The sequence below is a fragment of the Xenopus laevis genome, chromosome 2L (genome assembly GCF_017654675.1).
Source record: "Xenopus laevis strain J_2021 chromosome 2L, Xenopus_laevis_v10.1, whole genome shotgun sequence".
Classification (NCBI taxonomy): Eukaryota; Metazoa; Chordata; class Amphibia; order Anura; family Pipidae; genus Xenopus; species Xenopus laevis.
Genome location: NC_054373.1, coordinates 19,860,444 through 19,995,964, shown reverse-complemented (window position 1 = coordinate 19,995,964; position 135,521 = coordinate 19,860,444). Strand labels below are relative to the sequence as shown.

The following is a 135,521-nucleotide window of genomic DNA, read 5'->3' as shown; positions in this document are numbered from 1 at the left end:
CATTTCTAGTCCCTGTACTAACGTGAGCAGACACTTCTGCTGTTGCACTTGTAAGGAGAATGTACTATCCTCAGCCCACATAAGCACATCAGTAGCACGATGGAAGCTATCCTGTCTGTATTTTACTGATTCAGCCTGTAAAACACCAGCTTTCAATGCCCCTTTTCTGTAAATTTTGCAGATCTAATTGCCATTCCCATCATTTCCACCTGATCTGCTCGGCCTCAACCGTTTAAATCGCCATCTTTCTAAAGGACTTTTTCTAAAGGTGAATAACTCCTTTAAAAGGTTGGTTTCACTTAAAATTTCAGATCAAAATATAGTTGTTAACACATGGAGTGAAACATGCAGAATCCACTGCCTCATCAATTTCAGCGGTAATCCCAAGTGTGCAAATATTTTTTAGCTGTAACTTTAACAATGGAAGTGTTAAACCATATGAACTTTTCCTTTTATTAATCAGGCTGAACATCTAGAGAAGTAAGTTCATACATGGCTCATCACTGACATAACAGGAATGGCTTGTTTTCAGGAATGTGTGTATCCCTGTTGTTTGCTCATGGTAGTAGCATGTACTATGGGGCCCAGCATTCCGTAATCACATGCCTCCAATTGGCTTCATATAGTTAGAGGGGTGTGAAGCGCTAATTGCATGCAACAGGACCCAGGGGCACTAGCAAGCTCAACTAAAGCTCAGCTAAATTCCTGGTTTTAATAACAGAAATATTTTGAGCAAAAGTCAAAAAGAATTCTGGGACCGGGCAAGAATTCAATATTTTGCCAACCATGGTTTATACTTGCCCAAACAAGAGGTATCAAAATGCCCTAAGTCAGCATCGTTTGCCCACAGTGAAAATCGCTTAGAAGCTCTTCTCCGGGTACCGACCTAAGAGCACACTATCCTGACTGGATCACAACTCTGCGGTTCTGAAGCAGAATGTTGGAAGATCAATATATACTAGCTTCAATGGTGTGGAATCACTCGGAAATCTTCATTTTTTAAAAAATTTTACTTTTATTCACCAAGCATTAAATTGGTCCAAAGTTATAGTCAATACATGGACAATGTCAAAGTGTTACTAAGGGCTCATTTATAAATGCAAGTGCACTGTGCAAAGTCCAGTTTTAGATGCAATTCACCACGTTTTGTTCCCAAATGCAGTGTTCCCCCCCCACACACACAATTTTAGCAAGATGGAGTTGCTTCTGAACAAATTGCATCCAATTTGCCAAAACATGCACAATTGCACTTGAGTCGAAATGGTGTTATTTCCGACAACTGCTATCAAAATGATGTCGCTTATAGGATATTTTTACTGACCTTACAGTGAAGCTCTTCAACCATAAGCTTAATAGGGTCAAGGTTTGATTATTAGGTGTTGGACCCTTAATATCAGAGGGGGATCAGTTGATTGATGAGAACAAAGAAAAAGCTGAGATTCTGAACTATTTTTTGTCTGTCTGCATAAATGAGGAACCAGCTCATGAAGGTTTCCTTCTTAATAGTCCCAATTCTAGTAATACAACTAATGATGCATGGTTCACACAAGAGGAAATTCAAAAGAGATAACAATGGTCCAGGACTGGATGGTATTCATCCCAGGGTACTAAACAAACTTAGCAAGCAAACATCTTTACTTAAGTTTTCAAGATTCATTGAAGTTTGGCTGGAGAGACTGACAAATTGCTAATGTGGTGCCACTATTCAAAAAGGGATCCCGTTCTCAGCCTCAAAACTATAGGCCGGTTAATCTGAAGTCGGTGGTAGGAAAGCTTTTCAAATGGATATTAAGGGATAATTGCAAAAAATAATAGTATGTGTTTGGCAAAAATAATATAAATGCAAGTTATACACCAAATAGCAGTGTGTTGGGGGTTTCCTTAAAGGGGTAGTTCACCTTTTACCTAACTGTTAGTATGATGTAGAGTGATATTCTGATAAAATTTGCAATTGGTTTTAATTTTTCATTATTTGTGGTTTTTGAGTTATTTAGCTTTTTATTCAGCACCTCTCCAGTTTGCAATTTTCTGCAACCTAGTTGCTAGGGTCTAAATTACTCTAACAACCATCCATTGATTCGAATAAGAGAATATGAATAGGAAAGGATGTGAACAGAAAGATGAGTATAAAAAGTAGCAATAACAGCAGATGTTTAGCTTTACAGAGCATTTCATTTTTTTAGATGGGGTCAGTGACCTCTATTTGAAAGCTGGAAAGAGTCAGAAAAAAGGCAAATCATTTAAAAAGCTATGCAAAATAAATAATGAAGACCAATTGAAAAGTTGCTCAGAAGTAGTCATTCTATAATAAACTAAACGTTAACTTAAAGGTGAACCACCCCTTTAATTGAGAATGATCTAGGGGTTTTTTTTGTAGATAACAAGTTGTCTAACTCCAGATAGTATCATTCCATGGCCAAAAAACTATACAGAGACAAAATTATGTTTTTTGTGTTTAAGACCCTGGTAAGGCCTCATCTAGAGTGTGCAGTGCAGTTTTGGACTTCAGTCCTTAAAGGGATACGGTCATGGGTTAGTGCAACTAACCAGTTTAGTTGCACTTAGTCTCTGCACTCTCTCCAGCTCATTTATATCCCTCTAAAGGGATACTGTCATGGGAAAAAAAATGTTTTCAAAACGCATCAGTTAATAGTGCTACTCCAGCAGAATTCTGCACTGAAATCCATTTCTCAAAAGAGCAAACAGATTTTTTTATATTCAATTTTGAAATATGACACGGGGCTAGACATTTTGTCAATTTCCCAGCTGCCCCTGGTCATGTGCAACTAAACTGGTTAGGGAGATGGAAGACTTAAATTATGAGGGGAGACTGTCAAGGTTGGGGTTGTTTTCTCTGGAAAAAAGGCGCTTGCGAGGGGACATGATTACACTTTACAAGTACATTAGAGGACATTATAGACAAATAGCAGGGGACCTTTTTACCCATAAAGTGAATCACCGTACCAGAGGCCACCCCTTTAGACTAGAAGAAAAGAACTTTCATTTGAAGCAACGTAGGGGGTTCTTCACAGTCAGGACAGTGAGGTTGTGGAATGCACTGCCGGGTGATGTTGTGATGCTGATTCAGTTAATGACTATAAGAATGGCTTGGATGATTTTTTGGACAGACATAATATCAAAGGCTATTGTGATACTAAACTCTACAATTAGTATAGATCTTGGTATATATATTTTCAGTGAGTGTATGGATGCACGCTGGGATTCATTTGGAGAGGTTTGAACATGATTGACTTAGGTCTATTTTTCAACACAATGTAACTTAACTATGTCCCAGTCTGTCCATCAAAGGCCAGCTCTCTGTTTCTTCCTCAAATAGGTTTTGCATAGCTTAGAAGTATGTTTGAGTCATTGTCCTGCTATATGATGCCATATGTACCAACTAAGAGCTCACCACAGGGGACGGCATGACTTAAACACATCCAACATGTTTAGCAACTGACTGTGCAAACTTTGTAGTTCATGCTGTGCCTGTTTATGACAAACCACCCACCATGGTCTATCATTTTGTTGGAAGAACTGGTGTCATAAATCAAACAAGTTTTTTCACATTATTTTATGAGTTGGAACCAAAATCAGGTTCAGCAAGATTGTCACTACAAACAATCAGCAGTCGTTCTTCTTGTTCCAAATGCACGGTTCACTTTTGTTTTTTTGTCTTCTACTAAAATAATATCTTTCATGGTGTACTCTACCTTTACATGCATGCCCTTAAATCTCAGTGCCATGCTGTTTTATCAGTGCTGCCACACAGAAGCCTAAAAGTAGACTAAAGCCAGATATGTCTCTATAGTGCTCTGCAATCAAAGTTATCCCCTTTTTCCTATAACCGTTGCAGTTTCTAGTCCTTGTTCATCTTGGCAGCCTCCAGCGAAGCAGGAAAGTGATTGGCAAAAAATGTATCAACCAAAAGATAAGACACTAGATATAAAGTATATAACTCACCCTGCATGTATATAAAGGGGAAAATACGTTTTTCCTAGCCCTGGAAACTTATCGAAGTTTTCTTATCTGTTAAAAAGGAGAAAAACTGGTTAATGAAAAAAAATACTTTATAAAAAAAAAACATGACAAATTATATTCTTCATTAAGGCCCAGGATTGGAGTAACCAAATCCAAATGCACACCCTCTGGAGTAATCGACGCTTTTGACCTTGTTTTATTGTCACTTTTTCCAAAATTTGCCAGTGTAGTTGTGCCACGCGATGCCCTTGTCAGTAGAAATGCCTCTCTAATAAAGTTTCTTTTTTTATTTTGTGGTTTCCTTTATTTTCTTTATTACCAGTAGGGTTCAATGGTGTAGGTGGTGGTTGATAGTTCCGTAGAGTGGATTTGTGTTCGTTCAGTCTAACTTTTATAGGTCTAGATGTTTGACCCACGTATGCCAACCCGCATGGGCATTTAATGCAGTAAACCACATCATTTGTATCACACGTAAAGAACCCTTTGATGGTGTGTTTGGAGCCATGTTGTGGGTGTGTAACCATATTGCCAGAAATTGTGCCATTACAGTGGCCACAGTTCCTACAAGGAAAAGTTCCATTAGAGTTACAACTAGTAGAGACATAGCATCTTTATAGATTTAGGGACCTAGGTTTAATGAGGTCACCTGTATTTCTACCCTGTCTGTATGAAAACATAGGAGGTGATTGGAACAAATGGCCATATTTGGGATCTTTCAATGGCCCAATGTTTCAATATGATTTTGCGAATAGCCTTGGAATTACTATCAAAAGTTGTAATGAAGGGAATCATTTTTAAAAAGTATCTCTTTCCTAGGGATAGCGCGTACACTCATTCTATTGGCCTCAAGGCTAGCTCTATCGTATCTTTTTTTCCGGAAACTTATTCACCATCTCAGTCGATTCTTTATCATATAGAGCATCAGTAGAGGTAATACGGCGCACCCTTAACATCTGTCTTTTTGGAAGACCTTTACACAACCCTGGAGGGTGATATAAAGTTGGTCTCAACAAATTGTTTCTGTCACGTTGATGTCAACTGAGGTAGTAAACGTTGTACCTGTATATACTATGTTAACGTCCAGAAAATGTATCTCAGTGTAACTGTTCTCTAGAGTAAATTTAATTGTAGAATATACCTGGTTCAAATATTTCAAGAACTGAATGAGCTCCTCTCGTGTGCCTGACCACAGAAAAAAATGTATCCTCAACATAGCGCATGTAGCCATGGATAAAACATGCAAAATGTTCATTTGTGAAAATAAAGGTATTTTCTAAATAGTCCATAAAAATATTGGCATAGGCTGGTGCCATGTTGGCACCCATGGCACAGCCTTTTAGCTGTAAGTAATACTCCTCTTTAAACTGAAAGTAATTTTTTAACAAAACATTTTCAAGCAAATTACAAATTAAATTAATCATATGATTGGGTAAACTCCCTTGAGACAAATACATGCGAATGCATTCGATCCCCTCGTCATGGGGAATTGAAGTGAAATGATCTTTAACGTCCAGGGAGCACAGTAGGAACTCACCCGGTGGCACGGTTATGTTTTGAAGTCTATTCAAGAATTCACAGTTTCAAACTGAGCAAAACATCCTGTAGATACATATCTATATTGCCAATGGTTGCCAAATACATCCCACATTAGAAACTATTGGTTGCCCTGGGGGGTTGATAAGCTGCTTGTGAATCTTAGGAAGAAAATAGACATGGGGAATTTTTGGATGTTCAGTGATCAATAGTTGGCCAGCCTCCTCTTTAATTAAACCCAACATGACTGCAGAAATGAGTAAAATATTAATTTAAATTTGCTAGTGGAACCCAATTTGTTCTTAAGTGCTGATATAAATGGATCCAGTTCCAACGACATACAGTATAGGAATGCCAGACATATCTACCATTGGCCACCACTATGCATTTACAGAGGGCTGCAGATATGGGGGGATGTAGTGGGACAGAAACTCCAGGGCTCTGTAACCAGGGACATTTATATTTTACAGATATCGTCGGGCAGAATTACATGTAACATTGGTTATAAACCTCCATGGACAAAGAGCCTTAGAGCCAGGAAGAGGAGTAGAGGAACACTGATATTTAATGAGGCCAAACGTTCTTGTTGCTTCAAAACATCAGGTTATTCCTCCAGATCATCTCTGGTTCCTGAGTAGCAGAGCCTTTTATTGCATAAGAATTAGCCTCTCACTCCATAAGGATTTTCTACATTTTTCTTGTCTGGAATGAACAGATTTTATTGGGATTTTTGGATGTGTATGACCTAAACAAAAAATCAGACATTGTGATAGGATCAGTACTTGGTAGACGTACCTTTCGCTGCAATTACAACAGCAGGTTCTTTGGGATAATTCTTTACACCTGAATCCACCAGTTTTTGCTCATTCTTTGCTCAAGATGTGTCAGATTGGATGGGAGCTGTAGGTCTGGATTGCGGTCTGGACTTTGGCTGGACAATCAGGTTCTTCAATATAAACCACTCCTGTGTGGCTTTAGCTGTGTGTTAAGAGTCACTGTCCCGCTGGCCCAACCTCAAGTGTCTTGTGAAAGGATGAAGAGCAATGAATAATGTATGCAAAGTTCTGCATTTGGAAGGGATTTGGCAAAAAGAGTATCTTGTCTAAATATTTCTCTGATTATCTTAAAAACACTGCTTTTTGTAGATTTAATTGGTTAAACTTTAACTCATCTCATTTGTCTTCCATATATATCTGATGCCCAGGGGCAGGAGGTGTTTGTTCATCACAGATAGGAATATACCAGTAGAACAGGGTCATCTTGTTTGACATCTCAATGGAAATATTTACAGTAAAATTTCCTAGAAGTCATCCATCAGATGAGAGTTGAGGGGTCATTTACAAACACAAGAGCAATTGAGTTTGTTGCATATAAAACTCAAATCATCAATGGTACTTGTGTCAAAATGCTTCTTATGTTTCCATAAAGTTGTGCTTGCAGACCTGCCCTTCTCCTGCCTCCTGTTCTGAATCAAGTCCTGCTGTGCCAACTGATGCAAGAGAACCCTGGAGATGCAGCACCACCAAACCAAGCAGCAGCTCCAGGGTTCCCTCAGCACCCTGCGTCAATAAGTGCAGCCCACTTGCATCTAAAGAATTGGGTGCACATCACTCTCATACCAAACACCAGAAATAACACCAACCAGATTTGGAAGATTTTCAGCAATTTAAATTGAATTGTGTTCATTTGGACACACCATCAGCAATTGTCTCCCCTATACCTGAAGATCAGGTCAGTCAGAATGAGAAACAAGGTCATCTCTGTAGAGGTTTCAAGGGTGTGACGGCAAGATATCAATGTTGCCCAGTCTGATGTCTTTCCCTAGCAACCACCAATAACAGTGGTTGTTCAACATCCAATAAAGAGCCACAGGTTAGAGAGTCTTATTTCATATAAATAACTGGGCCTCACAATTTCTAGGTAAAGCTCTCAAGTATTTCTTTTTGAAGAACAGGTAAAGTTGCTGTACCGTGTTAACCAGTAATCAGCTTGAAGAAGGAACTAAAATGTTCTGAAAGCTTCCTATGATTGTATTAGTATCACCTTTATACCTCTTTTGTTGTTTTTTGTTTCAAAAGGGTTTCCCCTATAACATTTTTGAAGAACACCATGGTCTTCTACACATTTCAGCCAAGTCAACTTCCATGGAAAATTTGCCTCACATATTTATAATTTAATTTTCCCTCCCCTTATGTTAAAAAGTCTTTGTTCCCGTTCATAGGAGTTTTCTGAAATTGAACTGAGGGAACAGCAATAAAGCCGAGCAACCAATATGGCCCCAACCACCACAAGAACCTGCCTTTCGGACATTTCCACAAAATGAATGATCTGACTGGACGTCTTTTGTCCTGGCCATTCTACACCTTTTAACCACTTGTTCTGATATCAGTTTACAACCCCATACTAACCATAGCAGTGTCGGACTGGCCCACAGGGATACCAGGAAAACTCCCGGTGGGCCCAGGTGTCAGTGGCCCCTCATACTGCTCAATGTTGGCCTATTTCATGGTCATTTCCTATTTCTATGAGAATAAGGAGGCCAAATAGATGGAATAATAGATTATAGTATATAAAGAAAAGAGACTAGGAGAACAGAGGTTGAGTGAGGAGAGGTAGAATAGTAGTACTGAGAGTGGGCCCCTAATCTAAGGCTTTTGGGTGGGCCCCTGGTGTCCCAGTCCGACACTGACCCATAGTGCAATATTTTATGACCTGAGTATAAGTATTAGTATATCACAATATAGTCTTCTAGACACTGCTTGTATCTGCACAAAGGAGGTACAGTAAGTAGGACCCCCCATCTCTTTTATCAGTTTTTATCCCTCATCTGTAGAGGTTAGACAGGCATTCCTGTTTCAATCAACAGTTCTATTAAAGCAAGCAACCCACGTATTATGTACTTGAAAAATCAGCTGTCATGTTCAGAAGCTAAAATGATACATCAAAGGCTTTTGTGGCAGCAGCAAATGACGTGTGGTCAGTGTCACAGAACCGCAGTCCATTTGTCACACAGCAAACGGGCTCAACAACTTGTGTTTGTGTTCATCCATATCTACCAGTTACCATTAATTCCATTCTTGCAAAGCTAATGATGTTTTATTCCAAATACATAACCGATTCTATAGTAGGGCTGGCATATAACTGCTGGTCAGAGTGTAACTAAACGTTACTCCCCCAAGCAAAGTATTTTAGGACCCTCAGACCCCAATACATATACTGAAGTTCAGGGCCACCATTAGAAATCACAGGGCCCAGTACAACAACATTTTTGCGGCCCCCTGGGCCCTGCCCACCCCATATCCCACCCATTCCACACCACAGTTAAAAGACCACACAGACTTCAGCACTAAAAACAGTAAACCCCCACACACGAGTTTAAAAAGCCAAAAACTGTGGCGCCAAAAAAAAATTGGCAGTCAAGGCCACCCTACAAGTTAAAAAAAATAATTGGTGACCAGGGCCTCCCTATAAAAGTTTTTAAAAACCATTGGTGGTCAGGGCCCCCTATACATAAAAAAAAAAAATAATGCCAAGGCACCCCCTTACAAATTAGAAAGAAATATTCGGCCCCAGATGATATTTTTTAAAAAAACATTGGTGGCAGGGGTTCTATAAATTATTAAAATAATACATTGGTGGCCATGGGTTTAATAAAATAAAAAAACACACATTGGTGTTCAGTAGAACTGAACTTGTGTCTTCATGACTTCAACTTCAGCTCCTTTAGTGGCTTTGGGTCTTTTCACAGCTTCAGGACTTCCAAGATCGGCTCCCTTCGTGACTTTTCAAGTTCGGCTATTCGGGACATTGGCTCTTCGGGGCTTCGGCTCTTCAGTGGATCAGGACTACAGAAGATGCGGCACGGCTTTGGTTCGGTCAAGGGGCCCCCCTTTAGGCCCAGGCCATGTACAGTAGTACCCCCTGTGCCCCCCTGATGGCGGCCCTGCTGAAGTTTTATCTTCGTTAACATCTCCACTATGAACTGTGAATTCTGGGTAGCAACAGAAACTCATGAATATCATTCTGTTTCTATTGTAGAGCTCCCTGTACCTGACCAGTAACCTATAGCAACCAATCAGTGATTAGCATTTTTTTTATTTAGTTGTCAGGTTGTTTGTCATATGTTGATAAATAAGTTTCAAATGACCAACCTTAGGCTGATAGAGTGTCTCAAACTCTCCCTCACCTTGTTCCATGTTGAAGTGATGACTGACTGTTGCACAAATTCTTTGGACATCAGAGGGGTTTCAAGTCTCACCTAAGTACGAAAATGGGCCCTATGAGTCAAAGGCAAAATATGCCCTATTAGACCATTTTCTAGCCTTAAAACTCATACAAACCCTCTTTCACCTTGTCCCATGTTGAAGCGGTGGATGGGTGGTGCTCAGATTATCTGGACATGAGTTATGTGCCAGCCCCACTATAGAATCAGTTGTGTATCTGGACATCAGGTTCTAGTCTAAGGGATTAGGAAATGGACCCTATGAATAAAATGCAGCATGGATCCTATGAAATCGTTTTACAACCCTTGTTAGTCTCACAGAGTCATTCAAACCCTTTCTCAACTTGTTCTAAGTTGAAATGACAGGTATGTGATACACAGGTTCTTGGGACATCAAGTCCCAGCCATTGGGAAATGGGCTCTTTGAGTCAAGGGCAGCATGGAGCCTTTGAGACTATTTCCAATCCTCCTTAGGCTCACAGAGTCACTCAAACCCTTCCTCGCCCTGTTCCATGTTGAAGTGATGGGTGGTTGGTGCACAGATTCTCTGGACATCAGAGAGGCCCTATAGGTAAAAGGCAGAATAGGCCCTATGAGACCATTTTACAGAATTGCTTAGGCTCACAAAGTCATTCAAGCCCTCCCTCACCTTGTTCCCTGTTGAAGTGGTGAATTGGCGATGCACAGATTCTTTGGACATCAAGTCCTAGCCTAAGGGGGTTGGGAAATGGGCCCTACAAGTCAAATGCAGCATGGACCCTATGAGACTATTTTCCAATTCTCCTTTGGCTCACTGAGTCATTCAAACCCTTTCACCTTCTTCCATGTTGAGATGTTGCGTAGGTGGTGCACAGGTTCTTTGGGCATCAAGTCCCAGCCTATGGGGTTTGGGAAATGGGTCCTATGAGTCAAAGGCAGCATGGACGCTTTGAGACCATTTTCCAATCCTCGTTAGGCTCAGAGTCATTCAAACCCTACCTCACCTTCTTCCATATTGAAATGATGCATAGGTGGAGCATGGGTTCTTTGGACATCAAGTCCCAGCGTAAAGGGTTGGGAAATGTGCCCTGTGAGTCAAAGGCAGCACTGACCCTTTGAGACCATTTTCCAATACTCCTTAGGCTCACAGAGTCATTCAAATCCTTCCTCACCTTGTTCCATGTTGAAATGATAGTTGGCTGGTGAACAGATTCTCTGGACATCGGAGGAAATTCAAGTGCCAGCCTAAAAGGAGTTGGGAAATGGACCCTATGAGCCTAAGGCAGAATGTCACATTTTTCTTTGAATCTCAGGAATCAGGTCTGTGTCTGTGATAAGCTCATGTAACAAAAGGAGGGTATTTTTTTCTCTTTAAAGCTGTTTTTGCTACAAAAGGAGGCAGTACGAAATATTACTGTATGGGGACTGGACACTTATGAAAACAGCACATTTCAACACTGAACACAACATCAGTGCAGGATATGTTATTCAGTATAACAGGGGTCTGGAGGCACCTTATGTTCCATTAATTGACAATTCCCAGATTCCCTTGGTTGGGGGAGACAGTATAAATCAGGGGAGATCTGGGGCAGAGAACAGTCACATTACGGTACATGGGGGGAAATGAATCATTCAGAAGCTCTTTGTGTGTGCATTAATAATGGATGAGGAGCAAGTTGATCGGGATGAATTACAGCACAAGTCAATATTTATTTAGAAATGCCTGCAGATTTCGTGCCTCTCTTTCTAACCCGGGAGGGTGAGTAGGCGAGTGCCCTTACTGGCCCACAGGAGACATTTACTGGCAACACGTTTTTTACTGGTCGCCCTGGCAGCATTAGGGAAATGTAAGGGGGGTATTTGATAAGATAAAATGAAATGCCATTGGCAGGACATGAAGTGCTGTGAAGAGCTGGTTATTTAATCACTCCTGCAATGAGTTTAACCCTGCCTTGGCCTTCGTTATCTGATTGCAAGCTCTTCCTGTAGGAAAGAAGATGTATTATTAGCCCATGCACGGAGTCACTGGCACACAGACTTACTGCTGGGTCAGTGCTCCCACATTTAGAGATTTCAGGTTGTAACCACAAAACAGGACTTGGGTATAATCCCTTTGTACTCAGGATTTCTGCCCTGAACACCATTTCCTGCATTTATTTGGTCTCTATGGTCTGTACTTGATACAAAGTGCCAGTGGAATGATATGTACAGGTATGGGACCTGTTATCCAGAATGCTCGGGACCTGCGATTTTCCAGATAATGGATCTTTCTGTAATTTGAATCTTCATACCTTAAGTCTACCTTAAATCATGTAAAACTTTAATACACCCTATAGGCTGGTTTTGCCTCCAATAAAGATTAATTATACCTTCGTTTGGATCAAGTACAAGGTACGGTTTTATTATTGAAGAGGAAATCGTTTTTAAAAATTTAAATAAAACGGAGTCTATGGGAGACAACCTTTCCGTAATTCGGAGCTTTCTGGATAATGGTTTTCCGGATAATGGGTCCCATGAATAGTGAACAGATTAATAAACTTCTTTCAGTTTAATAAACTTCAGTTCTTTGAAATCCATTATAGGAAGGCAAATAACTGCACCTTTGATTGCAACCCAAGAAGCACAGTGCAAAATATTACCCTTACCCCAACTTTGTAAATTACCCCAAATTATTATTTTCATTGTTGTCAGCATCCAATCAGGTTAAAGAAAAATATGTTGGTGAGATGTTACTGTAGATCAATTAGTAAAGCAGCAGTGTCAACATTTCAGGGTAAAGGTCTCAAGCTTTTGGTTGGACAGCCATCTATCCAATAGTTATACATATATCCTTTAGAGTGGAGTATATGGTGCTACTTTGGTAATTACAACAAGCAAGGTGGGCTTTGGTATGATGAGAGAGGTAGGATACAGGTAGCATGAGGCAGCTGCATCATCCCTGTAACCTAGACAACAAATAGTAGTCAGTCACCTACAGATCTAGCCCTGATTGGTCCAAGGTTACACCCTTCCATCTCCCTGCTTTACAATTCCTTGGGGGCTCCAGTCTCACAGTTTGGAGTCTATGTTACTGGAGTCAATAGGGTCAATGTTTCCCTACCAACCAGGCCTTTTGGGGCACTGTTCCATTCAGAGCAAGAATATAGAGATATATACGTATTTAATGACTACCAGCATGTGCGCAATCCTGTGACTTTTTACAGAATAAATAAATGATGATGATTTCATATGTCCCCATATAAATAATAGATACGCCTGGAGTGCTGTCTAAATGCAGCCTGTACCACCCACTGACAATATTACGTATGTATGGGAGAATGCCGGATACACATTATGTGAAGATAATGATGTACTGAATTATGCACAAGGATGGCCATACAGATTGGGGAACTCTACACAAAGACTGGAGCCCCCCAACTGAGCAGGGGGTGGGAGGTTAATTACATTAATCAAATCAGGGATGCCAATCTGCTGTAACTTTGGTTTGACTGCAATTCCCAGCATCCCCCATTCAAGCACAGCTTATAGATAGATAGATAGATAGATAGATAGATAGATAGATAGATAGATAGATAGATAGATAGATAGATAGATAGATAGATAGATAGATGGATGGATGGATGGATGGATGGATGGATGGATGGATGGATGGATGGATAGATATAGAGCAATATAGACAAATAGACGGATAGATAGATAGATAGATAGATAGATAGATAGATAGATAGATAGATAGATAGATAGATAGATAGATGGATGGATGGATGGATGGATGGATGGATAGATAGATATAGAGCAATATAGACAAATAGACGGATAGATAGATAGATAGATAGATAGATAGATAGATAGATAGATAGATAGATAGATAGATAGTTTGGGAGTTTTACTTTGAAAGCAGCTAGTAAGTTGCAGGTAAAACTTAGTCCCTTTGTAAAATGTATAATGAAGCAATAGAATTCTTAATGAATCAGATGAAAATTGAGCGTAGGACTGGCCAGATATGGGATGACTTTGACGTAGTTGGCCAGCTTAAATATATTGCAATATATGGACAAACAATCCCTGTTTTGTTTAAAGGGTAAGGCATTTTTCAGTAGCAGTATGCACAAAATGTCTCTGTCTTAAATATATTGATAATGGGTTGAGTGCAGAGGACTCTTGTATTTGTCTATATATATATTGTGAGTATATCTAACAACTGGGATGAGACATGTATTTTTCTACTTTTATCCATGGGTTTTCACAAAAGGGCTCCCTATAATGCTGGAGGCCCAAAGCATATACCCTTTCTGCCTTGTGTTAAAAGAAAATTGATGACTGATTAGAGGACGTTGAACCTTGGGAGGGGTGATCCTTATCCCTCTGCTGCCCCACCCCCAGCATCTGGGGCTGCTGCTTCAGGGGCCCACTCGCTCCCCCTGGGCCCCCCACACCCCCACTCCGCCACTGCCATGGGCCCTCTGCCCCCCGAAGTGAGCAGGTCAGGGAGCAGCTCAGCAGAACACAGGGTCCTGGCCGTGGGGAGCAGGTCTGTGTTTTTTCCCAGTGTACCACTGGCCCAGTCCGACCCTGACCCCCCTCTCTGTGTGCTCAGCTTTTCAGTGCTCGAGGGGGTCATGGGGTTGTCTTCTTCGGTGGTGCAGAATTTCCATTGTGAAAACCAGAAATTCAGCTCTTAACGTTACCAGGAGCTACTGTTTGACACCCCTGGTATCTTGTGGGGCGCTGACGTCTGAGACAAGTTCCTCTACTCACCTCATAAGCACAGCCCCCCCCTGCACCTTGGGAATCCATGGGGTCATTTACAACTTCAATGCAAAATGCAATTTTTGGATGTCCATCGGCACAAGTACCTTTAATGAATGGCATCAATAAGCGCAATATTTGTGCCTTTTTGTTTTTATTTTCTATTTATGACATGGTCATAACATTTGTCCTCGTTGTACAATTCCACTCATAGAATAGTGACTTGTAAAGATATGTCAACACAAAACAATAACATTTCTATCAGCTTCTTGCTGGATTGGTTGGTTACCAGACCCTATGAGGAGCTTTGTAAGTGGGAGGCTCCTGGGGGGGTGACTATTCTGCTCGTTCTTGGTTTTGCTGCACAGTTCTGAGATATTGGGATGACTCCATAAGAGGAGGTTCTTTCAAAATGTCTGTTTCATAGATTTGTGCCTATTTTAGCAATGACCACACTGGTGGCTGTTTTGATAAATGACCCTGTTATTCTGTGGTGCAAGAGGCAGTTATACTATACATGTATAATACACAAAAGCCAAGAGTATCTTGTAAATTATATCCTTAGAAATGGTGATGTACTGATGTCATCAGTTATAAACGGTGAGTAGTGATGTCATTTCTGTCACATAACTCACTGAAACTTGTGTAATATAATAAATAAAGAACTCCCTGTTGCAAAATAGGAGGATATTATAAGTTACCTCGGAGTTCCATGACCTGTATAAAAACACATTCGGCCTCGTGTTTTTATATGGTCATGAAACTCCTCAGTAACTATTAATATCCTTTTAATTTACAAAAGGGGGTACTTTATTCACTACATATATATCAGGTCTGGGCTGGAAGTCAAAATAGGCCCTGCCATTTCAGGTACACAGAGGCCCAATCAGCCCAGTAAATAGTTACTTTCTATGGCATCTTATTATCTTATTTTTATTTAAATAAAACAGCACGTGGTATCCCTTTAAGCACCGGATTATCCAGCTTGTATTACACACTGCTCAGTGCCACGTGGTACAGTAAATATCTATTCTGGTAAGTGAATACTAATACAGTGCTACACCCACATACACAGGAGAGGAAAGGAAGACTCTATACACAATCCCGGGAATGGAACTAGGATACATCAGCCTGTGGTTCCCCATTCATAGGCGGAAACATGGGTGTGACTACAGGCTGGGCCAGGTTATAGCCTAGAGCCACCTTTGGAGGCCTGGCTCCTCTCAGGCAGAAGAAAGAAGGTAGTAAAGGCGTGATGATTGATTGGCACTTGCTGGAGAAAGGACACCCGTGACCCTCTGTGACATCTGCATGTGGTTTGGGGCTCAGCACTTTCCTTTTATCATGACTCAGAATTATATATGTAACTGAAAGGCTTAGAAATGAAATTTGTATCCAGGGCTGGTTTGCTCTAGGCCCTCAGCATTCCAAGGGTCCCATGGGAGCGAAAAGATTGATCGAAGTGTGTAATAACTGGCAGGTATTTCTACCAATCAGGGACATCCAACCTGTGGCCCTCCTGTTCAACTGAATAACAGGCAGAGTCCAACAACACTCCTACAACCACAAGTTGGAAATCCCTGATCCCAATGCTGAGAAGGTTAATGCTATGGCTAATGTCAGCTGGTTTGCCTTTTTGGACCAAAGCAACTTGAACCTGTGGGGACAATAGTCCATACCCAGGGCTCCCATCACATCACATTGTCCCATGCTACTTTATTGGTCCTCTTGCGGGTTATGGGATGAAGTTAGCAGCACTTGGAGATTTCTGGAGCCATTTGGAGAACCAAGATCTGAGTTAAGAGGACATTCAGAGTTGGACAACAGTAGGATAGACGACCATATGGACAAAAAACTCCACTTTTTAATTTAAGATAAAAAGAACCTTAAACCTTAAAATATGTGGTGGTCTATGGCATAACGCACTTTACACTTACATGTGTGCAATGAAAAACGCATTGTTTAAACTACTTGTTCTCACTCAATGCCTGGAAAGAGGTATATGGAGATATATGTTCATACATGCTTAGGAATTGCATGTATTTGGAGCTTTTGACTGTACTAAATTATGTCTCCAAGAACAGGTTTAGGCCTCTTGCACGTCTGCAGTTTGGGAGCTCACTAGTGGGAAGGCCATACACCTGTCCTGAAATCATATTTGTATGGTGCCCCAACGCTGCAGCTCCCCAGGAACCATATGATTCATCTACTTGTGTCATGAGAAGTTGCAAAAAAATGTTTTCTGATCAAATTGAAGATTAAGGAGGCCGTACACAGGCATACCTGAGGGTTATCCAACTGAAGCTCGCAAGAATTGTATGTCAATGGCCTAAACACTAAAATGCACATGCATATAAGTCATAAATGCAATGTTTATACAAACGCATACCTAAACATTAGCTGAGTGAAGTAGAATACAATACAGTATACTTGCACACTCTAAGCCTATTTATTTGTATAGACTTCTTCCATATACGCTATGTGAAGCACATCAAGAATGCTCCAACGCCCATGTGAACATAGCCATGAGGTCTGCCCTTGGGCCATGGTCTCCACTCACCTGCTTGGGTCAAGAGGTGGATGAATGTTCCTACCATCAGATACTCATTTCGTACCACCCTCCAGTCATTTTACTTTTGGGGCTTCACCAAAGTGTTTGAGTTTTCTGCTGGTTACAGGTGTCCTCTGTAGGAGCTGACCACAATCATCATTAGGGATTTCCCCCTGTATGCCCCATACTTAGATAGGGAAAGATATCAGTGGCGGAACTACCCTGCCCTGGGCCCCCTGCAAATAATCTGCGGAGGGGCCTGGCAAGCACAGCAACCCCCCTGCCCAAACGTGTCCCTCATTCCCCACCAGCTCAAATTGCACGCAAGTTTTCTGGTAGTAGAGTGGCTGGGGAGGGGGTTTTTACAGCTATATATGTAGCAGGCCCTGTGGTCCTGTCCTGTCCAATCGCAATTGCGGGGTCTCCTTCCTCTGTATAGCTACTCCAGTAATATTAATGTTCATTCTAAGCTGTGCATTTATGCCTCTCCCTATAAACACACAGCTAATTGGGGAGCACAATTTGCATGAGTGTGCATAATGATGTGCTTGCTGGACTTCTGCACACTATTGATGGGCAAATTTGTCCCTTTTTGCTGAAAAATCTGCGAATTTCCTGCAAAGTTCGAGAAATTGTGACGTGACACCGGCATTAAAGTCAATGGGCGTCCATATAATGTTGACGTGCGTGTGAGACTTTTCCGATGCGTGTCCAAAAATTTTATGACGCCGAAATTTGCCACGAATTCGCGCCTGCCAAATTTATTGCCCATTACTAGTGCACACCCAGTTTCACACCTACCAATGTTCCTGATGTGATGGTCTTTATGAGAAAAAGTTTGGGCTTTCTCTGGAATGGGTTATATCTGGGCTCTGTGGCCTAATTTGCCCTGACTTTTAATATTCAGTTGAGCAGAAATGATCATTTTTCCTTAAATAGCCTACAAGAAATTACACATTTAATCATTCAATGCTGTCCTTCTACAATTAACTTTCAGGCAGACGTATTCTACCAGATATTTCCATTTCTTAAATTAATCATTCTGTTTCTTATTTCATTTTATTTCATAGGAATCAGTAGATGCTGCTTGTACCTGGCTAGTATAGATAGCAGTTGATAAGCAACAAGTGGCCACTATAGGAGTAGTGGGAGATGATGTGCTAAAGAAATGATCCCCAGCCAGTGGCTCGTGAGCAATATGTTAGTCACAAACCCTTGAATTTATATATAGTGAATAAAGTACCCCCTATTGTAAAATATAAGGATATTATACTGTAAGTTACCGAGGAGTTTCATGACCATATAAAAACATGAGGCTGAAGGCCGAGTGTTTTTATACAGGTCATGGAACTCCAAGGTAACTTCTAATATCCTTATATTTTGCAACTGGGGGTACTTTATTTATTATAATACACAAATTTCAGTGAGTCATGTGGCAGAAATGACATCAGAACTCACCGTTTATAAGGATATAATTTACAAGTTATTCATAGCTTTTGTGTATTATATATATATATATTTAAAGGCAACTGGTTGCCAATTTAAGTTTCCACAGCAGCAGTTGTTCTCAAAGCATAAGATTTGGAGTTCTTCAGGAAATCGAACAGAATTTGGTAAAACCTTTGCAAGTGACTGAGCGGAATGTTGCCTGCAGTCAGTTATCATAAGGGAAATAAGTGTATAATATACCAAAGGAATCCACAGTTGTCAGTACCGCCGCCGGCACGTCTTCTTCTGGCTGCACAGGATCCAATATGGTGGCGCCCATGCGGTCCACGTGGGTTTGAATAAAAGGGCACCTCGGACGCTGTAACCCTGCCCAATTATAGGTAACATTTGCTGTGAGTACCTGGGTGTTACAGTATATATTTCCTGATTCCTTGAACTTGACCTTGCCTGAACTTTGACCCTGTTTTGTATGCTGCCTGCCTTTTGATATCTTCTGGACTTTGGATTACGCTTTATTCTTTGACCTTGCCTGTACTGTGAATTTGGACATTGACCCCAAAAGCTTCCTCCTTGGTCCGGACTCCTCCCGCTGGGAGCCGCTAGGCCCCCTGACAACAGTACACAGTCATTATGAAAAGACTTATGTATAAACACAAACAAAGTCATTATAATAAAAGCTTGTAGGTTTCATGAATTGAATATCCTTCCTTAGGACCTGAGCCTGTAACTGCACTGCAAACATTCTGTATGGTGAGGCTTTACTATGGGATCTATAAAGAGGTGAATTGTTCATCCCTTGAACCTATGAGCTTCAGGCAGTGATACTACACTAATGACCCTACACTAATGACAGGCCTCAGGCTAATGTCACACTAAATTGCCTTCGGTTAAGCTCATAGTCTCTACAAACACTTAAGGTGGTCATAGATGCACCGATAATTTTGTATGAAACAAATTTTCGTACGATATTCGGTGCGTGTATGTTGGGAGACAAGCCGACCGATATCCGCAGAAGACTTATATAAAGGGCCGGATTTCGACTGTGGAGTGCCCCTAGGCGGTGCAATCCTAGCCGCCTGAAAAACCATTAGCAAGCAGTGGCAGAATTACTGGGGGGAGCAGGGGGTGTGAGCGGACCAGGGGGTGTATCGCATGTATCGCTGCCGGAGTCAGTGGTGTGTGAGCTGCCGGGGGGCCCTGAGGGGGTGCGGGCCCTGGCCCAATCGCACCCCCTGCTCCCCCGGTAGTTACGCCACTGAGCTACAGGTCCCCAGTGCTTTAAGCGATTGGCTGAGTGGCATGCTGCCCCTAATAGTTTGCCGCCCTAGGCCGAGCCTTTGTGACCTCACCACGTGGCCTACTTGGATATCGATTGGCTTGTTCATTGGGCTGGCTGGAAAATTTTGATAAGGCCCCAGAACATAGGAAGCTACTCTCCCTGCCCGTGTGTATACAGTACATGGTTTTATTTGGAACAATAAAGATGAATTTTTATCCTACATTTGGTTCCGCTCTGGATGAATTGTTTCCCAGTTGCTGCCCGTTTGCCTGTATCATATGAGACGTGTTTTTTACCGGAACATAGGCCACTGTCAGTGCTGAATTGTCAGGTAGAATTCTATTGTGTCTACCTGTATATCTGACGATTTAGCTCTACATGTGTGTATTGAAAACGAACGATCTTTCCTGTGACTAATGTTCGCAGGAAAGATTGTAATTGTGTCTTTGACCACCTTTAGGCCGGGCTGGATATTCAAGGCAGAAAACAGGTGTAGCCAAGGTCTGTCTCCTTAAGGTTCACTTTCAGGTTCCCAACCCCAAGCCAATTGTGCAATACACCAAAAAATTAAAAAGGGGTGCAATGTCAGATTGTGAGCATCCTTCTTTAGAATTTAATCGTTTTCTAATCATTTATCACCACTAGCTGAGAAATCACTCATTGTAATACTAATGTTAGTGCTGGGATTTAAGTGTTTTTTTCCCAGCTTTTTTTCTCTTAAGGCTGGTGGCAAATGCGAAGATTAGGGGGAGATTGGTTGTCAATCTTCTCTTCTTCGGACGACTAATCTCCCCAAATGCCTTCCCACAGGCAAGAATACGAATCGCCAGCGGGATGGCTTACGTAGCACTTTATTTTCTGAAGTCGCTCGAAGTTGCCTCAAGAGGAAACTTTGGCAGACTTTGGAAATATGAAGCCATTCGTATACCATCCCGCCGGCGGGAAGGCTTGTCGATGAGATTAGTCGCCCGAAGAAGAGACTATTTGTCTTCTCTTATTTGTTTTCTAATATTAGTTGTTTGCTGACAAATCTCCTCTTCTTCAGGGCGACTAATCTCCGCAAACTGCCTCCCCTGCCTTCCTGCCGGTGTTTCGTTTTCAGAAGTCGCCTGAAGTTTCCTTGTGAGGCAACTTTGGGGTGATTTTCATTTTAGCCGGCAGGAAGGCAGGGGAAGCAATTTGGGGATATTAGTCGCCCCGAAGTCGCCAGGCAACTAATCTCACCGAATCTGCCTGTGTGCCCTGACCCTTAGGCTAAGTGCTTTCTTAAATAAAGCAGACTATTGTATGTAAATCAGTGAATACATAGGGCTTTGTCTAATTAGGAACTGGCTTCAGGAATAAAGGCAGCCATACACGGGCAATAAAAGCTGACAATTTGGTCTCTATGGAGCAAGTCGGTGCAGCGTTGGACTGGGGGTCCGGGGCCCACCCACAGGGGTCTGCACATCAGGGGTAGAAGAGAAGTTTTAGCACAACAGAACAGAATGTGAGTCTGGTGTTGAATAGAGGGGTCCTGAACAAAGCAGGGGGGGATAACAGGGATGGAATTAACAAGGATCCAGTCAATACAAGAAGCCTAAGACCCAGGGGTGTAACTACAGAGGAAGCAAACCCTGCGGCTGCAGGGGGGCCCAGGAGGTATATCGGCCCATGAGGCTCTCATTAATAAGCAATATCAATTTATATTGGTAAAACAGAAAACCTCTGGATATTTAGGGGGGCCCTAAAATTAATTTTGCTGCAGGGCCCAGTAACATCTAGTTTTGCCACTTGCTTCTTCCCCCAACAGGCTTCAGCTGGGAGCTGAAAATCAACAAAAGCTGGAGGGCTGCAGGTTGGACATACCCCAAGAGGCCTCTCTAATTTGAGGAGCCCAGAGCAAATGTAATTTATTCTACCCCATAAAACTCCATCCCCAGGAATGACCAGCCTGTTACAACTCATATGTTGAACTCTAATGACTGGGGGGGATGTAGTGCAACTACACTTGCAGGGCCATGGGATAAGAAGTTTAAATTATTAGCAATTGCTTTTGGAATTGAGAAGAAGGCCACTGACTGAAAGGGCAGAAATCTCTTTTTGTTTTGTTCTTTAAAGGGGTTTGTTCCCCTTTAAATAAACTTTTAGCATGGTGTGAACAGTGATGTTCTGAGACAATTTGCAATTGGTTTTCATATATTTTATTCATTGTGGTTTTTGAGTTATTAAGCTTTTTATTCAGCCGCTCTCCAGTTTAAAATGTCAGCAATCTGGTTGCTAGGGTCCAAATTACCCTAGCAACCACACACTGATTTGAATACAAAACTGGAACATGAATAGGAGAGGGACTGAATAGAAAGATCAGTAATAAAAAATAAATTTTTTGATTTTAGATGGGGTCAGTGACCCCCATTTGAAAGCTGGAAAGAGAAGAAGGCAAATAATTTAAAAAACAATAAAAAAGAAACAATGAAGGCCAATTAAAAAGTTGCTTTGAATTAGCCATTTTATAACTTACTAAACGTTAACTCAAAGGTGAACCAAAGCTTTAAATCCCTTTTAGTGCCAGCACGTGCGAGTCTGACAGTTTGGGAGCGATATTGTAGCAGCGACAGAAGCGCCCAGCCGCAGGCGCAATTCCTCCTTCCCCTCCTCCTCCTCCCTGTGTGTAGGGGCCGGGCCAAGAAGCAGCAGCAGCAGAGGGAGAAGCAGCACAGCGAGCAGAGCCAGTGTGAGTGCGACTGTTTCCTCTGCTCCTTCACTTGTTCCGCTCCCGCAACTTATAGACATGGGGCAGCGGCCAGGGCACGACTTGTTCATGGGGACGGCGGGGCTTTAAAGACAAGTTTGTTGGCGGCAGTCGCAGATGAGCAGAGTTGTAGCGAGTTTGTCACACACTTGTCCTTTGGTCCCACTAGCGAGGAAAGCGATTCTGTCGGCAGGTCCCGACTAAGCGGCAGCGTCATGCCCATCGGCAAGAAACCCACCTCCTGGCAGGAGGAAGTAGTCAGGGGCTTCTCCAGGTTCTTCTCCAGGTCTTCATCCCAGGAAAGAAACGAAGAGCCTGAGAAAACCTCTGGGAATGAGCAGGAGCAGGCAGATTCCTCCTTATCCAGTGCATCACCTCAAGACAAGGACAAGAAGTTGCCCAGTGAGAAGTCATCACTAGAGGAAAGTGCTGAAGCTGACCAGAGCCCATCCAGGTTCTTTTCCACAGCACCAGCTCAAGACAAGGACAAGAAGTTGCCCAGTGAGAAGTCATCACTAGAGGAAAGTGCTGAAGCCCACCAGAGCCCATCCAGGTTCTTCTCAAGAGCATCAACTCAAGACAAGGACAAGAAGTTGCCCAGTGAGAAGTCATCATTAGAGGAAAGTGCTGAACCCCACCAGAGCCCATCCAGGTTCTTCTCCAGAGCATCAACTCAAGACAAGGACAAGAAGTTGCCCAGTGAGAAGTCATCATTAGAGGAAAGTGCAGGGGTCCACCAGAGCCCATCCAGGTTCTTCTCCAGAGCATCAACTCAAGACAAGGACAAGAAGTTGCCCAGTGAGAAGTCATCATTAGAAGAAAGTACAGAAGCCCACCAGAGCCCATCCAGGTTCTTCTCCAGAGCACCACCCCAAGACAAGGACAAAAAGTTGCCCAGTGAGACATCACTAGAGGAAAGTGCTGAAACCCACCAGAGCCCATCCAGGTTCTTCTCCAGAGCATCAACTCAAGACAAGGACAAGAAGTTGCCCAGTGAGAAGTCATCATTAGAGGAAAGTGCAGAAGTCCGCCAGAGCCCATCTAGATTCTTCTTCAGAGGCACAACCCCTGACAAGGAGGCCAAGGACAAATCATTTACCCCAGGGGAGCAGGAGAAAGGTCTGAACTTGTCTAAACTGTTCAACAGAGGAACATCCCAGGAGAACAACAATGTATCCAGTGCTGAGGAACAAGACACCTTCAGCTCTATCACAAGGCAACTCTCTGTGACATTCTCTCAGGAAGATGAAAGTGACATAGTCAGGAGCAAAGCCACCAAAGTCAGCGATATCAGGTAATTCTTCATTTTTAGAATGGATAAGGTGCCCTGGCATTGGGACACCTGGGCAAACAAATGCATTTGCTTTGAATAGTGGCACAAAGTATCAGGAGTGGGAAGTCAGAAGTTGCAATATAATGTTTGCTCTGCATGTTACATTTTGTGGTGTCCAGGGGACTGTCAGTGAATGTGCAAGTACCTGTCACATGCTCAGCTGTCACTTCTGTCCCCTGTCTGTCAGTTTATGTGAGTTTACATCAGATCCCAGGAAGACTAGGAATTAAGCCGTGGGCTGGACTTATAGAACATTATGGTATTTTACATTGAGAAGCTGCAGAACTTTGCATTGTTTCTATTAATTCTATAAAACATGTTCCATAAGAAAAAGTTGCTACAACAAATATTATTCTGCACTAAATGTAAAATGTACATTTCATGGGTTATTTGCCCTTTAAAAGGACGTTTCACCTGTTAGTATTTTCTAGAATGCGTTCAAATTTTCAATTTGTCTATTTATATTTATATTTTATAATTTTATTATGTTATTTGCCTTGCTCTTTTGCCTCTTAACAGCTTTCAAATGGGGGTCACCGACCCCAACTACAAAAAGAAAATCTCTTTAAGGCTAAAAATGTATTGTTATTGCTACTTTTCTTACTGATCTTTGTATTAAGGTCACTCCTGTTCATATTCCAGCCTCTTATTCATATCAAATATGCGGTTGCTAGGGTAATTTGGACCCTAGCAACTAAAATGCTGAAACTGGAGAGCTACTGAATAAAAAAGCTAAATAACTCAAAAACCACAAATAATTATGAAAACCAGTTGTAAATTGTCTCAGAATACCACTCTCTACATCCTACTAAAAATTAATTTAAAGGGGAACAATCCCTTTAACACAAGTCCATAAGGGATGGGAGGAAATCAAGTTTTTTTTAATTGATCTAGATGCTTGTGTGGGTATACAGATAAGCTGTCAGGGCATGATGGGAATTGTAGTTCTTCTACTGGAAAATAACAGGAATTCCTAAAAGTATTTATCCCCCCCCTTCCAGTCTGTCTTTTGGCAGGTACACGGAGCAAAGCTTAAGCAATTATAGTAGGGAAACTCTGCTGGATTTGTTAATGGTCTAAACATTCCATGTGTGCTTTTGATGAACTAAATCTCCCAGCATGCCCTTGCCAGCTGAAGTAGTGTCTGTGCTCAGAGGAGTAGCTGTGCAGCAGCTGTAGCTCTGACTGTTTCCCCATGTGACGTCACAATGGGCATGATACAAGCGCAGGGAGAGTTATTCCACATGGGGGATTCCATTTAAACTCCTTCCCATTGCCGTATGCTTGAAATGTTTCTGTCTGGTCGATTCAGGCAGCTGTTATTTCAACATGCAGCTCTCGCTGAGACTTCTCCCAGGGGCAAGTTCACACTAGCAACTTGCTTGTATTGGTCGTTGCATTTAAACGGGTATTCGCCTCCTGAAATTTCCCTGTTTCTCATTAATTCTGTTTTATTTTTCTCTGCACTTTCTAATGAGTTCTAACTTAACGTTTTCTGCTGCTAAATAAATCCAGTTTTTATCCAATTACATATTATCGGACACTGTGGTGTTGTTTCCTTTGCCATGCTAAGCTTTCTTGTCTCATCTTCATCTATTAAATAGTGATGGGTAAATTTGCGCCGTTTCACTTCGCCAAAGAATTCTCAAATTTCGCGAGAAATTTGCGAAACGGCAAAAAAATTTCGAAACGGCGCCGGCGTCTCGTTTTTGACACCGGCACCCGTTTTATCTTGACGCCGGCACCCGTTTTTGACGCCGGCATCCGTTTTTTCCGACGCCAGGCGAAAATATTTTTTTGATGGCGGTGAATTTTTGCGGGCGAATTGTCGCGGGCGTTTTGCGCATTTAATCGCTGGCGGTGAATCGCACAAATTCGCCGCAACTTCACGCCTGGCGAATAAATTTGCCCATCACTACTATTAAATTGATAGGCACATTCCAGTGATCAAACACACTAGCCTTCTGGATGTGGCTATTCCTGGCAAGTACCACAGCAACCAATCAGTGATTAGCTTTATAAAGTCAGCTGCAAGAACAACAATGAATGCAGCAATCTGAGTTGTTGCTATAGGTAACAGCCCATGGGCTAATTTGCCCAGTGTTGATAAATGAGCCCCAGTGGGTCATGGGTATAATGTGTAAGTGAATTTTACTCTTTTAAAGGGGTTGGTCACCTTTGAATTAACTTTTAGTATGACATAGAGAGTGATATTCTGAGACACTTTGTAATTGGTTTTCTTTTTTATTATTTGTTTTTTTTATTTGTTTAGCTTTTTATTCAGCAGCTCTCCAGTTTGCAATTTCAGCCATCTGGTTGCTAAGGTATAAATTACCTGAGCAACCATGCATTGATTTGAACGAGAGACTGGAATATGAATAGGAGACGACCTGAATAGAAAGATCAGTAATAAAAAGTAGCAATAACAATACATTTGTAGCCTTACACAGCGTTTGTTTTTTTTTTTAAATAGGGTCAGTGACCCCCCATTTGAAAGCTGGAAAGAATCAGAAAAACAAGAAAAAGGCAAATAATTCAAAACCTTTAAAAAATAAATAATGAAGACCAATTGAAAAGTTGCTTAGCATTGGGTATTCTTCAATCTACTAAAAGTTAACGTTAATATTTTTTGGTCCCACCCCTGGTTTCTGATGATGTCACTTCCAGTTTGTAGCAACATCACTTCCAGGTTTCATGGCAGCCAACGGGTAGCGGGTCAGGTTTCGGATAAGGCAGTTGCTGGTCGGTTAACAGGTTAAAATGTGGGTTGCAGGTCTGGGTCAGGTGTAGGATTAAAAAATTGGATCAGCAGAGGACTCCATGCTCACACTAGTACCTTTCATCCTCTGTACGGGCCCCATTGTGGCTGCACCCAGTTATAGTTGTACCCCCTGCCTACATTGTAGTTACCCAACCGGACATGCAGTGTCGGACTGGCCCATAGGGATACCAGGCAAATTCCCGGTGGGCCCAGTTGTTAGTGGCCCTCATGCTGCTAAACTTTTGTCTTATTTCATAGCCATTCTTTATTTCTATGAGAACAAAAAGGCTAAATAATTGGAATAATAGATTATAGTATGTAAAGAATAGAGACTAGGAGAATAGAGGTTGAGTGAGAAGAATAATAATACAGAGAGTGGGCCCCTGGTCTAAGGTTTTTGGGTGGGCCCCTGGTGTCCCAGTCCGACACTGGACACATGTTCCATATACTGGGACTGACTCATACCCACCAAGGAATATTTAAGAAATGAGGAAAGATGGAAGCATGGTGCTCACCAGCAGGGCCGGAACTTGGGGTTACTCACCAACCCTTTGGCTGTTACTCTCAGTGTCCCAAAGCAGGTGCTTATTTTTGAATTCCAGGTTTGGAGGCAAGTTTTGTTGCATAAAAACCAGTTGTACTGCCAAACAGAGCCTCTTGTAGGCTGCCAGTCCACATAGGGGCTACCAAATAGCCAATCACAGCCCATAAGTAGCACCCCGAGAACTTTTTGCATGCCTGTGTTGCTCTCCAACTTTTTTGTACATTTGAATGTAGCTCAAGGGTAAAAAAAAGGTTGGGGTCCCCTGTTTCAGTATTTTCCCGGTTATTTAAGAACAGTTTAAAAATGTACAGTAAAAGTATTATTGGCGCCCAATGCATACTTACTCCTAACCAGCATTGCATCCCCAGCACAACTCCTCCTTAGCTCAAGATACAATTATAGATCAGCGCCACAGGCTATGAAAAAAAAAACAAATAACAGAACCTAGTGCAATATAGTTAATATTCAACGTAGTCACCAAAGTGTTACAACACTAATCTGTGTGTGTCTTGAACCATAGAAAGTCTATGCACAGATTTTTCGTGTGTGTTCTAAAGTGCTATAGTGTTTTCTACAAGATGCTATCTCCAAAATAAAATTATAACCAAGTCAAACAAGGTGCTTGCAGTGCTTGCTTCAAAAGGTAAAATGATTTAAAATAAGGTGCAATGGTGTTTTCTTCAATCAGTAAAACTCAGCATGTGGCTTCTCCTCTCTCTGGTGGGATTGGCAACTTACAAAATTCCTGATTTCAAAACAGCATATTTTTTATAAGTCACACTTCTGAGCGCATATCATACAATCCAGTCTTAGTGCAGATCATGGAGGTGAACCATTGCAATACAAAGAGCTGGGTTCTGCCGGCGTCTCCCTCTCCCGTGTGATCCACCTGTACATCCATTCACTGCTAAAGCTGGAAGCGAATTCACACCTGGCGCTGAGGTCAGCTTCCTCAGGGGCCTCACAAAAAACTAAAAATCTGTGCATAGTCTTTCTATGGTTCAAGACACACACAGATTAGTGTTGTAACACTTTGGTGACTGCACTGAATATTAACAATATTGCACTAGGTTCTGGGTTTTTTTTCATAGCGCTGATCTATAATTGTATCTAATTGATCCAGTGGAGGAACTGTGAAAAAGATTGACAAAGGAAAAAATTCTGAGGGTTTACTTTTCCTTTAAATCTTGAAATTTTTGTTTGTTTTTGCAATTTTAACTCTCTTATAATTCGCATAGTTGCCACTTTCTTCTGCCTTGTGCCCCCCAGTTGAGCCAGAGTCACATACCTCTTTTACTTACCCTTGTTTCAGCCCTGGAGCTGGGGCACTTAGGGAAATTGGGGGCACACTATTTCTCGACCCTAACCCGCCCGTTCCCTACCCGCACCCAACCCAGGCCCGCTGCTCCCCTTTATTTATAGACCCACACCGCCCCGCAGTGACATCACAAAAGGGGCGGGGCAGGGCAGGCCGATGTCTATAAATTCCGGCTCCGGAAGCCGGCAGTACTAGGTGACGGGCGGGGAGAGCAGGAGAAGAGCTCGACCCGCACCCGCGGCCTGCACATCACTAGGGCACACTATGTTGCTTCCAAAACACAGTCTTTTTTACATACATATAGCCAGCCAGATCTAATGTAATTAACACATATCAGCTATAATACAATATGTCCTATATCTGTAGGTACCTGCTATGCATTATGGGTTGTAAGAGAGAATTCTGCTAGTGGGAGTACTTTGTATTATTGCTACTGAATGTTAGGCCCATGGAATGTTAAAGATGTTGGCCTGTCTAGGGCTGAAATTAGTTACATTTTTTAATCCTACTGGGGCTGTACTTATTCCCAGCTGTTCTCCCCAATGAATAAATTCAATGGCAGTCAGATGTTTTGGGCTTTGTACACTAATATATTCCACAAATCCCTGCTCATGTGCAACAGACGCCCAAACTGTGTTCCACTGAAGATTGGAAAAATACACAGAGCTGGGCTTGTTCAATACATCTCCGAGATCAGCCTGTAACATGAGCTTTTAATTGTCTCTGAGTGATCCTGTAGCTCCAGCGTCTGAAAAAGTGACAATTTGTGGTCAGTGTGTAGAGCCATGCAACAGGGGTTAGAGGACAGCAAGAAATCTCTGTGACTATACCAGGAAGACAGTGGAGCTGGTGTCTGGTTATATGATAGGAACTGCTTCTTGTTTGTTAGCAAATAGTTGGTATACTGGTCAGAACATGGCACTCATTTATGTTCTGTACTTTTGGTGGCCCTAAGTCTTTCTAAACCTTTTGTTTTTTCGTGTTAGAGCCTTGGGTATACTTGAGTATGTAGTGTAAGGTAGTATCATTGTAGTTAGTATAAGGGCTTAGTGAGACTTGCCTAGCTTATGGTTAGTGCCTGGCACCCATCATTTCCATAATAATTTATAGAATAGTGGGGAGCTCTAACATCTAACCTTGGACAGCTGGCAGCAAGAGGTCATTCTTGGTGTTCCTTTACTCCACTAATGTCACTGGACGTAGGTTGGGTTTATTTCTATGTCAGGCTCCTCTTTTCCTCTGTGTAATCCTGTAGCTCCAGCATCTGAAAAATAGACTGTGGTCAATGTAAAAAGCCATGCAACATGGGTTAGAAGGAAGAGGACAGCAAGACATCTCTGTGACTATACCAGAAAGAAAGGGGAACTGGTCTGTGGTTATATGACAGGAACTGCGTCTTCTTTGTTAGCAAATAGTGGGTATACTGATTAGAACAGGGCAGCTATTTGAGTTCTGTTCTTCTCAGTATGTAGATGGTGGCCCTCAATCTTTCTAAACTTTTTGTTTTTGTGTTAGTGCCTTGGGTACATTTGAGTACCCTGAATACTCCAAGGTATTTATTGTAAGGTGGTATCATTGTAGTATAAGGACTCTGTGAGACTTGCCTAGCTCATGGTTAGTGCCTGGCACCCTGGCATCATGTCCATAGTAATTTATAGAATAGTGGGGAGCTCTAACATCTTATCTTGGACAGCTGGCAGTAAGAGGTCATTCCTGGTGTTTCTTTATTCTACTAAAGTAACTGGAAGTAGGTTGGGTTTATTCCTATACCAGGACCCTATTGCGTAATCCTGTAGCTTCAGCATCTGAAAAAGAGACTATTTGTGGTCAATGTGAAGAGCCATGCAACATGGGTAAGAAGGAAGAGGACAGCAAGAAATGCCTGTGACTATACCAGAAAGAAAGGGGAGCTGGTCTGTGGTTATATGAAAGGAACTACTTCTTCTTTGTTAGCAAATAGTGGATATATTGGTCAGTACCAGTCAACCATTTGTGTTCTGGACTTCTCAGTATTTAGATGGTGGACCTCAGTCTTTCTAAACCTTTTGTTTTTGTGTTAATGCCTTGGGTACACCTGAACACCTTGGGTACCTTGAGTACTCCAATGTATGAAGTGTAGGGTAGTTTTGTTGTAGTAGAATGGCTTATCTAGCTAATGGTAGAACCAGCAGCGTAAGCTCCACAGAGGAGTCATACCTTGTACTAGCAATCCATCTTGTTACTGCCCTGGGACCATAAAAGTGAGCCAGGAACAGTCCATTAACACCATCGGTTAGTGAAGGCTCCTTTACCTGATCATTATCATTTCCATAGTAATTAATGGAATAGTGGGGAGCTCTAACATCTAACCCAGGACAGCTGGCAGCAGCAAGTGCTTCTTGGTGTTCCTTTACTTTATTAAAGTCACTGTGCTTGGGTTTATTTATATGTCTGGACCCTCTGTTTTTCCAGAAGTTTTTTCTCTGAGTTGTTGGTGCTTGCACTCTTCTTTCCAGGGTTTGGTTTCCTAAAGGGTGGGGACAGATTGTATCATTTTGTCATAGATACTGTAGTGCAGTAGCATTGCTTATTCCTTGAAGACACATATCATTTCCCCTTAGCTCTCAATTATCAGCAACAGATTTAGCCTTACTAATGCAGAGAAGCTCTTTGACACAAGATTTTAACTGGAGGGCACACATGGTGCAAGGGAAGATAAACTAGGGTATCAAGTCACATCACATCTACGTGGGTGGAACAACCTGCTCTGAAACCATTTTTTCTACATCGACACTTTATAAATATGTCCCTCTATGCTTCTATTTAACAAAATATTGCCATATAGAGGCAAGGGACATATAAACCGCAAAACCTCTTATTCATTGTGCTCTGGAAACCAGGAATGTAATACCCCACAATGTGTTAATAAACATTTCATTTTCCCTGCTGTTCCTCTAAGAGGTCTGTACATGGATTAACCCAATATATAGCCATACTAATGGTAAAATAATTACATAGGCATTTTTGTAATGGTTCAATGTGCAATTATGCAATTATGTGGCTTATGCAACCCATCACAACCAATCAGCGAATACCATTTACTGGTCCTTTTTTTACAAAGCAAATATCTAAAGCAAAACAAGACCAGGCACAAATATTACATTACCCCCATTACGTCTGCCATGGCCTTACAGAAGAGGTGCCTAAAGGTTAGCAGTGTCGGTTTCACTCTACGTGCCATGGAAAATGTGACTTCATGTGTTACTGGGAAAGAAAAACAGGCACTGTCCAAATAATGGGAAGTATCCAAAAGAACGATGTAATGTTAGTGTACTGCTGTCATTTACTGGTCATCAGCTCAATGTCTACCGGCAGGTCCTGAACTACCTTAAGGTCTCCCATGCCTTACAGCTGGTATGCCCAATCTGTATCACCTGTGAGTAGAGTTGCCACCTTTTCAGGAAAAAAATACCGGCCTTCCTATATATTTATCTTTTTTCCCTATTAATAACACTGGGATCAACCATAATTTTTACCGGCCAGGTGGCAACCCTACCTGTGAGCAACATTCAGATATAAAAAAAGTTTGGAAAGCAATATAAGTATGCATACAGTTCCTCTGGGTACCAAATAAGGGCTGTGGTTGGATATTGATGGCCCTTATGTGATCTGGCAGCTTACTGGAGGCTCTGTTTGGCAGCATGGTTTTTATGCAACTAAACTTACCTCCAAGCCAGGAATTCAAAAGTAAGCACCTGCTTTGAGGCCTCTAGGAGCAACATCCAAGGAGTTTATGAGGACCACTGCCTTAAAGTATCTGATCTAGCTGCTGTGATGAGGCGCAAGCTGCCATATTTAGAAGAAGGATAGTGTTCACCATTGGGAGGACCCATATTCCCTCTAAGGTGCGCGATTCAACGTGCGCATAAAAATTGTGGTCCACACAATTGTGTGAAAACAAAAATGTTGTATTAATTCTGACCTGAGCACACAGTTATTAAACACTGCGCATACAAGTTTATAAATAATTTATTTGCCCGCATAGCTGAGAAGCTACAAGAGGAAGCATTGCCCATAGGTACTGTTTACCCATAACATTATGGTGCTCAGTTCCACCAAGTATTACTGGAGGGGCATCACAGACTGTAGGGTTCAAATCCTGCCTAGCAACAGACATTTCCATAAACAGTTGTCCATGTCAAGATGTGTCACGAACAGAAGTGGTGGGAACCTGATCCAGTCCCATGTTGCTGTGTATTTATCAGGTTTCTACTGCACACAATCATATTCTGATCTGGAATCCATCTCATCGCTTGAAAATGAAATCATCTTCTGAACATCTGGGGCCCTGAAGCTTAAATACTTGTTAGGGTTATTATTGTCGGGTTATAGGGTCTACATATTATCCCCGAAAATGTTATTGTGAGGCAATAGGAATGATATTAGGACATTAGCGCATGAAATTCTCCGGCACAGAGCTGTTGCACCTGCCTGCTGGGATCCGGTTGATAAAATGTATAATTTCATTCCCTGTTGAGTTTATGATTATAAATGATTGGGGGTTAAACGGGAAGTTAATTTTGCCATTAACTTGAAGTCTGGGACATACATTGGACCAATAAGATGCTGATTGAGACTGGAGGTGCCATACCAGCTTAAGGCACTAAAGGGGTGGTTCACCTTTACGTTAACTTTTAGTATGTTATAGAATGACTAATTCTCCATAAATTTTCAATTGGTCTTCATTGTTTATTTTTTTTATAGTTTTAGTATAGTATTCTTCTAACTCTTTCCGGCTTTCAAATGTGGGTCACTGACCCCATCTAAAAAACAAATGTTCTGTAAGGCTACAAATGTATTGTTATTACTACTTTTTATTATTCATTTTTCAAACCAGGCCTCTCCAATTCATGTCCCAGCCTCTTATTCAAAATAATTCATGGGTCATTTGGACCCTAGCAACCAGATTGCTGAAAATGCAGCCTGGAGAGCTGCTGAATAAAAAGCTAAATAACTCAAAAACCACAAGTAATAAAAATGAAAAACAATTGCAGAATATCTTAATCTCTACATCATACTAAAAGTTAACTCAAAAGCGAACAACTCCTTTAAATACAGGGCCCAGAACATTACATTAGCCTCACTGAACTTTAAAATTATACAGAAATCATTTGTGCAGCACAAAATCACTGGGGATGTTACCATTTGGAAAGGGTACATTCAGTTGCTCGCAGTGTAGACTAACTTATATTATTACATAAACAAAATACTTTGGTTTTATGTTCCTGGATCTGTTCCCTTTTTATGGTCTGGAATGTGTAAATCCTTTCTTTGTGTCAGTCAACATTATATTCCAGGCACTTCAGCCTTGTGTACAAAAAATGATTAAAACTGTAGCAGACATTGCTTGTTCCTACCCCTGCCCCGGGCATCACTCACACTAAAGTTTCATTCCCTCATTTGTAAGTTACAAGTTGTAACCTCAGGATTATATTATTCCATTGACATAGCAAGTTGGACGTAAGTTGCTGCAGCTCGTTTGCTAAGGAGGTGATTATTTTGCAGTCTTTGGAGGGGGTTTGTTGAGTTTAAGATCCACCATCATCTCTGCAGCTTTGCGAATTGCTTGTAAACTAAAAGCTGGTTGGCATCACTGGTGTGTTTGTGTAGGGATTCAGCCAAAGCTGGCAGTAAGTATATGTCTCCTCACATAACTTCCCTTTTGTGTTCAGCAAAGTCTAGTATAAACCCAGCAGGTGCCCAATGGTGCCACTTGCACTTAGGGGCAAAGTGTGTATAAGCCAGTGCTTAATAACAGACACAAAGTGAAAACACTTCCTAAAGAATATCAGTGTGGGACAGTGAGAGGGATAAAGCACCCATACCTTCACCCAGTTCTTCCTTTAGAATATAATTGGGACAGTGAGAGAGATAAAGCACCCATACCTTCACCCAGTTCTTCCTTATGAATATCAGTGTGGGACAGTGAGAGGGATAAAGCACCCATACCTTCACCCAGTTCTTCCTTATGAATATCAGTGTGGGACAGTGAGAGGGATAAAGCACCCATACCTTCACCCAGTTCTTCCTTATGAATATCAGTGTGGGACAGTGAGAGGGATAAAGCACCCATACCTTCACCCAGTTCTTCCTTTAGAATATCATTGGGATAGTGAGAGAGATAAAGCACCCATACCTTCACCCAGTTCTTCCTTATGAATATCAGTGTGGGACAGGGAGAGGGATAAAGCACCCATACCTCCACCCAGTTCTTCCTTTAGAATATCATTGGGATAGTGAGAGAGATAAAGCACCCATACCTTCACCCAGTTCTTCCTTATGAATATCAGTGTGGGACAGTGAGAGGGATAAAGCACCCATACCTTCACCCAATTCTTCCTTAACAATATCAGTGTGGGACAGTGAGAGGGATAAAGGACCCATACCTTCACCCAGTTCTTACTTTAGAATATCAGTGTGGGACAGTGAGAGGGATAAAGCACCCATATATATAAATAATTTGTATAGTGCTTCAAGCTCCAAATTGTAAATTTTTTAAATTTTTTGAGGGTTTTACTTACCCAATGCATTGGGGGATCCAGGTGCTCACACCTTAAGCCTTCAGCTCAGGAAGGCACTGTGACAGAATATCAAATGAAAAAGGTTGGCACAAACTGGATCACTCTCCACGATGTAGTTAACAAATGTATTTATTTAGAACAACAACATCCCAAATGCCTTACGCGTTTCGTGCGTTTTGGGCACTTAATCATAGGCTACAGTAGCCTATGATTAAGTGCCCAAAAGGCACGAAACGCATAAGGCATTTGGGATGTTGTTGTTCTAAATAAATAGATTTTTTAACTACATCGTGGAGAGTGATCCAGTTTGTGCCAACCTTTTTCATATATTATTCTATAAAGCACCCATACCTTCACCCAGTTCTTCCTTAAGAATATCATTGGGACAGTGAGAGGGATAAAGCACCCATACCTTCACCCAGTTCTTCCTTATGAATATCAGTGTGGGTCAGTGAGAGAGATAAAGCACCCATACCTTCACCCAGTTCTTCCTTATGAATATCAGTGTGGGTCAGTGAGAGAGATAAAGCACCCATACCTTCACCCAGTTCTTCCTTATGAATATCAGTGTGGGTCAGTGAGAGAGATAAAGCACCCATACCTTCACCCAGTTCTTCCTTAAGAATATCATTGGGACAGTGAGAGGTATAAAGCACCCATACCTTCACCCAGTTCTTCCTTAAGGATATCAGTGTGGGACAGTGAAAGGGATAAAGCACCCATACCTTCACCCGGTCCTCTCCTTTCCCGATTTCATAAATTCTTAAATATAAAAACATATAAAAAACATCTTTGATACATTCACTTAGTAACTAAATCACAGCTTGTTTGAGAGCAGAATATTTTCACCAGGGGAGAAGTCAGGAGCTGAAGAACAACGTGGGTGTATTGTTGTGGACACTGGAAACTTGAAGAGAAATACATTGTTTCTTTCTTTCTTGTTTACCAAATCTTTTGGCCCAAGAAAGATCATTTTACTGCGGATTGTGCTTCTCAGAGGGAAGAAATACAGGGTTCCATACAGTTTTACATTAGATCATTTTGCTTGTTACTTTACATAAAGATGCAATTGCTGCGAGTGGGGAAATTAAAGTGCCCAATGTGTTACCCAATGATGGGTTCCATTATAATGGTCATTATTATAAAGCTGGACATGGAGAGATCTGCTGGTTAGATGAGGTCACCAAAGAGCTTCAACTAATTTTACCACCAAGACATGTACTGTAGTATGGCAAGTTCCGTTAATCCAAACATTTTGCCCTTGACAGACCTTTTTCAGGGCCGATGGGAGTGCAGTGCATCAACAGTCCAATAGGGTCCTTGCTCGTTGAAATTTCAAATCTGCCCAATAGATATCTGGTGATACCAAACATAATATTGGAGGGGCAGCCCATCATTTTGGCCCCACACATCGACCAATAAGCTTCAGACTCAGGGGCAGTGTGAATTTTTTCTTCATCTAACATCACCAAAGTTCACAATTTCTCATTTTACCAGGTGTATTTTCACAACATATTTCATGTTTACTATAAATTGTAAGGAGACTTTTTCAATTGAAATGTGGTGAATTTTCTCCTTGCGTAAATTCTCTGTACAGTATAATTTCCCCATACAACTGTAGTGAGGGAAACACGACTGCTCTATCTTTATAATTGTTGTTCACCAGCTTGAACCTGGAGAAATTTCTCTTGCCAAATTTTATACTTGTGCTCTTCTTAAATTGGAGAATATTCACTGGAGAAATTTCACCTGGAGATGCAGCGATGCAAAGAGAATTTTCCAAAACTTGGTGTATTCTCCTTTTATTAAACTGGCGATGTTGAGGGCAATTTTCACTTTAAGTTTAAACACACAACATTTTCATTTCACCCTTTAGTAAATATGTCCCTATGTATGATGCATTTGAATCATTAGCCAATGGCAGCCCACGTATAACTAGCTTAACCCAGCAGTTGTTTTACATGCATAACCTATCTCAGTGGGTCCAAATGTAGTCCATGAATCTGCTTATTCTAATTACTTGTTTCTCATGTAAGAAGATGATCCACATTATGAAAAATAATTATTGGGTCTTAATCTAAGCAGCATGTGAGTCCATTTTTGTCACTAAAAACTGAGTTCTGTAAATGAGAACAGATCCACCATTAGAAATCACAGGGCCCCGTGCAGCAAAATTTTCTGGTCCCCACCCACTCCAGCCCAGCCCCCAAGCCCCACCCCCCGCCCACACCACAGTAAAAAGGCCATATATGCATCAGCAGTGGTCAGGGCCCCCCTATAAGTAAAAAAAAGAACCAGGGCCCCCTCAAACGTTTTTAAAAAAACATTGGCAGCCAGGGTCCCCCATAAAAGTTTAAAAAAAAAAACATTGGTGGTTAGGGCCCCATAGAAAACTAAAAAAAAAAACATTGGTGGTCAGGGGCCCCCATAGAAAATAAAAGAAAACATTGTTTGGCAGGGACCCTTACAAGTAAAAAAAATAAAATCATGGATGTGAGTGATGAAAAAACCCCCCCAAAAAAACCCATTGGGGTTCAGTGGAGCTTAACTTAGGTTCTTCTTCCTTGTCCTCGGGTGATGGCAGACTCCTCTGCTTTGTTCTACAGCATTTCGGCTCCTTTAGGATTCGGGTCTTTCCGCCACTTCTTTCCACCGATTTGGGTCTTTCTGCCGCTTCGGGTCTTGCAGCTGCTTAGGGTCTTTCCGCCGTATCTTCCTTCGTCGCTTCGGATCTTAAGGGGGGGCCAGGCCATGCTGCACTCTCCCAAAAGCCGCCCCCCTTTAGGATCTGAAGTGGCAAAGGAAGATACGGTGGAAAGACCGGAAGCGACGGTGGGGCTGGACAACTGTTCCTGCTGTGCCCCCATGATCGCGGCCCTGCCTGAGAATATTCCCATACGTCAGTGCAGTTAGTCCGTTTTAAAATCTAAAGACATAGTCATAACCAAGACCTTTTTCTAGAATTAGGGATAATTGATGACTATTCAGCCCTATTGCTCAGAAGGTGACACAAGCCAGGGCATTAGGTATCAGAATTCTTTCATTTTACTACTCACTTTATGTTACCCCTGCTGTGGATGATGGAATGAACTTCTTCCCCACAGTTTGAGGGTTGCTATTTTTATATTGACCCCACTGAACCATTTGTACTTCACCTTGTAGGAAAGAACAGCAGTCAGTGATGCACGGCTGGTTCCTTGGCTGTTCCATGGATGGTGCTGATATTACCTTGTTCCTGGCCGGCTATGAGTTGTTATGATACTCTGTTGTTTGAGATATACAGAGCTCTATTTATGTAATGTTTTCTGGATTAATGATAGTGCTATACAACGTGCCAAGCCTATGCTGGGTGTCGGAATGATAACCAGCAACAATAAAGTTTAGGAGAGTTGCCCACTTAGTGATACATGATGTGATCGCTATGATGGGAAGCCGCGTGTATATATGAAACACTTCCGTCTGCCGTGATAAAGGCTGCTTGTATAGTTTTATGAGAGGTGAAAGAGTTTCTTTTGATAAGAAAACCTGGATCGCAAATACAGAAGAGATGCACATTGGAAAGTTAGTACAGGTATGGGACCTGTTATCCAGAATGCTCAGGGGTTTCCTGGATAACTGATCTTTCTACATTACAATGTGGATCTTCCTAATTGAATGTAAACATTAAATAAACCCAATAGGCCGGTTTTTACTTCCAATAAGGATTAATTATATATTAGTTGGGATCAAGTACAAGCCACTGTTTTATTATTACAGAGAAAAAGGAAATCATTTTTAAAAATTTGGATTGTTTGGTTAAAATGGAGTCTGTGGGAGAGAGGGTAAATTCGGAGATTTCTGGATAACTAGTTTCTGAATAGCGGATCCCATACATTTAGTAGACTCCACTTAAATATCTTTGAGGTGTCTCCATGGCTTTATAAATATGACTATTTACACCCTGGACTTGCAGGATAGTCTGGGTCTAAAGGACCATTTACACTAGTGGGATCCCATGGAATCATAAGTATATATATATATATATATATATATATATATATATATATATATATATATATATATATATATATATATATATATATATATATATATATATATATATATATATATATATATATAGAATGCTGATGCACACCAGGATTTTTCTTTAAAATTTGCTTACTTTATTTGATCAACGTTTCGTTCCACGTCTGGGACCTATATATATTTATTACATTTGCCATATGGTCCCATGTCTGGGTTTTTATGATGACTAGTAGTGATGGGTGAATAAATCCGCCTGGCGCAAATTTTCTGGCGAATTTCCGCATTTCACACCGGAGAATACATTTGCGAAACCGTGGTGAAAAATTTGCCAGCGAATTGGACACGGATCAGAAAAGTCGCTTGCGTCAAAACCGTTGCGCGTCCACATTATTCGGACGCCCACTGAGGGTGTCAAAATTGATGTGAGAGTCAAAATTCACGTTTTGCAAATTTCGCGGGAAATTCACTAATTTTTTGGCATATCGAAACCGATTAAATTCGCCCATCACTAATGACTAGATAAAAAAAAAACGTTCAGTCCGGGCACCCTCTGTGGCCCTCTATGATATAGTTTCCTTCAGAGAGGAACATAAGATGGGTCAGTAATGTTTTACAGGCTGAATTTATATATGGCAAGGTCTCCTAGCAAAGAACGCCCTGCCATATTGATTCCAGAGTTTCGGGGTTGGCAGAGCTCTTACTTTAGAGAAGGAGAAATCGCCCTGTTGGCGTATAAATGTAAATGTGCCAGAAGCCTATGAACTGCCAAGCAAGAACACATTGTAACTCAGCCTTTGTTTCTTTCTGGGCTGCAAAATTGGCTGTTGGATATGTACAAAAATGTCTGAAAGAAAAAGGATAACCCATTGTTCTCTGGGAGAAGAACTAAGAAGGAGATATCAATGCACAGAATAAAGGGCACAAGGAGGAAAAATACTAAAGGAGCAATAACAATATAGTGGCCCTTAAAGGGGTTGTGTGCCTTTAAATATTTAGCATGTTATGGAATGGCCAGTTCTAAGCAGCTTTTCAAGTGGCCTTTGTTTTTTCAATAGTTTTTGAGTTATTTCCCTTCTTCTTCTGACTCTTTCCAACTTCCAAATGGGGGGAGGGGGTCACTGACCCCATCTAAAAAACAAATGCTCTGTAAGGCTACAAATTTATAGTTATTGCTACTTTTTATTGCTCATCTTTCTATTCTAGTTATATTAGAGTGCGTGGTTGCTAGGGGAATTTGCACCCTAGCAACCAGATTGCTGAAATGACAAACTGGAGAGCAGCTGACTAAAAAGTGAAATAACTCGAAAATCAGAAATAATAAAACATGAAAGGCAATTGCAAATTATCTCAGAATATCACTCTCTACATTATACTAAAAGCGAATTAAAAGGTGAACAATCAACAAATTGGCAAGCCTGCACAAACGGGAGAAATGGACACGGCTTTATTTGGCTGCCTAGTCACGGGTGACCTTTGTACACTGTATATGGGCTGAGTTTTGCCTGAGATATCGCAAGGGTTGAAAAGAATGTATTTGCTAATATGAATAAATATGGGTGGGGAGGGTTGCAAATGGAAATAATGGTTTGCAAACAAATTCTTCTAACAGAACCCTCGCTATTCACTGAACAGTCCCAATAATAATAGGAGGAGTATTCTCAAAATGTGCAGTTATATTGCTCTAGGGTAGTGTTTGTTGTGGGCATACCTTCCAAATGTCCTGTTTTTCGTGGGACAGTCCCGATTTTAACAGCTCAGTCCCGGATTGTTACTGGAATGTCCCCGATTTTCTCTTTGCTCTCCTGCACTGAACAGCCAGAAAAAGATATACAGTTTCTGAAACTTAATTGGCTTTTGGTAGAAAGCCCAGAATACGTGGCAGGTATACTTAGATACTTTTGTAGCAATTAAGATAAGCAAAGAAACAATTGTAACAATTTAAATTGGGGAAACTTTGACTTGCAGCTTAAAGGGCAATTCACCTTTATTAGCAAAACTGTAATAACATAAAAACCATAGAAATATGTTCAAACTTTCATAACCTGCCACATTTTGTAAAATGAACATGGTAATTAGGGGGTGTGGCCACAAAATGGGCGTGGTCATTTTTTTATCCCTCTTTCTATTTCCAAAATGTTGGGAGGTATGTACAGTGGATTAAGGGTGAGTAACAAAATGTGTATCAGGTGTGCAGAATATAGCTAGAGTCCATCTATAATGGTATTAGCACCTTTTTTACACATCCCAACTGTTGCATATAAAATGGGGGGAAAACTTTTCTTTATTGGAAACCTGTACTTAGTAAAGGGGAAGTAGTTATTTTCTACAGCCCTGTCTGTCCTATTGCCTCCCCCGCCCCCTTTAGTAGGTGTCTTGAATTAATGTTGGCCTCCCTGGAATTCATTTTACTAACCACTGCCATAAAAACATAGTTTTAGGCGATTTGGAAACAGGTTGAAACCATTATAGTGTGTTACTTACTTCTTATTAACCTTTAGGGTTTCTATGAGTTAACTGCTGCTTTCCCTAGAAATATTCCCCCCTCGTTCTGCTGCATTTATAATATTCTTTTGTTAATTGCTAATTCTTCCTTTGAGATTGTATATATATATATATATATATTCACCTAGGGAACTAGCCACTTGGTAATAATATGCCAAACGAGCAGATCTCTCCCCGTTAGGCCCACATTTAAGTGGGCGATATCGGGCTGATCCGATCATGGGCCCTAGCACCCAACGATCGGATCATAATGCATCTGATACAGGCGGTTGGATCGCGGGACCGCATAAACGCACTAGGGATGCACCGAATCCAGGATTCGGTATTCGGCCAGGATTCAGCCATTTTCAGCAGGATTCAGATTCTGCCAAATCCTTGTGCCTGACCGAATCCGAATCCTTAAAATCATGTGACTTTTCGTCACAAAACATGGAAGTAAAAATTTTTATTTTTCCCTCGCTAATTTGTATATGCAAATTAGGGTTTGGTATTCGGACGAATCTTTCACAAAGGATTCGGAGGTTTGCCCAAATCCAAAAAAGTGGATTCGGTGCATCCTTAAAATGCACAGATGTGGCAGCAATCCGACTGGATTTTTTCACCTGCCCGATCGGCATCTGCCTGACTTTCTGGCAGATATCAATTGGGGAAGCCCGTAGCCAATAAGCTGCCGACTTGGTCTGTCGGCAGCTTTTATCGGCCGTGTATGGGGGCCTCAAGTCATTGGCGGATATGTAAAGTGCCGTATGTTATTTTTGTGCCGTACCAATGTTATATTATCCCATTTTTGGGTTACCTTACCTTTAAACTTAAAAAATTTTGACCAAGCCCATTTTGCGGTCAAACCCCATAATTACCATGTCCATTTTTACAAAATATCCCAGGTTATGAAAGTTTGAACACATTTCCTGTGGTTTTTATGTTTTTTTACAGTTTTACTAATAAAGGTAAATTGCCCTTTAAGCTGTGAGTCTAACTTCAACCAAGGGACAAAATGATTACAAGTGTATCTTAAGTATCTATTCTTGGCTCTCTGCCAAGAGCCAATTAAGTTAGAAACATTGTATCTTTTTTGGCTGTTCAGTGCAGAGAAATCGGGACTTTCCAGCACAAAAGCAGGACTGCGGGTTCAGCTGTCAAAATTTATTCGCCAGCGGTGAAAGATCGCCGCATATTCTCTCCTGCCGAATTTATTGGCCCATCACTACTTAGGAGTTGTTCAGCTTTAAATTAACTTTTAGTATGATGTAGAGAGTGATATTCTGAGACAATTTTGCAGTTGGTTTTCATGTTTTATTATGCAAGTACGGGATCCTTATCCAGAAACCTGTTTTCCAGAAATCTCCGAATTACAGGAAGGCCGTCTCCTATAGACTCCCAGTCCCCAGCATTCTGGATAATAGGTCACATACCTGTATGTGGTTTTTGAGTTATTGAGATTTTTTTCAGCAGCTCTCCAGTTTGCAATCTGGTTGCTAGAGTCCAAATTACCCTAGCAACCATGAATTTGAATAAGAGACTGGGATATGAATAGGAGAGGGCCTGAATAGAAAGATGAAAAATAAAAAGTAGCAATAACAATACATTTGTAGCCTTACGGAGCATTTATTTTTTAGATGGGGTCAGTGACCCCCATTTGAAATCTGGAGAGAATAAGAAGAAGAAAGCAACATGCTTAAAGTTAAGCAAAAGGTGAACTACACCTTTAATACGCTTTAGCTGAGAAATTGCTTGGATATATTTTGTGAAAACTTTGTATGTTAAGTGAGTAGTATGTTTGCCAGCTCTTGCTTGGGAATGCTTCTATTGCTGTCTGTAACTAGCAGGAAATAATATACATGTCTGAAGGTTGCCATAAAGCCTGCAGGGGGGGGGGGAATATATAATCCGTAGCAGGTGGGTTTCACTTACAGAAGTTTTCTCTGGAATTTTGTTACGTGACTTTCCCTTGTGCTGTTGTCTGCAAACCCTTCCTTGTCTTTTAAGAACAGATGACAATGTTTATTTCAGGGGAGAAGCCCCCAGGAAATAGCCTGATGCTGATTGGCTGGAGTAATATTAGGGTAAGGCCACACTTTTAATCCTCAATCGCTGGCGAAACTTTGGCGCTGGCGTCTATGGGGAATCGCTGCGTAAAAACACACGCGGCGATCTTTTTTCTATCGTCGCTCGAAATCGCCTCGCTAGGCGATTTCGAGCGACAATAGAAAAAAGATCGCCGCGTGTGTTTTTACGCTGGCGATTTTGCGCGATTTCCCATAGACGCCAGCGCCAAAGTTTCGCCAGCGATTGAGGATTAAAAGTCGCGGCGAATAGTCGCGGCGAGTCAAATCGCCGCGCTATCGCTTAGTGTGGCCTTACCCTAACCATTAACCAACCAATTATTTGTAAGCCAGACCTAATTTGGCTCCAATAGGCTGCTACCTATAAGTAGTTGGTTTCCCAGGGTAAATTCAGGGGAAAGCTATATACACACAGCAACCAATCAGCAGGAAGCTTCTAAAGGGGAGGTTCACCATTAAGTTAACGTTTAGTATGTTATAGAATGGTTGATTCTAAGAAACTTTTCAATTATTTATTCTCTATAGTTTTTTAATTGTTTGCCTTCTTCTTCTGCGTCTTTCCAGCTTTCAAATGGGGGTCACTGACCCCATCTAAAAGCAAATACTCCTCAAGGCTACTTGTTACTACTTTTTATTACTCATCTTTCTGTTCAGGCCTCTCCTATTCATATTCCAGTCTCTTCTTCAAATCAGTGCATGGTTGCTAGGTAATTTGGATCCCAGCAACTATACTGCTGACATTGCAAACGGTGGAGCTGCTGAATAAAAAGCTCAATAACTCAAATAATAAAAAAAGAAAAAACAATTGCTTTTTGTCTCCGAATATCACTCTCTACATCGTAGTAACTGTTAACTCAAAGGTGAACAAACCCTTTAAAGCAGAACAATTCTTAAAAGAAGAATTTGGAAGGGTTGAATATAAAATGATGGTTTTATGCCAGTTTCCCTTTATGATATATTAAATTATGCGTTTTCAGCAGGTTCCACTGGAATATGAGTTCCTGCTCAGGAAGATGCTGGACATAGCAATAAAACGATATTCTTGCAGTGCTTTTAGTCCCCTATGCAGAGGGATTGAGTATCCATCCCATAGAGGTTCCACTGAGCTTCAGAATAAATAGATCAGAACAAGGTTACAGGGGGCACAAAGCTGGAAATGATCCGCACAACAAGCAGATGTAATGGTTGCAGTCATATTAAATGAAATCCAAATGCTGCTGCGAAGGCCATGCCTTAAAGCCAATATTGTTTTGTACAGTTACAGTTCTCTATTGCTTTACACCTATACAGTATATTGTTTCCCCAGTGGGTCGGGATTAGAGCTTTATTTATTAAATAGCATTGTTAATTTGGTTTTATATATATATATATATATATATATATATATATATATATATATATATATATATATATATATATATAGGGCTGTGGCACACACTTACTGGAGCAAGGACCCAGGTGCTATTCAGAAAAAAATGTATATCCATATAGAAAGCTGAAGCACACTGGGATTTATTAAAATAAACTTTTTTTTATTGGATTGATAAATCCCAGCGTGCTTCAGCTTTCTATATGGCTATATATATATTTTCGAAAATTCGACTGCGAATAATCTGCCGCCACAGAAAAAAAAAATTGTTGCTCGTCAAAATTATTCGGACGCCCCTTGACTTTAATGCATTCGGACAAAATAGTCGCGCGTATAAAAACTGACCATTGCGTCAAAAATGGCTGCACGTCAAAATAACTTTGACGCCCATTGACTTCAATGAGATTGGCCCATCACTAATAATGAGTTACCCCAGCTTATTGGTAAATCATTTTATGGCACCAAAAATTCGGACTTTGTTTTGAGAACCCAGTCAGGGAGTAACAGGGCCCCACACACTCCCGGGCCCCACCAGCAGTCTCAGTGCCTGTCCCAGCATTTAGTACTCCTATAATACAGCAGGGAACAAAGAGAATATTTGGCTGCACACTTGAAATTTGAGTCTGTGCCAGTTTCTAATTCGTTTACTTTACTTAATTGTGTTGGCTGTGCAGATGAGCAGGATGCTGGGTGCAAGGCCAGACTGGAAGATAAATAGGAAGGTACCTAAATAGAATAATAAAGCGCTATGCCGTTGGGATGTACTCAAGTATTCCCTGCAGACTGGTATCTGAAGAAGACATCGCTGGTTCTCCATGATGAAACTAAATTGAATAATGAATAAAATACAATTGTGTCTTATAGAAAAAGGGATGTAACCTTCACAAACATGTTTGCGTGGATAAAATTTGAAGTGTTAAGGTGGCCATAGACTCACCGATAATATCGTACGAAACTAACGTGTATGTCGGGAGACGAGCGATATCGGCAGAAGACTTGGATACCGGTCAGCTCGTCAATCGGGCTTGCCGAAAAATTTGAATCGTTTGAAGGCACATCGGACATTGTTAGTGCTGAATCGTCACATACAGGTAGAATTCTATTGTTTCTATCAGTTTATCTGATGATTCCGCTCTAACATGTCTGTATTGAAAACAAACATCTTTCCTGAGACCAATGGTCGCAGGAAAGTTTGTAATTGTTACAACTATGGCCACCTTTCCATAAGAGATGGCAAAATGATAAATATATTGGGCAGATGTTTTTGTTGATATTAAAGGTGGCCATTAGGGTTGCTACCTTCTGGCGTCTGGACAGGGACCAGGGCCTATGATTTAGGGATTTAGTGGATGACATCAGGGGTTACGACATGCCGATCAGATTGTCTAATCGCCATGCCATTCATTTTAAAGCCCTTCTAGATTTCCTAGTTTTTCCGTAAAAAAACATACAGGTGGCAACACAGGTTGACAAAAGGTACTGACCTAGTTGGCAGCTTATTGGCCCATGTATGGGGCCCTCCGATGGGTTTCCCTGAATGATATCTACTCAAAAATGGGACAGATATCGATCAGATATGTGCTCAAAATTGTACTTTGCTCACTACACCTCAGGTATTAATGATCCATTATGGATTCAACCCATTCTCACTAAATACATTTTGCTTCTGCGCTTTTAGTCCAGCATTTTTATGGTTATGGCGGGGGTTGTGGGTGAAACAGACATTTATATTTTCTTAAAAGGAGAACTAAACCATAAATATGAATATGGCTTAAAATGCCATATTTTATATACTGAATTTATTGCACCAGCCTAAAGTTTCAGCTTGTCAATAGCAGCAATGATCCAGGACTTTAAACTTGTCACAGGGGGTCACCATCTTGGAAAGTGTCTGTGACACTCACATGCTCAGTGGGCTCTGAGCAGCTGTTGAGAAGCTAAACTTAGGGCTCGTCACTAATTAGTGCAGAAAATGAGGTTGGTCTGTAATAAAAGCTGATGCTCCAGGGCTGATTATTAAATTCTGATGCTAATTGCACTGGTTTCTGTGCTGCCATGTAGTAATTATGTGTATTAATTACTAATCAGCCTTATATTGTGACATTTCTATTCTATGTGTACTGTATATTGTGAGTGGGTCCCTAAGCTCAGTAAGTGACAGCAGCACAGAGCATGTGCAGTGAATCAGCAGAAAAGAATATGGGGAGCTACTGGGGCATCTTTGGAGACACAGATCTTTACTGCTAAAGGGCTGTGGTTGCCTTGGGATGTAACAGAAGCCCAAAACATAATGTACAACATTTCTAGCTACTTCTTTAGTTAAGCTTTAGTTCTCCTTTAAAGGAACAGTTCAGTGTGAAAATAAAAACTGTGTAAATAGATAGGCTGTGCAAAATAAAAAATGTTTCTAATATAGTTGGTTAGCCAAAAATGTAATATATAAAGGCTGGAGTGAACAGATGTCTAATAAAACAGCCAGAATCCAACTTCCTGCTTTTCAGCTCTAAAACTCTGAGTTAGTCAGCGACTTGAAGGGGGGCCACATGGTACATTTCTGTTCAGTGAGTTTGTAATTGATCCTCAGCATTCAGCTCAGATTCAAAAGCAACAGATATGACCCATGTGGCCCCCCCTCAAGTCTCTGATTGGTTACTGCCTGGTAACCAGGGCAACCAGTCAGTGTAAACCAAGAGAGCTGAAAAGTAGTGTTCAGACTGACATGTTATACATGAAATCACTCCAGCCTTTATACATTACATTTTTGGCTAACTAACTATATTAGAAACATTTTTTATTCTACACAGCCTATTTATTTACCCAGTTTTTATTTTTACACTGAACAATTCCTTTAAAGCAGGGCTGTCCAATATAAGGCCTTAAAACTAAACCACCCAGTGCGTTTCTGTGGCTTGCTCCAGTACACCTTACATCCGCCATTCTTCCTGGCTCACCTGCTAGAGTAACCTCTCTCTGCCTTTAGAATAGTATACTGAAGGGGTACTACACCCCTGGAACACTACCTACTACTACTAACCTACCTTGGGTATATTTCAGGATGTGCACAACAGGAGCTCTGAGCTTTCCCTTGCTCCTATCAGCACTGTGGGCAGGGTACACGGTCTAAGTGTATAGGCTCAAAGGGCAGCAACTTTGCACTTGTGCTCCAGCACTTACACTCCTGTCCATAGTAATGCCTGAAACTCATATTGTTACAGGACATGCTCCAGTCTCTTTTCTCCACTTCCAATTATACCCAATGTGTGTGCGTGTTTTTCAGGCATGAAGATAAGAGCCCCGTCACAGTGAGGGACAACAATGAACATTTGCCTGACACAGAAGCAGATCAGGTACTGTATACATGTGTAACTTTTACTAATAATCAGCACGAATAATTACAATGTGATTGGTTGATCACTGTTTATCCCCACTGCTATATATATTATCCAGAAACCCATTATCAAGAAAGCTCCCATATAGACTCCATTTTATCCAAATAATTATTTTTCTCTGTTTTAATAAAACAGTAGCTTGTACTTGATCCCAATTAAGATATAATTAATCCTGATTGGAAACTAAACCAGCCTATTGGGTTTTAAATGGGTTTTAAATGACTTTCTTGTAGACTTAAGATATGAAGATCCAAATTACAGAAAGATTGGTTATCCGGAACGGCCCTGAGCATTCTGGATAACAGGTCCCATACCTGTTATATATATAGATAGATTTAGATATATATATATATACAGTATATATATATATATATATATACACAGTATACACACGGCTATGTCATGTGTGCAGTTAGGAGGCTAGTTATTAGTGTGTTATTGCCCTTTCCTTCCTGCCTTCCTACAATGTTGGCTCTACAGACTCCCTCTGGGTGTGGGGCCTAGGGCAGCGCAAGAGACCCCCCCCAAAAGGGCAGTTTTGAATATTAAAGTCCCAAGGGCAGAAGCTCCTTGGTCTTTTATGAACCTCCCAGATGTAGAGTTGTGATACAGTGATACAAATCGGTATGTGCCAACATCGCCCACAAATATTAAAATAATGTCATACCTTGACATTATCGGCACAGTGTGGGATACATCCGTTCAATCACATCACATGGAGAAACAATACGTCTGACCTGAGTTAACACGGACTTGGCACGACTCCAGGAAGATGGTGCCCTTTAACCTGAAGTGAATCAGCTCTCCTTCCAGAGAATCACCGCCCATACACCATATTGTCACACAACTGCATTCCTAATCCACACTAAGAATTTTCCCCCTAGGCAAGCAGTGGCCTTTGAAAAAAAATGGTTCCTGCTGAATTATAAATTGTCCTGACTACATGTACCATTGATATCATGTAGGAATATTTATCTCCCTCCAGCCCAGACCCCATTTCCCACAGTGACTTCCCCACTTTGGTGGTTCTCACGAGCAATGTGCTACTGAAACAGGAGTCTTGGCTGGGAGGGTGATGAATATTGAAATAATGTTTCATTGCCGCATGCAGTCAGAACCAGCAGTGCAAGGAGTGGCAAAGAATAGTGATGAGTGAATTTGCGCCTCGTTTTTGATGCCGGCGTCCGTTTTTGATGCCGTCCGTTTTTGTTAGACGCCAGGGACAATTTTTTTTGACGCTGGCAAATTTTCGCCAGCGAAATTTTCGCTACCATTTCACAAATTTATTCGCTGGCGGCGAATCACGTAAATTCGCCGCGGATTCGCGCCTGGCGAATAAATTCACCCATCACTAGCAAAGAACAGAGAGAGCAATTAGATTTTAAAAAGCTTAAATCTCACTGAAGATTTATAACAAATGTATAATGTAACGTTGCTTAGAATTAAGTTTGCTTTCATTATACAGGTATGGGACTTGTTATCTAGAAAGCTCGGGACCTGGGGTTTTCCGGATAACGGATCTTTCCTTAATTTGGATCTTCATACCCTAAATCTACTAGAAAATCATGTAAACAAACCCAATAGGCTGATTTTGCTTCCAATAAGGATTAATTATATCTGAGTTGGGATCAAGTACAAGCTACTGTTTTATTATTACAGAGGAAAATAATTTTTAATCATTTGGATTATTGATTATAACGGAGTCTATGGGAGATGGCCTTTCCGTAATTCGGAGCTTTCTGGATAATGGGTTTCCGGATAACGGATGCCACACCTGTACCAAATGTTTGTTTGGATTTATAACCCCTTTGAAAGGACATAATAACTGACTGCTAAATTGTTCAGATTAATTCCACCTGCAACATACCAAATCGTACGAATATTATTATTATACAATTACATATGTTACAATCTGGGTTCGGTTTCCTCTTTCAGCATCCAAATGGGGGTCAAAGACATTGCTACAAATGTATTGTTATTGCTATTTTTTATTGCTCGTCTTTCTATTCAGGCCTCTCCTATTCATATTCCAGTTTCTTATTCAAATCAGTGCATACATGGTCATTTGAACCCTAGCGACCAGACTGCTGAAATTGCAAACTGATGAGCTGCTGAATAAAAATCCAAATAAATAAAAAACCACAAATAATTAAAAATGAAATACAATTGCAAATTGTCTCAGAATATCACTTTCTACATCATTTTAACAGTTAATTTAAAGGTGCACAACCCCTTTATGGAAACACAGTGATGTATTACAGATAGGATGCAGCACTACTGTTTTTATCATGAACAGTTTATTATTATTTTCAAACCAAGTTTATAGTTTGATGATAGTGTCCAGTTTAGAGGACCCAACGCTCATATCTTGTTTTTTTACTTTATAGAATATTTCAAAAACTCAAAAGGAAAACAGGACGGATTGGAACCATGATGCCAAATCTCCCATTCAGGAGAAGCAACCAAAGGAGAAGATGCGAGAGTTCTTTGGACAACTCTTCGGCTTTACCTCAAAATCTCCAGTGGCTAGTCCCAAACAGACCCCGAGCAACCAAGAACAGTGCCGGGAAAGCCAAGACGAGCCAGATAAGAAGAACTTGGAAGAAGAGTTTGTTACAGTGGAACAGTCATTCCAAAAACCTGACTTGACTGTTCAAGACGCAAAAGTTGAACCTGTTAATAGAGAAATTGACCTTGAAACCAGTGACAATAAGCAGAAAGAAGAAAACTCATCCCAAGAACTGGAGCCTGGTCCTTCAACTTCTTCAATGTAAGTTCTACACAATCCCCAATATGGTTTACTTTCAAGTTTAAAACTCAGCATTGGATACTCTTGGTAGTAGCTGGGAAAGGTTGCTCAGTCAAAGTTGGAGCATCAAAAGGGAAAATACACCTTGCTTATTTTATTTTGTTTATTATAATACAGGTATGGCACCTATTATCCAGAATGCTCGGGACCTGGGGTTTTCCAGATAACAAATCTTTCTGTAATTTGGATCTTTATACCTACTATAAAATCCTGTAAACATTAAATAAACCCAATAGGCTGGTTTTGCTTCCAATAAGGATTTATTATATTGGATCAAGTACAAGCTACTGTTTTTATTATTACAGAGAAAAAGCAAATTATTTGGATTATTTGGATAAAATGGAGTCTATGGGAGACAGCCATTCTGTATATCTGAGCTTTCTGGATAACGGGTTTCCGGATAACGGATCCCATACCTGTACAGGTGTGGGACCTGTTATCCAGAATGCTCGGGACCTGGGGTTTTCCGGATAACGGATCTTTCCATAATTTGGGTCTTCAAGCCTTAAGTATACTAGAAATTCATGTAAACATTAAATAAACCCAATAGGCTGCTTTTGCCTCCAATAAGGATTAATTATATCTTAGTTGGGATCAAGTACAAGCTACTGTTTTATTATTACAGAGAAAAAGATAATAATTTTTAAAAATTTGGATTATTTGGATCAAATGGAGTATATGGGAGACAGCCATTACGTAATTCGGAGCTTTCTGGATATCGGGTTTCCGGATAAGGGATCCTACACCTGTATTAACATTTATAAAATAAAGTAACTGAGGTCACATGTGATAATAAAAAAAAACAATACACTTGAAGCACAAGCCGAATAATGGTCTAGTTTACAGACCAGGTTAAAATAAAATTGCTAAGCAGACGTGTTCTCTTGTGGCCACTTTGTGCAGAGCAGCTCAACACCCCCCACCCTCTTAATCTCAGCTCAGCAATAAATCAATTTGCATGCAAAATAGAATATGCTTCAACCTGCACATTTCTTCCTTAACATCTGCTTCACTCATTATCCAACTGTACATTTCAGCACGTGTGGCTCGGTCATATAATTACTCTTTTACCTGGAAGTCTTGGTGGAATTTTAGTATAGAATAGTTTGCACTTGTGCAGATGAACTCTCCCTATGATTAATATCCATCATCGTGGATTTAGAGAAGTCAGCATGGAAAGAGATTATTATTTTAAAGGGCTAGTGAAACAATCATGCACTCCTAGAACTACTGAATATACCCAGAGTCTCTGGAATGGGATATGGGCAGGACTTAGGGATCCCATGGCGTTCCCTCTACTTTATACATGAATCAGAAAACATACGGACACAAGTAAAATATGAATACGCTCTTTGGAGTGTTAATGGAACCCAAATGGGAAAAAAGGCCCCTGTCTATAAAATATGGAGCATTTTGCTTTCAAGCAGGGCTTTTCTATAATCCCAATTTCATGGTGTTCATTAATGGCATATGCTAAAATGCTTTTGGGGTTGCCATATGCTCCTTGTGAGTGGATAAACTGCATGCAGAAAACAGGTTGTATTGATTACTAGTCTTCTTCTCTAGTGCCCAGTTTATTGGGCAGGTACATTAATTCCCATATAATTGGATATTTATGTTTTCATAGAGTTGACATCTGAGATGGAATTATGATCCAGTCATTCTGCTGAACTATCAAATCACGGTCAATGTGGTTATACACATGAATAACCAATATCCATTGATATAGTCATCAATATATATCGCCCTTAGACAAACTAGGATTGCAGTTCATATGTGGGGGGAAGTCCACCCATTCTATTTTCTGTAGTCCATTGATTTCAGATGTGTTGCCAGGATGAGATATCCAATGCTGAGCCCCCATATATCAAATGCGAACCTCATAACTTGGTTAATAATGTGATTCGGAGGCTCAACCCAAATGCCGGCCATGCTGGCAGTTTCTATTGTACTATGGTTTGCAACAAGGCACCACGTGGAAGGGGGAAATGATACAGAAGCACTGGCTATTGCTTTCTAATTCTTCTTCCCGACATTATTGTTACAAATAGGGGGGGTCATCTTATTTTAGAAAAGTCGGATTTGTCGGTACGTTAGGATATTGCATTCATTTGGGTGTAATAGTCTTTCATTGTTTGCATTGTGATTTAGGGATGGAGGATATAATATTCATTGTGTTACTTGTTAACAGAGCTGACTTTCTTCCAGCAAGTGTGTAGATATGGCTCCCTGCTGTGTGCTGCAATTGTTATCATTTCCTTCTGCAAAGAGAGGGGTGGTCATTAAATTGAATTTGTCTTATACATTGCCAGAAATTGTTCTGTGCTGTTACTGGCTGAGTTATAGATGAGAGAGGCAATTATTTTGTTGTGCAACCACAGGCAGCATACATTTAGCTTAACATGAACACTGAAGCTCTTGTTGTTAAATAGAAACAGATATGGCACAGCATATAGCTACAGTTTAGTCCAAACTGATACTCAAGGACAAACTTCCACTTAGAATTGGAGCTTCAAGCTGCTTACTAAATATCCTTCATTACATTTTGCAGTGGCTCCCAAACTGTTCAAATATTTTTTGAAACTGTAAATGAACTAGGGCCTCATGGGGCCCCTATACTTTCTGGGCCCCCCTGCAGCTGCAGGGTCTGCTTCCTCTATAGTTACGCGACTGATGATAGCCAACCCTGTCCTCACCCCTTGCCATAGGGACCTGTGTCAGTTCTTCTACCTGGCAAGCAGGGTGCAATGTGCAAAGACATTGTGGATTGCTCCCATTTTCTGAACTTTGCACCCTGCCCTGCCCTGCAGGTATTAAATGACCCGTAGGAAAAGATTTATCAAGGGTCGAGGTGAAAATTAGAAATTCGATTTTCGAATTTTGAATTTGAATTTTGCGGTTTTTTTATAGCCAAAACTGTCTAATTCGAATAGGGAATTGTTAAAATTCGATTCGAGTTTTTTTTAAAATTCGAATTCGATTTTCCAGATTTATGATACACTGGCCCTTTAAGAACTCGAATTTGACTTTTCGCCACCTAAAAACCTGCAGAATTGCTGTTTTAGTCAATGGGAGACGTCCTGGGATCAATTTGAAGTTGTTTTCAGCCTTCCTGACATTTAAGTTTTTTTCTGAAAAAAAACTGGAATCAAGTTTTCGGGTAGATCCTATTCACCCGAGTTTGGAAAATTCTGTTTTTTTTAATAAATTTCGATTGGTCAAATTTCCAGTTCATGGGAGTTTATGGGAGTTTTCAAAAACTCACATGAACTGGAAATTCGACCTTTGATAAATGTGCCTCCCCGTGTAATTGAACCAAAATTAGCCCATGATCTCTCCTGACTAGTGATGGACGAATTTATCCCGTTTCGCAAAAAATGCGTGAAAGTCGAAAATTGATGCACGCGTCAATTTTGGCCGCGCAGCTGACAAGTCAATGGGCGTCCGAATAGTGTTGACGGCCAGTGATTTCGACGTGAGCAACTATTTTCACTGGAGTTTCGTGAATTTATTTGCCAGCGGCGAAACGTGGAAATTTGCGCCAAGAGAATTTATTCCCCATCACTACTCCTGACCCACAGTTCCCAGCAAATGCAGTCCTCAGTTGGTAGAACCCACTAAACTAATTGGTTCAGACATGGTATACAAACTTGAGTATGGGTTTTCTGGGAACGTTTTCATATATCCAGGTCATGATATACAGGATCTAGTAGCAATAAGTCTAATGTAACTGGACTTGCTTCGTTATTTTGAAAATGTTCACCTTCAGTTTGCACCCACAGATCCCCAGCAGAGCCTGGATGGATAGGGAGCTTTCTGTTTATTTTAATCACTCTGTGAACCGTGTCGTACACTGTTCCCAGGTAATGCTACAAATATTCAGTGGCTTAGAAAAATGACCATTCAACGAACAATACAAATGTAGGAAATCAAGTATGAGAACAAAGATATCGCTTACTCTTACAAGAAGCCATAAATCTTATTGCAGAAGGCAAATCTCCCAGGGAGAAGTCTCGTGCAGGCCTTTTGTGCAGCCGCTGGATTTAATGGTACTATTCAAAGCTTTTCCTTAAAGGAGACCTAAACCCTAAAAATGAATATGGCTAAAAATGTCATATTTTATAAACGGAATTTATTGCACCAGCCTAAAGTTTCAGCTTGTCAATAGCAGCAATGATCCAGGACTTCAAACTTGTCACAGGGGGTCACCATCTTGGAAAGTGTCTGTGACACTCACATGCTCAGTGGGCTCTGAGCAGCTGTTGAGAAGCTAAGCTTAGGGGTCGTCACTAATTATCCAGCAGAAAATGAGGTTGGTCTGTAATATAAGCTGATGCTACAGGGCTGATTATTAAATTCTGATGCTAATTGCACTGGTTTCTGTGCTGCCATGTAGTAATTATCTGTATTAATTACTAATCAGCCTTATATTGTGACATTTCTATTCTATGTGTACTGTATATTATGAGTGGGTCCCTAAGCTCAGTAAGTGACAGCAGCACAGAGCATGTGCAGTGAATCAGCAGAAAAGAAGATGGGGAGCTACTGGGGCATCTTTGGAGACACAGATCTTTACTGCTAAAGGGCTGTGGTTGCCTTGGGCTGGTACAGAAGCACAAAACATAATGTACAACTTTTCTAGCCTACTTTTTTAGCTAAGCTTTAGTTCGCCTTTAAAATGTGTTAAAATTACATGTGATCTGTAATAAATTAGTGAAGAATTGAATTTGGCATATAATGACTGGAGCCACACCTCGTGTATAAAGAGCCTGATTCAAGACTTGGAGCTGGAACCAAGTTGATCATGTTTTGAATTTGTTCTCTGGAGCTGGTGTTGTAATTATGGAGTTGTGGGGGCTACTAAATGTATATAACTTTATATGAACAACCTTCTTAATTGCTGTAGAGCTAGTGAAGAGCAGCTGTTCTGGAACAACTTCAGTAACTCAACTCAGGTTGGCGTAGGGGTTCTTAGAGCAGAGCTAAACCCCAGCTAATGCATTAATTCCAGAGCCAAAATAAAGTTTTGCTGGGGCACAAGTGTTAAAACCCTAATGGACTCAAGCGCAGTTGCCAAAAGTGTAAAAAAATGTCTGATTGCCACGAAGGATACTACTTTGCAAAATATTTTTTGTTCATATTTTTGTTTTTCCCATTTATGACTTTTATTACATCCCCTCATCTATTTACACATTATCCCCAATATTAAATAGGAAAAAAAAACCTCAATCCTTTATTTCCCCTTTAACAGATATGTTTTTATTTTGCATTTAAGATTCACATTTTTGAGCAGTGAAGTTTCATTTGCTCCTGGGCAGCAAACAAAGTATATTAGAGTTTTTGGCAGCATGTAAGAGCCTAGACTTCCCGCAATACAAGACAAATAAATATTAGCTTAGGTGCATAGTGAGTATTGTTCTGGAGTTTATTGCCATGCATCCTTTATTAATGTTGGTCATTTTCTGAAATCACAATTCATGGATATGATTTCATTGGGAAACCAGGGGTTGGACACCGGGGACTTTCCAGGGATGCAGTTATAGGAGAGGGGTCCCAGGCAATGTAGGGAAGTTGATGCTCCACCGGAGAGGGAAATTATGTCAATCTGATCTAATTACTTCTACTTTTTTCTCTATGAATGTTTAGCTTATAGAATGATAGAATGTGTATTCTGATTAGCGGGCTACATATGCGCTGCTTTTATTATTAGTGATGGCTGAAAATATTCGTCAGGCACGAATTTGGGGGCCAAATTTTTTTGATGCAACAGATTTTTCGCCAGCACATCGATCTTCTTGGCGGCGAAACATGGAGAAAATTCACCTGCGAAAAATATATTGCGTCAAAAAAATTGGGCGCCCTAGAATATTCACGCGAATACAAAATGGTGCGCGTCAAAATTATTCAGACACCCATTGACTAATGCATTTGGACAAAATAGTCGCAGGTATTGAAATTGATGTGCGTCCAAATAATTTTGACGCCCATGGATTTCAATGTGTTTCACAAATGTTTTACCATTTCGCCATCACTATTTATTATTAGGGATGCACCGAATCCAGGATTCGGTTCGGGATTCGGCCTTTTTCAGCAGGAGATTCGGATTCGGCCGAATCCTTCTGTCTGGCCGAACCGAATCCGAATCCTAATTTGCATATGCAAATTAGGGGCGGAGGGGGAAATTGCATGACTTTTTGTCACAAAACAAGGAAGTAAAAAACATTTTCCACTTCCCACCCCTAATTTGCATATGCAAATTTGGATTTGGTTCGGTATTCGGGCCTAATCTTTCCCGAAGGATTCGGCCTAATCCAAAATAGTGGATTCGGTGCATCCCTATTTATTATATCAAAACTGGACCAGACTGCAGAGTCCGTAGTGGAGAGCACAGTTCTGGTATTGCTTATGTGATTTGTTGCTCATAGTGAGCCAGTGTCCATTTTTTGAAGCGTAGGGAGAAACAGGTAAATTCCTCTAACCTAAACTTTGGTCCAACTTTTTGTTTAGGGTCCCCCTCATCTCATGCAGTGTTATTAATTTATGAAAACATTGATCCTTCTATTGTTTTAAGGATGTCTAGGAAAGCATATAGGTGTTTATTCCAAAATGTAACCCTAAGTGGACTTCTACAGAGCTTCTAGAAATTACTGCACATGGAGGCCTGTAGGCTAGACGTGTCACTACAAGCTATGTGTATGGCCCCCTTCTTGCCTATTGGTTGAATGCAGAGTCGGACTGGCCCAAAAGGATACCAGGAAAACTACCAGTGGGACCTCTTGCTTCTTACCATTTCTTTATGGGAAAAAATGCCTAATAATGGAAGAATAAATTATAGTCAGTAGATATTAAAGACTAAGGGAATAAAAAGGTTGAGTGAGGAGAGGAGGAATAATAGTTTGGAAAGTAGGCTAAGGTTTTCTGGTGGGTCCCTGGCATCCCAGTCCGAGTCTGGTTGCATAGACTGCTTTGAATGAAATCATCATTTTGATGTAGTCTGACCCACAAGTATGTAGTATGTAGATAACTGGCCCACTACCTAGGAAAATCAATGAGTATTGTAAGATTTTTGTCAACTTTGGATGGACATTGTAAGGTGAAGATATTTTGTTAATTAATAATGACACATTTGGGACTAGAGATAGCCTTATTAGTTGTCATCTGGTTGTCTGGTTCAAACAATAGGAGTCCTTTCTTATTAATATTAAAGGGGAACTCCGGCTTCCAAACCAAAATTTGATAAAGAGGCCCACATAACACAGAAACCCCTATTATACCCATCACTGTTACCTGTTTCTTTAAAAAGTATGAATAAATGCCATTTTCTAAACTGAAATCCAGCTTTTTAACAGTTCTTCTCTTTCTGCATCATTTGAAATCCTGGCAGAGAAGGAGGGACTAAACACTGATGTTACAAATTGTAACAACTTCTCCACAGCTTACAGACAGCATGCAGGAACTACATAACCCACAATGCATTGCACTGTCATGTTCCATTCCTTGAACTCACAAGGGAATTGTGGGGTTTGAAGGATGCAGGCTGAGGACATATGGCTGCTGATACAAAGTAACAGTAGTCAGACAGATCAGCAAAGTAGTCAGACAAATCAGCAAAGTAGTCAGACAGATCAGCAGGAGAGCAGGAGAGCAGGGGGCTAGGCTTAAGGAACTGTTCCAAACCATTAAAAATCATGAATAGTCTGCATATTTTTAAATGATGTATATTGCAAAGTTATAGTCTATGAAAATGTATAATCAGTTAGTCAGGAAGGATAGTAATGACGAAGACGTGGACATGGAAACTTGAATACCCCTAATGGTGGATAGGTAACTTCCTGTAACTAACTGGTATATGCTAGCATCATTCAAATGGACCAATCAGGAGACACTTCTAGGAACTTCTAGAAGGCAGTTCTCTCTTGTATATAATGGTGGCTACAGTAGGGCAGAGGGGACTCACAGGGCCCAGGACCAGACACCTAACGGAACTAAAGGGAGGTATTCGTAGGATAAGTGATTCGTCTAGGGTTAAAGGTTTCATTGAGTGTCCATAGGTTGTTGAGTAATATTTAGGTGGTTGGTCTATATTGTGTGTTATTTTAGTGTGTCTTTCTACTGTTTATTTGGTGTATTGGTTGTATATGTTTATATGCTTGTAGTTTTGTTAGATCTTTCATTTGTTTTATGATTTATGTCTACGTAAATATTTTCCTATTATAAAATCATTTTTACATTTATTGTTTGGTGATCTCTTTGCGGAAACTGCCGAGCAGTCTTTATTTTCGTAATCGTAAACAGTAATTTAGAAGAGTAAATAAACATTCAGCCCTAACTTCACACTAAATGACCTACTCGCTTGTCCCACCTATCACCAGAGTCTGGGCTTTTTGTGCCTTTACCTAGATTACCTAGGGTAATTTTCAAAATTTTGCTGCCAGAGTATTTGGAAGCTCCATTGAAAGGGGACAAAATGCTCTTAATCACCCTCCAGTTCAAAATGAATGGGAGTTGGAGCCATGTAACTTGTAGGTATACTATTTGGGGCCTGGCCAATCCATTTAGATAGACGCAGATCTTCCTTTTAGGTGTTAATAAGGTGCCAATTTGGTCTGGCGTCTGTTATTGTTGCCCTTACAATAGCTGGCTTCATTTCTCACCTTCTATAAAGTGAAACATAGTTAGGCTTGTGTCACGCATGGTACTGTGTCAATACGCTGGCAGAAAAAAACTGGTCCACTGCCTTCGGCCATGTTTTTAGCACTGACAGGCACAACCTTTGCAGGATAGATTTTAGCACGAATTTACATTCAAAGGGGATGTTAACTTTGAAAATGAACTTTTAGATTGCTTTACGCAATGCTATTCTAATGCACTTTGCAAGTGGCCTATATTTTTTCTTCTTCGTCGTCTTTGAATGACTTTTTGTTCTGCAGCTCTCCAGTTTGAAATTTAACCTGCAATTCCCTTGTAAAGGTCTGGCATATCTAAGTGGAAAAATAATCTATATTCAGAATGAATCTGCTTCCCGGTTGCTGGACCTCACTGACCCCTACAAATAGGGACCTTGTTCAGGTTAAAGAGACAGAATGCAAAGGATATCTGCTCATAATCAGCATTAAAAAGAATATCACATGTAAAAAAGTTTCAATATGTCAATTTCTACATTGTATTAAAGGGGTTGTTCACCTTTGAGATAACGTTTAGTATGATGTAGAGAATGATATTCTGATATTTACAATTTGTTTTCATTTTTTATTATTGAAGGTTTTTGAGTTATTTAGATTTTTATTCAGCAGCTCTTCAATTTGCATCTTAACCAATCTGGTAATTAGGGTCCAAATTACCCTAGCAACCATGCAATGATTTGAATAAGTGACTGGAATATGAATAGGAGAGGGCCTGAATAGAAGGAGCTGTATTAAAGGAGAAGGAAAGGTTAAAACTAAGTAAGCCTTATCAGAAAGGGCCACCTAAATGTACCAGTAAACTCTCAAGTAATGCTGCTCTGAATCCCCTGTCAAAAGAAACACTGCATTTCTTTCCTTCTATTGTGTACACATGGGCTTCTGTATCAGACTTCCTGTTTTCAGTTTAAACCTCCTTGCCCTGGGCGTGAGCATGCTCAGTTTGCTCCTCTTCCCCCTCCCTTCTCTGCTGTAATCTGAACCTAGAGCTATGAGTGAGCAGGGAGAGACTCAGGCAGGAAGTGATGTCACACCAAGCTAACATGGCAGCTGCTATACTAAACAGAGAGAGCTTCTAGAGCTTTTTACTCAGGTATGGTAAAGCATTCTACAGGATAAATATAGCATTATAGCTTGCACTATTGCATCTAATCTATTGGCAATAAAATGCCTCGGTAGCTTTCCTACTCATTTAAGTTATGTTATTGTGGTTTTGCAGTATTAACATCACAGGTGTTGTTTATGTTATGTAAAGAAAAATCCCATCAGAAGTATTTTGGATTTAAAAAAATGTAATTACATTTTTATTTTTGTTTGTCAGTTACATGCAACTTACTTACTTACATACTGTTTAAATATATGTTTTCACAGAAAAAATACTTCTAAGCTGGAAGCACCATCTATAACATATGGCACCTACCGAGGGTCCAAAAAAATAAGAAAGCTTCTCAGAAGAAGAGCTGATGTCAACTCTCCAATCCCTGAGAATGAAGAGGTCACTGACACAGAGACAACCCCTACTATTCTAGATTATAGTATTGATAATGAAATAACCCCATATCCTAGATCAGATCCTGATGCAGAACTGTGTGTAGGGAATGATGAAGAAACATCAACTCAAAACAGTAACACACTGCCACCTTATCTAGAGAATTTCACAAAGTTCGAAGAACCATTGCAACCAGTTGACTTGCAAGAAGATCCACTTGGGAACTCAGAAACAGTAACAGTTTTACAGCATAGTGCAGGTGAAGAAACCATGATTTCAAATGGCCTACAAACAGATGAAGACAGAAATTCAATAATCCCAGATAGTATACAAAGAAGCCTCGATTCACAACCAGATGTGGTCGCCATAAATGGTAATAAGCAAATTGTAGAATTGAATGAAACATCTGAAGATGAATCTTTAACACAAAGCAGATCCACAATGAATAACTTGCAGGAAAATATAGAGGATAATCCTGATTATGCAGTAGCTCCTCAAAAGGAAACAAATCCTCAGGCAGAAATAGTTGCAGATGCAGATGAAAAGCCAAAGACAATAACGGAGTTGCAACATAATGCAGACGAAATAGCAAACATCACAAATGCTGTGCAACCCGATGAAATCAACTACTCAGAGAAAAGTGGTGTCTCACTGTCACTTACTGACAATAACTCAAATATCATAGATAAGCTAGAGACTATAAATCTCCCAAAGATCACAAAACCTCTGCATGAAGTTACCTCCATCACATCAATATATAAAACAGAATTGCAGTCAGATAAAGAAGATAACTCAAATACTCTCATAGAACCAAAGGTAGACGTAGAAAAAGATTCAGATGTTGCAGCAGGATTACAAACAAGTCCTGTGAATATAAAGGCTCAGCAACTTGATACTGATGAAATATCTATACTTGCAGTGGATCGGCAACCAACTGCAACTGACAACTTGGACATGTCATTGGGTTTGCAGCAAAAAACAGAGAACCTAACAATGACCATGGAGAATCAGCAACCATGTGCAGATGAGACATTTAATACTGAAGAAACGTCATCCTTTGCTCAAAATACACAAGCCAAGATAAATGATTCAAAACCAGCAGGATTGGACATTTTACTATTAGAACATGTACACCCGTCATCCAATTCTGAAGTAAATACCAATTCTTTGGTTGATAACGATGCTGATGTTTCCACCAAAAATAATGAGATAGAATTCTCTTTATATACAGAAGCCAAGTTAACTCGTGAAAAGCTCTCCACTCATCAGATCCCTGGTCACTTAGAGAGCAATAATGACAGCAATTCCATATATTCTGATGGTGACTTGCAGCCCAATGGATCTATCATTTCACAGTTAGTACAGTCTAAAATACTAGATAGCCAGTCTACTGATGAAAGCTATCAAACTTCTATCCCTCAGTCCAATAAATATAGTGTTTGTGTTCAGGAATCTTTAGGCAGTGTCAACCCTTCAGGAAAACCAGATATCAATGACATACCTAATGCCGAAGAAATTCTCATTGCTGCTGATAACAATAATATTTCAGATGATCTCAAGAAACATGATCATATAAATGTATCCCCTAAGACGGTCACCAGTTTTAACTTCCGTGATGTTCTTCACGATGACAAGTGCAAAACTGATTTGATAACTGATCTTCATACAGATACAAACTCACTGAATAACATTTGTTCTTTATCCAGTTCATCTCTAAATGAAGGAAATATCAGAGAAGCTTTAGATGTGGATTCATTTGATGAGGGCCATTCTCCTACATTTGCCATACCTTCTAGCTCTTCATCATTTGCCAGTGCATGTGTTGATGAGCAATGTAAGAGCTCTTTGCCTTCTTCTGATAGTGTTGATTCAGGGCTAATATCACCAGCATGTACACCAGAGGAAATTATTCTTTACAATAATAATAATAAGCCGGATGCTCTTGCACTTGATGACCAAGTCAACAATACAATTGTAGAGTCAGATAAAGCAGTGCCTAATATGTTTAATTTAAGAACTGTAAAGGTTACAAATACAAGTGAAGTGGACTACATACCTACAACAGAAGAGGTTAGAGACCTAAATATAACAAATGCAATACAGGGTACAAATGTAGTAATTGTAAATGATATCACACCTAAGTTGGGAAATAATACAACGACTGAAAAAACTGTCCCTACTCTTAAAAAAAGAATTGGAAAGCTTTCCTCCAATCAGAAATCCCAAGCTGATTCAAAAGATGTCTACATTGCGAAAGTTTCAGTAAAATCTATAGATGTTAAAGAGGTGAAAATTGCTCCTTACAGTTTACAGTCGGAAATCATAACGATCAGCAAACTTCCAACTCCAACTTTTGAGCCAGAATATATACAACTATCAATCCCACCTCCTCCACCAATCGACTCAAACAGTGATCTCCAAGGATTTCAGCAGGACCTAGAACATGAAAAGGTTACCACAACAGAGAAAAGTTCCTTCAAGCATTTTAAACCTAAGGATAATAACACTTCTAAGGTACAACCAGACCCTGAAGCTGTAAAAAATACAATGCCACTACTAACACATACATCACCTGACGTGACCATAGAAAATATCAAAAATAACAATTTTACTGCTCTTATGAGATCAAACAATGAGGATTTTATAAATATGTCATCGCTTACAGGGACACATGATAATGAAATTGATAAGATATTGTCCACTTGTGTTTCTGAATTGGAAACTGAAGATGTAAATCTACAAGACACTCAGAAAGAGCCAAAAGAAACTAATATATACTGTGATTTCTCATTACAAGCTAAAGAAAATGCCTCCCATGAAATACATGGAAAACCTCCAGCTTCACCAATACATTCTACAATTCCCAAGGTTGAGAAGGATACTATCCAGATGGCAACAGAACATTCTGAATTGTATGACACCTTAATAAAGCAAAAAGCTAATGAACTTATTTGCACTGTTCTAAATAAAGCTGTGGAGGAAATTGCCCCCAATAATTCTACTTTAAATACTATATCGACAAGTGAGAACGAGAATGAATTATTTTCTCCAGTTTCAGAAGCAAATAATAATATTAGTGACTTCAAGGATACAAACTCTACAGTTACATCTGCTCAGATAAATGATTTGTTGAATGAATATAAGCTTGAAAATCAAAACCAAATCTATACAGAAAAAACTGAAGTTAACCACATGCCAAGCACTAATGCAGAACTGGGTCCCTGTAGTAACGATCAGGTAGATCTTATTACGACCGATTCTGTCATATCTCTGAGTAATGAAAATTCAGACATAGAGACTATAAATCGAAATTCAGCAAAAGTAGAGGAGAATGCTGTTTTGGGCAGTCCTAATGGTAGTCTTGCAATTATTTCAAATAAAGTACCTTCAGATCCATGTTTGGAACCAGAAATACCAATCATGCAGGATAGTTCAGCTGGTATGCAAAAAGAGCAAAGCCATGAAGCTGAAACAACAGGAGAACTATTTATTTCTAACAATTCTAAGCATGAAAACAATGAATCAACTATAAAAGAATTTGGCCTTCATACTGAAGAGCTTAGACAATCAGATGATAGAACTAATGTTGATGAAATGAACCACTCAACTAATGAACTATTGACACAAACATCTGATGAAGCCCTAAAGGTTGATCAAGCCAAGGAAGACACACACGAGCTTTCAGCCACATCAAAAAATGATAGAAGTAATCCTGATGAAATCAACCACTTAACTAATGAACTATTGACACAAACATCTGATGAAGTCCTAAAAGTTGACCAAGCCAAGGAAGACACAAATGAACTTTCAGCCACATTAGAAAATGATAAATCTAGTGTTAATGAAATGAACCACTCAATTAATGAACTATTGACACAAACATCTGATGAAGTCCGAAAAGTTGACCTATCCAAAGAAGATACAAATGAACTTTTATCTACATCACAAAATGAAAGAGCTAGTGTTGATGAAATTAACTACTCAACTATGTCAGCTAATCAACTATTGACACAGAAATCTGATGAAGCCCTAAAAGTAGACCAGACCAAAGAAAATACAAAAGAAATTCAGAATTGTGAACAAGGAGACATATTTGTTGTATCTGACATTATAGGAGTAAAGCACACATCTTGTGATCATATTCAAAATGCCACAGACAGTGGTTTGGGAGGAGTCAGACAAGAAAATGATGAATCACAGCAAGTTACAGAGAGAATATATCCAAAAAACGACAATCCTTTTGTTTCCATGGCTAATAAAATAGTAAGTGATATCATCAACTCTGCTAAACAAAATGTTACTTCTAGTATGCTACAAGCCAGTTTGAACAAGAACACAGATGGAGAAATTCAATCTGAAATCACTAACAATGCTCATGTGAGCTCGACTGGGGCTAATAGTATAACTACTCAGAACACACAAATTGAAGTAGGGAAGGATTATAATATAAATTCTGAGTTGACCAACACTGATGGTGAGCAGAACCAGTACATTTCTCATGAGAGTAAAAACACTCTTGAAGGAACAGTAAATGGCCATGACATACTCACAAAAGTGCAAATACCTAGACATAGTCCACATTTAGGATGGTCCCTGGGCACAGATGAAGATTCTAACTCTTTTGAAGGCATGAATAATACAGATATACTTAAAAATACAGACGGTTCACAAAATCTGATGGTTAATTATTTAGATGACTCAGGTGAGATAGTTGGGGAAGCTGTCAACATGGTAGCTACAGACACAGACTTGCTCAGCCCCTTCCAGTTTTCTATACATCAGGCTAACGTAATTGAAATAAGTGAAAATGATGATGACCAAGATAATAATGAATGTTACATGTATAACAGTGAAGAAACTTCTGATCAAAATTCATATTTGGTTGCCCAGGCTAGGCGGAGAAGTTTTTATCCAATTTCTTTGTCCCCAATATATGAAGATGATAGTTCTTCGGAGGATATTTTATCCACATGTGCTTCACCAAAGCTTTCTGAAACAGATAATTCAAACTGCAGTTCAATCTTAACACTTCTTCAGTCTGTGTCAGATCGTTTAAAACAAACAAACGCCTTGGATAATAAAGAAGTATCCCATGAAGAATGCATTTCATTAGCTGATATGAGTGCAAATCGTTTACATGGTTATTCAAATATGGATGCAGCTGAGAAAACGGAAGACATGTCTAAAACACAAGTTGTTGATCAACCAACACCTCTGCAGCCACAAATTCCTACACCAATTCCTACACGATCCAGTTTATTCATAACTAAAACAATGCCAGAAATTAAGTCTCTGGCAGGTACAGGACGGCAGTCCATTCTCATGCACCTGACCAAGAAACCAATTGTTTTAAACTCAAAACTTAGTGGTGAAGCCTTGTCACCGACAGCAGTTGAGGAGAGTTCTTCTTTACAAAAAATGGAGGATTTCAGTGGTATAAACTCAAATTGTAGAACAGAGTCTGCTGCAGTTCCACCTCCTGTAAATCAATCAGATGTGCCTGTAGAAGAATCAAGTAAACTTAATCTTAAATCTGAAGTGGAAATAAATTCACACTTGGAACCACGAAGTGTACACTTTCAGTCTAATCTCAATAGTTCTCCAGAAACTGTTAGTTGTCAAGAAAATGTAGACTCTTCTAAACACATTGATTCATCAGTCCTAATAAATTCAAAATCTAGTGTTGAAGCCTCTTTACCTCCAAAACTTGAGGACAGTTCTTCCTCCCAGATGGAGGCTAAGACAGAGGATGCCTCAAGTCCACCTCCTTCTGCATTGCAAACAGTTTCAAAATCAGTTCTACCCATCCAAACATCTGAAGTGGAACCCAAGCCACAGCACACAATGATTAATAAATGTCCCAGCCCTCCAGAAACTAGAGGAGGAGATTTTCAGAAGTTAGCTTCTTCTCAACAAGATCATTCCTTAAAAACACAAGCTCATCTGATGGTAAGAAATCTAACTTTATCATAGATGTTTTCTATATTGTATTATAAAAATGTATGTACTTTTTTGCTTTATGATGTACAGAATGTGTTCTGTTAGCTATTAACTGATAATATTTAAACATAGGGTTGATCACAAATCTACTGGCACTAAAGGTGGCCATACATGGATAGATCGGCCAGATCTCGATCGGGGAAGCCCGTCGGGGGCCCCCATACACGGGCCAATAAGCTGCCGACACAGTCTGTCGGCAGCTTTTATCGGCCGGTGTATGGCCACCTTTAGGGGCATATTTATCAAGGGTCAAGGTGAATTTTCGAATTCAAAAAATTAGAATTTGAAGCTATTTTTTGTGTACTTCGACTAGGTAATTGTCCAAATTTGATTCGAATTAGAAAAAAATTCTAAAATATCGAAAGTTATTATGTATTGTCTTTTTAAAAATTCCACTTCGACCATTCGCCATTTAAAACCTGCCGAATTGCTGTTTTAGGCTATGGGGGACCTCCTAGAACCTATTTGGAGTCAATTGGTGGATTTTAAAAAAATTTAACTTTTTTTTTGCTATTAATTCGATTCGTACAATTCGAATTTGGCCAATTTGAACTTTGACTTAATTTCAGTTGGTCTTTTTGAATTCGAATTTTCAAAGTTTTTCAAATTCGAAATTCGACCCTTGATAAATCTGCCCCTTAGTGTACAGTTACATAGTTACATAGTTACATAGTTAAATTGGGTTGAAAAAAGACAAAGTCCATCAAGTTCAACCCCTCCAAATGAAAACCCAGCATCCATACACACACCCCTCCCTACTTTTAATTAAAATTCTATATACCCATACCTATATTAACTATAGAGTTTAGTATCACAATAGCCTTTAATATTAGTTGCTTATAGAGTAGCCACTGCTACACTCAGTAGTAGATATTTTCTTCATATTCTACATATTAGAGGGGCCTTAATAACCCAGATGGTCATCAATAGTAGGCTGCTCTAATTAATAGTATGCTGTGCAACATATGTTTGAAAAGCTTTGCGCACAGCAAACATAAAAAGAAAGTTATTTCAGCTTAAATTTTTTATGCGCTCCACAAATTGAGGTATGCGATTGTCATAACTTGTGTGCATGTTCATGAGTGCACAACTTACAGTGAACATTGCCAGAAGGGAAACATCACCATTTCTCAGGAACTGAACCGTTCAGTTTCTTTGTGATCCTGTGGCAGCGCTTCTCAACCTTCATGCCTCAAACTGTTTCTGAACTACCACCCTCAGCATACTTTTGCATTTAATGAATGATTGAAGCGCAGATAAAGCTACTTCTTTACATTCTTACATTACATGCAGTTTTTTTGTCAGTGCCTGTTACATTTTTGCATGTCTCCCAGTTTGTAAATTCTCTAATAATACCAGTGGCCACAGAACATGATTCTGCTCAGGGAAAGCTATGGACAATACTACCCCTCCACCTACTTTGTATCTATACAATATTCTTTGGCTTTTTTCTCTTTACAAACGCCCTCTATATTCATGTTGAGCTCAGTCAACCATTCTCCTTTTGGGTTTATCTAGTGGAAATACAAAGAGCATGCCTGATTATTTCCTCATACTATTGCTTCTTTGGAGGTGTTCCTGTAGGTTCTTTTCTAAATGCAACAACACCAATTAGGACCGCTCCAACTCACCACCACTTAGCTGCTTTCCTTTGAAGTCGGGTGCTCAGTCCGCAGTGTCCCCACTGCCACAAATGTATACACCAACAGATGAACGGCACTCCGATAAAAAACAGGCTTTTTATTACTGGGAAATGTGGAAATACATAGGCCTTACGCGTTTCGGGAACACCTTCCCTTAATCTAAGCCTATGATTAAGGGAAGGTGTTCCCGAAACGCGTAAGGCCTATGTATTTCCACATTTCCCAGTAATAAAAAGCCTGTTTTTTATCGGAGTGCCGTTCATCTGTTGGTGTATTCTTTTCTAAATGGTCTCCCCCAAAAGCCCTACTGTTTTGCTATAATTGGTTGTGGCTTAACAACCAGAGGGACATGGTCTGACAAAAATAACGGTGTGTATATATGCTTATAAATCAATAGGCAATACCCAATGTTTTTACTATGTTTAGGCAAGGAACAGGAAACATCCCAAAGTGGAGTTTTATTAAAGTATAAAAATATAATTAGGTAATTTTGCTAAGAAAGGGTTCATTATGAGTCGAATTTAGAAGACAACATTAGATGCCTTGTTAGTGAATCCATATAACTGTGTGTGTGTGCTTATCAACTATTATTAGCATATATATATATATATTGTTATCTTATATAGGCTTGTGCAGGATCGATGGTGTTACATTTTGGTTTTTTTCCTCTCCAGAGCCCTGTACAATCAGAAACTATAAAGTACAACCCGAGGCCGGGAAAAGTAAGTTTCCTTTAAAGAAATGTTTCAGTTTTCAGGTATAACAAAACCTAGGTATATACCAAAACATAAGGTGTCAGTATTCATAAGACCAAACATTTCCCCTGGATTTGAATTTCCTTTACTGAAAAATCAAAATTGCGGACCACTGTTATTACTGGTATTTCCAGTATTATTACTATCATTACTAGTATTTCCAGTTCAGGGTCTGGGATAGTAAAGAGTGGACATATTTCCATACCATAAGAATCTATTGGATTATAGAATAAGCTTATGCTTTCCACAGGGGGTGCTTATGCCCCAGACCTTTAGCAAACGGGAGTAATTCACAGAAATTCGATTGCAGGCAGGCACCACTCCAGAACACCAAAAGAAAAAAAACTGTAAAATCCAGAAGCCCAAATTTTAAATAATACAAAAAGTCTTTATTTTACATTATGTATAAAAATAAAAGCCATACGCATTTTGGGCCACCCAAGGACACTTAATCATAGGCGGAGGACTACTTTTTGTATAATTTAAATTTTGGGCTCCTGGATTCTACTATTTTTTATTTTGGTGTTCCGGAGTGGTGCCTGCCTGCAAACGAATTTCTGTGATAATAAAGAGTGGCCTAGGATATGCAGGAAGACATAACATACATTTGGGATGTCCAGCATGCATCAGCCATAGGCCAAAAAAGGTTAGACATCCCAGTTACATTGTCTGGAAGTATATAAGAACTGTTGCACAATATGCACCATATTTACAAAGTGAAGAGCACTCTGCAAAGTGTTTTTTTGCTTGATTGCACCCTGCTTCAACCTTTGCACCCCTGCCTTAGGTGGAGCACAAAGACCAACACTCCTCCTATAAATACACAAGTGCCAACATTCACCAGCACTGTATTCATGTGGGGTAGGCTGGGAGAGGCACCAATGCCCCACACCATCACCTAACTTTAACTCTCTCAAGTTGCAGAGCACAGCAATGCCCTAAGGCAGTGGTCCCCAACCAGTAGCTTGTGAGCAACATGTTGCTCCCCAAACTCTTGGATGTTGCTCTCAGTGGCCTCAAAGTAGGTGCTTATTTTTGAATTCCAGGCTTGGAGGCAAGTTTTGGTTGCATAAAAACCAGATGTACTGTCAACAGAGTCTCCTGTAGTCTGCCAGTCCACATAGGGGCTACCAATAGCCAATCACAGCCCTTATTTGACTCCATCCAGGAACATTTTCCATGCTTGTGTTGCTCCACAACTCTTTTTACATCTGAATGTTGCTCACGGGTGAAAAAGGTTGGGGATCCCTGCCCTAAGGTGTGCAATTTTGCTTCTCCTTACATCCAGAGCCTTTTAAAGGCCAATAAAGCTTTTGTACTGTTATATACTTTCCACCAAGAAGCCTCAGTGATTGTGGGTCGCACTTATCATCTTTGCTCTGTCATAAAACAAGACCTGATTGCAGTTATGCTAGCTTTACTTGGGCTTTTTACTGAATCAGTCATTTATAAGCCAAAATGAGCTGGAGCTGGGTCAGATATCGATTGGCCTGGAAAATTCTATCAAAGTGAGACAGTCTTTAACCTTGGAGCCAAATGATAGCATTACAGTATTTTGATTTTGCCCACTATTTGGGTGGCCAAATTGGGAAAAACCTTGCCACATAAACAGATCTACTCATGTATAGTCATATTTACACAGGAAACCATGACAGGCATGTAACACACGTTCTGAGCTTTGCATCTTGTAGCCTATAAACCAGTTATTACTGACTTTCAGGGTACCTCGTAAAAAGTATCTGTAGGAAAACATCTTGTCATTGTCATTACTAAGTTCCTGCTGGAGTATCTTGTTGCATAATAAAAGGTAATCATATAAACAATAACAAGCCAGACCACTTTCTTTCCCTTGCACTACATTGAGTATTAATTATCACACGTGTAAGGACATGTTAATCCACTCCCAGCTACTGTGCTGGGAAATGTATTTTACAGCAGGAGGAGGGGTAGTTAGTTAGACATTCCAGGTTTTGTGTGTCTCTTCAGGCTATAGGGTAATAAATCAAACCAGATCACCGTTGAGTTCTCTTTATTTGATACAGGTGGTCATTTCTGATATCTTTGATCATGAAAACAAGATTGAAGTGAATGCTGACGTTATTGACTCATCCTCCTGGATATTCCCAAATGGAGTAAACATCCGAGTGATTAGAGGATGGTAAATATAATGTAGACATAATATCTTGTTCCAGTTTAATAAATCGACCTTCTTACACTACTGGATAAACTGATATAAGAAGTCATCATCGTACGAATCGAGGATTCGTACGATTTTCGGAACTTGTGTGGAGAGTCCCGACATTTTTCGTCCGGTGGAGACGAATCGTACGATTTTCAGTGGGAGACTGTCACCAGCTTTGTCTATCGTACGATTGCTGTCAGGGGCAGAACATCGGCTGATCTGTTCTTTAACTACTTTATTTGTTCAGAATAGTAAGACTTTGATCTGAATGGTTAGTTGCAGGTCGGGAGATGGGAAAGTCCGACTGTACATTGATTCGTACGATCGGATCTTTGCGTCCGTGGCCAGCTTTATTGTAACTCAAAACCATCTGGATAGTAAATTGCCAATCCCCGTGTACATGTTCCTGGAGATAAGCCTGTTGGTGTCCACCGTCTTCTTCAGTGTTCTTACTCATTTAGAAATTTGAGTTTGCCAGTATTTGTTCTAGTCTCTGAATAGTTTAGAGCTGGCATTTCATTTCTCAATGATGGACAACGCTCACTCCTAAAGATCTATCTAAAGTAGAAGGTTTATATCAAGTATATGTTCCGCAAGGAGTTTTTGTCATAATTATTCCAGATGTTTGGGAAGTGGCTGAGCTAGGCTGAAATTCTGATTCTATGTAGCTGACTCTGTTCCTTTGCTGCAATATTTATGTCTTCCTCACAGCTGGATTTTGTATGAAAAACCAAATTTTGAAGGACTTGCTCATGTGCTGGAGGAAGGAGAAGCCGAGTTGTCCTACCTTTGGGAAGCTCCGCAATCTACATCTGTGCCAAATGCGATTACAATAGGTTCCATTAGGAGAGTTGTTAAGGTAACTGTGGATCTGCTTATTTATTTTATGTTTTGTTCGCTTTATGTTCCTGTTGGTTTTCTGTAGAACATTCCTTTGTATTTACATACCTAAGCTGTTGAATAATGATAGTTTTAGCTGACAACAGCTGACAGATGGTACATCAAATATAGATAGTAAAGTAATTAATCTATTTGCCTATCCTGTAGAGTTTTGGATAACTGTAGCATATAGTCAAGTCCCCGAGAGAGATAAGTAGGGGTTGAAGGGACACAGGTTGGGTTTGCCTGATACAGAACATTAATAGTATAACTCATTTCTCTGCAGAGAAAACCACTCTGAACATTTATTGCTTTCAAAATCCATAAGTGGTCAGTATAATATCTTTTTAGGAAACTTATCTGAGTGACCTGGCCATGGTGGAGGTTACCTTTGCTCTCACCAGGTGGATTTGTGTGTGCAAGTTCATCTGCTGTTACAAAATGCAGTTCCCTGGTGCCTAATTGGAAACACTAGGCATTCATTAACCCCAGGAGTCATTTATTGATGATACACGACAATCCGGTTGCTCAAGTGGAAGAGGCCAGGCCCCGAGGGAGATCTTGCTGGCAGTCTGCTGGAGATCTGACTCGCTGTTATGCAATATCATGTTTTCTGGGTCTGGCCCAAACACATTGTGGGTTGCAATAAATCCATCCCAGACGGTAAAAAGGATCTGCAACCCAGAATGCATCAACCCAGTGACACGCTGGGTAGTTTTATTACTCCGTGGGGAGGTTTATTTGAAGAATGCAGTATTGTGCTACATTTTGGCACGCACAGTTTGACGGTGACACTGCAGAATTCTGACTGTAAGATTGTCACTTCTCTTCTATAAATGTGGCCACTTGTTACTTGTCATCATACAAAATTGGTGAAAATATATGCGTCTTTTCCTTAGATACAACACGGCATTCAATTAATGGGGGACAGCAATATGGATATCTGAATTTGTGAATTTCAAATAAAAGTGTGTCCCAAGGTTTAACTTTAGGATTGATTTTCCATCTTCTCACATCTGGGATATAAACCTCTGACCCTCAGGGCTCTAACCACTTGTTACCCAGTTTCCTTACTCATTTGCTAAACAATGGAACAAGAGGAAGTTCAGTTATTCTTTGGGTGGAACACAGCTGCCAGCTGCTTTGCTAACTCATCTCTTGAAATAGTTCTAATATATGTATAATCTATTAATTTCCCTGCAGACTGCAGCCTTCATATTTAATGAGCAGTTTTGGTAATCTTGATTGCAAATAGCCGCCCAGACTGAAAACAGCAGAGAGTTTCTTTGGCTTTTTTGACTGTAGGCTAATAATAAAGTGGCCTCTCTGCAAAATGATGTGTATCAATGTATGTAATGTAGTAACACAGGCAAAATCTGACCAAGACCAGTAACCACTCAACTGGTCAGACTGTACCTTTAATATTCCAACATAAGCCTTTACAAATGGTGTTCCAGGTGTTATGAGTATAAGCAGGGAGAGATGGTGTCTGTAGTAACAGTGAGGATAATAGTCTCTGTGAAGGGAGTGTGACTGTGGGATAGCAGGTATAGTAGGGAGAGATGGTGTCTATAGTCACAGTGGGATAATATTCTGTGGGAAGGGAGTGTGACTGTGGGATAGCAGGTATAGTAGGGAGAGATGGTGTCTATAGTAACAGTGGATAATAGTCTCTGGGAAGGGAGTGTGACTGTGGGATAGCAGGTATAGTAGGGAGAGATGGTGCGTATAGTAACAGTGGGATAATAGTCTCTGGGAAGGGACTGTGACTGGGATAGCAGGTATAGTAGGGAGAGATGGTGCCTATAGTAACAGTGGATAATAGTCTCTGGGAAGGGAGTGTGACTGTGGGATAGCAGGTATAGTAGGGAGAGATGGTGTCTATAGTAACAGTGGGATAATAGTCTCTGGGAAGGGACTGTGACTGTGGTATAGCAGGTATAGTAGGGAGAGATGGTGCCTATAGTAACAGTGGATAATAGTCTCTGGGAAGGGAGTGTGACTGTGGGATAGCAGGTATAGTAGAGAGAGATGGTGCCTATAGTAACAGTGGATAATAGTCTCTGGGAAGGGAGTGTGACTGTGGGATAGCACGTATAGTAGGGAGAGATCGTGCCTATAGTAACAGTAGGATAATAGTCTCTGGGAAGGGAGTGTGACTGTGGGATAGCAGGTATAGTAGGGAGAGATTGTGCCTATAGTAACAGTGGGATAATAGTCTCTGGGAAGGGAATGTGACTGTGGGATAGCAGGTATAGTAGGGAGAGATGGTGCCTATAGTAACAGTGGGATAATAGTCTCTGGGAAGGGAGTGTGACTGTGGGATAGCAGGTATAGTAGGGAGAGATGGTGTCTATAGTAACAGTAGATAATAGTCTCTGGGAAGGGAGTGTGACTGTGGGATAGCAGGTATAGTAGGGAGAGATGGTGCCTATAGTAACAGTGGGATAATAGTCTCTGGGAAGGGACTGTGACTGTGGGATAGCAGGTATAGTAGGGAGAGATGGTGCGTATAGTAACAGTGGGATAATAGTCTCTGGGAAGGGACTGTGACTGGGATAGCAGGTATAGTAGGGAGAGATGGTGCCTATAGTAACAGTGGATAATAGTCTCTGGGAAGGGAGTGTGACTGTGGGATAGCAGGTATAGTAGGGAGAGATGGTGCCTATAGTAACAGTGGGATAATAGTCTATGGGAAGGGAGTGTGACTGTGGGATAGCAGGTATAGTAGGGAGAGATGGTGCCTATAGTAACAGTGGATAATAGTCTCTGGGAAGGGAGTGTGACTGTGGGATAGCAGGTATAGTAGGGAGAGATGGTGCCTATAGTAACAGTGGATAATAGTCTCTGGGAAGGGAGTGTGACTGTGGGATAGCAGGTATAGTAGGGAGAGATGGTGCCTATAGTAACAGTGGATAATAGTCTCTGGGAAGGGAGTGTGACTGTGGGATAGCACGTATAGTAGGGAGAGATGGTGCCTATAGTAACAGTGGGATAATAGTCTCTGGGAAGGGAGTGTGACTGTGGGATAGCAGGGATAGTAGGGAGAGACGGTGCCTATAGTAACAGTGGATAATAGTCCCTGGGAAGGGAGTGTGACTGTGGGATTGCAGGTATAGTAGGGAGAGATGGTGTCTATAGTAGCAGTGGGATAATAGTCTCTGGGAAGGGAGTGTGACTGTGGGATAACAGGTATAGTAGGGAGAGATGGTGTCTATAGTAACAGTGGATAATAGTCTCTGGGAAGGGAGTGTGACTGTGGGATAGCAGGTATAGTAGGGAGAGATGGTGCGTATAGTAACAGTGGGATAATAGTCTCTGGGAAGGGACTGTGACTGGGATAGCAGGTATACTAGGGAGAGATGGTGCCTATAGTAACAGTGGATAATAGTCTCTGGGAAGGGAGTGTGACTGTGGGATAGCAGGTATAGTAGGGAGAGATGGTGCCTATAGTAACAGTGGATAATAGTCTCTGGGAAGGGAGTGTGACTGTGGGATAGCAGGTATAGTAGGGAGAGATGGTGCCTATAGTAACAGTGGATAATAGTCTCTGGGAAGGGAGTATGACTGTGGGATAGCACGTATAGTAGGGAGAGATGGTGCCTATAGTAACAGTGGGATAATAGTCTCTGGGAAGGGAGTGTGACTGTGGGATAGCAGGTATAGTAGGGAGAGATTGTGTCTATAGTAACAGTGTATAATAGTCTCTGGGAAGGGAGTGTGATTGTGGGATAGCAGGTATAGTAGGGAGAGACGGTGCCTATAGTAACAGTGGATAATAGTCTCTGGGAAGGGAGTATGACTGTGGGATAGCACGTATAGTAGGGAGAGATGGTGCCTATAGTAACAGTGGGATAATAGTCTCTGGGAAGGGAGTGTGACTGTGGGATAGCAGGGATAGTAGAGAGAGGTAGTGCCTATAGTAACAGTGGGGATAATAGCTCCCACCTAGTATCAAAGTACTTCCCTTTAGTGAAATGTTGGCTATTTGTCAAGCTTTAAAATCGCATGCTGTTCCTTATTTATCATTTTTGCTTTATTAATTGTATGTGTTACAGTACATTTGCTATTATTTTCCAGGACTATATTCCAGAGATAATACTCTCGCCACAGTATACCATTTCTGGCTCTTCCATTCATCTGCGAACAGAAGTCCCATCCATAGAAAGCCTGACCTATCACATGCATTATTCCTTGGTGGTGAAGTCAGGAGTGTGAGTAGCCCAGATTTTACCCATCTTTCATGGAATATTATTTGCCTCATTTTTCAGGGGGAGCGTATGGAGGAATACATACTGTATGTGGGGCTTTGAGGAAAATGTTGCACAATGAAATAATTTGTCTATTTTGTTTCCTCCAGTTGGTTGGCATATTCTCAGCCTCAGTTTAGCGGCTCCGTGACTGTTCTAGAAGAAGGGTCTGAAATACTTAAAATTCAGGAATACGGTATCAGTTCTGTTCGTCCTCTAAAAATGGTAAGATAATTAAGTTAATGATGTTTGATTATCATAATACACTATCATTGCACAAATTTATTGACATTGGTAACGGTTTGCTCTAGTTCTGCTGTTAGCAACCAATCAAAAGTTTGCTTGCAAGCAGGTGTCGGAGAAATGGTACATGCTGATTGGTTTCTATATATAACACCATGCTTTTCTTAGAGAGCGAGTAGCTGGTTTGAAAAAACAAAAAGGGTCAACACCTCACTGCTCCACAGCCATTTTCTTTAGTATGTTAGATAATTAACCGGATTTTAGATTCTAGGTAACAGTTATGGGTCAAGAATATTTAATCTCACCACCACTTCCCAAGAATAATGGGAAATTCCTACTTTAACATCCTATAATACCTTTATCTTGTTAAGCTGGCCATAGACGCAAAGATCAGATCGTACGAATCAAGGATTCGTACGATTTTCGGACAGTGTGTGGAGAGTCCCGACATTTTTCGGCGGAGATCGGTCATTTGGTTGATCGAACAGATGTTAGGATACCAGTAGTGATTTAGAACTTTCAGTTTTTTCTTATAGGTTTTCAAGATTAATGGGACAGTATTGAGGGAGAATAAAATTCTGTGTATGCAGATTTCCCGGGAGCCCCCTGACTTGGATGGATTTTGTTCTCAAGCTAGACTTGGTCACTAGTACCTTGGACTTGAGGGCAGAGCCACCCGCTTGGCTGTAAGAGCAGTTCTTTGTTTTTCTGTGCTGTGAAGAGATCTCTCTATGCTCTCCCATTGGTAACTCCCTTTTTACAAGTCTATTTAACAAAAGGTGTCATCAGAAGTCTTTGAAAATTCCTTGGAAATGGAAAAGGCTCACAATGCTGAAGGAGCTCCCTTGCTCTTCAAACAGCATTTCCAGCCTGAGACCAAATACATCATAACCTGCACTTGGTCATATTTATTTTATAGGTTTTATTTCTTTTATTTCGTCAGGTCATTGAGGGGAAAGTGCATGAAAGGCAAGGCTTGTGTTCTAGAAGAACCTTCTATAAACTCACATAATAATGCACCTGACCATGATTAAGGGCAGTTTCTCTTTTTGTACTGATGGATATCAGAAGATGTTTGTGATGACATCTAGAACATTAGCCTCAGGTGAACTTAGGGAGTCTATAAAGTATAAATTAGCAACAGCTGAAGCTTTTAGGCATATTAAAATAATTTAATGTATTTAATGTATGTAACTTGTGCTCTGATAAACTTTAGTCACTCTTTACTGCTGTACTGCAAGTTGGAGTGAGATCACCCCCCTCCCCCCCCCAGCAGCCTAACAACAGAATAATGGGAAGGTAACCAGATAACAGCTCGCTAACACAAGATAACAACTGCTTGGTATATCGAAGAACAGCACTCAATAGTAAAATCCAGGTCCCGCTGTAACACATTCAGTTACATTGAGTAGGAGAAACAACAGCCTGTCAGAAAGCAGTTCCATCCTAAAGTGCTGGTTCCTTCTGAAAACACATGACCAACCAAAATGACCTGAGATGCACCTACATACCAATATTACAACTAAAAAAAAATACACTTGCTGGTTCAGGAATGACATTTTATGTTGTAGAGTGAATTATTTGCAGTGTAAAAATACATCATAAAACTCACGACAGAATCCCTTTAACCGTGCTCTTGAGCTCAGTCCATTAACAGCCTCTGCCGACCCTGTTAGTGAATCACCAGAGATGCAGGATTTCATATAAAGCACTTTTATCACACAAGTACTGTGGAATGGGAGGACAGGGTAAGCATCAGCTGTCAAAGTACTGCATTGAGCTTGTGGAATCTGTCCCACCATAAACCAGTTCAGTGATCTCACAGTGGTGGGACGTAGGGCACCCAATTCAAGGCAGACCAGATCTTATGCACAGAGAACAAGCCTTAGAAACGGCCACTTTGCAGTGAGGAGTAAAAACGCCAGGCAGAATGCATGTTATTGCCCTGTTGGGAAAATGTATATTACACATTATCTAGATCTGTTTGTCTGGTGTAGGGAAAATCTTCTTAGTGTTGCTCTCATAGGTCTGTGTTTTTAGAAATCAAAGCCTAGCTGTGCTAAAGGAAACAAACTCATTTCATTTTCTCATTTCCTATTCCAGGGAGGATTAAAAGTGCAGATGCCCAGCGATCCGAAGGTAAGCAAGTTAATTACTATAGGGGCGACTTTGCCTGCAGAACTTCCTATAGTTTCAGCCAACCTGAACCATTGAGTGACTGTGAGATTATAACAGGAATATTCCACTCCCAGATAATCCTCTATGAGAAGCCGTGTTTTGAAGGGAGGTCGAGAGAATTTTCGGAGCATATTTACAGCCTCAAATCTCTTCTTTCTGACGGCGACGAGCAAGAAATTGGATCCGTTCGTGTCCTTGGGGGCATGTGAGTACTACACATTTATTGACAGTATAGTAACTTACATATGCAGAGACAGTCATACCGTTCAATATAAAGCTGGGCATACCAGTATAAGTATGGGACCTGTTATCCAGAATGCTTGGGACCTGGGGATTTCCGGATAACGGATCTTTCTGTAATTTGGATCTTCATACCTTAAGGGTAAGGACACACCTGGAAAAAACCCTTGCACCAATGCACTCGTGGCGCTTAGATTTTTCGAAGTCGCCCGAAGTTTACTCGTGAGGAAACTTGAGGTGACTTCGGAAATCGAAGTGCATTCATTTCATTGAAGCAGACGGGGAATCAGTTTGGAGAGATTAGTCACCCCAAAGAAGAGGCGATTAGTTGCCGGGCGACTAAATCTTCCCGAATCTCCAGGTGTACCCTTACCATTAGGGGGTTATTTATCAAGGTCTGAATTTATCTTAATATCGGCTGCTACAAACTCCGATCTAACCCGCTCGGGTTTTTAACGCTTATTTAGTATTACATCACAAGCTCAGATTTTCACGATTTTTTTGTGAAATTTCCCCGAAAATTTTTTCGGAGTTTTCACCCGAAAGCTCCGAAAACATAATGAAATTGCCCGAAACCCCCGATACAACCAAAAAGCGATGGGACTGTTCCCATTTTTTTTTCCCAACTTTTATGCAACCTTGACAGGTTTGAGATGTCGTGTTTTTATATTCAGGCTTTTTAGCCCTCAGGGTTTAATAAATTCGGAAAAATTTGTGATTTTTTTTTAAAGTCCGATTTTATTAAAAAAAATTACCAATTTTTCTGATTTCGGGGAATTTTGGGTATTCGGAGGGGGGACACAATACACTGTTAAGGGTCAGGACACACAGGCAGATTTGGGGAGATTAGCTGCCGGCGATTTACATTTTAGCTGGTGGGAAGGCAGGGGAGGCAGTTCGGGGAGATTAGTTGCCCCAAAGAAGGGGAGATTTGTCACTGGGCGACTTATCTCCCTGAATCTGCCTGTGTGCCCTGACCCTAAAAGAACTAAGACATTTCGTTATTTGTTTATAGTTCTATGTGGCTTTTATTTCCCCCATAATATATGCGTGTGTCTGTATCTTCCATCTTTGTGACCTAGAGATTTTGATCCACTTTGACAATAGTGTTGAATTCCTTTGGGCTTGTCCTAGACACGCCGACCCTTAAGCTTTCCTTGGGCTTCATCTAGAGATCGTCTGACTCCCAGTAGCATTGACATGAATTACATTACAGAACAAAGCCCTGCACAATCGATACTGCACATTTACATTATCTTAGCTGCTGGCCTAGAAATCTATTGTTATAAAGGCTTTGTTTTACATTTCTGCTGAAACATGTTAGTGTTTAACTCCAGCCTCCAAAATATATTCGTAGCAGCTAGCAGTCTGGTGTTGTATTTTTTAAATAAGAAATTAGGTTTGTTTTTCACTCATGTCCTTTAAACAGAAGGGCAAAGCTTGTTCTATACATCAAAATATACATCAAATATTGGTGAGATTGCAAAATTTGAGAGCTGCTGAGAAAAAGCTAAATAACTCAACCACAAATAATAAAAAACGCTAGTTCTCACAGAATATTAAAGGTGAACATTTAAAGGTCAACAACCCCTTTAATATTTACAATAATGTTGTTTTAAAATAACCTATAAAAAAACAAATAGTTTCTTGTTGTGCTTTCAGGGCTACATATTTGCATAGTTACATAGTTACATAGTTAAATCGGGTTGAAAAAAGACCATCAAGTTCAACCCCTCCAAATGAAAACCCAGCATCCATACACACACCCCTCCATACTTTCACATAAATTCTATATACCCATATCTATACTAACTATAGAGCTTAGTATCACAATAGCCTTTGATATTATGTCTGTCCAAGAAATCATCCAAGTCCCTCTTATAGTCATTAACTGAATCAGTATCACAACATCACCCGGCAGTGCATTCCACAACCTCACTGTCCTGACTGTGAAGAACCCCCTACGTTGCTTCAAATGAAAGTTCTTGTCTTCTAGTCTAAAGGGGTGGCCTCTGGTACGGTGATCCACTTTATGGGTAAAAAGGTCCCCTGCTATTTGTCTATAATGTCCTCTAATGTACTTGTAAAGTATAATCATGTCCCCTCGCAAGCGCCTTTTTTCCAGAGAAAACAACCCCAACCTTGACAGTCTACCCACATAATTTAAGTCTTCCCTCCCTCTAACCAGTTTAGTTGCACTTAGTCTCTGCACTCTCTCCAGCTCATTTATATCCCTCTTAAGGACTGGAGTCCAAAACTGAACTGTATACTCCAGATGAGGCCTCACCAGGGACCTATAAAGAGGCATAATTATGTTTTCATCCCTTGAGTTAATGCCCTTTTTTATGCAAGACAGAACTTTATTTGCTTTAGTGGCCACAGAATGACACTGCCCAGAATTAGACAACTTGTTATCTACCCCTAGATCCTTCTCATTTAAGGAAACTCCCAACACACTGCCATTTAGTGTATAACTTGCATTTATATTATTTCTACCAAAGTACATAACCTGCATTTATCAATGTTGAACCTCATTTTCCAGTTTACTGCCCAGTTTTCTAATTTAGTTAAATCACTCTGCAAAGTGGCAGCATCCTGCACAGGGTCGGACTGGTGCTGGGGGGGCCCACTGAGTTACTAACTTCCGGGGCCCCCCACGCGCATGCGCGAACATTGGAGTGCACACCTGCGTGCGAGCGCCGACGCGCTGCGTGTGCACACACCCTGGTGCGCATGCGCTACCAGAACTGAAAATTCTTTTATTTCTGGGGGCCGGGAGATCAGGGTTGGGGGCCAAAAGATTGGGGGAGGGGGCTGGGTCGGCGGGGGCCCACTGGGTTTTTTCCCGTTGTCCCGCCGGCCCAGTCCGACAATGATCCTGCATGGAACCTATAGTTCTGCACAATGTAATATTATCAGCAAAAATAGAAACAGTACTTTCAATGCCCACCTCCAGGTCATTAATAAACAAGTTAAAAAGCAAGGGACCTAGTACAGAGTCCGGCGGTATTCCACTAACAACACTGGTCCAATTAGAAAATGTTCCATTTACCACCACTCTTTGTAGTCTATCTTTTAGCCAATTCTCTATCCAGGTACAAATATTGTGTTCCAGGCCAACATTCCTTAATTTAACCAGTAACCTTTTGTGTGGCACTGTATCAAATGCTTTAGCAAAGTCTAAGTAAATCACATCCACTGCCATCCCAGAATCGAGGTCCCTGCTCACCTTCTTATAAAAAGAAATAGGTTGTATGTGCTCTGGTATGTTACTGCCATGTTTCTCTAGTCTTTCTTGATTTACAACTGTTACTGTAGATGTGGCCTCAGGCCCAAGTGATGACCTCCCACACAAGCTGATGGCGGTTTCTAGTTTACATGATCAGATACTGAATGTGACTACTGTCGCTCAGGTTCTTTGTACATGAAATCAGCCTCTTTATATGGTGCGTGTGATAAGAATGAGATTGAAAGGGAGATATTGAAAGAGATAAAGAGGTTACCTGAAACAGAGAAGAACAATTATACAATGTATATACTATCAGAAAGGTCCATCGAAATATACCAGTAAACCCCCCAAGTAATGTTGCTCTGAGTCCCCTGTCAAAAGAAATACTGCATTTCTTTCCTTCTATTGTGTACACATGGGCTTCTGTATCAGACTTCCTGCCTTCAGCTTAAACCTCATTGCCCTGGGCAAGAGCATGCTCAGTTTGCTCCTCTTCCCCCACCCCTCCCTTCTCTACTGTAATCTGAGCCCAGAGCTATGAGTGAGCAGGGAGAGACTCAGGCAGGAAGTGATGTCACACCACATTAATACTGCAGCTCCTATCCTAAACAAACAGAGAGTTTCTAGAGCTTTTTACTCAGGTATGGTAAAACATTCTACAGAATAAATATAGCATTCTAGCTTGCACTATGGCAGCTAATCTATTGGCAATAAAATGCCTCCGTAGCTTTCCTTCTCCTTTAAGCAGTAGTTGTGTTTGTGTTTTATGGGATTATTTTACAAAGGCTAATAATAGGATGACGGTATCCCCTGAAGTCCTGAATGCCATAGTCAGGATTACTGAGTACTGTTTTCCATACCTACCTGAAAAGATTCTAAAATGACAAAACATAGGGGCACTAATGTCCCTATGAACTAAACACAACCAAATCCTGCCACTGTAGTGCTTGATCCCTTTAAATAGGCATTAAAATGGTTAAATCTCTGAAGCAAAGCATAATCCAGCCATTGATGTCAGATTACAGGTTTAAAAGGGGATTAGCCGGTGGCTGTCATTGATCATTTGAAACTGGGTGGTTTTTCCACATTTATACAAACTAAGGTATTGTGCTTTCAAACCACAGGCTGCTGATCGCTGGGTATAAGTAGACTATATGGGCAAAAGTATGTTGGCACCTGCCTGTCCAACGTCTCATTCCACAAACAAGGGCATTAATATGAAGCTCATTTTCTCTTTATGCTCTGCTCTTCTGGGAAAGCTTTCCACTAGATGTTGGAACAGTGTTGGGGGGATTTGCTTCAATTCATAGATAAGATGTTCAGCAGTGATATTGGGGATCAGGCCTGGATTGCATTGGCATTTCAATTCATCACTCAGGTGCTCAGTTGGGTCACTGAAAAGCCAGTTCTGTGTGGAGCTTACTTTGTGCACCGGATTATTATCCAGCTGAAACTGGGATTTTACAATGTAGTGGCACCTATGTTAACAAAGATGGGAAAGGCTTAAACAACAAGGATAGTTAAATTATTGGGGGATGCCAAGTTGTTAGTCACCCTCAATGATTTTAGTTGCTTACCTTTAAACCCAGGCTGGTGCACCTCTTAGTCAAAAAATGGCCCAGCCAAGGGTATTGCTTTCTGAGCACTACGCCACCATCAAGAGTGGAAGAAGATTGCAGCTTTCCCTGAGACTTCTTTGCATGCACCCTGCAAAATTACCTAAGGGAACAACATGGGAACAAAAAAGATGGACGGTGCGAAAATCCACTTTTTCAAAAAGTTGCCCGGTCCCAGGCAAACAGATAATCGATTAGAAACACCAGGGAATCGGGATGACTAATTATTTGCCACCCTAAGTGATTTTACCTTTTCTTTTCCTTTATATAGCCTATTCCAATAATTATAAGGGGTGTCCACTTGTTTTTGGCCATATAATATATATCTGTGGTTATTCAGATGTTTACATTCATATAGTTATGTATTTTAATAGACTTGTTGTATCATTTGTTCAGCCTCAGCTAAAACAGGTAGTTGTATGTTCTATAATACATGTATGCATTTGATCCTCTGGTTAGTGTTATACATGGGATTGGTGGCATGGCATGGCTTTAGGCAGGCAGTAACATTATTACATGATGTGATTTGGGTTGGATTGTGGACCCAGTAACCCAAAATCAACTTGTAGGCCTAGGGCTGATAGGGTAATTAAATAAAATGTTGGATTTGTGGACATCAATTATTACAGATTTTGACCCCAATACTGGTACAAGTTTATTTATTGAGAGCCCAGCTAAGACGTTGCAATGTTTTCTCCACCAAAAGAGGCGGGTAAGAATACAATAACTGGACTGTGTCTATGTCCATTCAACCATTTACTCTGTCAAACTTTATACATTCAGACAGAACTCCCAGAATTCTTCTTGTTATCAGACATTACATTGACTCAGACCAAGTTTGACCACCAGGTTGTGTTTTATGGAGAATTGACTTCAAGAAATCAACGAGTAATGAGAAATAAAATCAGACTACATAAAAGTCAGATATTTACCAGGCTTATTCATATTCCAGGCTTAGATGTGGCCTTAAATGGAGGTTTCATTAGAATAGAATCAATATGGCATATTACGGAAGACAAACCAACATATCAGATAATGTCTAGTCACTGAAGAATTTTTTTGCTGCATTTTCTAATTCTCAAGTGTTATTTCCTTGATCTACAGATGGGTTGGCTATGATATGGAAAGGTTTAAAGGGCGACAATATCTACTAGAAGAAGGAGAGTATCCAGACTGGCAGTCGTGGGGTGGAACTAGCAGCAGTCTGCTGTCCATGAGCTATCTCCAGGCTGTAAGTAGAGTCACTGTGCTGTCATGGTGCTGAGTGATAGGGCCTGCCAACAAGTAGAATGGGTCCCAATGATGAAAAATGCCCTATGACCATCAGTTATGGCAAAACAGACTGCCCAAACATTATGTATGGTCCATCCAAACCATGTCCACTTCTTTAACAGAAGGTGCTTTCCACAAGAATTGCCCAATCGGGTGTTATTCTATCCATGTGTACACACACACACACGTGAGGATACGTATGTCCCATGTCAATAAATTTGCTTTCCCCGGAGCCACGAATCCAGTCCCAGGGTTCGCCCTGTTTAACCAGTTCTACTATTTGTGGTTTCAGAATAAGTGAGAAAGAATGTAAGAGTTGCTATAGAACATTACTGATTAACTTTCACACTCTCACTAAACAGGGATCGGGCACATGCTGGCACTGACACTCGCCTCTATGCTTCTCAGCTCAATGAGAGCTTAATGCCATCTAAGAGCTGGTAAAATTGTATGGTATTTGTACCCGCTGCCTGTTTTGCAAATAAATCAAGTGAAAGCCGATAGGAAAAACATGCACAGAACTGTTTATTATCTTCAAAATCAGTGCTTCAGTGTTAAAAAGACTGTAATCTAGAAATAACCCACTCGTTCTCCAGCGCTGAGTATGTTAAGCCGGATAAGCCGGTCTTGTGTTTCTCCACAAGCTCCATAAGCTGGCTGAGCATGCTGGGATTTGTACCCTACATGTATCAAAATATAGCCTTGAAGAATGGGTTCAGTGTTTTTTATATAGTTTCTTTATGGCATTTGTACATTATATTCATGATTAGGGGTTTCCATCATCATCATTGGCTCAATAAAAACCTTACTGGCAACTACAGATATTGGCACAGGACTGTGCCAGTTAAAATGCCATTCAGTATAGTGCTTGTGCTCATATATATTAGTGCCTTGCACTGGAATGCTGGTTGTGCCTGCTTTGTAGAATAATTAATGCCCTACAGTGCTTGAGTAGGCTGTAATTCCATTTTCATTGGAATCCTGGGGGGGGGATCATGGTGATTTATACTGATATTTAGCACCTTGTACGACTTTTTTAAATGAGTCCTGTAATCTCCATAGTAAACTGTAGCATCAGCATCTGCATATGTTATATCAGGGATGCCTGATCAGTTTTTTTAGCTATATTTCCGCCATATTGGTCATGTCAGTGGTCAATGATAGAAAGGGTTTTCAGCCCTAAAGACCCACCCTAATTCATATGTATCATTCTTCTACCTGAAGCAGTTCACTAGTTCACTCAGCCCTGGCACAGCTCTTTGTATTTGTAGCTCACTTGCGATGTTGTGTGCTTAATCTAACAAAAGTGCATGAATGCTGTACCTTGATATGGCTGAGAGCCCACTGTGATCCAACCAGTTCCATTAGTCACAGCTTATTGAAACCAACCCCAGTCATCGCTGGTATTTCCAAATATTTCTCTTTGAGTCAGTGGCCAAGCCTTTGCAGAACCCATAGGCTGTCCCTGTTTACCCTGTAGGGCTGGTGCCAGTTTTAGCTTTTATTATTGTAACTGCGCTGGACTGGCGCCAATTTAGCTCCATGATAATTGCACCAGCCAAATGTGCACCATGTTTGTAAATGTGTCACTTTGGGATAGCTAAAACAAACTTGGAGACCATATAAAGTACAGGTATGGGGCCTGTTATCCAGAATGCTCGGGACCTGGGGTTTTCCAGATAACAGATCTTTCTGTAATTTGGATCTTCATACCTTAAGTCTACTAGAAAATCATGTAAACATTAAATAAACCCAATAAGCTGTTTTTGCTTCCAATAAGGATTAATTATATCTTAGTTGGGATCAAGTACGAGCTGTTGTTTTATTATTACAGAGAAAAAGGAAATCATTTTTTAAAAAAATTGCATTATTTGGAGTCTATGGGAGATGGCCTTTCCATAATTTGGAGCTTTCTGGATAACAGGTTTCTCTATACCTGTACCAATATGGCAGTGCTATCCAACATGCTCCTGCTGCCCCTACTACCTTCAGAGATAGCCCTGAATATTTCACTTCCCCTTGTTTAGATTCTGGTGCAGTGAATATAGATAACAAGGGTGCCATATTTAATTCCTTGTGTGTATCCATGCCGTGCACTAACAGAGCCTTCATGTTCCAGGACTTTATGGAGGCATCTGTTACACTTTATGAATCAGACAGAGAAGATCTAAAACAACTTGAGGTTTTCAATCTGGAAATTCCTGATGTGGAACAGGCTGGCTATGGCCCAGAAACCCAAAGTATTCATGTGAAAAAGGGAATGTAAGTGTCTGCAGTTCTGCAATAGATAGGCCGTGTCAGTCTCACTCATTAGGTATCTACCCAGCGTTACATGATGGCTTAGAAAGCTAGCAGCAGCAAATCTCCATTTGTTTCCCTGTCTCTTTCTCTCTGTTTCTGTCTGAGACTTACAATAACTTGCCTCTCTGCTAATACTGTGTATATGCTGCCACGTATTTAACTATACACTGATATTCAGCAGGAGTCGAGTACATAGAGCTTGTTCTGAAATTGTTTTCTGCCTATTCTTTTCGTTTTTAAAAATGTATATTTTCTTTATTGTGTTTTCATTATAAAGAAATAATATATCATTGTTCTGTTTTTACCCTTAATACCTTCCCCTTCATTCCCTCGGTTGCTGGTTGGGTTCAGGGAGGATAACAATGGTCAAGTCATCTGCTAACCAATTTAAATACATATGAATGGGAAAAGCTTTATGGCAGAGACACACGCTGCTGTTTCGGGGGATTAGTCACCCAGCGGCAAATCGCTTCTTCTTTGGGTGACTAATCACCCCGAACTGCCTTCCCACTGGCTAGAATGTAAATCACAGACGAGATGGCACTCGGAACTGCCTTCCCGCCAGCTAAAATGTAAAATGCCGACGGGATGGCACTCGGAACACTTCATTTTCCAAAGTCGCCCGAAGTTGCTTAACGAGGAAACTTGTTGGGCCTTCAAAAAGCAGAAGCGATCCGAGTGACACCCCGCTGGCGATTTACATATTAGCCAGCAGAAGGCAGTTTGCGGAGATTAGTCACCCGAAAAAAGAAGCGATTTGTCGCTGGGCGACTAATCTCCTGAAATAGCAGTCTGTTTCTCTGCCCTTGTTGGAAACAGAAATTGTTGATGGCAGGCTAAAACACTGATGCCAGTTGTCCCAAGTGGTGTTCCATTTGTCCCTTCTGACTTTGGACATAAGAAGAATGTTCTCTAGGGGACATAAGTGGGGTCTGAGGTGGCCAGCCTAATGCTTCTGACCCCTCCCTAATAATGATAAAAGTCAGGAATAAGATGAAGGTCCATTTTATCCAATCTGCAGTCTACTATGGCTAGGAAGATACCTCAGTGAGATAATTGTCATTGTTGGGGGATTTTTGGTTGTCAATAAATAAGCTGTGTTTACTCAGAAGAAGTTCATCCCATGAATAGTGTATGGGGAATGTTCCACGCATGGCACGGAGTAGTATTTCTGATACCCATGGAATCCTGTTTCACCTTCCTGATGCCCTTCCTGATGATGTATCTGCTGCTATTTCAAGGAGAAACAAAGAATAGTTTCTAGTGCACCTTTAGGCAAAAACCTGAAAGGTTATCTAGCGGAACACAATATTTCTTGCATAGAGCAGCTCTACGTGAGACTATACAGCAGTCCTATGAAGTTATTGCAACCTCCCCATGTTATTTCAGGGTTCAGTCTTATTGCACAAGGCCTGTTCTCACTACTCCCTTTATTTCATGTTTCTAAGGTGGGTTGCCTATGAACAAAAGCATTTCTGCGGGGAGCAGTATATCCTGGAGAAAGGCAGATACAAGAGCTGCGCTGACTGGGGAGGAAATAATAACACGATTATGTCAATAAGGCCAGTTCTGTTGGTAAGTTTGGTTTGTTCTTACACACAGTGGCAGTAGGGCACATGGACAACCTGTCATCTCCCATTGTTTGAGTATGACTCCCAGACCCATGTGAAAGTCTTTGGTACCTGAATAAATAAGTGCAGTATGGTCTCCAGCTCTATATGGGAGAGTCTATTAGGTCTCTGCCCATATCTTCTCTCACAGACATAATTCTGTATAGGGGATCATAATATTTCCCTGTGCTTAAACTGCATTGTATTTGCATAATTTATTCTTTAAAGGGATACTGTCATGGGAAAAAACTATTTTTCAAAATTAATCAATTAAAAGTGCTGCTCCAGCACTCCAACAGATTTTTTTATACTCAATTTTGAAATCTGACATGGGGCTAGACATATTGTCAATTTCCCAGCTGCCCCAAGTCATGTGACTTGTGCTCTGATAAACTTCAATCATTTTTTACTGCTGTACTGCAAGTTGGAGTGATATCAGCCCCTCCCTTTCCCCCCCAGCAGCCAAACAAAAGAACAATGGGAAGGTAACCAGATAGCAGCTCCCTAACACAAGATAACAGCTGCCTGGTAGATCTAAGAACAACACTCAATAGTAAAAACCCATGTCCCACTGAGACACATTCAGTTACATTGAGTAGGAAAAACAGCAGCCTGCCAGAAAGCAGTTCTCTCCTAAAGTGCAGGCACAAGTCACATGACATGGGGCAGCTGGGAAATTGACAAAATGTCTAGCCCCATGTCAGAATTCAAAATTTAATATAAAAAAATCTGTTTGCTCTTTTGAAAAATGGATTTCTGTACAGATGTCTGCTGGAGTAGCACTATTAACTGATGTGTTTTGGAAAAAACATGTTTTCCCATGACAGGATCCCTTTAAGAAACCCTGAAAATAGTGCCTTATAATCACTTGTCAAATGAGCAAAATGTTGGTTCCTATAGTAGCTATCAGCCTATTCCTTTAACTTCTTCCCCAAAAGATAAGCCCACTTGGACCGCTACATTTATGTTGTCAGTGTCATACTGAATTTCGTGTTGCCTTTTATTCCAGGAACCTCATGGGAGCAATGAGCCAAAACATTTGGTAAGTGACTCTGTAATGTACTTTTTGTACTGGAGCAGATACATCTGTTTGTGAACTAGAGTAAAGTAACGTACAGCACTGCCCCATATTTTAACGATGATCGGGATGGGCCTGGAATTCCAGCATGTGGCTTGCAGCTTGTTCTTGGCTTACTGCTCGTCTCTTTACATCAAATGCTTTGTATGATGGCTTAGAAAAATGTTGGCTCTTCTTGAAAGGTTGCATTTTTTTTAAACACCCTCCTACATAAATGAGCGTGTTAATTACTGAAACGACTTCCTTGATGCAAAGCCGAGATTCTTATCGTAGGGGTCAGGACTCGGATATGGGCCCCTGTGCTATTTAAACTGGGTTGCCACAATACCCCCTATATAGAATATTAGCACGCATCTGCTTGCTGATTCTAAATCAAAGTTGGAGCCACAAGCTGATGTCTCCTAAGAAGACGGTTAAGATGCATTTTTTAGCCATAATGAGCCAGACCTGAGTTTGCAATGGTGCTGAGCACATAATCACTATCTCACCAGGGGAATAGATTTATTGGACATCCCTACATACAGTGCCCCCATCATCTAGGAAGCTTTAAAATCCTACCAGTAGATAACCAAGGGGTCTAATCTGAAAACACATAAGGGTAAGTCCACACAGGGCGTTTTGGAGAGATTTGGTCGTTTGGCAACTAACCGCCTCGTTTTTGCGGCGACCAATCTCCCCAAACGCCTTCCCTGACTCTGCGCCGGCTAAAATGAAAAAAAATGCTGCCGCTAATCACACGCGGCAATTCGTTTTCCGAAGTCGGCAGAAGTTTCCTCGTGAAGCAACTTCGGGCGACTTCTGAAAACGAACTGCCGCGTGTGATTAGCGGCGTTTTTTTAATTTTAGCCGGCGCAGAGTCAGGGAAGCCGTTTAGGGATATTGGTTGCCGCAAAAACGAGGCGATTAGTCGCCAGGCGACCAAATCTCCCCAAAAACGCCCTGTGAGGACTTACCCTAAAGTACAACAGCAATCACCAGACTGAAGTGCCCCTTTATGTTTGCACATATGTACTCAACAGCATAACCACACTCATAGATTTCAATCAATAATGTGTTCAAGATAGATCACAGAAACGAAGGTTTCTCAAGGCATTCATTATGTTTGTTGGGGGCCATTGTAATCTATCTAGGACAGGGATCCCCAACCATTTTTACCCGTGAGCCACATTCAAATGTAAACAAGAGTTGGGGAGCCAAATAATGGCTGTGATTGGCTATTTGTTAACCCCTATGTGGACTGGCAGCCTACAGGAGGCCCTGTTTGACAGCACACTGGAATTCAAAATAAGGGCTTTGGGGCAACTGGGAGCAACATCCAAGGGGTTGGTGAGCAAAATGTTACTCATGAGACACCTGTAGTTACTGATCAAGGGTTCACTGTATATCATATTCACATATCAGTTGGATACAATATCTATTTTCTGCCATAATAAGGCTTCTTACCCCTGTGTCTCCATTGATTCACTGATACATGAGCTACATCCCAGACATGGGAACTAGTTGCCAAAACCACTCCCCTAATGTCAGCATGAACCAGTCTTTTCCTGAATCTGTTTTCGCTATAGTGTTATCCTTAACTACTGACCTAAAGGTCTTCACTGACTCTATGCCAGTTCTATTATATAATATTTTAATAGCTCCTCTCTAAGGAACATCCATACAAAGCATTTCCCTTTTCCATAAAAGATTTGTCTCCAATGACACTGTCACCCTTCTTGGTGCATATGACAAATCAGATATAAGTAAGTTAAGGGCTGTATTGCTGTGCAAGTATGGTCGCCATGATTGGAATAAATGTTGGTGCATTGCTACAATTTATATCTTGTCTTTTAGATAAGAGCGTACAGTGGTGCCAATTTCCAGGGAGAGTGTGTGGATCTCACAAAGGAAGTGTCGGATTTTAAATCATTTACACCCAGTTCCTTTAAGGTTTTAAGAGGATGGTAAGCATATTCTTATTTCTCTATATAAACATACAGTATGATATATAGGAGCCATGAATATCCCTTACTGATGTCTTTATAAATGAAGGAGATAGTTTTGGTCTCCAATGGCAACTCTTTGAGTCTATCATGGGCCTTCAGATGTACCCAGGCTAATCTACACATCTGCTTCATACACTATGGATTTTGGTGGTCGTGGGGGGAGGGATATTTTATTTAAATGCATACAGTATATGTGGTGTGATTATCAGTCAGATATTAGTGGAGTGTAGCTTCCCTTCCCGCATTACAGCCAAGTTATGGCCGTGCAGTTCCAGACCAAGCCAATGACTCAGTTTGGAGGACAGTTGTCCAAGTCAAACCTTTTGACCTTTTCACAGATGATCATAGAGTTGTGTTGCTAACTGAAGTCTGGAAGAACAATGTTTGTGTGTTTGTTAAAACTTGTTGACATTTTAAGGCCCAATGAAGCATTTCTGTAGCAAATAATGTGCTTATCTCTTTAACAGCTGGGTGCTGTGTTACCAAGGGGAAACGTCTAACAACCTGTGTGTGCTAGAAGAGGGGCATTTTCCAGACATGGCGTCCTGTGGCTGCCCAGCAGCTGTGATCAAGTTTATCCAGCCAATAGATTATGTAAGGACACATGGACATGCTTTATCTCACTCCAACTCTTTCATGTGCTCCATCTGTTGTTGAGGTTAATGTGCCCATCCTAATGGTTTCCCCTTCCTGTTAGGTGTTTGCTGAGCCCTCCCTCAGTCTGTTTGCCCTGGATTCATGCGAGGGAAGAGAGCTGCACTTTGAGGAGGCTGTAAATTCTGTACTCAGTCGGGACCTTCACTTTTATACCCAGTCAGTGTGGATAAGAAGTGGACTGTAAGTATCCATCCAAGTATCAATTTTTTAGTCACTTTTTTATTCCCTGACAAAAAGCCAAAAAGGGGGCATGGTCAAGCGTAGGACAACTTTTTTAGTTTTCTCATACAGAGATACTATAAATCTGTTCTTTATAGTTAACCTTTAGTAAACACAGCTCTGAATGAAAAGTTGGTGGTCTTAAGACCAATGCTTCTTGAGCAATTGTCCCCTCAGTGGTATTTTATGGTCACAGCCATTGAGATATTTCATTCCCTGGTGGCAGCATTTCATAGGGCCTCAAATATTGACCCCGCAAGTTTATCAGGGTGCCAATGGTAGTGCAGTAAGGAGATATGGTGTCAGTAAATCTGTATTAGGTTTGTGCATAAGCTGCTGAGCTGTAGTTTGGATAATGAATAAATAAGACCCATTGTAAGTCATTTTAAATGCTGTATGGTTTTAGGCTTCGTGAATCATCAACTTTCTTTTGTGTCAACACCAAAGATTCTATACCAGGTAAAGGGTTGAATGTGACTGCTATCTAATGTACATTGATTTTATTGATTGTAACCTGCTGTTCTTTATTTTGGCGCCTTTTAACTGGGCAGTAAGTTAAATTAGGACCTAAAAGGTACAGAATGTCTTTTACTCAAATTTCCTGGAAGCTGGAAGGAGATATATTACAGTTGTAACGTGATAAGACTTAACGGAGAAGAACATGTCCATAGTGTGACTGTTTTAAGTAGTATGGCAAGATCAGAGCAGGGCTAGTTTAGAAAGAACTGGATATTTGGGTGAATATTGGCTGATTTTTTCAAATTAAATGCTAGAATCATGGATTTCTTACCCACTTATTCTATGCGGCTGTTATATTGGTGATATAAGCAGTAGGCAGTAACTCTATACTGTATCATCAAGGCTACCCTCCTTACATTACTACTGTTCAGCAATGGGTGCCTAAACAATACACTGCACCACATGATGCTCTCTAGAACACTCTTAAGGTGGCCATACACGGGCAGATAAAAGCAGCCGATATCGGTCCTTTAGACCGATTCGGCAGCTTATCTGCCCATGTGTGGGGGCTCCCGACAGGTCCTCCCGATCGATATCAGGCCAAAATTCGACCAGATATCGATCAATCAAGTTTGATTTTTTGTATGATCCAGGACCGCATCAGCTAGTTGATTCGTTCCTGTGACCCGTCGGAACCCATCTGTACTATTGTAATCCGATCGTTCGGCATTATCCGTTATTGCCCAGCCTTTGGTGGGCATATCAGGTTAAGATCTGCTCATTTGGTGACCTTGCCAAATGAGCGGATCTTATAGTGTATGGCAGGGATCCCCAACCTTTTCTACCTGTGAGCAACATTCAGATGTACAAGGAGTTGGGGAGCAACACAGCCATGAAATGTTTCTTGGAGGTACCAAATAAGGGCTGTGATTGACCATTTAGTAGCCTTCATGAAGACTGGCAGTTTGGCAGTACACCTGTTTTTTTTTTTTTATGCAACCAAAACTTGCCTCTAAGCCTGGAATTCAAAAATAAGCACCTGCTTTGAGGCCGTGGTGAGCAACATCCAAGGGGTCGGAGAGCTACGTGCTCACAAGCTACTGGTTGGGGATCACTGGTGTATGGCCTCCTTTAGCTTTCTCATAGTCTATTCAGAGTTGTAGCTATTTCAGGTATTCCCCCAATTTCACAGTTAAATTCAAGTGTATAGTGCCCCTTTAAGATACATTTTCTGAAGCAAGTTCTTGACTCTCTTCCATAAACACTGCTGTCCGCCTCTAAACTAAACAAATGGGATATGAAATTGTGTAGCCTACTTATCTCAGGTATTTGAACACACACCTTTGTTTGTACATTTCCGAATGTGTCACCGTAGGGTTAGACACATTCGCTCTTCTACTTCCTGGAATTTCAGCCTGGGAGGAGCCCATTCCATTTCATTCAGAATTTATACAATTATTTGTTTTTTTTTCCTACACGGAAGAATGCCCTTTTGGTTAGTCAGATGGATACCAAGCATAACAGTCGCTGTTTGTCTTACTATTTGTATATGGTGGGACATGTCACCCTCTCTGTGCTATCAAATTTTGGCAACCCTCAGAGAATAAAGGTTTTCTTGTCCTTTAATCACTGATTAGCTGACATACTGGTTACTGTTGAGGTGCAAAACTTTCTACTGTGAGTAACTGACCTTAAATGTCTCCATGTCTTCTCACCTAATGGTCACACCCAAAGGGCCACCTTTGCATATTGGCCTAAGCCTTACTGCCTGCAGTATGCACAATTATTTAACAGAATACTAATAAAAACGAAATTACAAATTTTACACCCAACATTTCAGCTGTTGCCTTTCCTGCCCTCACTCTAAATTCCCTGGCATATAACATCATAGATACATACGAGCATAAGTTTTAGGGCTTTAGCACACGGGCAGATTCGGGGAGATTTAGTTTCCTGGCAACTAAGGGCAGGGGCACGCGGGCAGATTCAGGAAGATTTAGTCCCCTGGCGACTAATCGGCTTTTCTGCAGGGCGACAATATCCCCGAACTGCCTTTCCCCTGCCCGCTAAATTGAGAAAACGCCAGCGCAATGGCACTTGCGGTGCTTCGATTTCTGAAGTCGCCTGAAGTTGCCTCATGAGGAAACTTCGGGTGACTTCAGAAATCGAAGTGCCGCGACTGCATTGGCGCAGGCGATTTTTCATTTTAGCAGGTGGAAGGCAGTTTTGGGGAGATTGTCGCCCCGAAGAAGAGGCGATTAGTCGCCAGGTGACTAAATCTTCCCAAATCGGCCCATGTGCCCCTGCCCTAATCGCCTCTTCTGTTGACTAATCGCCCCTTCTTCAGGGCGACAATCTCCCCGAACTGCCTTCCCCCTGCCTTCCACCTGCTAGAATGAGAACTCGCCTGCGGCAATGCACTTGCGGCGCTTCGATTTCCAAAGTTGTTCAAAGTTTCCTCATTAGGCAACTTCGGGCGACTTCGGAAATTGAAGCGCCTCAAATGAAGGTGGAAGGCAGTTCGGGGAGATTGTCACCCCGAAGAAGAGGCTATTAGTCAACAGGCGCCTAAATCTCCCCAAATCTGCCCGTGTGCCCCAGCCCTTAGAGCGAGAGGTCGTGCTTTTCAGTTGGAGAGCCAGAGAGAGGTTCATTAAAAGCCTAAGAGTGGAATTCTTTCTTGGAAACAGTAATGGAATCCTACCTAGGCTTAGCTAAGTATAGCAGCAGTACACGTAACGCAGGCTATAACGCATGCTTTCCAATGGCACACGGATTCCTTTAGTAATTTTTAGGGTGGAGGTTAAATATATTCCAATAACACAAATGGAAAATGAGAAACTTTTTTTAAATGTGAGGAGAATTTCATTCTTTCAGGCTATTGCCAAAATTAATTTCTGATATGTAACCCCCCTCATGCTACCAGTATAAAGTTGGCCGGAGACTGTATCATAGCAATAGTAATACCACAGCAGACATGATGATATACAACTTAGACAGAGGCAGTGTTCCTTTGGGACAGCATCTTCATTTTTATTTTATATTCTTTCACATCCTTATGCCGTTCCCTTCTCCCCCACCCCCCAGCAATTGGCATATGGTTCTGCCTAAGTCTCTGCATAGTTGCATAGTTCTCAGAAACTGATGTGATTGTTGCTACTTCCCAACTACTTTCATCAAACACATGGTCTGTTCAAACCACTGACATGCACTGGATACAGTTATTGAACCACTACTCTCCTCAAGCCTTTGGCCTAAAGAGGTCAAACTAGACACGAGTGATCAGTGCACATAGAGAAGCTTATCAACCCTGCAGCAGTAAGTTAGGATGGTGTCAAAAGTGCAAGATCACAACATTTGGGCAAGGTGGAAACAGTAGGACTTTGAATAAGTGTTGCCCTGCCTTCAGCCTTTTAGTTGCTCTGGCAGTCGCAACTGAAGAATGATGGGGTGGCAGTTGCGGTTTAACAATAACTAAAGCGCCATAAGTCAGACAGCCCTCCTTTAATGAAATAATGTGGCCTTGTCCAAGGTCCAGCCAAACAAAAGACCATTTATGGAGGGGAATAAGCTAGGTAGATTGATTCAGACATATGCTGACTCGTGGGACATCAACAGAGCCAACATCCATGAGTTCAACCAAGAACACGGCAGAGCTTTGCATGCGCCAAAGGAACGTCACATGAGCTCAGTCTATTATTATCAGTGAAAATGAGCTAATTAGGCATTAGGCTACACATCAATAACTAGGGAGTGGGCTATTTGCTACACATTATTTGGATTGATTTCAATCAATTAGAGCTGAGATTAAGGCATTGGCTTGTGCGTATGTTGTCGGGTTCATTAATCATAGTTCTCCCACAACCTGCAGGTCAGTGATCCCCAACCAGTAGCTCATGACCAACATGTTGCTCACCAACCCCTTGGATGTTGCTCCCAGTGGCCTCAGAGCAGGAGCTTATTTTTTAATTCTTGGCTTGGAGGCAAGTTTTGGTTGTATAAAAGCCAGGTGTACTGCCAGATGGAACCTCTTGTAGGCTGCCAGTCCCCACAGGGCCTACCAAATAGTCAATCACTGCGCTTGTTTGGCATCCCCAGGAACTTTTTTTGATGCTTGTTTTGCTCCCCAACTCTTTTTACATTTGAATGTGACTCATGGGCACAAAAGGCAATTGGCACCATGGCACAGTCAACTTGGGCTTTTTCATAATATTTATAAGATTTATTATATGTAACACTCAGTGCAGCGCATGTTCCTCAGCCAGAGAGGATACAACATGAAATCAGCATCAATATACACCATAGACAATAAAAGAAAGCACAAAAGCCCCACCAAACAATAAAAACATAAAAGTAAAATTAAGTTGAAGCTCTGTCAATGAACAATGGTCAAATATAGTTTGTTACAGCAGGTCAAGTAACCCAGACCAACCGATCAAATGTTTTCTTCCAAGCTGGTGAACTGCTAAATTGTATCTCTCTGCATTACATTACTCCTTAAAACAATGATCCCCAACCAGTAGCTCATGAGTAACACGTTGCTCTCCGACCCCTTGGATGTTGCTCCCAGTGGCCTCAAAGCAGGAGCTTATTTTTGAATTCCAGACTTAGAGGCAAGTTTTAGTTGTATAAAAACCAGGTGCACTGCCAAACAGAGCCTCAATGTAGGTTGACAATGCACATATATGGGCTACCAATTGGCCAATCACAGCACTTATTTGGCATCCCAAGAACATTTTTCATGTTAGTGTTGCCCCCCAACTCCTTTTACTTCTGAATGTTGCCCACTGGTTCAAAAGGTTGGGGATCCCTGCCTTAAAGGGATACTGTCATGGGAAAACATATTCTTTTCAAAACTGCTCCAGCAGAATTCTGCACTGAAATCAAATCCATTTTTCAAAAGAGCAAACAGATTTTGTTATATTCAATTTTGAAATCTGACATGGGGCTAGACATATTGTCAATTTCCCAACTGCCCCCAGTCATGTGACTTGTGCACTGATACACTTCAATCACTCTTTACTGCTATACTGCAAGTTGGAGTGATATCACCCCCTCCCTCCCCCCCCCCCCCCAGCAGCCAAACAACAGAACAATGGGAAGGTAACCAGATAGCAGCTCTCTAATACAAGATACCAACTCCCTGGAAGATTTAAGAACAGCAGTTAATAGTGAAAGCCAAGTCCCACTGTGACTGATTCAGTTACATTAAGTTACACCCTGCCAGAAATTAGTTCCATCCTAAAGTGCAGGCACAAGTCACATGACTGGGGGCAGCTGGGAAATTGACAAAAAGTCTAGCCCCATGTCAGATTTCAAACTTGAATATAAAAAAAATCTGTTTGCTTTTTTGAGAAATGGATTTCTATGCAGAATTCTGCTGGAGCAGCACTATTAACTGTTGATTATTATTATCCTCAACTATTTAAGGAGTTGCATCTTTTTCCAAGTGCCTAAAGAAAGAATTGTTTTAGGTTGTCTATAGTGAATTCATGTATGTTCCAATATAGTGTATAAAAGCTATAGTGTATAAAAATAACTGTTCCTCATTATCCACTGGCTTGTAAAAGGAAAGAAATGATAGATAGGGCATATTTTCCCTCTTAGATAAGCTGCTGCATGTGATTCGGCTATACCATTTGTCTGCATGCTATCACTCAGATATCAGTCAATCAGTAAAGGCCCCAGTCCAGGGAATGCAAGCTTATCAGCTCCCTACTGGGCCCCTCTGATCTGCTGGAGAAGATAATCCCAGGACAAGTGATTTCAATTACCCCCAATTAAAGGAACATGTCAGTTGTTTTTAGAAAGGATGTGCAGTGAACTTGAGTACCTGGCTCCTGAGAACATTTAGCACTGGTATATAGCTGATCTCAATTATGCTAGTTCCAACAGGCGCCTCCTGAAAGGGAATTCTGGGGCTATAGACCCAGTTTGAAGCCTAACATAAGGTCAGGACCCCTCTTAGCTCATAAAATAGTTACAGATATACGAACAAGTTGCTCCCTTAGCCTTTTAGGAATAGTTTCATGAATACCATTCTTTACAAATATTAACCTCATTGGCTTTCAGGCTGGGCACCCCCCAGAGGGCCTTGGCGCTGAAGTTAATATTTAATTTTTTAAACAATATGTTCTTATGCTTAAATCAGGGCTTGCAAATGGAATGTGAAATCCTAGCAGTACACAATGCTGGCAAACTCTAGATAAACAACATCTGCCACCATTTTATACTTGGAATCAGTTCATTCCTATAACAAAGCACTTATTTTTTGTAACATCCATAAAAATATGCAAAAGAGAATATCAATTTGTTGTTCAGTTATGTCCTTGGAAAGTGGCGAGGCTCTCAGTGCTATAATAAATGCGTTGCTCTCTCGTATGCGTGATACCGTAGCAAGACGAATGCTGCATCCGGCCACCGTCACCTCACCTTCCCCAGCGCGTGTCCCAAGCACTTGTCATTTTTCTTTGCTTTCCCAAGTCATTATTTCATCTCCCAATATCATGCAAGGGTAATGTGCCGACGGCTGTTGCTGTAAAGTGCACCCCTGGCTTCTGTCAAGCTATATCAGTATTGGAATAAATAAATTGCTTTTAGAGGAATGCATGGCACTGGTCCAAAACTGTGTTTTATAATTGTGTTTGGAGAGTGACTCGATGCAGTTACTTGCAAGAGCAGAAACATATGCTAAATAGAAGTCGTTGCTTCCAGGGGGTGGCTGGTAGAAATCCCAATTTATAGAAAGGGCTGCTTCACATATTTATTGTGTTGGAAAAAGACACAGGTCCGTCAAGTTCAATCATATATTGAACCCTCTCCAATTTCCAATTTGCTTCATTGGGAGAAAAAACTCAGCCAGTAGGACTGATTCGGAGAGAGGAATCCACATCACAGCTCTCACTATAAAAAAAACCCTTTTATTTAGATAGAATCTTCTTTTTTTTGTAATCGGAATGGGTGCCGTCTTATCACCTGGAAAAACCTACTGGTAAATAAAGCATTAGAGAGATTATTATATGATCCCCTTATATAGGGCCGCCATCAGGGGGGCACAGGGGGTACTGCTGTACCGGGCCGGGGCCTGAGAAGGGGCCCGGCTGTGCTGCACTTGTGGAAATATTTTTTTTTAATTTATAAGGGGCCCTGATCATCAAAAGCTTTTTATCACTTGTGTGAGGGGGGTTACTTTTTTTAGCACTGATGTCTGTGGGGTCTTTTAACTGTGGTGTGGAGTGGGCGGGATCTGGGGTGGGGCTTGCAGGCCAGGGTGGGCGGGGCCCAGGTAGGGTTGCCACCTTTTCTGTAAAAAAATACCGGCCTTCCGATATATTAATCTTTTTTTCCTATTAATAACATTGAGATCTGCCATAATTTTTACCAGCCAGGCTAGTAAAATACCGACCAGGTGGCAACCTTAGGCCCAGGGGGCCCCGAAAATTTTGCTATACGGGGCCCCGTGATTTCTAATGGCGGCTCTGCCCTTATTTATTTATACATAGTTATCATATGACAGCTTAAGCACCTCTTCTCCAGCGTGAACATCCCCAACTTGGCCAGTCTTTCCTCATAGCTAAGAATTTCCATATCTTTTACCAGCTTAGTTGCCCTTCTCTGTACTTTCTCTAATACAATAATGTCCTGTTTGAGCACTGGAGACCAAAACTACCTGGTATATTCTAGATCAGGGATCCCCAACCTTTAGAACCCATGAGCAACATTCAGAAGTAAAAGGAGATGGGGAGCAACACTAGATGAAAAATGTTCTTGGGGTGCCAAATAAGGGCTGTGCTTGGCCATTTAGTAGCCCCTATGCGGCTTGTCAACCTACATTGAGGCTCTGTTTTGCAGAACATCTGTTTTTATACACCCAAAACTTGCCTCCAAGCCTGGAATTCAAAAATAAGCCCCTGCTTTGAGGCCACTGGGAGCAACATCCAAGGGATTGAAGAGCAACATGTTGCTCACGAGCTACTGGTTGGGGATCACTGTTCTAGATGGAGCCTTTCCACTATCCGTTGTGAAGATGCTGATACTTTGGTTGGATACAGATTTGCTTGGTTGGTCGAATGTTCTTCAATGTTCTGATGGATATTATCTCATGAACAAATATTCCAGTTTGAACCCATTAAAATTCCCCATAAAGCCCTTAAATAGTCAAAATTCTTAAAAGGTGTGCTTGAATTATTGTTCTCAGTGCATAATATGGTGGTACATGTTCTGAAGGTAGCGTAGCTCCATGAACAGAAAGTTCCCCTCAGGTCACCTTGCAGGTTTATTGTGACCCCATAACCCCAAAACAATGATTTAGTGCATGGGTAAGATGGTTAATAAAAACTATTGGCCTAGAGAGGCGGAATTGGGGTTCATATTATAGAAAATCACTGATGATTGTGAATTGATGATGAAACAATGTTGGCCAATCTCACCTCATCCCCTCCTACCCATCAATATATCTCCCTTATACTCACTGGCCGTGTCATTTATTATTCCTTAAGAGTTCATTGGTGATATAAATGTTTGTTCCTTTCTAGGTGGATTGCATATGAAGATGCCAATTTCTTAGGAAGACAAATATTACTGGAAGCTACGAAGATTCTCAACTGGGCAGAATTCAGTGGTTGGAAAGCCATCGGCTCCCTCCGACCTTTAAAGCAGGTAATGCAAAATAAGAATCCCTACGGCTCACTATCACTTGTGCGATATTTCATTTGCCCATAATGAAATCAGGTATCATTTCTATGTGTATGTGAGGCCTCAGACTTAATTAGATATATTGGAGGTTTTGATCCTGATCAAGACTCAAGACATGGACTACCTGGCTCTCAACTGGGACTAGAAATCTGCTTTACAGTGGTGTTGCTCCAGTAGCTTTGCACCACCGATATCAGGAATTCTCTGCTACTAATTAGAAAAGTAGTGCCTGCACCCCCAAAGCCCAGTATCACCCCTTTCTTGACTCCATGGAAGCCCTGGTTAGTAATTGTGGCAATGTAACAAGAAAGTAGCATAACAGCACATTTGCTCTTTGTGACTATGGATGGCCAAAGAGAACCAAGCCACTAAAACAAAAGCAGATATTGAAATAATGGTGTAGATTTGTATTATCATTCTTTGTGTCCACCTATTGGCCCGTAATATCCCTTAGTATCTCCAAGTAAAAAAAGGTAGTTGCTCAGTGTAGAAATAGACAGGGGTCCCAAGCTTCTGCCTGAGTTGCGATTTTACAGATTGTAATCCTACAGCCAACCTTGTGGCCAGATTACAGGGTCAAGGATCACCACTGTCCAGATCCAGAAATGTAATAGGCCCTATATAAAGGAGTAGTATTAGAGGGGGCTTATACTAGTGACCGATACCAGCGGGATCTGCGGAATTACTCGCGGGTTGGGCGGGTTAGCAACCCTCTGAGCGCGTGGGTGGCGGGTCCGGGTTGAGCTCTTCTTCTGCTCTCCCCGTCCACGGGTTTCGGGCGGGTGCGGGTTGGAAAAAACCTGACCCACACAACTAACATATACCACCAATATAATTGAGATCTATTGCTGTTTACATTATTTTCCCCCCTAATATTAGTGGTTTATTACTACTAATATCATGGCTGTGTAACAGGAGCTCCCTTTATTGTTCCATCCTGGCATCTGATGGACAGAATGGCAAAGTATTGTTGCGAGAAGCATCTCCTGGCATTTCTCAGCTCAGTTTTGTCACAGTTCTAGAGTGGATGGGGACATTAGGTGGTAACTTCTATAAATAAAAAATTATAATCACAGGTTTCTGGGGTCACAGGCACCCATCATGAAGATTAATTGCCTGTTATTAATTTTAGCACATTTTTAGAATGTTACTTAGCAATTTACATTGTCCACTGCTGATTGCATTATATTGAAATTAATCCCCAGAAATGATTCTGTCTTCCCACAGCCGGGCGTGTATTTAAGGATTAAGAATCAGCACAATAACAAATACTTGACTGTTACTGGAAATCTAGCGGATACAAGAGCCATGTCCGTTTGTGTATCTCCCAGGAATGGGCAGTGCACTCAGATATGGTATTTCTGCCGAGGCCTTCTGAAATCTAAGGTAAACACTGCTGGAACAGCCAAAACAGAACTGTCCCCATGTGGTCTGAATCGCTCGGAGCTGGCTCATAAGTTTCATAAACACATTTGTATGCATATTACGAACCATCGAAATAGAAGGTTGAAAATTAACACTTGGAGGCCAATTCACTGCTTTCTGACCTTAAAGGGCATGTAAAGTGTAAAATAGAATAAGGCTGTATTTTGTATACTAAACATAAACATGAACTTACTGCACCACAAGCCTAATCAAACAAATAATTTATGCTTTCAAAGTTGGCTACAGGGGGTCACCATCTTGTAACTTTGTTAAACATCTTTGCAAGACTAAGACTGTGCACATGCTCAGTGTGGTCTGGGCTGCTTAGGGATCGTCATAAACAAAGCTGCTTGAGTTCTGCATGGCTGGGAAGTAAGGCGGGGGCTCTCTGATTGTTTCCCTGCTCAGCAGTTAGGGACCATCTGACAATTCCAGCAGTAAATGAAGGGAGAATTTCACTGCATACAGTCAGGTTTCTTATAAAAACGATACACATTTTTTAATTAAAGTATATTGGAGATATGTTTCTTTTTCATTAAAGAAAGTAAAAATGGGATTTTATTTTTTTGCCTTTACATGCCCTTTAAGTTTTTTCCCAGACTTGATTTCAGAAAAATGCTTCGAAAATCACATTGCTCAATTGATTTTTGAAAATTCTACTTTTTTTTAAAAAAAAAAATGTGTTAAATTTTTTTTCCATTGATAAAAACTCAAATTTGAAACAAATCTTTAATGTGATTTTCTCAAATCAAAGTCAACCTTGTTGAGAGAGAGTGGAAATTTTAATTTGGTTTGATTTCCTTATACTGTACCATAAATCTTGAAAATCATGATATTGGGATTACAAAAACTCAAAACACACCACATGGACTGACTTATGAGTCATAAATCAAGGGGAAAGTCAGTTATATCACATTAGCCTTATAAAACAGCAATCTTCATCTTGACCTTTGATAAATGTGCTCCATAGTATAATTTTGGTTTGGAACTGTCACGGTCGGCACCTAAATTCAGAACCAAGGCTAAGCACCCTGTTCTCGGCTCTTGCTTCCGCCTTTAACAGCCGCCTTTCACCTCGGGAGGAGCCCTCGGCTAATTGGATGCCAGGTCTCATCAAGAGAGGAGCCAAGCGAAAGGTTCTGAACGAGCAAAGGGGCACGACGGTAATGCAAAGTCTTTTGGGCAGAAGGTCGCGGTACAAGGCATAGGCAGAAAGCTTAGTCAAATAAGGCCGGGTCAGGGCAGGCAGAGTACAAACGGAGTCAGGCAGGCACCAGGAAACTCACGAGGAACAAATCCTATAATGGGCAGTGAGAAGGAGTACATTGGATCTTTAAATACCCTAAATACCCTAAACACGCCAGCGTGCATGCGCCAATACATACAGCAGAGGCGCACCCTAGTTACCAGCGCATTCAGGCACAGGAGGACGGCGAGGCGGGCGTCCCCGCTGATGGCATGGCAGGCGTCCTCGCCGAACCACTGGATCACCAGGGAAGTAAGTTATTACAGGAACTAGGTCAGAACTCTGACCATGTATATTTAGCCAATTGGCCAAATCAATATAAGTTTTAGAAATAGGTAGAAATGGTAAAAATGGAAACTTTTGACTAAATTCCATCAATATGCATTTTTTTTAGATGTTTTGTAGATAGGGCCTTAGTCTTATGGAAGTTGCCACTACACTAAGGGGCAAATTTATCATAGGTCAAAGTGAAAATTCGAATTAAAAAAATTCGAATTTCAAACTAATTTTTGTGTACTTCGACTAGGGAATAGTCCAAATTCGATTCAAATTTGAAAAAAAATTGAAAATTCGAATATCGAAATTTATCATGTACTGTCTCTCTAAAACCTGACAAATTGCTGTTTTAGACTATGGGGGACCTCCTAGAACCTATATGGAGTCAATTGGTGGACTTTGAAAAATCTAAATTTTTCTTTGGAAAAACTGCAAATCGAATTCAATCGAATGCGCTGTTACTTTGATTCGTATGATTCAAATTTGATCGAGTTATTCGGCCAAAAATAAAAACTTTGATTTTTTGAAATTCAAATTCCAAAGTTATAGGAGTTCAAAAAAAACTCACATTACTTCGAAATTCGACCCTTGATAAATCTGCCCCTTAGTCCTTTTATAGTGTTATAAATGCTGGGGTCAGTGGCTCAGGACAATAACAACACTAGGTACGTAACTAGTTGGGGACATCCTTTATGTTTGGTCATAGCTCCTACAGAGAAATACTATAAAACAATTTATGAACAATTGTTCCTTTGACTGTGCATTTAATATATCCAATAGTTTGCATTAGACTTAGCTACTGTTTATTTAAGGTTTTTTAATGTTATGTTTGCACATGCCTTGTAGGCCAGTGACGCATGCCTGGATGTCATAGGAGGCAAAAATAATCCAGGTTCAAAAGTCTCCCTGTGGACAGAGCATGGAAAGCCCAGACAGAAATGGAGGATCCACAAAGATGGGACAATTACATCATATATAAGTGATGAACTTGTTCTGGATCTAAAAGGTGAGTTGTTAAGATGCATTGGAGCAGGGGAGGAGCCTGAGTAATGGTAGTCATATATTATAAGATCCACTTGTTTGGCAAGGTCACAAAATGAGCAGATCTTTCCCCTGATACAGCGCCGGGACAACCCAGCCAGGCGCCCTAGGCAACCTGGCTGGCCACGGCGCTGGCTGAGTGATTGCTCTGTTGCGCATGCGCGAAACTGCGCTATGGTGCGCATGCGCAGAAGCGCAATTATGGAAAAATATCCACGGCAGTCGGGGAGAGACAGGACGGGACAATGGGGTAGGCAACAGAGCAGGTACGTGCCTGGCGCCCCCCCAGCTTTGCGCCCTAGGCATGTGCCTACTCTGCCTACCCCTAGTTCCGGCCCTGCCCTGATATGTCCACCAAAGGTGAGCGATATCGGCTAATCTGATCATTTGGCTCTAGGGCTTTTATTATGTCTGGAATAGGGGCTGTCGGTGTTATGTTTTGGGTAGCCGAGGATGAGTAGAGTATAACAGTGCTTTATTAGCAGACTCATGCAGCCATTACACAACTGTAACTTTCACTTTTAAGCTGTCCAGGAAGTATGAACAGTATAAGTCTGAGCACAGTGACATCTACAGGCCATTTGTATAAACACCACAGTCGGGGCAAGGACCACATCACTGAGCCAATGCAGTTCTCAATCCAAAGTGAAAATCAAACCTGCTCATCGACTTCTGGTTGATTTTGGACAGATATCGGGAAGCCCCATCGAAGGGCCCAGTACGTGGGCAGATAAGCTGCTGACTTGGTCTAAAGGACTCAAATCGGCAGCTTAAATCTTCCCTTGTATGGCCACCGTAAAAGACAAACTGACATTTTTATCAAGGAGGATCGTTAGCTGGGGACCATAGCTTGATTCTTACTGTCGGCTAACAAGATCTTTTAGTAGGGGTACCTACACACCCAGCAACAAATTTAGCAATGAATCAGTCTGAATTGTATGAAATGGCCAGCATTATAAAGTCCAAAAAAAAACAGAAAACCTGTTAGTGTCTTAATTCACAACTTATCCAAGGAACTTACAAATATTTAAGTTTTTTAGTTATTCCATCACTTTCTGGAGCGAGAGCTCACTCCAAAGCTGATGAGTTGACTCATCAATCCCAAAACCTGTATTTGCTTTTTCAGGCACGTTTCAGGGGCTGCTGCCGCCTGAGGCAGCAGCCCCAATGCCGCCCCTCCTCCTGCTCCGCTCTTCTAACTACCAGCGTCGGAGCGGGTGGAGGAGGGGCCGCATCGCTAGTGCAGTGAGCGCTATTGTGCTCGCTGCGCTAGAAGAGCCGAATTTCCGTTTTAAAAAAACGGAAATTCGGCTCTTAAAGTTACCAGAGGCGGCTTTTTGCTGCCCCTGGTAACTGGCCGCTCCGTGCCGCCTGAGGCAAGATTATCACCTTGCCTCATGGCCGGAGCGGCCCTGTGCTTTTTCCATCCTCAGTGAACACAGTCCCAGTTATTCTCTATATTTGCTTTGCGTTATAAAGAATTCTGTAAGAGAGATAGTTTCCCTTTAGGGCTTTAGAATCTTCCTAGCTGCTGTGCTGCTATACTAAACTGTCTGTATGTGAATGAATATCTGCATTGCCCTGTGGTTGCTCAGTGTTTAACTCTGCCTGTAGAATTTATAGCCTTGTACCATTTGTCTCTTATTGTAGTATTGGAAAAATGTAATAATAAGCAGTAATTTCCTCAAACGATAAAATGCTCCACGGCTTTTATTACCTTTGTCTTTTCTGAGTTCAGCTCCTTACGGGCCACGATTGCATTGTTAGTTGGAAATGACTTCACAGGAAGTTAACGGCCCGGTGTTTATGGGCCACGGAATTGTTCCAAACAGACTGGAGTTTTTAGCTGAGTTAATGAAATCTGCTACACAGGCTGCTCTGTGTATAACATACTGTCAGTAGCGCTGTCTGGGAACTGAACCCTCGCATTGTCCTTTCCTCTTTATAAACCCTCCACTTGCAGTAAAGCTTTAAACTAGTGCTGCGCCGAATCCAGGATTCAGCCTTTTTCAGCAGGATTCAGAGGTGGCCAATCCTTGTGCCTGGCCGAATCCTTAACGAAAGGCCGAAAATTAACCAAACTCGAATCCTAATTTGTGAATGAGAACCGCACACTACGCATGATGTTAAAAATTTTAATTTCGTGAGACGAGAAGTCACATGATTTTAAGGATTCGGATTTGGTTCAGTCAGGCACTTGGATTCTCCTGAATCCTGCTGAAAAAGGCAGAGTCCCAAACTGAACCCTGGATTCAGTCAAAAGGTGCATAAACACTTTCTGAACCATAATAGTCTGTCTGTGCCATCGTCGGAGCCTGTTCCCCACCTCCTGATCCATACAAACAATTCCCAACCCCCCCTTAGGCTCACATGCAACCCCTCTCTCCCTTTATTCCATTATAAAGTGATGGACTCCATCGTGGGTGGTTCACCGACTGCCAGCTCCAAGAGTTCAAGGGACTTAATTCCAAGAGTCTATTACTTCACAATGGAACACGGTGAGGGAGGAGCTGAGTTACACTGTGAGCCTAAGGTGGTTTCGAAAACTGTTTGTATGGATCAGAGATATACTGTCATGGTTTCCTTTCAATCTGTGGAATGGAATCATGTTTGTGCACATTTTCTACATATCCCCAACTGAATAATCTCATGTTCAAAAGCAGCATATTTTCCTTTTAATGCATTGGGTGCTGTTATTTCACCTTTGGAACTGGACCATGGAGATTTCTAGAGTAGAAATAAATAAGTAGGAGGACCCCAATTCCACTCCATACGTCTGCAAAATCTCTTTTATTGCTCCATAATTAAAGGGCACTATATACCTGTGCCAGTAAATAGAGACTGTGATCGGAGTAGGGAGGAATAGGTTCATGTATTAAAAAATTGATAATAATTGTTGTACCAAACAGTACAGGTAATGTCTTTAGCCTTATTTATAAAGCATTCAGTCTTAGCTGCTTTGTGGCATTTTGCTGGATCCCTGGATGTGTAAAATACTTATTTACAGAACATTAAACGTTTCTGCCGGAGCAGTTAAAGCCATTATCGATTTAGTAATGTAAATATAATTTTAACTTCTTTGACCTAATTAGCAGTTGGTTGTATAGAATAGTAATGGTTTTCTTTTCTCATGTTGCTCAAAAGAAGTTCACTTTCCCTTTATTATTATATTAATCACATTTCTCAGATATCTGATCCGGAGAATACATTTCAGCAATATTTTAGCCAGATTTCTTTATAAGTAGAGATAGGCAGTGGCGTAGAAATGCAACGAATTTGGACATTTTCTGTTCAAAAGTCCGACAATATTATTATTATTTTTTTTATCAGATATGAAAATTAGGGTTTGGATTAGGCCAAATCAATAGTGAATTTGGTTTTTGGCCATATCCATAAATTATGGATTTGGCGAACCCCTAATTAAAATATTACATAGCATGCTTGGTTACCTACTTCCTTTTTGACCTATGTTTGCTTTGGGTATATACTATACAGGTAATGGATTCATTATCCGGAAACCTGTTATCCACAAAATTCCAATTTACGGGAAGACCATCTCCCATAGAAAATTAAAATTTTTCAAAAATGATTTCCTTTTTCCCTGTGATAAGAAAAACAGTGCCTTGTACTTAGTCCAAATGAAGATACAGGTATGGGACCTGTTATCCAGAATGCTTAGGTTTTCCGGGTAACCTTTTTTTCCTAGAAAATCATATAAACATTATATAAACCCAATAGGCTGGTTTTGCTTCCAATAAGGATTAATTATATCTTAGTTGGGATTAAGTACAAAATACAGTTCTATTATTACAGAGAAAAAGGAAATAATCTTGGATTAATTATTATTTGGATAAAATAGAGTCTATGGGAGATGGCCATCCTGTAATTCAGAGATTTCTGGATAACGGGTTTCCAGATAAAGGATCCCATACATGTATAATTAATCATTATTGGATGGAAAAGAGTTTATTTAATGTTTAAAAAATGTTTTTAGTAGATTTAAGGTATGGGGATATAAATTACAGACCCTTTTTTTTCAGTTACGGAAAACCCCAGGTCCTGAGCACTCTGTATAATAGGTCCCATACCTGCATATAATTGAATTAAGAACTAACAGCAAGCCCTGCTATAAACCAAAGGTTTATGTTGTTCTCTATGTCTCTTTTTCCAGGTGGAAACTACTACGATCAGAATCATATAGTAGTAAATAACCTCCAGCCCAGTCTTCCCACCCAGAAATGGGACATTGAAATATTATGATGGGCTATCGCTTTTGATCTGGGACCACTGAAGATCTCCTTGGTATCCTGTGCGAATACTTCAAGCTCTACAAAAAGGAAACTACTGAAGTCGTGTCCCACTGGAACGCCTTTCAATAAACCGCCACCGGCCTCTAGAAAGTGGATGTCAATGGAGATGAGGACTTGCTGAGTTAAACAATCAGTGGTCAAGGAAATACCACAAAGAAGTCTTTGGATATATCCCTTGTGCTCCTGCAGCTCATTGCTATGGAAAAGTCTCCGTAGGGGAAAAAACACTCATTGGTTTCCTGACTTCTTCCTGTTAGTAAAGACTTCTGTTTTTCCTAAACTGGCGGCACATAAAAGAAAAACTGCCATACGGCCAAAAAAAAAAAGAAGAAAAGAGGATCTTGTTCTTTACTACTTAAACATGTACAGTACAAACACTCGTTTATACAGAGACATATCTATATTGTACATAGATAGCATAGAAAAGAAATGTATATTTTTACCTGTATCATATATATATGTGTTTGTACAGGATATAAAAAAAATTCTATTTATAAATGCCTTCTACTTTATGCGTAGATATGTAAATCCAGTCTGGCGAGCTCATGTCTCTCATGGTATTTGTTTCATTTAAAGTTTGGACAGGTTGGATGTATGAGCCTTTCCCTTGTACAGAGGCGAGGTTCTTACAGGTATTTTGTTGTTGCTCCTGCGTTTGCTGGCTGGGTCTGGTCGGATTGGGAATGTTCTACTGCCTCTTTGGTATAGGGATGGTATAGTCCGTGTTGGGTAGGAATTGATTTTATTGTCACCGACCAATCCAGAAGAGATGGAAACATAGATGGATAGAGAGGACTATGTATGTAGGAGCATTGGAATCACATCAGACCAGTATCAAATTAGGATCCAGGTTTCCTTGCCCAGTTTCTAGACTTTAATCTACTTTAATTCTACTTTAATCATTTAAAAAAAAAAACAACAACAAAATGGGACCTACAAGCCAAAAAGTTCTTTCCAGATAAGATGGAAGAGTATGGTTGACATCTCAACAGTCAACAGTAGAACGGGGCTGATACCATTTGACTTTTTATCAAAAAGCAAAAGTCATTGAAGCATATAAACAAATCCTTATTGAGCAATATTCCACTGGGGTCGCGGGGGCCCCAAGGTCCTGTAGTTTTTTATCAGCCAATCAACAGCTAAGTGTGTAATGTACAGACCCTGCCTGTTTTACAAGTGTTTGCAAGTCAGAGAAGAAAAAAATGAGCATGTGATAATGACAGGGCCACGGCTCTCAGGCAGTTCCCACTAAATTCCTCCCAGAAATACCGGCATTCAGATCAGACGAGAGATTCCCCTCCGGCTACATACAAGAATGTCTTGAGTTCAAACACTGCCCTGGGTGTTTATGGGAGTAAACTGTAAATGTCAGTACTTTTTTTTCCACCAAAGAACAGAGATTATCACCTTTACAGTAAACAGGTTTTTGGTATGTTGTTAAACACTATCAATCTGCGCCTTTGACGTATTTCTTTTTTTATGGAGATTAAGCGGGGTTGCTAGGGTGACTAGAGACTAGAAACAGTGCAAGAGGTGTGACAGCCAGACTGGAGGAGATTTGTACATTCAGTGAGAAAGGGGGTGAAGAGCAGGAGCCGTTGTCCCACCATTGGGCTTCAGTTATTGAACTTGAGGTTTTCTGTAAAGTGTGTGTTTGGCGTTTGGCTGATTATCAGTGGGTGGGGTGAGGGCCTTGCCAAAATGTTTTAACTTTTGTGAATATTACATGATACCTGGACCAAAAAGGCAATTTACAAGGTGCAGGCCGCATGCATTCTTTTGTACACTTCACGTGGGCCAATTTCTGAACAATGTTCGCAGGCGGGTTCGGGCTGAACTTTACCCTGTGCCCACCCCATCTCCATCGCTTCCATCTCCAGTGGCAGTATTATTATACACTAGCGCCTGCATGCCCTGCCCCTTCTGTTACATAATGGAGAGGCAGGTGTATACTTAGGAAACTGCCCTGAGTTAGGGTTGGGGGCAGAAGGTCTGGGTTAGGGTCAGTTGCAGGCCGACATGCCATCTTAATTGCCACAGGTCTCTACTGAGATAGCTGTGATACCCCATTGAATACAGCTCTGTCTGCCATCAGCATCATTCCACCCACTCCCTACCTGTCCCATAACTTAGGGAGTGCTGGCGGGCACAGACGGCACGTGAACTACTTCCTACGGCAAGCAGTAAGGAGAGGACTGCCTTGCACCCACCTACTGCCATATTGCCATTCTGGGACTAAGGGGATTATTTATTAAAGTCCAAATGCCAAAAACTCGAAAATTTTGAGTTTTTTTAATATAAAATCTGAATTTTTAGGAATTTTTCGTGATTTATCATACCCCGAGGATGAAAAAATTCTGAATCTGAAAATCCGGCATCTCAGACCTGCGAGGTTATATATAAAGCTGGCCATAGATGTAAAGATTTTTAAAAGATCTTTTCGTTACCATGAGACCACGATTATCTAGAAAAGATCGTTTAAATGTACGATTTGTCCATCAACTAAAAAGACAATTATAGGCAATATTGCAAGGAAAACTGAGGGTAGCTTGGAGACATAGATAGATTGCACTGGGAGCGATAACAAATTTTTAACCTGGCCGATCAATTTTCTGACAGATGTCAGATGAAAAATCGTTCGATTCCCACTAACTTGACGATAATTTGACGGATTTCACTGAAATCGATTGTTCACCAACGAAAGATCTTTGCATCTATGGGGACTTTAAGTCAATGGGAGAAGTCCCAAAGATATCCTGATCTGCTCTGGGTTTTGTTGAAAAAAACCGAAGATTCTGTGGTTTTCGGGCAACAAAACCCGGGATTTTCGTGCAGAAAATCCGAAAAATCTGTACAATTGGGATTTTCACGGGTTTTTTCCTGCACTGTAATTTTTCGGGAAAATGTATTGATAAATAAGGGGAAATAACCCGTGCTAAATTGGTCGGAGTATATTTCAGAAAATAATGAGATACATTTGGATTTTAATAAATAACCCCATAAGTGTGGAGAACAGCCAGACCTGGGACACAAGTGCTTTTTTTAATGAGCACCTAGGGACTCTATGACACCAGACACCTGTGTTAGAGCTTTATGGGGTGCACTTCTGCTCCTTTTAGTGCTGTAGCACTTGCATGCAAGGTCATAATACGTACCCTGCTACAGGTTCTGTGCATTACATCCCCCATATTGTCTTACAGAATATGTAAGCAAAGGACAAGCCTCACCAGAGGATGCAGGAATCACAGAAAACCCTATTACAATAATTGCAATTGTCATAAACAGGCTCTGCACTTAAATGGCTCTGTTACAGGATCGTGGCACAGCAGCTTTATCCGGCTGATCATATTCACACGCAGGCCGGCAGTGGAATGAAAAGCATTGCAGATATTAGCTTGGGCCACCGGGGCAGCGGCACATTGGCTCAGTAATTATCAAATAAAATAACATTTCATGAACTGAGTCAGTCAGTGTTCCGTAGAGGAGAGTACGGAGTAATGGAAAGGGCCGTGTCGGGCTCGTGTGTATTTCTTGTAGAGCACAAACAGCTGATTGGCACCGAGCGTTATGGATTCTGGGCTCCCCGTCAGCACATTCTCCAGCCTGGAAAATTGGCTTCAACTCCTGAGCCCGGGTAGCTGAGGGCCTTCTGAGTATCACAGCTTGCCATGAAATAAACGTACATTTGTACCTTCAAGCAGGCGCTTAAAATATTAGTGGTATGAAATAATAATGGAGTTCTGCAGCATTGGCATGTGTTACAGCAACGGCCTTTTTACTCACACACTGTCATTAATATATTAAACCGATCAAAAGGACAGCGGCTAGTAGAAATGCGGCATAAATATTCATTTTGTTGCCATTAGCGCCCACTGCTTCTGTATCTCAGGCACATACTGGGTATGGAGCATGCCTCCCCTTGAACTGGATAAATTGTTTATTTTTTTTGCGTCTGGACCCCCCTAGAATGTATAATTTATTTTTCTGAGAACAAAAAGTTAATGAGCCCAGAATGCAGAAACTGTCAGTGCCGCCATTTTGGCCAGGTCAGCTCAGGAGATGGCAGTTGCAAAGACTGCTGCCACTTGGGCTAATGAGCCCTATTCTGCCTTATCTGCATCCACCTGACTCAATCTGTGTCCTGCCATTATAGAATACCATGAGCATCATCTGCTGATGTCATTAACTCATACGGACCAATCAGACGATGGCTTGGTCTGTTGTGTCTTCCATGACTCCCTCCTGCTGTTGGGCTGCATATACAGTATATATACATATATAGTGAATAAAGTACCCCCTCTTGTAAAATATAAGGATATTATAAGTTACCGAGGAGTTTCATGACCATATAAAAGTACGAGGCCGAAGGCCGAGTGTTTTTAAACAGGTCATGAAACTCCGAGGTAACTTCTAATATCCTCATATTTTGCAACTGGGGGTACTTTATTTATTATAATACACACGTTTCAGCGAGTCATGTGACAGAAATGACATCAGAACTCACCGTTTATAACTGATGACATCAGAACTCACCATTTATAAGGATATAATTTACAGGATATTCATGGCTTTTGTGTATTTTATATATATATATATATATACACACACACACAGATATAAAAACAGTGCCCAGCTATTTACTTTCTGCTATTTACTTTCCAGCTATTTATTTTCTGATAAAAAACTTCCCAGAAATATTTAGGCTACTATTTAATCTCCTGTTTTTCTATTTTTTTTTAATACAAATTCTGTTCATAAAATGTATAAAGAACCTACCTCTTTTACTGAATGTATCAACCCTGATATGTGTTTATACCAGATGCTGGGATGTATAGCTCTGCAGGTGTTTTTCAATAAATGTCACAAAACGAAAATAAAATGATCTTTATACTTGAAGATCTACGTTTCGTTGGTCGTTTCTTTCCCGCTTGGAGAATATTGTGGAATCTAATCGAGATATATGTAATGTATATAAATGTCGGCCCCGCGCCCTCGTCAAGTTCAAGTTGCAGTTGCCAGAGAGAGTAGATGAGGTAGAAAAAAAATTAAACTTGTCCATCAGGTTAAACCTGGCCATCAAATCAACCCTGTGCAACTTCTAGTAGGTACAGAAAAGCAGAACTCCAATGGAAATTTGGCTCAGGAGTGGGGGGGGGGAGTATTTCTTCCAGACATACAGTCCCTGGATCAAAAATATAGGAAGATGCTAAAACGCCATCCAACACTTCCTTGAAGCGATCTATTGTATCTGCCAGTGTAACCACTTTAGTAAGCGAATTCCATAGCTCTCGCCATAAGAAGAAACCTCCAGTCTTCTAATACTAGGGTTCTCTGGAAGGATCTAGTGATAAGGCGAGGGAGAGATTTTTATTTGGTCCCCTTATGTATTTATTTATATAGTGATCATACAGTATCTTTAAATGGCTCATCTCTGGTTTACACAACTTGACCAGCCTTTCTTCATATCCAAGAGCTTCCGCAGCTTAGTAGGTCTTCTTTGTGTACAGGAAACCTCAACTACACCGTATATTCCATACCTGTGCCGACTGTTGGGGTTTGTCCACAACAGCAATGGAATCTGGATAGCAAAGGGCCTTCTAGGAACATGGCTGAGATCACAGGCAGGTCATGATATCTTCTGGATGGAGCTAGGCTTGACTTGGTCAGGGATGGGAAATGGTTATTATGTCCCGGTTCTTCTTCTGTCAATGCAGGTGTCAACCCTTGAGTAGCATTCTAGCCTGTTATTTGTCTAGCCTACAGATCAGCAAACTTTTGCACATCTCTTAGACCAGGGGTTCCTAACCTATTTTCCTTGTGAGCCACACTCAATTGTAAAATGAGTTGAGAAGCAAAACAAGCATGAAAAAGTCCTCGGAGGTGCCACATAAGGACTGTGATTGTGGTAGCCCCTATGTGGACTGGCAGCCTACAGGAGGCTCTGTTTGGCAGTATATCTGGTTTTAATGCAACCAAAACTTGTCTCCAACCCAAGAATTCAAAAATAATCTGCTTTGAGGCCACTGGGAGCAATATTCAAGGGGTTGGTGAGCAACATGTTACACATGAGCCACAGGTTGGGGATCCCTATCTATCCATGGAAGAACAAGAAAATGCCCCAACAATATACTCAGGTTTTGGCAGAACTCTACCCTTGTAAACATTACTATGAAATGACCTGCTCAGAGTACTAGGACTTATTTCCATGTGCCTTGTAGCTGCAGATATTGGATAAGACATTCAGACTGGACTTTGATGTCCTGCAACATCTATCGGTGGCGGTGCCTACGTACAGTTGCATAACAATCCAGTATCCAGTCAATATCTGAAAATCCCACCATGTTGAGCCACCTGCCTGGTCTGTTAGCAAGGTCTCCATGTAGTGGGGCAACCCCCTTTAAAAAAAGATGCACCCAGGTGTAAACAGGTTATGTAGCTGGTGCCCGAACAAAACATTCCTGTTTCCAATTAATACCTGTTTAGGGCTCATCCAGATCTCAGTAAGGCAGAGGAAAAACCCCCATCAGCTATGGGTCACATTGAGCCACAGGGGTCAGCAGATCTCCCTGGAGTGTGGGCAAACCCATATACCCAGGTACAAGGAGGCAAGAGGATTTGAGTTTATGATCCCCTGATCAAAACAGTCAACAGAACCTGATTCGGCCTAAAATTTCTGAGACATCAATTTTATTGCATACTAAAATACCCATTAGCTGTTGGGGAGGATGGGTACTAAAGTCCAAAAAAGGGCCACAGATTGACTTTAGAGAATCCAAGCCAAATAAAACAACACCTCTGACCATGGTGCTTTAAACCATCAACTTCTGTGTGTTGTGTTACCATTTCTGCTTTGTGGATCTTGAGAGTTTTCCTGTTTGAAGCAGCCGAGGCTCTTGGCCAGAGCACACTTCCCCTTTATTCACAAGCTGACCTTTTCTTTGACTTTGTTGCTGAATCACAGAAAGAACATCGGTTTCTTCCTGTTATGCAAACGCTCTCAGTGAAAGTTCTATTGATTGCTGCGCCCACGGCTTGTTAAGCACTTGGCTTCCAGGCAGCCTCACGTATATAGAATTTCTGTGTCAGTGCCAAATCTGCAAACATCACACCTACAGGTCCTCTCTTGTACTGGCACATGGGCATCTGATGCCCAGCAATTTGCCAGGCTCAGCAATGGAGGGAATGGACTCGAGTCAGAATAGAGGAAGTGGGAAGAACAGAGAAGCAAGGCCCCCCTATTTGTTTATTGGTTTTCATTTTTTTTATTTGCGGTTTTTGAGTTATTTAACTTTTTATTCAGCTGCTCTTCAGTCTGCAGTTTCAGCAATCTGGTTGCTAGAGTCCACATTCCCCTAGCAACCATGCATTGATTTGAATAACAGACAGGATTATAAATAGGAGAGGCCTGAATAGAAAGACGAATAATTAAAAAGTAGCAATAACGATACATTGGTAGCCTTACTGAGCATTTGTTTGTAGATGGGAGTCAGTGACCCAAATTCGAAAGCTGGAAAGCATCGGAAGAAGGAGGCAAAACATTTTCAAACTATAAAAAATAATTAATGAAGACCTGTTGAATCGGCCATTCTATAACACATGAAAAGTTAACTAAAAGGTGAACCATCCCTACTAATTATGTAGCGTCATACTCTCATTAGATTATGTAACAAAATGTACTATGTTTGCCAGGAGCAGTGACCCATAGCAACCAGGTAGAGTCCGCTGGTCACCTGTTTAAAAACAAACATCTCATTGGTTGCTATGGGTTACCACCCCATGGCAAACTAAGGGGTTTTGAGCAGTAACCCATAGCAGCCAATCAGCAGGCAGCATTTACTGGTCACCTGTTTAAAAACATCTTATTGGTTGCTATGGGTTACTGCTCCTGGGCAAAGGTAGTGCCTTTTATTACATATGGGGGTTAGTGCCTTTTTTTACATATAAGGAAAAGTCTGCTGCTGGTAAAATAAGGCATATTGTACCTTTAATTCTCAAGAAAAGACACAACTTAAAAAAAAGACACATTATGCATCATATTCATTTGGTTTTACATAGAAATACAGATGGAGCAAACTTCAGTAAAGCATTTGGCATTGCACAAGTATTTCCTGAGAATGTGCCAAGTGCATCGTATGGTGCCAGATGCATTACCTTAGTCTTTTTCCATGTTTAATAGGTTTAAGGCTGAAGGTGAGGGTGACCCGTGTGCAGAGAGTATTCCTGAGAGTCGCAGGACTAGTCACTCATGGTACAATGGCTAGCAAGCCTTCAGTCCAAAGCGACAGAGCCAAGTTTTCTTTGTCCTCGTCCCGATCCAGAGGCAACTTCCCGACGCTCACTGACTCCGACTCCCAGATTCGCTTTAAGGCGTTCGCATACGGCAGAGGGAAACGCAAGCCCGTCACCTGCCAACAGGAACACAATCACTATGCACCCCCAAATCACAACTGTACAAGTAGAAATAACACAGGTATAGGATCTGTTATCCGGAAACCCGTTACCCAGAAAGCTCCGAATAACAGAAAAGCCGTCTCCCATAGACTTTATTTTATCTAAACAATCCAAACTTTTTCTCTGTAATAATAAAACAGTAGCTTGTACTTGATCCCAACTGAGATATAATTAATCCTTATTGGAGGCAAAACCAGCCTATTGGGTTTATTTAATGTTTATATGATTTTCTAGTAGACTTAAGATATGAAGATCCAAATTACAGAAAGATACTCCAGGCCCCGAGCTTTCTGGATAACAGGTCCCATACCTGTACTGTACAGTAATGGATTTAGGATTAGATATTGGCAGTTCTTGCACACTGCACAGCTTTTTACTACTACTGGTAAGGGACCTGTTATCCAGAATTAGGGATGCACGGAATCCAGGATTCGGTTCAGGATTCGGCCAGGATTCAGTCTTTTTCAGCAGGATTCGGATTCAGCCGAATCCTTCTGCCCGGCCGAACCCTAATTTGCATATGCAAATAAGGGGTGGGGAGGTATATCACGTGAATTTTTGTCACAAAACAAGGAAGTGAATTTTTTTCCCCTTCCCAGCCAGATTCGGGTTCAGCCAAATCTTTCATAAAGGATTCAGGGGTTCGGCCGAATGCAAACTAGTGGATTCATCCCTATCCAGAATGCTCGGGACTTGGGGTTTTTCAGATAACAGATATTTCCATAATTTGGATCTTCATACATTAAGTCTACTAGAAAATCATGTAAACATTAAATAAACCCAATAGGCTGGTTTTTACTAGGGATGCACCGGTTCGGTATTCGGGCATTTTCAGCAGGATGTGGCCGAATCCTTGTGCCAGGCCGAACCGAATACGAAAAATCATGTCACTTTTCGTCACAAAACATGGAAGTAAAAATTTGCTTTTTCCGCGACACTATTTTCCCCTCCCTAATTTGCATGTGCAAATTAGGGTTCGGTATTCGGCCGAATCTTTCACGGAGGATTCGGGGGTTCAGTGCATACCTAGTTTTTACTTCCAATAAGGATTAATTATATCTTAGTTGGGATCAAGTACAAGCTACTGTTTTATTATTACAGAGAAAAAGAAAATCATTTTTAAAAGTTTGAATTATTTCGATAAAATGGAGTCTATGGGAGACAGCCATGCCGTAATTCAGATGCTTTCTGGATAATGGGTTTCCGGAGAACGGATCCCATACCTGTACTGCTCTTCAACTATGTGATATATCGAGAACTGGTAAAGAGGAAACTGGGGGGACTGCACTTTGCATCCACATATATGGACATATTATGGCAGCTAGTAATGCAAATCAAATATTTCAGGCTAAAAGGCTAAAAGGTTAAAAATGAACACGGGAGAAAATAACCAGGTTGGTCAGGTTATGAGCATGCAGAAGGGGACAGAGATTATATAATCACCTATAAACACCAATATGTTGCTCCTTTAACGGAGAATATTTAGGGACTAATTCAAAATGCTGCATGCTGCTCTCCTAAACCAACAGCTCCCCCTGCTGGTGAGTTCTGGAAGAGCCAATCCTGGTCCTGCAACTGCCACACAACCAGCAGAACAAGAGGAACTGGTTTCTGGTCACTGCCCCATAACGAGCTGCTATTTGCCCCGAGGGAAAACTATTTCTCTGTCATTTGCTCCCACTCTGGGGATCATGAAAGCTCATGTCGACTGACAAATTGCAGCAATAAAAAACAATAATATACGTGCCAAGGTGTAGGAACACAAGGCACCCTGGGTATTCAATAATCTAACACACTGGGACGCCAGTGGGTAAATAAACAGAACTTTTAAATTAGTGGGGAATGTGTCTTCTCCCATAAAAATAAATAAATAAATGTATATAGTCACGAAAAAGGTTTCAAAACAGTTGCCCAGTGCTCTCAACTAGGGATGCACCGAATCCACTATTTGGGATTCGGCCGAATCCTTGGTGAAAGATTTGGCCAAATACCGAACCCTAATTTGCATATGCAAATTAGAGGCAGGAAAGGAAAAAGTGGAAAAAATTCTTCTTTTGTGTCACGTGATTTCCCTACCCACCCCCTAACTTATATATGCAGATTCGGCTGAATCTGAATCCTGCTGAAAAAGGCAGAATCCCGAACTGAATCCTGGATTCAGTGCATCCCTAGTCTCAACACATTAAAACCCCATTTCAATGGTTGATTACGTCTCAAAACTCCATGGTGTTAATAAATGCAGTAGCAAAAATAAACATGAAGTGAAAATTATTTATTAGGACATAATAGCCTGACGCGTTTTGTTCCAAATGGGCACTCACAGGCTCGGCTTATAGGCGTCTATAAATAATTGCCTAAGTGATCTGTGGTTCTTTATGTATTGGAAAGATTATGACAGTGACCAGAAGAAGAACCATCCACCAATCAAATGACGGGCCTGGCTTTGGATCCAGCAGAACCTATAAAAACCCTAAGACTGTACGACTGCATTTGGGGGATTAGGCGAATTACTTACAGGCCGGTCTTCCTCCTGCATTGCCATCATGTGTGTCTCCCGGGTATTTTTCAGCGAGTGATAAACGTAAACCACTTGTTCAGCCGCAGCATTCTTCAGAAAGAAAGCGCTTGTTACAACAGATACACTTGTACCTACAGGGTGTGTGTGCCCAGCTGTTGATATGGTGCACAAGTAAAGGGTAAGTAGTAGCTCACATATTGCAGAGCTTCACCACCAAGTGCAACGACATCGAAAAGTGTATCCCACAGGAATCATGCCAACCTCACCCACCTACAGTGTAGCAAACAGTAGCTGTGCCTGTTCTCCACAGTCCGATACAATGCATGAGACCATAGGAACTTACACTTTTCATATGCAAATTAGAAACAGGAAGGGAAAAAGTGGAAAAAAACATTTTTACTACCTTACGCATCAGTTAATAGTGCGGCTCCAGCAGAATTCTGCACTGAAATCGGTTTCTCAAAAGAGCAAACAAATTTTTTTTATATTTAATTTTGACAATATGTCTAGCCCCATGTCAGATTTCAGTTTCCCAGTTGCTCCCAGTCATGTGACTAGGTAAACTTCAGAGCACAAGTCGCATGACTGGGGCAGCTGGGAAACTGACAGTATGTCTAGCCCCATGTCAGATTTCAAAATGAAATATTTAATATTAATCTTTACTGCTGTACTGCAAGTTGGAGTGATATCACCCCCTCCCTTTCCCCCCCAGCAGCCTAACAACAGAACAATGGGAAGGTAACCAGATAACAGCTCCCTAACACAAGATAACAGCTGCCTGGTAGATCTAAGAACAACACTCAATAGTAAAATCCAGGTCCCACTGAGACACATTCAGTTACATTGAGTAGGAGAAACAACAGCCTGTCAGAAAGCATTTCCATCCTAAAGTGCTGGCTCTCTCTGAAAGCACATGACCAGGCAAAATGACCTGAGATGCACCTACACACCAATATTACAACTAAAAAAAATACACTTGCTGGTTCAAGAATGACATTTTATATTGTAGAGTGAATTATTTGCAGCATAAACAATTTCATTTATAAATAAAAATTACATCATAAAAATCATGACAGAATCCCTTTAAGTGATTTCCCTTCCCACTCCTAATTTGCATATGCAAAGTAAGATTCGGATTCAGTTCGACCAGGCACAAGAATTCGAACCGAATCCGAATTCTGCTGAAAAAGGCAGAATCCTGGGTTGTTGCTCGAAGCAATAATTACACAAAAAGGGCCAGTCGCTCACTGTATCCCCCACAAACAATATTCCTCCTGTTTGTTCTACTCACAGATTCCTCCGCAACGTGGTCTACTGTGAAAAAGGAATAATCCCGGTACAGCAGCTGGACTGTAGAATTGAGCTTGGGGGGCATGCCTGTATAAATTAGAGGGAGAGAAGGCACTGAAATAAATGACATTTACATCAGATAGATTTATATGTTTCTATACAGTAAAGTGTAAGATTATATATTCCAGTAGATAAATCAGGGATGCACTGTACACAACTGTCATGATCCCCCAGACTGCACTGGGAATGTTAGTTCAGCAACATCTGGAAGGCTCATGGTCAGGCCCAGACTGGCAATCTGTGGGTTCTGGCAAATGCCAGAAGGGCTGCTATAAGATGCCAGAGACAGTCACTATTTATTGGGCCTGAGGGGGGCTGAAATATCAGGGCCCATTTTGATTTTTAATCTGGAGCTGCTCGTGGTTGTTCGTTGTTTATCTTTGAGCTTTACAAACTGAATATAAATGGCATTGTATTTTTGTGCACCTGTTATTTCTTTCCCAGCATGCCAATAGCCTGATGCAACCTAGATTTAAATGAACAGTAACCCCAAAAAATCAAAGTGTTTTAAAGAAATGAACATACAGTATAATATACTGTTGCCCTGCACTGGTGAAAGCCGTGTGTTTGCTTCAGAAACACTACTATAGTTTATATAAACAAGCTGCTGTGTAGTCATGGGGCAGCCATTCAAAGCTGAAGAAGGAGAAAAGGCGGGGGATACACAGCAGATAACAGATAAGCTCTGTAGTATACAATGGGATTCTTCAGAACTTATCTATCTACTGTGTTTCCTGTGCTTGAATGCCCCCATGGCTACACAGCAGCTTGTTTATATAAACTATAGTAGTACTTATCTGTTATCTACTGTGTATCCTGTGCTTGAATGGTTGCCCCCATGGCTACACAGCAGCTTGTTTATATAAACTATAGTAGTAGTACTTATCAGTTATCTACTGTGTATCCTGTGCTTGAATGGCTGCCCCCAAGGCTACACAGCAGCTTGTTTATATAAACTATAGTAGTAGTACTTATCTGTTATCTACTGTGTATTTTGTGCTTAAATGGCTGCCCCCATGGCTACACAGCAGTTTGTTTATATAAACTATAGTAGTACTTATCTGTTATCTACTGTGTATTTTGTGCTTAAATGGCTGCCCCCATGGCTACACAGCAGCTTGTTTATATAAACTATAGTAGTACTTATCTGTTATCTACTGTGTATTTTGTGCTTAAATGGCTGCCCCTATGGCTACATAGCAGCTTGTTTATATAAACTATAGTAGTATTTATCTGTTATCTACTGTGTATTCTGTGCTTGAATGGCTGCCCACATGGCTACACAGCAGCTTGTTTATATAAACTATTGTAGTCTTTCTGTAGCAGTGCAAGGCAACAATACATTTGATTTAATTACCTTGATACGCTTTCAGTTTTTAGTGTTACTGTTCCTTTAACAGTGTGGAGTGTGGGTTAGGTATTTACACAGTATAGGGGTAGCACGACCCTCCCATGCAATAGCTGAAACAAACCAGAGAAAAGACACACAAACCTGACGTTTGCCCTGGTTCCTTATTATCCAAGAAGGGGGGCAGTCTGCTTGCCATGAAATCTCGGAGCATTTCGAAGGAGCGTATGTGCCGATGGCTCTCCAGCCCCTTAGCCACCGTGTTTAGGAGAGAACTGATTTGTTGTATAACCCCGGGGGTGTCCAGGCTCTGGGATTCAACAGACAAAACCAGAATATGTTTTAGAGAAGAAGGGAATCTGGGCAAAGAATGAAGAGCCTTTAATAAATACCAATACAGCTTAAAGGGAATGTATCCCTGGAAACAAACTAGTGTAGAATGAGCAGTGCACTGCTGGTTGGTGCTACTACCTGCTATGAGAGCCCAGCACATTCCCCAATGACAGCAGAGACTCCGAGCTCTTTTTATACATTTCTATCCAGAACGGAGACTGGAAGTATTTTTACAGTCCCATGTCTGCCTATAGGCGGTCAGTGAAACAAGGTTATCATTACCTCTCCTTCACTGTAGCCAAATAAACGGAGCCGCTCGGTTAATAACACTGACCGTTAGAATGAACGATGAAGGTTCAGACCATTACCAGGATTTGTTGCCGTGGGATACCTCTTCGCAAGTCTATATTTGCTTTTGCAGCGTCAAACAATATGCCAGGGAGAAGATCCTGCAAGTAATCACTCCAGGAGCTGCAAACAAGTAGAATTCAGAGGTTATTTCTCAGTATTAAATGGAGGACATAACATTTCTCATTTACTTATCCAGCCCTTGTCTGCTACGTTTTATATGTGCTCACAGTCCTTAAAGCGGTGATTCACCTTTAAGTTAACTTTTAGTTATGTTAAAGAATGACTAAATCTAAGCCAAATGTTCACCTGGCCTTCATTTTTTCTTTTTTATAGTTTCAGACTATTTGCCTTCTTGTTCTGATTCTTTTCAGCTTTCAATTGGGGGTCACTGACCCCATCTTAAAAAGCTAATGCTCTGTAAGGCTACACATGTGTTGTTAGTACTACTTTTTATTACACATCTTTCTATTCAGGCCTCTCCTATTCATATTCCAGTCTCTTATTCAAATCAATGCATGGTTGCTAGGGGAATTTGGACCCTAGCTACCAGATTAAGAGGCAAATTGAAGAGCTGCTGAATAAAAAGCTAAATAACTCAAAAACCACAAATAATAAAAAATGAAACCAATAGCAAATTGTCTCAGAATATTACTATCTACATCATACTAAAAGTTAATTCAAAGGTGAACAACCCCTTAAATATGTTTCATTGCACTTATGTATAGTGTGTAGTCGGAACCTTCCACATCTCCTTCAAAGTTCTCCTTACTTGTTCTGGTAGGTGCTGATGGTCACATGGGTGGAGTGGGAGGAACCAGGAAGGGCCTGAGCCTGATGAATGACTCCTCTGGGGAAATATAACAAATCACCCGGCTGAAACACAAAAGAACATGGTTTCACATACCCATAGGAACTGTAATGTGACATTTAATTACATAGGTAAGTTACATAGTTAAGTTGGGTTGAAAAAAAGACCAAAGTCCACCAAGTTCACCCCTCCAAATGAATCCCAGTGCCCATACACACACCTTCTTATGTAATAATGTCCCCTCACAAGAGCCTCTCTTCCCAGAGAAAACAACCCCAACCTTGACAGTCTCCCCTCATAATTTAAGTCTTCCATCCCTCTAACCAATTTAGTTGCACTTAGTCTCTGCACTCTTTCCAGCTCATTTATATCCCTCTTAAGGACTGGAGTCCAAAACTGCACTGTATACTCCAGATGAGGCCTTACCAGGGACCTATAAAGAGGCATAATTATGTTTTCATCCCTTGAGTTAATGCCCTTTTTTATACAAGACAGAACTTTATTTGCTTTAGTGGCCACAGAATGACCCTGCCCAGAATTAGACAACTTGTTATCCACAAAAACCCCTAGATCCTTCTTAGTTAAAGGAGAAGTAAAGCTTAACTAAAGAAGTAGGTAGAGTTGTTGTACATTATGTTTTAGGCTTCTGTACCAGCCCAAGGCAACCACAGCCCTTTAGCAGTAAAGATCTGTGTCTCCAAAGATGCCCCAGTAGCTCCCCATCTTCTTTTCTGCTGATTCACTGCACATGCTCTGTGCTGCTGTCACTTACACATAGAATAGAAATGTCACAATATAAGGCTGATTAGTAATTAATACAGATAATTACTACATGGCAGCTCAGAAACCAGTGCAACTAGCATCAGAATTTAATCTGTAGCATCAGCTTATATTACAGACCAACCTCATTTTCTGATGGATAATTAGTGACAAGCCCTAAGCTTAGCTTCTCAACAGCTGCTCAGAGCCCACTGAGCATGTGAGTGTCACAGACACTTTCCAAGATGGTGACCCCCTGTGACAAGTTTGAAGTCCTGGATCATTGCTGCTATTGACAAGCTGAAACTTTAGGCTGGTGCAATAAGTTCACTATATAAAATATGGCATTTTTAGCCATTCATTTTTAGGGTTTAGTCCTCCTTTAAGGAAACTCCCAAAACACTGCCATTTAGTGTATAACTTGCATCCATATTATTTCTGAAAAGTGCATAACTTTGCATTTATCAGCATTGAACCTCATTTTCCCAGTTTTCTACCCAGTTTTCCAATTTAGTCAAATGACCTCCAGGTCATTAAATAACAAATTCTGTAATGTCGGATTGGCAAGTGTTTTTCTATTACTCCTCCTTAAAATTGACAATGAACAGGTGGACTGTGCACAGAACAAATATAAATGGGCGCCTTGAAATTATTTATTAGATAAAAAGTGAAATAAGTGCCTATTACTGATTATAATCATTAATAAAAAGACCCAGACTGCAGTAGAGGAGATATCACTTATAAAACCACGAAGGCTCCATCAAAACTGCCCCTGTCCAATCAGCAGCAGCTCTAGGAGACAATGATACCTTCAGTACAAAGTCATGCGTTGGAGATCCAATCTGATCCTCTGGAACAACACTGTAATCTCTTGCCAAGGGGACGACAGGATTATACAGGCGCCAGCGTTTCTCCCCTTCTAGCTGAAGAATAAAAACCTGGGGAGAGGAAGGAGCCTGTATTATAAACCTGAAAAGAAGTGCTAAATTGCTTTCAATCAGTCTACCACCAGTGAGAAACTGAAAGCATGTGACTGGTTGCTATGAGCAACTGCAACTGGTGCATCTTTGTAAATGCACACAAATCCAAGGCTGAAATTGACAGAGCAGTTATTCCGATCCTACGGGATACTAAAGCTTTGCTTCATTTTTCCATTCAGATATAATCACAAAGGAGAGAGGAGATTTCTCCTCATATAATGTTTGCTTGGGATTGTACAGTATATCCCCCTTCCACAAAATAAAAGTCACTTTAAAGGGCAAGTTCTATAAATTCCAGACTGAAGTTACCCTTGAAATACAAAATCAGCAAAAACCAGCTTAGCCATTGTTTTTAGACATGAAGATAATTTAACTTTTAATACATGATGTTTTGCTGCCATCTAGTGGAATGAGAAGGTCGACATTATCTACAAAGCAAGTGACACACGGTTCTGTTGTCTATCTGCCTATCCGTCTGTCTATCTATCCATCTATTATCTCTCTCTCTTTATCTGTTTCTAGATCTCGCTCCCTATCTACCGTAAATTAATCTGCCTATAATCCTATATTCATCCATCTATCGAGCCAGCTATCGGTCTCTCCATTCGTGTCTCTCTCTTTCTGTCCGCCCGTCTCTCTTTATCCGTCCTTCCGTCTCTCTCTCTCTGTCTGTCCGTCCATCCGTCTCTCTCTCTGTCTGTCCGTCCATCCGTCTCTTTCTCTCTGTCCGTCCATCCGTCTCTTTCTCTCTGTCCGTCCATCCGTCTCTTTCTCTCTGTCCGTCCTTCCGTCCCTCTCTCCATCCGTCCGTCCCTCTCTCTCCGTCCCGCTCTCTGCCCGTCCCTCCCTCTGCCCGTCCCTCCCTCCCTCTGACCCTCCCTCCCTCTGTCCGTCCCTCCCTCCCTCGGTCCGTCCCTCCCTCCCTCGGTCCGTCCCTCCCTCCCTCCCTCGGTCCGTCCCTCCCTCCCTCGGTCCGTCCCTCCCTCCCTCGGTCCGTCCCTCCCTCCCTCGGTCCGTCCCTCCCTCCCTCCCTCGGTCCGTCCCTCCCTCCCTCCCTCGGTCCGTCCCTCCCTCCCTCCCTCGGTCCGTCCCTCCCTCCCTCCCTCGGTCCGTCCCTCCCTCCCTCGGTCCGTCCCTCCCTCCCTCGGTCCGTCCCTCCCTCCCTCGGTCCGTCCCTCCCTCCCTCCCTCGGTCCGTCCCTCCCTCCCTCGGCCCGTCCCTCCCTCCCTCCCTCGGTCCGTCCGTCCGTGCCTGTCTGTCCGTCTCTCTCTGTCTGTTTGTCTGTCTATATTATAAAGCTATCACATTATACATTCTGAATGTAAAGAATGTTTGAGTTGTCTTTTTTCCTACAGAGTACAAAACCCGCACGGGGGGGCCAGTTGTTAATACACAGAATAGATCACAATACACAGGAGATTGTCACCTCAACATCATCATAGTGAGCAGGCAGGCCCTGGGAGTCCTGGGGAGTGATGTAAACGTTACTTCCAACCAAGGCACCAAAGAAGCACTCCAACTTCTCCATGATGTGCCACAAGGCATCCTGAAACAAGAGCACCCCCACACACAGTTAAATAATGTTGTGTTCCCATGTAATAAAAATCTGCAGTAGAAAATAATATGGCAAGTGAAGGGGGGGGAGCACACAGTCCAACTTGGGAGCCATGACAGCAGAGGTAGCCACACACACATCCACATACAACTGATGTTACTGCACGAACAGCTTATGAGCAACTCAAGTGGGAGCTGCCATGCTTCTTACTTTGTCTAAAGCTGGCCATACAATATAAGATCCACTCGTATGTTTGACCTTGAGGTGGCCAATATTGGGCTGATATAATAATTTGGCCCTCAAGCCAACGATTGGATCATAATTGCTGCAATTCCTAAACCTGCTACATACAGTAAATATCTGCCCAATTATCGGCCAGATGTGGGTCTGGAAGGACAGACTGGTCAGATTTTATCGGCCTGTGTATGGCCACTATAAGTCCCTACAGCCAATGGTCCAATTTATCAAATCCCTAATAATTAGAAATATCGGGGTGCTGCAGGTCTCTCACATAGATGAAAATGGGCAGCAGATCAAGTAGCATTGACTCTAGACTAGACAAATGTGCACAAACAGCTGCTGTGGCACAAGAATAACAGTAACATAAGACATGGTGCTGCCGTTGTCAATATAAGCAATATGGCCGCCTCATATGAATACCTGGCAAGCTATAGAGAAGCTCAGGATACATGCTGAATGGCTCCTCCCAGAACCCACTGCTAAGAGTTTGCTACAACGAAGGGCTATGCTGGTTAAAGGGGACCTCCACCCAAAATAGTTTTCAAGATACAGGTATGGGACCTGTTATCCAGAATGCTCGGGACCTGGGGGTCTCCGGATAATGGATCTTTCAGTAATTTGGATCTTCATACCTTAAGTCTACTAGAAAATCATATAAACATTAAATAAACCCAATAGACTGGTTTTGCTTCCAATAAGGATTAATTATATCTTAGTTGGGATCAAGTACAAGCTACTGTTTTATTATTACCGAGAAAAAGGAAATCATTTCTTAAAATTCTGATTCTTTGGATAAAATGGATTCTTTTGGAGGCGGCCTTTCCGTAATTCTGAGCTTTCCGGTTAACAGGTTTCCGGATAATGGATTCCATATATATATCCATTTGCAGTGCTAATATAAGGAATATGAAACAGCTCCACCTACTGTTCATTTCAGCCAAAAAGAAACAGCTGGTTAGAAAACGAAGTGTGAAAGAAGGGGCAAAGAATGAAACAATTTTAGGACAAATATCTCCTTACATTAAACCTCTGGGGCTGATGGAACTGAATAGTGGCCTTCCCGCTGCCAAAGTCTTTGAGGAGATGCAGGTAAGTGGCTTTCCCGTGTCTTGGCAACGCTATTTTCTTGCCGTCTCTGCATTTGAATACATTGACGTCCCTTTCGTAGTAAATCCCACCCCCGGCGATGTGCTTTAGGTCTGACAGTCGGAAAAGGGTCTGGAAGTAATCGGTAAACGCGGGATCCCTTCCCTGGAGAAGCAGGACTTTGGTTTCCCAGTAGTCACGGAAAAATGCATCGCTTGTAACCGGAGAGATGAGACTTTCAAAGAGTTTTTCAGGGGTTGAGAAATCCAAAGGAGATTTAGAGTCGGCTTCATCCCGCTTGGCTAATTTGGGCTCGCTGTGTTCCGGCTCCTGCTCTTTTCTTCCTCTGCGTGGCATGTTCTACAGAAAGAGAGATGTCTCAGTAAAGTAATCGCATAACCAGCATGGCCACTTTAAAGGGGTGCTTCACCTTTAAGATTCAGTAGGTTATAGAATGGCTCATTCTAAGCAACTTTTCAACTGGACTTTTTTAGTTTTTGAATTATTTGTCTTCTTCTTCTGACTCTTTCCAGCTTTCAAATGGGGGGGGGGGGGTCACTAAACCTGTCTAAAAACAAATGCTCTGTACAGCAACAAATGTATTGTTATTGCTACTTTTTTTAATTACTTATCTTTCTATTCAGGCCTCTCTTATTCATATAAGAATACAGATCAAGAGAGGGCACAGCAAAAATGTATAAATTTAGAATGACATAGATAAGAGGTGAAAAATAACCCAAAAATACCCCCCCACACACCCAGTGTAACCAAAATATATTTATCAATCAATACATTGCTCAAACAAGTCTCTCATATATCTATCAAAGATGAACATATACATATATATATATACATATATATATATGTATATATATAGTGTATATATAGTGTATATATATATATATATATATATATATATAGTACAAGATATAGTGTGTATATATATATATATATATATATATATATATATATATATATATAGTACAAGATATAGTGTATATATATATATATATATATATATATATATATAGTACAAGAAATAGTGTGTATATATATATATATATATATATATATATATATATATATATATATATATATATATATATATATATATATATATATATATATATATATATATATATATATATATATATATATATATATATATATATATATATATATATATAGTAAAAGATATAGTAAAATATTGGTATCAAGTAAAGGTACATACCACAATTTGTGTGAAATCAAGGCAAAAAAAGAAACCACAAGCATCGGACACACTTGCCAGCAATGAGAATTAACCCCAGCATTTCCGCTTAATAGCCTTTGTCAAGGTGAATTCTCCTCTCCTATTCATATCCCAGTCTCTTATTCATATCAATGCATGGTTGCTAGGGTAATTTGGCCTCTAGCAACCAGATTGCTGAAATTGCAAATGAGCTGTTGAATAAAAAGCTAAATAACTCAAAAACCACAAATAATAAAAAATGAAAACCAATTGCAAATTGTCTCAGAATATTACTCTCTATATCAGGCATCTCCAAAGTGCGGCCCATCTTCAAATTTACACCGGCCCTCAGCCTCCATCATGAAATAATAATGCGTTAATTTTAAAGCGAACAACCGCTTTAAGTCTAGAGGACCTACCAATGTCGGTAGATAAACCCCTATCGCTGCCCGTGTGCCCACCACTGACTTAAATGGCAACCGTTGGCATTAAAATCCAGCCTTAGGGGATGTGTTAATGTAATTGCTATGTCTGCCTCTTTATAATCTCTTCACTGCTGGTTCTCTCTCCTGAAACAATGAAGAAGAAAGAAACTCATTTAGAGAGTCCTGGAAGTGGCTTGTTTCAAGAGTCCTTACAACCTGATAATTATATCCTCTTCCCCTTGATAAAGGGAGCACCATAGTTGGCTTTAGTCAAAGCATATCAGAGGCTGCTGGGAGTTGTAGTTCAGCAAGAGGGTTGCCATACCATGCAGACATGTGTAGCCATTTCTGCTGCAAACAATCCAGTGAGAAGATGAACGGGAAGATCTGGTTCATGGAGGACCCAAGTATGATCCTTTGTTAAAGGGGTGGTTCACCTTTAAGGTAACTTTTATTATGTTATAGAACGGCAACTTTTCAATTGGTTTTCATCATTTATTTTTTTTATAGTTTTATAGTTATTTGCCTTTTTCTTCTGACTCTTTGCAGCTTTCAAAAGGGGGTCCATCGCTGACTCCCTTCTAAAAAGAAAATGCTCTGTAAAAGTGAGAATTTCTCGACCCTATCCCGCCCACTCCTTATCCGCATCTGACCCGGGCCCACTGCTCCCCTTTATTTATAGACCCGCACCACGCAGTGACATCACAAAAGGGGCGGGCGGAAGTCTATAAATTCCGGCGCTGGAAGCAACCCGCGCATTTTGTCCGCAGGCGGGTCGGCCCGCACGTCACTACTCTGTAAGGCTACACATGTATTGTTATTGTTACTTTTTATTACTGATCCTTCTATTCAGGCCTCTCCTATTCATATCCCAGTCTCTTATTCAAATCAATGCATGGTTGCTAGGGGAATTTGGACCCTAGCTACCAGATTGCTTAAGATGCAAATTGAAGAGCCGCTGAAGAAAAAATCTAAATAACTCAAAAACCACAAATAATAAAAACAAATTGCAAATTTTCTCAGAATATCCCTCTTTACATCATACTAAAACTTTATCTCAAAGGTGAACAACCACTTTAAGCACTGGTGCATTCACAGCAAAGCATGCTGGGAGCTGTAGTTCGTGTATAACAGGGGAGAAACAGGTTGGAGTCCTCAGATCACTGGGCTCCCAGTAACTCTCATCACAGAGACTGTGGGCAGCTCCAGTGGTTTCCGTATCACAGACACCTCTCCCTGTTGTTAATTCTCATACTACAACTCCCAGCAGGCATAGCAATATTAATCTCCCTCCCTGTGGAACCTGTAGCTTATCTAATAGTTAGGGAATAAGAGACAAGGGAGCCCCTCAGCAGCCATTTCTCTACCCCCACAACCTCCCTAATAATAATATGTCCGGAGTCCCAGAAAGCGGCTGATCCACAAACAGATCCCAGCAGCAGCACAACAAGAGACTTTTACTTCAGCCACATAAAGTTCGCGCAGTTCTGTCCCATCAGCCCCAGCACCTACTGTCAGCAGCACAGCCAGTCACGTGTCCTACTCCATGCGAGCCGGGCAACCACGTGTTCCTGAACTCCCAGCATGCCCAGCTGCAAAGCTCACTGTGAAACCGGCTGTAGGCGGGTCGCAGTGTCTTCTAATTCTCTTCAGCGACACCTTGTGGCTCCCTGTGGAAATGCAACTTAGGAAGATCCCTGCCCAGCAGGTTGATCATTTCTATTGATTCATGGAGCAGGGTTGCCAGGTTGGCGGTTTTCCAGCCAAATTGGGCTATTAATTTAAAGCCCAGGCGGGTTTGGAAAGTACAAACTAGCCAAGGTACGGATTTGGGCTACTTTTTTGGGCCTTTGACTGGTTTGTACTTTGGAAACCAACCAAAGATTTTTCTTGCCCTAATGTGCCAATGCATGTTGGGTAATGTAGTTTATGTTTAATAAAGGGATCCTGTCATCGGAAAACATGTTTTTTTCAAAACGCATCACTTATTAGTGCAACTCCAGCAGAATTCTGCACTGAAATCCATTTCTCAAAAGAGCAAACAGATTTTTTTTTTATATTCAATTTTGAAATCTGACATGGGGCTAGACATTTTGTCAATTTCCCAGCTGCCCCCAGTCATGTGACTTGTGCCTGCACTTTAGGAGAGAAATGCTTTCTGGCAGGCTGCTGTTTTTCCTTCTCAATGTAACTGAATGTGTCTCAGTGGGACATGGGTTTTTGAGTGTTGTTCTTAGATCTACCAGGCAGCTGTTATCTTGTGTTAGGGAGCTGCTATCTGATTACCTTCCCATTGTTCTGTTGTTAGGCTGCTGGGGGGGGAAGGGAGGGGGGTGATACCACTCCAACTTGTAGTACAGCAGTAAAGAGTGATTGAAGTTTATCAGAGCACAAGTCACATGACTTGAGGCAGCTGAGAAATTGACAATATGTCTAGCCCCATGTCAGATTTCAAAATTGAATATAAAAAAATCTGTTTGCTCTTTTGAGAAATGGATTTCAGTGCAGAATTCCCATGACAGTATCCCTTTAACAATTTGCCTACTGCCAAGTTTAATGTAAGACTACAATACCCAGCATGCAATGGGACTAACTTGTGTAGAAGTTGGAAGTTACCAGATTTTGGCCTGTGTTTTTCTGTGACTTTCGACAATTTCAAACAATTTCGGGACAAAATCTGTACAATTTTGCTTCATGGAAAAATTTGTGAAACAGTGAAAATTTGAAAAAGACATATTTTCACATATATTCATTTATTTTTTTAGCCTTTTCTTTTTCACTGCACGTATTATGCTATTTTCTTGTTACTTTTGAAGTGCCTCAGGGCTAGTTTTGTAGCTGACTTTGGCTGGTTTTGAAAATTAAACCTGGTGTTAACTGATGGAGTCATGGGGGCAAATTCACTAAGATGCGAAGTTCGCCGCTCTTCGCCGGACTTCGCCGCGCGAATTTTCGCCAGGGCTCCGCAAATTCACTAAAA

The 135,521-nt window shown here is 41.0% G+C and overlaps 2 protein-coding genes across 3 annotated transcripts; one reads left to right on the top strand and one right to left on the bottom strand.

Moving 5' to 3' along the window:
* The first annotated feature begins 22,235 nt into the window (after window positions 1-22,235).
* On the top strand, window positions 22,236-111,604 carry LOC108707893. The gene is made up of 22 exons (XM_041581589.1): window positions 22,236-23,768; window positions 48,228-48,297; window positions 50,727-51,109; window positions 61,201-67,267; window positions 69,636-69,683; window positions 71,759-71,874; window positions 72,610-72,757; window positions 76,858-76,991; window positions 77,138-77,252; window positions 79,374-79,409; window positions 79,523-79,653; window positions 85,638-85,764; window positions 87,925-88,067; window positions 89,555-89,681; window positions 90,726-90,758; window positions 92,628-92,737; window positions 93,247-93,373; window positions 93,477-93,616; window positions 102,649-102,772; window positions 104,036-104,194; window positions 106,602-106,761; window positions 110,968-111,604. Exons 1-22 carry the CDS (start codon window positions 22,690-22,692, stop codon window positions 111,054-111,056), a joined length of 9,666 nt encoding a protein of 3,221 aa, XP_041437523.1. The 5' UTR covers window positions 22,236-22,689; the 3' UTR covers window positions 111,057-111,604.
* A 7,469-nt stretch (window positions 111,605-119,073) lies between these two features.
* Window positions 119,074-134,122, bottom strand: riox2.L (ribosomal oxygenase 2 L homeolog). 2 transcript variants are annotated; one of them, NM_001093387.1, is given in 10 exon segments: window positions 119,074-119,511; window positions 122,073-122,165; window positions 123,367-123,452; window positions 124,918-125,083; window positions 125,475-125,577; window positions 126,227-126,330; window positions 127,834-127,962; window positions 129,431-129,550; window positions 130,820-131,245; window positions 134,054-134,122. In NM_001093387.1, coding segments are annotated over 9 exon segments (1,386 nt in total). In that variant the 5' UTR covers window positions 131,243-131,245; window positions 134,054-134,122; the 3' UTR covers window positions 119,074-119,349.
* Between the last annotated feature and the right edge of the window lie 1,399 nt (window positions 134,123-135,521).

Excerpts from the sequence above, each read along its gene's own strand:
- LOC108707893 (XM_041581589.1), top strand. The coding sequence starts at position 22,690 with ATGCCCATCGGCAAGAAACCCACCTCCTGGCAGGAGGAAGTAGTCAGG. Across the intron at positions 71,875-72,609 it reads ATCCGAGTGATTAGAGGATG|CTGGATTTTGTATGAAAAAC; the intron begins GTAAATATAATG and ends TCTTCCTCACAG. Across the intron at positions 79,410-79,522 it reads AGATGCCCAGCGATCCGAAG|ATAATCCTCTATGAGAAGCC; the intron begins GTAAGCAAGTTA and ends TTCCACTCCCAG.
- riox2.L (XM_018245129.2), bottom strand. The coding sequence starts at position 131,242 with ATGCCACGCAGAGGAAGAAAAGAGCAGGAGCCGGAACACAGCGAGCCC. Across the intron at positions 129,551-130,819 it reads ATCAGCCCCAGAGGTTTAAT|GATGCCTTGTGGCACATCAT; the intron begins GTAAGGAGATAT and ends CTCTTGTTTCAG. Across the intron at positions 126,331-127,833 it reads CGCATGACTTTGTACTGAAG|CCGGGTGATTTGTTATATTT; the intron begins GTATCATTGTCT and ends TTTGTGTTTCAG.